General features: G+C 34.2%; 4 protein-coding genes across 10 annotated transcripts; 2 read left to right on the top strand and 2 right to left on the bottom strand.

The window, feature by feature from the left end:
• The first annotated feature begins 11,253 nt into the window (after positions 1–11,253).
• On the top strand, positions 11,254–58,133 carry LOC128235212 (serine/threonine-protein kinase SIK3-like). Of its 4 annotated transcripts, none has more exons than XM_052949981.1 (16): positions 11,254–11,406; positions 12,335–12,451; positions 13,331–13,394; positions 21,432–21,593; positions 25,304–25,428; positions 29,798–29,921; positions 34,118–34,356; positions 34,835–35,015; positions 35,736–35,860; positions 36,161–36,476; positions 41,481–41,593; positions 43,318–43,409; positions 44,320–44,456; positions 44,724–44,938; positions 47,412–47,441; positions 49,723–58,133. In XM_052949981.1, exons 1-16 carry the CDS (start codon positions 11,263–11,265, stop codon positions 51,034–51,036), a joined length of 3,498 nt encoding a protein of 1,165 aa, XP_052805941.1. In that variant the 5' UTR covers positions 11,254–11,262; the 3' UTR covers positions 51,037–58,133. The 4 variants fall into 4 exon arrangements, with proteins under 4 accessions (XP_052805941.1, XP_052805940.1, XP_052805942.1 ...); XM_052949980.1 differs by lacking the exon at positions 29,798–29,921 and adding an exon at positions 29,623–29,746; XM_052949982.1 differs by lacking the exons at positions 29,798–29,921; positions 47,412–47,441 and adding exons at positions 29,623–29,746; positions 47,251–47,259.
• A 921-nt stretch (positions 58,134–59,054) lies between these two features.
• LOC128235213 (glutathione hydrolase 1 proenzyme-like) lies at positions 59,055–76,745 on the bottom strand. 3 transcript variants are annotated; one of them, XM_052949985.1, is made up of 13 exons: positions 76,660–76,745; positions 71,612–71,744; positions 70,339–70,524; positions 69,843–69,968; positions 69,085–69,179; positions 68,497–68,713; positions 67,705–67,868; positions 67,256–67,408; positions 64,683–64,822; positions 63,633–63,820; positions 61,992–62,232; positions 61,220–61,333; positions 59,055–60,992 (listed from the first exon to the last, which is right to left on the bottom strand). In XM_052949985.1, exons 2-13 carry the CDS (start codon positions 71,734–71,736, stop codon positions 60,846–60,848), a joined length of 1,896 nt encoding a protein of 631 aa, XP_052805945.1. In that variant the 5' UTR covers positions 71,737–71,744; positions 76,660–76,745; the 3' UTR covers positions 59,055–60,845. The 3 variants fall into 3 exon arrangements, with proteins under 3 accessions (XP_052805945.1, XP_052805944.1, XP_052805946.1); XM_052949984.1 differs by lacking the exon at positions 76,660–76,745 and adding an exon at positions 73,364–73,511; XM_052949986.1 differs by lacking the exons at positions 71,612–71,744; positions 76,660–76,745 and adding an exon at positions 70,977–71,155.
• Positions 76,746–76,955: 210 nt separating this feature from the next.
• Positions 76,956–85,597, top strand: LOC128234877 (electron transfer flavoprotein subunit beta-like). The gene is made up of 7 exons (XM_052949472.1): positions 76,956–77,026; positions 80,766–80,924; positions 81,536–81,694; positions 82,094–82,156; positions 82,979–83,137; positions 84,074–84,253; positions 85,305–85,597. Exons 1-6 carry the CDS (start codon positions 76,970–76,972, stop codon positions 84,248–84,250), a joined length of 774 nt encoding a protein of 257 aa, XP_052805432.1. The 5' UTR covers positions 76,956–76,969; the 3' UTR covers positions 84,251–84,253; positions 85,305–85,597.
• A 12,044-nt stretch (positions 85,598–97,641) lies between these two features.
• On the bottom strand, positions 97,642–109,942 carry LOC128234899 (receptor-type tyrosine-protein phosphatase S-like). 2 transcript variants are annotated; one of them, XM_052949509.1, is made up of 20 exons: positions 109,752–109,942; positions 108,419–108,523; positions 107,296–107,404; positions 107,085–107,170; positions 106,693–106,839; positions 106,237–106,385; positions 105,987–106,074; positions 105,581–105,645; positions 105,144–105,180; positions 104,847–104,950; positions 104,322–104,447; positions 102,754–102,902; positions 101,934–102,069; positions 101,482–101,610; positions 101,275–101,377; positions 100,949–101,025; positions 100,588–100,722; positions 99,895–100,052; positions 99,444–99,579; positions 97,642–98,879 (listed from the first exon to the last, which is right to left on the bottom strand). In XM_052949509.1, exons 1-20 carry the CDS (start codon positions 109,804–109,806, stop codon positions 98,754–98,756), a joined length of 2,220 nt encoding a protein of 739 aa, XP_052805469.1. In that variant the 5' UTR covers positions 109,807–109,942; the 3' UTR covers positions 97,642–98,753. The 2 variants fall into 2 exon arrangements, with proteins under 2 accessions (XP_052805469.1, XP_052805472.1); XM_052949512.1 differs by having other exon boundaries at positions 107,585–108,523; positions 109,752–109,784.
• Between the last annotated feature and the right edge of the window lie 454 nt (positions 109,943–110,396).

Below are 110,396 nucleotides of genomic sequence, written 5' to 3'. Positions count from 1 at the left end.
CTATTTTCGGCGCAAAAACAAAACCGACGCATTCAGCCGGCACTGCGGGGCCACCTGGAAGGTAAAAACACGGTCCATTTCCACCGCTATCCTCGGTATAGGCGGCCCGGACCTGGGGGCCGTGCCGGTTACAATTGACTGGTGCATTACAATATCATATCATTTAACATTATTATATTTGTTGAGTGTGCATAAGTCATGAAATAACTAGATGGATACAATATAATATATAAACGTTTATGTGTTCTGTGCGTGCGTAAATGCGTGCGTGCCGTGCCATGCGTGCGTGCGTTATGAATATTGTTCTTTGAAAGAGACTAGACCCCAGATGGTCCCAAAATCAAACATCAGCAAATACAGTCTGTCCTCAAAACAAGCATTGAATTGTCAATATGAGCTAGTATGAAACCGATAATACATCAGTTTACATGATAAAAGAATATTTTGTCGCTCTTCCAGCTGAATTTATCCGTTTAGAAATAGTGCATAATGGTTTCCCAGTTTGAAGCGATATATTTAGCATGTGCTAGTCATGCGATTAGTACAGATACATATACCGACGTTATTTTAAAATTTACTGGTATTTGCGAAGTAGACAAACCCGGAAATTTCGAAAGAGAAAAATACGCAAAAACTGCGAAAGATAGATGTGTCGTAAGCGACGTGAGTCATCAGTAGGTAAACTTCAATGCGTTGTACAAGACGATTTCAATTTAATGCAAGTGTTTGACAATTTTCTTGCACCTGCATCATCTGCCATGGTGTCTAGTCCCTTAAATGTCTTTTCTAGAAGGCACATCGTATACGTTACATCATGTATGTTGACTTGTGGTTTTAACGTTTATATGTATCCCTTTGGTAACCTCAATAAAGTGTGAAATACAGCAATACTTTGAACAAGTAATTACTTTTGGTAATTTAACATAGTTTCCCTTTCAATTTTGTTACAGATATTGTTTTCTCGACCACAATATTGCCAATATATGCGAATGCATTAATATTTTAAATAACATTCAATTTTTACTTTTATCGACGGTTATGTCTTTGCTTCAAGTATATTTGGTTCTTTCACATAGTATGAGTTGACAGATACGTTACACTACTTAGAACTTTTTTGTGCTGTTGTTTTGACATTAATTTTCTAAAACATTAGTTTGCCCCCAACACAGTAAACAGTGGATGGCAGCATTAATTTTGTAAAACAGAATGTTACAATGGCAACTCTCTTGTGTATTGTCCTAAAATGAAACATACAAATATGTTGTTGGTTGTTGTTTTTTAAATTGCTTAAATGATTCCATACGATATTTTTGCCGGTGCCTTAATTGCATATATAAGAAGATTTAAGTAAAAGAAATATGGTAACTCCCACATATATTCGATACAAGAATTACGATGTACCTCCTCATAAGTTAATTGCTCTTACAAAAGAGACATACTTGTATAACCACAAGAAGAATTACCTGTGAAAAAATGTCAATCAATCATTAAAGAAAATATTAAATATAAAATCACCATAAGGTAACGTATCTGTTACCTAATATTAGTCCCTTAACTTCAATTGAAAGCAAAATTTGATAGCAAAAGTAAACGAAATCATTTCCGCCGAACATCATTGAAGTATGTTTCTTTAAAGTGACACTCAAAATCAATACACATGTAAAACAAACATAAAATTTGAGTGATACACCCTGAACTTCTTACTAAATATTGTATTTATGAAAAATATTAATTACTTTTTACAATATTATATAACTGTCCATTTGATAGCTGAAAACGCAAAAATATTACATGATTGGCGAATGCTAAACTATTTACTGTGATCTACTATGGTAGGTAGCATTAGGTAGCAATACCGTGTTTTCTGCACATTTCTTTTAAATTAAACTCGGTATCCTTCATAAGAACCATTGTTTTCGACATTTGTTCATCCTTTTTGGTATATTTAAACAATTGTATTAAATGTGTTAAATCTTATTTGGGAGTAATAGTGCATCTTTAATTTGTAAAACAGTCAAATAAAACATTTAGTAACATTATGTCTAATTTATTTCATTTCCCTCATCCCAATTTGCTTCTCCTAGCTCTAGAATGGGCGTAGTAACGCTATTGAAAATTGAATGATTATAGGCTAAAGTCTACCAAACTCAGTTTAAATGAGCACCTGCCAGATGCTGATTGGCGATTGTAAATACAATAAGGTAAATAAATCAATTTTAAGACACATCAGTTTGAAAAAATCGACAACAGTACTTTGTGAAAGAGTCACTTTACATCAACGCCATCAACATTAAAGCACTTGAATGTATTTAAAAAAAAAACGCGGACTAAGACAGGGGCGCATATTCTTCCACCCGTGAATGGGGGGGGGGGGCTTGAAGACAATAATCCAGTTAACCTCATGCATATTTTCAATGGTAGTAAGGAGTTTAAATTGAACAGGTACATTTTTTTCATGATGATCCTTGCGACATTTAAATGCATTATACATAATCTAACAGGTTAATTTAAAACTCTACGCCAATTATATTAAAGAGGCCCGTAACGGTGGGGTTTAATGTAAAATTATATTTGAGGATGATAATTACTAGTAAGTAATTGTGTTAGAATACATGTACTTAAGATCTAGATAACATGTTATTAGGTAGATAGTAGTATAGCCCACGAAAATGTATACCTACGTTGCTATAGTGTAGACAATTCAAACAATAATTAACATAATAAATTGTTTATCAAGCAATACTATAGATAGGATTCATACATTATATATATATGACGAGTGTGTAAATCGAGCAAAAACCTTCAAAAATCGATATAAAACTTTGCAATTTCATGGTTTGTACGTTCTTCAGGCCTATCCGAATTGTTTCTCAGAACTGCGATAGCCTACATACCCAAAAAGGCTAAATAACATTGTAGATCTACAAAATGTGTAGCTAGGAAAAAATGATGATCAATTATTGTCGAGAATCGAACGTTTATAATAGGGTTTTTCTATAGATTTAATGGATTGCATATTCTCCGCATCGATTATCGCAATGCGGCAGTTCTCTCGAAACAGAAAAAAATGGAAGAACATAATTAAAGTTAAACAGCTTAAGATTAAAGCACAGGGTTATCATAACGCTGTCGATCTGCACGATTATACATTGTTTAAATATTATTGGGGTTCGTATTTTAAAATATCAATATAGTTATGTAATGTTTATCTATTCAAAGAGTCACCTATTTGCCGACCATTTCATACACAGATAAGTTGCTATGGCCATATAGAATTTTAGTAAACGTTGCGATTAAGGAAATTAAGGGTATAAAACACGGAACACTTTGAAAATGGTTTGGGTTGTAAAAACACTTTAACAAAGTTTTCAAAATATAAACTCCATGTACAAACTTCATGAAACGTAACTCAACAAATATTAAACCCGAATACCTCTTGAAACATTATACAAATTTGAATGTGATCATTAACGTTATTAGAACTTTATGGAATTAAAAAAGTCAAAGGGGGATAGTTACCTAGAAATGGACGTTTTAAATACATAATCTGTGTCTTAAGTGATCCGAAATAGGTGTATATCTTTCAAAAGTTACATAAACATTACGTAAATGACTATATTGTTATTTTAGAATACGAACCCTTTCCTTCAACGTTACCAACAGGCCTCGAAGAACAGGCCTCGAAAAATGGTCCGCAGTCAAAAAAAAAATACCGAGGAGTCAAATAATTCCTTATACCAGAGCCTAACAGGTGCGCTTGTCTTACATTGTGCCCCCTCTAAACGTGCTGTCAACTAATAAAATATATATGCTAATGTTAATTTAGCACTTCTTATTTGAACTTTTTGATATTAAAAAATAAAGGCGTAGTAGGACGACTTTTCCCGAATTGTTCTTTTAATATTTCAATATCTGAATATTGATATTTCCATTAAATCAGTTCATTGTAATATTCTGAAAACTTACTGATGCATTAGGTAATACAACTTGCATCCCCACATCCCAATACATTTGGCGAGTTTTAGCTGTGTCATGGTACAGGTTGTGTTTTAGTTTTTGCCTATAATTATGTCAAGGATTCGTTGTGTCATGTTAAAAATACCGTACTTTTTATGTGTACATGTTCAAAATTAGTAACTGAATATATAAAGATAACAAAAGCAGTTGAGAATGTTCTCTTCAAGAAGACTACTTCCGGATGTAACTGATGCATTCTCGTCACTCGCTACTGCCCCTTCAAGTAAACTTGTCAGCTCATTTGAAGTTCTAGGGAAATATGTTGTTCTCTTGTACGGCAAAACATGCCAACAGACGGAGAAAGTTGAAGCAAGACATCGTCTCTTTACACGTCGATCTAGAGCCTTGTAAAATATTTTCCCAACACAGGCAGCTTCGAAACAGCATTTACTACGAACCGCCTCACAAGCAGGGCATGTTTGAGGCAATCACTATAAAAACAAACCATGTTATAAGTCTTCCAAACTTGGGATGGCAACAAAGTGATGGTTCATGGATACCGAAATGGACCAACATTGGTCAGGCACAAGACATTTGTTATGAACTGATAAACTGAAAATGGTGCAATGCATACAGGGGTTTATGCAAATGCAGGAAGGCTAGCCTCCAGTGCACGACCCTATGTCGTTGTGAAGGCAATTGTTACCAAGAATGACTATAAATGTATACATTTGATAGTGATATAAACCTTAATTCATGACACTTATGTGAAACGTACAATAAGCGACGAATGCCGTATGTATGAAAATCCTTAGTTTTCATACAATAACTTGTAATGTTGGTCATGTTGGACGTGGACAGTATTAAATCAACACTTTTATTTGTTGCGGTAATACAGATCATTTTATAGTTTGTTATATTTATTTCGTAAATAGTATATATGTGGGTTACTTGGTTGATTGGCATAACTCAAACAGTCGTTACAATTTTTAGTACTGACAATGATTCACTTGTTGTAAATAAATTACCATTTTAAGTGATATCTTAAATGCTATTTAAAAAAAACAAAAACAAAAATTTATATATCAAATTATGTGTGTGCCCAATGGCTTCTTTGTCCCCAAATCTGTATATTTCGACACCAAGAATATGAGTCTATGACATATATACTTTCAAAGATAAAAGTATTTTTAGAAATTGTCGGTCATTTTGGTGGCCATCTTGGCGCCATGATCACCACGGGGCGCTGCTGATATCCATATCCATATCCATATCGGACAATACTCAATAGGTGATGTGTTATATGTGTGCCAAATGCCATGCTTTTAACCCAAAGTCACGCGGCAAGATTCTACCAAATTTGCCCTAAACTGCCCCATTACGGCGGATGTGTTGGTAGAAAGGGTAAGTAAAGAATAAAGATAGCTGGGGATAGTGTGTCTATAACTTTAAATAAGCAATACACTTCAACATGAGGTATCATCATAGACACATGGCGGTCGTTATAATTTAAACGTATTTTAATGTATATAATATACATACATCATATAAAACATTCTGACAAACAATATCATTATACAAATGGGTTGGTCCACAAGTTATGACATCAGTAGAAAATGACCCTCACCGCAAGTTTATGACAAAATCAATTTGCATGTACATACATGAATAACATTTCATGATAATAATAATATTTTTAGATTTCGAATAAGTATGAGTTTGACAAAAAGGATAAGTTAACGGAAGGTAATCGCGACTGAACTTCATTTGTCGTAAGTCTCTAAGAAGCAACAATATATGTATGCACTCTTTGGAAAGCGAATGCGTTCTGATCGTCTCTCAGATTATTGTAGCCGGGTGTTCAGTATGTGAGATTGCCTTGTCTGAAGTAATAGCTGACGCTTCTGTATAGTAAAACTACTATACATTTGAAAAGGAAGTGTTCAGCATCTTCATGTTCTATACCACAGACACAGTTAGAAAAAATTGAGATATGATTATAGTCAAGATCGGAAATTTAGTTGCTGGAATATTTACGCAATCTGGCATGATAAACTGAAGTTGATCATTCGCCTTCTATATAAAATGAAGGGACACTGGGAACACTAAATATATACATTGTATATACATATATCATCTAACCAGTGATACTGCAACTTCACGGAGGTGTTAATATCGTTTCATATCCTTAATGCGAATGGAAGTAAAGACTATGCATACATTTGAGTTCTAATTGGTAACGTTTGCACGTTTTATGAGTTCCGTAAATGTTACGTGTTGAATTAGACTAAACGCTTGCACACTTAGAGAAAGGTAATGTGTTACCATGTTGTGTTTGTGTTAAAATACTAATGTCAGCTCAATCAGTCAGGGACTCCCAGCCAATTTCTTCCAGTGTAAATGGTACGTGTTGAATTAAACTAAACGCTTGCACATTTAGAGAAAGGTAAGATGTTACCATGTTGTGTTTGTGTTTATATACTAATGTCAGCTCAATCAGTCAGGGACACCCAATTTCATTAAGTAGACTGTTAATTGATACGGATCGTGTGCGACCGGTAACTTTTCGAGCAGCTTCTTATTAAATTCGTATAACTTGTTTCTTTTTTCGTTTTGGGCACAATTGCCCCAAAGTAGTGGTCCGTATTTTTGATGCAGACGAAGATATGACAAATATATGTGGTGAAGTGTTTTCGTGTAGTTTAAAGTTCATCATTTTCATAGTACATGTACCAAGATTTCTTGACGCTGTTGCGTTGATATACATGTTGGTGCCAAGACCCATTCTTACTGAGTGTCAAACCAAGATGCTTATGATGATCAACAAATTAAACAAAGGTGTTACCAAAAAGAAGTGTTGGACTCTTTCTTTGACAATAGTTCAGAAGCATTGCGTCTGTTTAAGCGGGTTAAAGTTAAGGGCCTTCTACTGTGCAATTTTAGTCGTTTGATAACTAAACATGTTTAAATAATTACATTTCTTTTTAGTTTATGAAGTTCAATATTTAGCAAGCATAACTTATGTATCCATTGCATCATGTGTAGCTGTAATTAGAAATTGAGCACAATTTACGAAAGAAGATTTTATCAGATTTCAAATAGAAAAGCATATATATACATACTTTTCCAAGAAATGTCTTAATACGAAATAAATATTTTCTTGTGTCAAAATTGTCAGTACTACCTAATCAAGAAATATCTTGAGGCTTTGTGGTGATTGCAACTATTTTAAGAAAGAAAATTGCATTTTTTTTGTAACTTGGAAACGAACTAAATCCATCATTTTTTTTTAATATTTATAGTTGAAACGATATCATCAAGAACCCATAAGACATTGTTAATTAGGTAGTCTGTGGCATTTTGACACAAACGAAAAGTGTTAATGTCAACAGGCTTTCTGAAAAAATGTGAATGCTTTTTTATCCAAAATCTGATAAATATTCATTCGTAAAATTTGGTAACTCTTTACTACCCCAAAGCATGTCACACAGAATGTATGTTTTACTCCCAAAAAATCGTTCTGAAACTTTTGAAACATTTTAATTTTTGGACTTCCCCACCCACTTTTGCTCTGTGTAAGGCCATACAGGAATACCATTACGTCATATGTACTTCCGTTGTGTGAAAAATTCTCAATAAAAAAAAAATGTTCTTATGATTGATAGACATGTTATCACATGCTCAATACACTGTAACTCAAAACTATCATTATTCCTGAAACTTTTATACCTTAAGTATCTATTCTTGCTTGATTTATCATTTAGAGTAGAGATTAAAGCATAAACCGCTGCCCTATAGTTGAAAGATCATTTTGGAAGATCTGTGGCGGACGGTGCAATTTTTAGAGTTTGTTTTTCAAGTGGAGTGATTTTTCTTAGGAATAACTTGACCCCCCTTTTTTATTGGCTTAAAAGGTAATTTAAAGCTTGTACTTTAAGAATATATGTGGTTATCATAGCCTGCATTCGCTCGAAATGCCTTTAAATGTTGTCTAAAAATTGTAATTTTACATTGAATTATATAGGAAATAACAATGGTGGTGTGTTACCTACACCAGCCACGGTTCAGCAAGGATATAATCTAAATAATGGTGTATTGTGTATTGTATCACAGTTATGTCCCTGGGATGAAAAAGCTAAAGAACTGTCGATTGTGAAGACTTCGGCCTTTTAAGTAATCTGTTTGCCAATCCAACACATGTCCATTAATACTATATTGTTTTAAATTATTAATGAGACGTTTGAGACAAACCATCTATAAAATCCCTTGGATATGCCGCAAAAAATACATGTTGATTCTTTGTCATGATGCTTTGCAATGTTAGTTATAACTGCCATCCAGCTGATAACATAGTGGGAAGACCTGGAAAAAGATTCATTGCCTTTTATATATTAGGTCATAAGAATGAAGATGGTTGTAATTATTTTAAACATAATTCTTTCGATGACGTACCAACCCAGCTGTTTAAGGAAGTTGGTCTTTATTATGAAGGTCCGTCTTGTACAAACTTTTTAAAAGGGTCATTACATTGGTTGTTTTTAAAAATTCAAATACTCGGAAAAAAATATGTTCTATCAATGACTTGTTGAATAATAAACACAGAGGGTATCATAGCATTTTTGATGTTGCTTTCATCATTTTTGGGCTAAGTCTTGGCCAATTAATTTGTTAACCATTGCCAACTTTGGAGCTTATCAGGGTAACAACGGTCTCTATCGATTTCTCCTCTCAGTGCAATAGTAGCGTTAAGATACGCTAGTTTAGTACTTATTTATCTACTGGACGCAGTGTAAGATTAAGGCAGATAAGAAATACAGAATTTATGAGGGTCATAAAGTTGACCCGTCCTTTTATTTTAAGTTGCGATAGAAAATTTCAGTTTTGAGTGATTTTACATTTTGTAATAATTAGGTAGAGCTGTTCTATAGGGGGAACGTTAGTTGATAAAATACTGTAAAAACCGAATTGTCTCTGATAAACTTACTTCTTTTACATCTTATATTCCTTGTCTTTTTGTTGAAGTCTATAATTGATCGTCGATCAACACATTTAATTGAGGCCATTTCCACACCTTTATTTTAACAGTTTGGTATTTTTTCTAGTAGCAGTGTAACACAAAATTTGGTGTGAAGTTTCGGAAAGAATCAGCTAAAATGAAATATTAACTGCAGTTGCTATCATTTAGTACCGGTCTTTAACGTTACAAGTCATATAAAATGTCATTAATGTTGTATTGACAATAAGACAGGTATACCCTTTTATTCCTTAACAACACGTTGATTTAATGGCATTTTGACAAGTTATGAAAACCTAGTGCACTCGTTAAAATATGCTGACAAAATTCCATGTAAGACATTTCTTACCTATTCAAAATAATTATAATTACGCTAAATTTATAAACATTTTTGGTTGAGTGCAAAATGGTAGACCAAAATGTTTACCATTAAGAATTAGAACTTAAGCAATACTAATGAACATGTTGACTCGATGTAGATATGTAAATTATTATCTTTGAATACCCTTATTTATCATGTTTCATGGCCCATATGTTTTTCCAAAATTGCCAAAGAAACTTGAAACATTAATATTTTATAAGAGAAGTGTTACCTCTTAAATGTCTGTAATAGTGATTGCTATTTAAATGGGAATAATTTTTGCTAAATATATTAGTTTCCCTTTTTACACAAAAAACAATATATGGCATTTCTTAACTACTAATGTAAATGAATAATCGAGTATCATATATAATTTCAATTAAATAATAATGATAAAAGGAGGAAAAATCCGAAATAGTTATGGAATAATTTAATTGCTATAAATGACAAACTTCGTTGCACATGTCATACCCAGTGTCATAACCTTGCCGATGGATTATTTCTATCCAGCTGTGAATACGCCGCGGGGTGGGCCATAAAACCATTATCGTACAGTTGAATACACAATTTCTGGGCATCGCTTTTCTACAAATTTTACATAAATGTTCAAAAAGGACCAAAAGATATTCAGAAAAACATTATTTCGAAAAGTGCATTTAAAAGAGAAAAAAATCTGCATCGTAATCCGTTGGAAGCTAAGCGATCGGATGACTATAATTAATTTAAATAGCAAAACAATTTTTAGCTCCTTCTTATTTCAATGTAACTTTTAATGACCAAGAAAACCCTTAAAAAGGACCAAAATGTAAAAATAATACAATTAAAACAAAACCACCATCTCCAAGGGCAAGAATTATCCTAACATGTATATAGGAAGTAAGTTGATCTGTTGAAAGACTAAGTCGTGAGAACTGTTTAACCATATGTTCTAAAACATCAGAAACTATTATTGTTAACAAAGCTATATGGCAGCTTAATTTTCCATATTCACCAGCCTGGATTTCGACAACATCATTCATGTCATACAATTCTTGCATATTTATGGAGACGAAAATCGTGATTAACAATATCAAATAACTGAAATACAGGGGCCATGCTTTTCAAGAATGTCTTGAGACCAAAAATCGAGTAACCTTATAAGAGTTGTATGACACGAATGATGAACATGAAGAAGCTGCCACTGTCTACGTGTGGAATAGGAAGTGACCAAAGCCTTGCAGGGTTTTGCTTAAAAACACCTACATATATGTGGTGGAAAACTCCATTTTCCGAAAATAGTACGAACTGAAGAGAATTTAATCGTTAAGCAAAGCATGCGGGGATTGTTACTTCCAATGCATTTGTCTTTGTTGATTTCAACGTTTATTCTACATTAAACATTCTAATAAAGCCTATTTCATATCGCTTATCAAACATTTATGTATAACTGACTAAAATTGGATGCGGAAAGTATGCGCATGGCATTCCGGCCTTACACACTTAGTGAATACCTCAGTGCTTTCAGCGCTTTGATTTGAAAGTAGCTATTAAAATATTATGTTTATCACTTTCTAAACCACTTTTATATTGTGTCTTTCCGTCAACTCCCATGGGAAACGCACATGATTCACGGAAACACGAAACATAGAATTAATATGGAACTACATGCTTAGTAAGTTAATATAATTATGAGTTGCTGGCTTCTTTTAGTGCTGGAAAACAGTAAGAAAACTAGACAATAAATCATGTACTGTCAGTATGTATGATCTTTATAAATTTTAAGAACCTACAAAAGCACATTTGTAAACAAGGACTTGGTCTACTTTCATTTTAAACAAAAGTGCGTTTCATGTTGACATGACCTAGTTATCGCACCGTCTGGCCTACTTTCGTGCTCGTAAAAGGTCAACATGGTTCCAAGTACGCATGCGTCTATCTGTAGGTAAACAAAATGGCGGCAGTGAAATCTGAAGGAAAAGGCCCCCCGAGTTCTTCGGGAATTGTCCGGGTCGGCCACTATGAAATCGAGAGAACGATCGGGAAAGGAAACTTTGCAGTTGTCAAGCTTGCTACCCACATGCTCACCAAAACCAAAGTAAGTGTAATTTTATGTTAATTGACATTGAATTTATGATCATGTTGTCATTCAGTTCTATCCTCGAAACATTTTTCTGAAGCGTTTTGTTTACTTAGTAATGTTACGACGATCGCTTCAGAACTTTGGCGTTCTAATTCTTATGTTATTAATATTTTCAGTATAAACAGCCTTTGTTTGATAAATGACAGGAAAAGGTCATTTTATAATTAGGGATACATGAAATTAATTTCATTAAGAAGCTGATTTTATTTCATAAACAAACTTCAATATTCATTATTTCATCTATTACAATTTAAACTGTTAATGCTGCAGATGTGATGATATATTAGTTTATACCTATTGCCTTAAATTGGTACTCTAATGATTAAGAGTCATCATTCAAGCATCATCCATTTTTATTATATATCCTGTTAGTTACAAAAAGAGTAAAGCAAACATGGTAGGTAAAGTGTGTAGGTGCAACAACCTAAACGCAAGCACTAAGCCCTACCAAGATAACTTGGCAGTGGGTTTTTATCCTATGCACACAACCGCTGTCAATCCATGCACTCTTGACAATAAAGTAAAGATGAGAAATGTCAAAAAGTGCAGGGGTTGAGCTCATGGCTGCTGGAACTCTAGCATGATGCTCTACTGGTAAGCTACCTGCCGACTGTTCTTTTTACACACCAAATTTTCGTTCATCAAGTCTGCCATAACATTTTCAACATCATGAGCTACAACTTCATTTAAATTTAACACCACCCACTTTGTGATATATAAATATATCAATATCAGTCAGTGCTGCATTAGAAATTTTGTTATGTGAATAGCTGAAAACATTGCTCTTCAGGTTGTTCTTATGATGTTTGAAACAGGAGAAACGTCTTGGTTCTTCAATACTGTTCTTATGTTCTAACTGAACTCTATGATTTTCAATTTTCAGGTGGCCATAAAAATAATAGACAAAACGCAACTAGACCAGGAGAATTTGGAGAAGATATTCAGGGAAATACAAATAATGAAACTGCTACGACATCCACATATTATCAGGCTCTATCAGGTATATACATGTGCAGTTTAAAATCTATATGAAATAATACACCTCTATTAGGTATATACATGGGCAGTTTTAAATTTATATGAAATAGTATGGCTTTATCAGGTATACCCCGGGTGTGGGGGTGGGTTAGAATTTGTATATAAGAATATACAGGTCTAGCAGGGTAATACACAGGTGAGTTTTAAATTTGTGTAAAAGAATAATCAACTCTTCCAGGTATAATTAGGGGGAGTTTTTAATTTGTATAGAAGAATATATGGCTCCACCAGGTATACACAGTTGGAGTTTAAATTTGTATATAGGAATATACAGCCCTTCCAGGTATACTGTCATGGGACAGGTTTTAAATAAAAAAAATATATATATTACAAGGTGTGGCCTGACTGACAGACTGTTGTTTATAATTCATGTTTAACCATTAAAATGAGAAGGGTTTTCTTTGACAGCAGCAATCAAGCTCAATTGTTTTGTGGTGACCGTGAAGGATGATATTGGTGCCTGATGTTGCCTTTATCAAAAATCAGAGAGAAAATGTTTGTTTATCAATCTTGCTCAGTATGATGATTTGCAAGAAATGGAGTCTTATCAAATATTAAAACATGTCCAAAAAACATAATTGATAAAGTTTGTATTTTAGTTCTTCATTTCCACTGATATTGGATGTAAAATTATTCATTTTACGATCTTTCATCATCTAAAACGCATGTTTGTAGAATCAAATTCAGTATAATGTTTACATAAATGTATATTCTTTCTCTACTGATCAAATTAATTTAAAATAATTTAAGGTCACATCAGGCATGAATGATTAACATGATTGTCATAGGATAGAGTTTTTAGTTCAAAGGGGATTTTCATAAAATCATTTTTTGATTACAGGTGATGGAAAGTGGTCGGATGTTATACCTAGTCACAGAGTATGCAAGTGGGGGTGAAATATTTGGTAAGTTGATTCAGCAAAGTCTCCTGCAAACTAAGTAAAGGCAGTTGTAAGCTTGCATAAATCATATTTTAAATGCACTTTTTTGTTTAATTTTTTGTAGGCCATGTTGAATTATTTTTGGAAAGATAAAATACGTACATAGGATTTTACCTAATGTGTCAAGGAAGGGTGTTGCACCTTTTCTTTTTTGGTGGCACCCTTCTGCACTAATATAGCCTTCATAGGATAAAATGCTAAGATTAAAGGCTTCCATCATGAATTTGAAAGTAGAAAAATTAGTTTCCTTACCATCAATTTTGGAAGTTTCACTAAATGTGGAAGTTTTAGCGTCTCAAATACTACAATTAATTCCACTGTTTTTTAACTATTATGTTAAAAATTGAATTATTTGCAACTTTTACTTTCAAACTTCACAACTTTTTATTATAATAATTGATCAGGGTTCCCACCCAAAAAATATCAAGGCATGTCGGGTTGTGACTGACTGGGTGGATGCAAATGTAATTACGCTAAAAATATTGGAAAAGAACCAGTCCACGTTATAAACAACAATTTGATTTATTTTCAAAATATGTTGTTGGGCACTGGCACTGAAAAAAATTGTTGCAATTGATTTTCACTAACATGTGACTATTTGTCACTGATTAGAAAGATTCAAAAAGATGTCAATCAACCATTACACGAGCAGCAAAGTTGTTAATTGACAAAGTTGATGAGAGTTTTGATAAGGCTCTTGGGGATGGGGATTAAGATGTGTTGATGCAGTTAACGCATGTCAGTTAACTAGCCTCTCCAGTGGAAGGCATGTCAGGCTGATAAGCCATAACGGCCTGGCAGAAACCCTGATTTATGTTACTTTGTGACTGACCGAAAATGTCACCATAAAAGTAACATAGACACCAGGTTTTAATATTTTGTACTTCCCAGTCTTCAACTTTTGGAAGTTTTTGTACTTTCACGGCATCAATTTTGGAGGCCATTTGTGGGGAGAAATTTACTTTCAAATTTCCTTTAACGGAAACCCTGTAAATATATATAAAAAAAATTAATGAAACTTATTCCAACATTTTATGTTAAATTTATGATATTTTCCAAATTGTTCAGCCCGGAACAATACACCTTTTTCTGGACTTCGCAACCTGTCCCTCTTCAACAGCACCCTGTCCTTTTTAAAACCTGATTAAATTCCTACGTATATGTAATGATTTCCATACATCTGATATTACCAATTGTTATACCATGTTCGACAGTCCCTTCCTGGTTCCAGCGCTTCCGTTAAAGGAAGTTTGGAAGTATATTACTGCATAGAAATGGGCTAAAACTTCCAAAATTGATGCCTTGGAAGTACAGAAACTTCTTAATTTCTTAGAAAACTTGATGGTCTAGAAGTTCAATATAACAAGACCTGCAGTGCATTCATTTAACATGTTAGCGGGGAACGTTTGCTGTTTGGTTCCCTGCTTGCAGTGTATGCGCTGCGTTGCAACAGGGATACAAAACAAAACATCTGCGAGTGTTTTGTAAATGCTATAAAATGCTCGCCTTACTGAACGCACTGCTGATGTTATTTTTATGGTGTCATTTTCAATTTGCCTTGAAGTAGCATGAATTAATATAATAAAAAATTGTGAAGTTGGAAAGATACAGCTGTTTTAATTTGAATATATATATATTAATAATTGGAAAATAGTTATTTTTTTTTGTTCGAGAGACTTAAACTTCCACATTTCAGTGAATACTTCCAATATTGCTGGTAAGGAAGTTCATACTTCCAGTTTCAAATTCTTAATAGAAGTCCTATGGCTTCTTTGTATTGTCTATACATGAACACCCATTTTCAAAGAGTGATAAGCTGTTGGAGATTAACTCCAGTCATTGAAAATAGACTTTTGGATGAACAAGCCTGAATGCTTATACTATTGATTGGTATCAAATTTTTTTAACAAGCCCTGCTATATAAAATTCAGAATTTGAGCAAGCCCCGAAAACATTTTGCCAGTGCATGGCTTGCGGGCTTGTGCTAATTTCGACCACTGTAACCCGGTTGAATAACTAGAGTAAGAATGAATTACAACACAGTTCACTGATACAGCACACTAGTTTTAGAACTTTGAACTTGACAAAATGTTACAAACCATGTCAACCAGTACTCTCATGATTGAAATTATACCTTCGCTTGAAAGCACCCTTGTATAAATTCAATAACACAGTTTGTGGGTGCAGTAACTATTACTTATTATATTTCCTGAATGCCATCTGAATTAAGTATCTCACGGTCTGCCAAGGAATAACCATGCGGTAATAAATGTGATTTCATCAATTGCTAGTCTAGTCTATAATTATCACTTCCCCTACTTAGGAATCTAAGGGATATTCTCTTCTTTTATGCTTTGTAAAGCTTCTATATCTTTTCATTTGGGAAAAAATGAATTTACAAAAGGTCAACACTTGACAGAAGGTTTTTATTTAATTAAAAGACATTTTACTTAGTGCTTTTGACAAGTATTCTTTTAATTTTCGATTGTCTAATGTCCTCTTAGTGATTGTCAGGGGATATTAAGTAGGATGCTACATAGTGACATCTTCAAAGCCTGTTGTGTATTTATTGAAAATTCAATTCAGCTGTGGCACAGTGACACTCCCAAGGTTTGAAAATTCAACCAAGAAAATGATTTTTTTTATCCTGAAAAGATGTAGTAAATATAAAAAGAAAATAAATATTGCAAACGCTCAAAATATGTTTCATTATGAAATAGTTTCTGTTGGTTCTTTTAAATGGATTATTTGCATTAATATTGAATTTTTTCATGATGAAAGGCATTTTTGTTTTATTTTCTGTGTTGTCCAAATCTTTGAGGCCCTTTTACTCTCACAACAATATATAGATTGAAAAAAATTAATTGGACATAGCGCCCTTAAGTATCCATTTATTTGAAAGGCACCTGAATAAAAAAAAAAGTTCAATGCAACTTTTATTTTTTATTGTTTAATTCAGCGTTAGATATGTGTTTAAGTAATTTTAAGCGTAAAAATTTGCTCTTTTAGAAAGTTTAGATAAGTTGTGTCCAGGTTATTCTTGCATTCAAAATATTTGTACAGCCTTTTCTTTTTGCATTCACAGATGAAAAATGGCAAACACATTGCACATTGTTGAAATAGATTTAAAAATAAAATGTGCAAAAACAGAACCACTACGCCATATACTTATGATTCAGCTTTCTTTCATTTATTAATGTTAGATTCCAGTTACACTTAGATTTACACATAGATTTACTGTTTTGACAACTTTTTTTTCATTTTTTGTCGTGGAATGAGCCATTTTTTGCGTAACTGTTTAACAACCAGTGAAATAGGGTGAAATAGGACTGCTTACAAAAGATCAGATTGCAGATTATCATATTTCCACTTGAAAATTAATGTTTTATGGCTAAAACATTACTTACGGTTGAAGAAAAATGCATAAAACATCAGTTTGGGAACATAAATATGAAAACCTGCGATCTGATTTTTTGTCAGCAGTCTTATATTTTTCGCAAAAAAATGGCTCCTTCTAAGACAAAAAAGTTGTCAAAATGTTCATACTTCAATCTGTGAAAATGCAGTTTTAAGGTGTGAATCAACTTTAGCGCCTTTTTGCTCATCTGTGAAAGAAAAGCTTGCACCTTAATAAGTATGTTTGGAAACTGTTGCGTCCAGGCTTATGGTACTTTTCTGGAATAAAAGTTTGCTCGCAAAATAGCCCAGTTACCTTTGCTAACCTTCCATATTCTGTTTCAGTATAATTAAGTTTTTTTTCCATATATCAGCTTTCTATAGCACTATTTAACAAAGTTTTTTTAACTTACAACTCTTGAGGGAACTGAAAAATATTGATAAAATGTTATAAGCTACAGGAAACTTCCATGTCTTGTCTTCATAAAAAACATCACATGAAAATGTAGGGTAAAGTCTGTGATGTAGATATGATAAATAATGTTTCTCTTTCATCGTTGATGTTTGATGTTAAATAGAATTCATTCATCCAGTCCCTATTCTTTTTTTCAATAGGGGATACAAAATTTGTGTCATCTATTGCACAAATAAATTCAACTTGTGACATAGCTGTACTTTGTTCATTCATTGAAGATTTATCGATGCATTCAAATTATTCATTTAGTCTGAGGCAAATGCTTAGTTCCATTCCCCAGTTCAATGCCATTATTTTTTTATTGGTCTTCATGTTTCATGGGGAGACAATTTCTCATTGAAAGCTAATCATTCGTAGTTCAGTAATTTTTTAGTGCAATTAACTGCCTTCTAAAGGCTGTTTCCCCTTGTAAATAAATGTCCAATTTTCCCATTTTTTCCCCCAATATGATAAATGCTGATTATGTTGGAAAATCAAAAAGCAATAAATTTCTTGAAAAAAATAAACAAAATCTTGACCAAACTAACTCTTTTACAGCATAATGTAATTATAAGAAGGTGAAAACATGTATAATTGCCATTAATTTTGCTATTTTTATCTGATTTTGTATTTTTCCCAATCTTGACTTTTTTCCCTATTGGCAAGGCACAGGTGGTATAAATATTCCCCCCCCCCCCCCCAATCACTGTAGTTGAAATTGATTTCACTGTACATAAACAAAGTTAATGTCACATAACCTTATATTGAAGTCATGTTACAGAGGAGTGCTGGCATTCACTTCTAGGGAGGTGATTAAGATGTAAACATCATGCTGTCAGATTAAGTTGCATTGACCTTACAAATTATGAATTTTGTTTAACATCAAGTCATCATTCATTAAAAAGAAATGATTCAAGCTAACCACAGAGCAAAATGGTCTTTTTTTAATGACTCAATATTTATTCGCACGATCATTCATTAGGTTATATAACTTATTATTATAAAGTAATGGTTAATTTAAACATTGACATTTTGGTTTTCTAGTACAAGTGCACTTAATTTGAAGCTTGTTAGTGGCTAAGTTTTTCGGATTTGGTCAAATATGAGCTTTTTTGTTCTTTCTTTGAACTTTTTAACAAACAAAATACATGCATGTGTTTGAAGCTAAAAATCGAGATATTGTCATAATTTTGGTGTAGTTGTAGGGTTTTGAGGCATTTATATCATTGTATTCGTGAAAGCTAGAACTTTTTTGAAGATATTATCATGAATCTTTGAGCACTGTTTTGAACATCATGACAATGATCACATATAAGCTCCATAACTCTGACAAAAATGTTGGTTAAGTTACTGAGAAAAAAACAATTTTGTACACATGTAAGTTCCATAACTCTGGCTAAAATGTTGGTTGAGTTACTGAGAAAAAAACGGACAATGTACACATGTAAGTTCCATAACTCTGGCTAAAATGTTGGATGAGTTACTGAGAAAAAACGGACAATGTACACATGTAAGTTCCATAACTCTGGCTAAAATGTTGGTTGTGTTACTGAGGAAAAACGGACAATGTACACATGTAAGTTCCATAACTCTGGCTAAAAAGTTGGTTGTGTTACTGAGGAAAAACGGACAATGTACACATATAAGTTCCATAACTCTGGCCAAAATGTTGGATGAGTTACTGAGAACAAACGACAGACAAGCATAAGCATTAGTGTGGCGTGTTCTTGTTTCCAAATTATATTTATGTCTTGCAGGTTGTTGTGTATAAGTTATAGTTACTGCATCCACTAACAAAGTTATTGAAATTATACACAGTGCTTTAGTGAGAGTGCATGAATTCAATCATAAGGGGAGTTGCTGTAAAAACTTTTTTGTACTTTGTTCTGAAAGATAACATTCTATTACTACTGTGTTTAAGTGAATAGCATTCTTAGTCGTCCTCACAATAGCTATAGCATGGTTTAGCTCTGCCCACATGTTACTGTTCCAATATTGGAGTTAATGTATAAACAAATTAAAGAAAGCACTCCCCAACATGGTACAATAAACAGAGCTACCATGCATCATATCCATGCAAAACAAAATACCGTAATAAATGTAATTATTTGTTAGCATTATTTTATTTTTTTGTTGTATTATAAAAATATAAATGCCTCATAAATTATATATCTTTGCACTGACTGAAATGTTGCTGATTGATGTTTGTTTACTATAAAATCTTTCATAGTTATGTACCTGTTGGGGTTAACATAGTTTTATGATGTAGAACCTGGCGGATTATGACTGTTTGTATGTATGCCAATGTTTTAATGTTGGCATGCTGACATTATATGAACATCAGGATGAGTTATGTGGGTTTATGACTGGGCTGGTTAATGAATTGATGAGTTGATTGACCTTTTCTTTCTGATCGTACTGGCAAAGTACAGGAGTTCATTGTAGTTTTCCATTTCATTTGGGGGTGGTTTACCTCTGTATTCTGGGGTAGTGTACCCTCTGTATTTTATGGTGGTGTGGGGAGTATTTTTCATTTATATTTGTATTTACCAAATAATTTGTGGTATGAAGCATTAGTTTTGCAGATATATTTCTTCATGTCCTAGCATTATAAGACAGTGTGTTTGTTTGTCATTGAGACTAATGGATAATTGCCTTAAGGAAGCTAAGGTCAATGCAAGGCAGTCAAAGTTTGGCCACTGCTGGTGTAATTTGCCTTGTGTTTTTATTAGCTAGTGGCCTTGTGTAAGTGACAGCTAGTAGCACTGTGTTAGTTTCAGCTTATGGCCTTGTGCTAGTTCTAGCTTATGACCTTGTTCTAGTTGCAGCTAGTGGCCTTGTTCTAGTTTCAGCTTCTGGTCGTTTGTTAGCTTCAGCTTATGGCCTTGTGCTAGTTTCAGCTAGTGGCCCTGTGTTAGTTTCAGCTAGTGGCCTTGTGTTAGTTTCAGCTTATGGCCTTGTGTTAGTTTCAGCTTATGGCCTTGTGCTAGTTTCAGCTAGTGGCCCTGTGTTAGTTTCAGCTTATGGCCTTGTGCTAGTTTCAGCTAGTGGCCTTGTGTTAGTTTCAGCTTATGGCCTTGTGCTAGTTTCGGCTAGTGGCCCTGTGTTTGTTTCAGCTTATGGCCTTGTGCTAGTTTCAGCTTATGGCCCTGTGCTATTTTCAGCTAGTGGCCCTGTGTTTGTTTCAGCTTATGGCTTTGTTCTATTTTCAGCTTATGGCCTTGTGTTAGTTTCAGCTTATGGCCTTGTGCTAGTTTCAGCTAGTGTACCTGTGTTAGTTTTAGCTTATGGCCTTGTGTTAGTTTCAGCTTATGGCCTTGTGCTAGTTTCAGCTAGTGGCCCTGTGTTAGTTTCAGCTGGTGGCCCTGTGTTTGTTTCAGCTGGTGGCCTTGTGTTAGTTTCAGCTGGTGGCCTTGTGTTAGTTTCAGCTTATGGCCTTGTGTTAGTTTCAGCTTATGGCCTTGTGTTAGTTCCAGCTTATGGCCTTGTGTTAGTTTCAGCTGATGGCCTTGTGTTAGTTTCAGCTGGTGGCCTTGTGTTAGTTTCAGCTTATAGCCTTGTGTTAGTTTCAGCTGGTGGCCTTGTGTTAGTTTCAGCTTATGGCCTTGTGTTAGTTTCAGCTTATGGCCTTGTGTTAGTTTCAGCTGGTGGCCTTGTGTTAGTTTCAGCTTATGGCCTTGTGTTAGTTTCAGCTTATGGCCTTGTGTTAGTTTCAGCTGGTGGCCTTGTACTTGTTTCTGCTAGCTGCCTTGTGTTAGTTTCAGCTTATGGCCTTGTGTTAGTTTCAGCTGGTGGCCTTGTGTTAGTTTCAGCTGGTGGCCTTGTACTTGTTTCTGCTAGCTGCCTTGTGTTAGTTTCAGCTAACGTTCATGTGTAGGTTTCAGCTAATGGCCCTGTGCTAGTTACAGCTATTAGTCTAGTGTAAGTTACAGCTAGAAGCATTGTGTTGGTGTGAGCTTATGGCCTTTCATTAGTTTCAGCTTGTGGCCTTGTGGTATTAGTCTAGTGTTAGTTACAGCTATTAGTCTAGTGTTAGTTACAGCTAGAAGCATTGTGTTGGTGTGAGCTTATGGCCTTTCATTAGTTTCAGCTTGTGGCCTTGTGCTAGTTTCAGATTTTAGATATTTACAAAAGTGTCCTTGTTGTTTCAGATCACCTGGTAGCCCATGGCCGCATGAATGAGAGGGAGGCGCGACGCAAGTTTAAGCAGATAGTGGCAGCTGTATCATATTGTCACAGTCGACATGTTGTCCACAGAGACTTAAAGGCGGAGAACCTTCTGTTAGATGCCGCACTTAACATCAAAATTGCAGGTAATGTAATACAGGCCCTTCACTTAACATCAAAATTGCAGGTAATGAAATACAGGCCCTATCAGGACTGATCAATCTTACATAACTGACAGGGTTTCTGAATCTGAGATTTAGACTTAAACTCAGATCTGCAATGTTAATTTACACATTGCTGCAACAGTTTCCTTCAAGAACCAGGCAGGTAGACACATGCTGGTGTCACCATTCACTTTTATTGTCAACATTACTCTTAGGTTTCAATAAAAGGGTGTAGACATATTATACAAGAGAGCAACTGCCGGACAGAAAAAAAAGGTTGACAGGAGTGATAACAGCAATGATTATAGTGGTTACACAGACAGGATGGCGAAAAAAACGGAAGATGTATGAGATAGTTTGCAGAGACGACAGCTCAAATTACAACAAAGAGAGCAGGATTTAATAGGAAAGCGATTGTAAAAGTAGCAACTCAAATAACATTGACGATGATGTTACAATATTGACAGGAATGGATGCAAGGGCGATGGGAGTGGTAGCAACAGCAGTAGGATTGTAAACAACCTCAATTGGAGGGGTAACAACTATGGCAGTGGTGTAAACAACAGTGTGAAAATGATGACAAAAGTGTAATCAACAGTGATGGAAAAGATAACAACAGCAATGATAGGAGTAATAATGATTGTCACACAGTCATATTCAAAATTTCAAATATAATTATACCCCCACAAACGAAGTTTGAGGGGGTATATAGGAGTGAGCTTGTCGGTTGGTCTGTCTGTCGGTCGGTCGGTCTGTCTGTCGGTCGGTCAGTCTGTCGGTTTTCATGGTTTCCAGACGATACCTCATGAAAGGCTAGACAGATTTGAACAATTTTTGGTACACAGGTGTAACATCAGAAGATACAGGTCAAATTGGATATTGGGACTGAAGGGGCCAAGGTCAAGGTCACTGTTACTAAAAATAGAAAAACGGTTTCCGGACGATAACTTATGAAAGACTTGACAGATTTGAACAGTTTTTGGTACAAAGGTGTAACATCAGAAGATACAGGTCAAGTTTGATATTGGGGCTGGTTGGGCCAAGGTCAAGGTCACTGTTACTAAAAATAGAAAAACGGTTTCCGGACGATAACTCATGAAAGGCTAGACAGATTTGAACAATTTTTGGTAAAAAGGTGTAACATCAGAAGATACAGGTCAAGTTCGATATTGGGGCTGGTTGGGCCAAGGTCAAGGTCATTGTTACTAAAAATAGAAAAACGGTTTCCGGATGATAACTCATGAAAGGATTGACAGATTTGAACAATTTTTGGTTCACAGGTGTAACATCAGAAGACACAGGTCAAGTTTGATATTGGGGCTGCTGGGGCCAAGGTCAAGGTCACTATTACTAAAAATAGAAAAACGGTTTCCGGACGATAACTCATGAAAGGCTAGACAGATTTGAAAAAAATTTGGTACACAGGTTTAACATCATAAGATACAGGTCAAGTTTGATATTGGGGCTGGTCAAGGTCACTGTTACTAAAAATAGAAAATCGGTTTCCAGACGATAACTCAGGAAAGGCTGGTTTTTCTTGTCAGCAGTGTAACTTTTAAATTACTCAACAGATTTAATTAAACAATACATGCATAATAAAAGAAGATGCAGTGTGCAGTAACCTTGGAGTTATGGCCTCTTTTCAAAGGAATGGTTTGCCATTCCTGTGTCCAGGCGGCATTTGGGGGTATTCGTCACTCCTGTGACAGCTCTAGTTTGAATTAACCATGCAAAGACAAAAAATGGATGAACATCATTGTATATATTCAAAATGATTCGTGTTTGTGGTAAATGCAAACATTTAAAGCAAAACATTCAGAAAATTATGTAATTCTACAAAATTTCTGATTTTAGGCCTCTTTTACTAAGCCTGAATACTGCATGTTTATATTAAAATCCTTAAATTGGAATATATATACTCAGATTCAGATTCATTTTACCCTTCATTGCCAAAGCCATGTTCTGCAACGGCCATACCCTGTTTTCCCCCTTAGATATATAGCCTCTGAAATGCCCATTTTCAAGGAAAATAAATAGATATAACTTTTTGAATAATGAGAATTTCAGGAATCATAAAATGATGTTTCTGAGTCAGTAATATATTTACTGCATTATTGATATTTTACTACATTTTTAAAATGTTTGAAAAAGTATTTTAAGAACTTTGTTGAAAAGGCAGACTTAGATCAGCATTGAGATTTTTTCCAATCCTGGCATGAAGTTGCATGCATGCTTGTGCTAATTTCGAGACCTGTTGAAACCTCTATTACTAAGTCTTAGTATACTTGCACTGAATTGTAAAGTGATAGGTAATTGCATTTGAAACACTCAGACATCGGGAGACGAGGAACAATGTTTGTCTTGAATTTGGGTCATAACTTGTTGTTAACAGCATCCATGTAAATGTTGACATTTAACTGTGCCATTTGACATACTATAAAGTGTCTGCCATTCATGTTGTTCATGAATCAAAGATGAAAGCTAACAATATAGCATTAATAAAGGCTAACAATTAGTTATCTGATGGTATCACAGTCATGGACGGTTTTATTTGCTCACCTCAAGGACAGAACTGCATGAACTAAACTTTACATATATAATAACAATTATATGTAAAGTTTTGACCTTAACTGTTTTTCTCTCTTGACAAAGGAAATACTTCCAGTACTGTCACACTATAAGCCAATCACATTATCTCTCTTTGTGAAGAAATGGCATATATTTGTTGTGTGCTTTTAGCTCACCTGAGCACAAAGTGCACAGCGTAAGCTATTGTGATAGGGCGATTGTCCATCGTCTGTTGTAAACATTTTCCTTCAAACAACTTCTCCCCCTTAACCACTAAGACAATTTCAACCAAACTTCACAGGAATGTACCTTGGGTGGTCCTTTTCAAGATTCCTTCAATAAAAGCAGTTCTATGCAAAACTTTGGTTGCCATGGTAATCATACGTAACTCTACTTCTGAGACCATTGGTTGGATTTCAAAATAATCATAGAATTGTTCCTTAGGTGATCCTGTATCAAATTCCTTCACCCAGTGGTGATTCCTAAAAAACATGGCCGCATTGGGGCGGCGCTACCTTTCATCATATATGTCTATACGAAAAACTTTGAAATCTTCTCTTCAGAGTCTGCTTACCTAAACCTTGCTTGCTTAAAATAATTTCACAGAAATGTTCTATTGGTGACCCTCTATCACATCCTTCACCCCATGTTGATTTGTAAAATACATGGCCGAGGGGCTAGTTTTTACTATGTCTATATGAAAAACTTTCAAAATCTTTTCTTCAGAAACCATTGGCCCGATTTCAAAATATTCTCACGAAAATGTTCCTTAATTAACCCTGTTATCATTTTTTTTTTTACAAACATTGAAGATATCAACTCCAAACTTCATAAAGTTATTCACAGTAACAATTTGCTCTTTTGTGGCAAGGTATATAAATCATTTAATCCAACTGCAATATTGAAAGAGTTGCATTTCGTAACTTTTGAAATAAATTCATATTTTCAAATTTAATACAGGCGAGTGTTTGACCAGATAGCATCCGGTAGTTGTTCGATCAATAACTTAAGAACCCATGGTCTAATCTGGTGAACGATATTAAGCCTTCTTGGCCCTCTTGTTAATGATTTTTTATTAATTGATTTTATCCCTATGCAACCACGACCTGATTTGTACATTTCAGATTTTGGGTTCAGCAATATATTTGACGAGGACACGAAGCTAAAAACCTGGTGTGGGAGTCCCCCGTATGCAGCCCCAGAGTTGTTTGAGGGCAGGGAATATGATGCCCCCGGGGTTGATATCTGGGTAGGACATGTTTTCCATTTCATAAATTACTGTATATATGTCCAGATATACACACATGCCCTTATGAATACCCAAGGGAGAGTGGGTGCTTTTGCTGTGCATTTTCAAATATTCTTGGCAGTGAACAATGCTTTATATGACTCAAAAAAAAAAATGGAGCTGATTACTATGAAATCATCATAGTGGTTGCAATTTTGTTTACAGCACACCTGCAGATGTTTCCAAGACGGTTACATAACATAACATAATTCACAAGTATTTTGAATTCTGTTAGAATAACACACACCCGGCACTTTTCTTTGGTCACATATGGTATATAAAGCTGTGGTCAGTAACCTCCTTTCAGATGTTAAGACGGTTACATAACACTTAATTCACAAGCATTTTGAATTCTTATACAATAACACACACTCTGGACTTCTATTTGGTCACATATGGTATATAAAGCTGCATTCAGTAACCTCCTTTCAGGTTAGAGTTCAAATGAACTAGCAACAGTTGGTAGGCATTAAGGTGACAAAAGCTGTCTTTATGGGCTGAAACATGATAGACTGGGCATAAAGCTGCTTCAACATATTTAATGTATTGTAGCTGATAGAAGCTATATAGACCTTCACAAACACACAATAAACAAGATGTTACCCAGTATGTAAAAAAACCCCAAACATTGAGCCTAATGACCATCAACAAACTCGTACAAAACAACATTGGGGTCAACCATGGTTAGGAAGTTTATTGACATGTTAGATGTAAAATATTAAAAAAAAAATATTCTTAAACGATAATACTTTTGGACATGAGGATTTAAGTATTTTGAAAATAGTATACTCCCGGTCAGTGAAAGCGCACCAGAGAACATTCTTATCATAATTTGATGTTGATGTGAAGTTCCATTAGAAAACCTAGAGTAAAAAAAAAAGTTAAGGCTATTCTGAAATATAACACTTGTCAAATGATGATTTGTGGGTAATTTGATGATTATTTTGCCACCTGATATGCACAAACTCAATATCTAGTATGCCCGCCATTAGCATCCAGGACAGCTTGGCGTCTGGGTCTCATACTCATTGTATGCAGTACTGAGGGATGGTATTCCGATCCTCCCGAAGCGCCTGCACAAGCTCGGCCTTGTTGTTGATGACGTGACGTCCACTGTGTACCTGACATTCAAGCTGGTCCCAAAGATGCTCAATGGGACTCAAGTCTGGAGAGAAGGCAGACCAGGGTAAAACAATGATGTTCTGACGTGTCAAAAGTCAGTAGTGAGTCTGGCTGAATAGGGCCATGCGTGGTCCTATTGGAAAATGGTGACATCACAGTATATTGCAAGAAAGGCACCACGCATGGTTCTAGGATGTCGTCGAAATACCGCTTGGCCATTAGATTTCCTTGCTCTACTATCAGCGGTGTCTTGTAGTGCCAGGATATGCCTGCCCAGACCATGACACTGCCTCCACCCCAGCGAGAGTGTTGTCGGATGCAACAGTCAGCGTACCGTTCACCCCTTTGACGCCATACTTTACCCCTACCATCAAGCATATTTATGCAAAATCTGGACTCGTCTGTGAATAAAACTCCTTTCCACTGGTTTTGCGTTCATCTTAGATGTTGGCGAGACCACAATTGGCGGTTCCTACGTCTTTCTGGCGTAAAGACATTGCCCCTGTATGCATCATATGCCTTTATCCTTGCAGCCAGTATACATCAATGGACTGTTGATCGACTGCTACGTTGCTGATCTGTACATTAAAATAAATATCCTTCAAACTACCACACTATGTTATAACAAATCTGCCAAAAAATCATGTTCATGTATAGAAATTAAAGTATGCCCTAATTCGCTGTATATAATTTTGTATACATTTTGGTGCATTTTCATTATCCGCGAGTATATATTTAAAAAGCAATTTATTGATTGGCTGAGACAGCTTTAGGTCTTGAATGATAAACATATACAAACATATACATATATATATGTTTGTGTCTTTTTACTGGGCCAAACCATTTCAGTAATTTTACTAGGTCTAAATCATTTTGTGTCTTTTTACGGGGCCAAATCATTTTAGTCCTTTTACTGGATCAAAACCATCTGTAGTTCCTGTCTGAAGAGCAAAACTGTTGAATATAATGTTATCTCAGAATTAAAATTAAGGAAGTGTAATAGTATAACAAAATGATACTATTCTAACTTTTAACAAAATGATACTATTCTAACTTTTAGCATGTCTGTTTTTCAAGTAATAAAGTCCAAGTAATTGTTGTAGCCAAGGTGTTCGCATTTCGAATAACATATTCACACAAACTTAAGTACACATGTTACTTAAAGGTTCTTGCCAGGTTTTCAAAAGGACAGGGTGCTATAGATAAAGGACAGGGTGCTATAGATAAAGGACAGGGTGCTATAGATAAAGGACAGGGTGCTATAGATAAAGGACAGGGTGCTATAGATAAAGGACAGGGTGCTATAGATAAAGGACAGGGTGCTGTAGATAAAGGACAGGGTGCTGTAGATAAAGGACAGGGTGCTGTAGATAAAGGACAGGGTGCTATAGATAAAGGACAGGGTGCTATAGATAAAGGACAGGGTGCTGTAGATAAAGGACAGGGTGCTATAGATAAAGGACAGGGTGCTATAGATAAAGGACAGGGTGCTATAGATAAAGGACAGGGTGCTATAGATAAAGGACAGGGTGCTATAGATAAAGGACAGGGTGCTATAGATAAAGGACAGGGTGCTGTAGATAAAGGACAGGGTGCTATAGATAAAGGACAGGGTGATATAGATAAAGGACAGGGTGATATAGATAAAGGACAGGGTGCTGTAGATAAAGGACAGGGTGCTATAGATAAAGGACAGGGTGCTATAGATAAAGGACAGGGTGCTATAGATAAAGGACAGGGTGCTATAGATAAAGGACAGGGTGCTATAGATAAAGGACAGGGTGCTATAGATAAAGGACAGGGTGCTATAGATAAAGGACAGGGTGCTATAGATAAAGGACAGGGTGCTGTAGATAAAGGACAGGGTGCTGTAGATAAAGGACAGGGTGCATTGATAAAGGACAGGGTGCTATAGATAAAGGACAGGGTGCTATAGATAAAGGACAGGATGCTATAGATAAAGGACAGGGTGCTATAGATAAAGGACAGGATGCTATAGATAAAGGACAGGGTGCTGTAGATAAAGGACAGGGTGCTGTAGATAAAGGACAGGGTGCTATAGATAAAGGACAGGGTGCTATAGATAAAGGACAGGGTGCTGTAGATAAAGGACAGGGTGCTATAGATAAAGGACAGGGTGCTATAGATAAAGGACAGGGTGCTATAGATAAAGGACAGGGTGCTGTAGATAAAGGACAGGGTGCTATAGATAAAGGACAGGGTGCATTGATAAAGGACAGGGTGCTATAGATAAAGGACAGGGTGATATAGATAAAGGACAGGGTGCTGTAGATAAAGGACAGGGTGCATTGATAAAGGACAGGGTGCTATAGATAAAGGACAGGGTGCTGTAGATAAAGGACAGGGTGCTATAGATAAAGGACAGGGTGCTGTAGATAAATGACAGGGTGCTATAGATAAAGGACAGGGTGCTATAGATAAAGGACAGGGTGCTGTAGATAAAGGACAGGGTGCTGTAGATAAAGGACAGGGTGCTATAGATAAAGGACAGGGTGCTGTAGATAAAGGACAGGGTGCTATAGATAAAGGACAGGGTGCTATAGATAAAGGACAGGGTGAAAAGGGCACATTGTGTCTGGCAGTGAAGAATTTAAACATTATGAATTTCACAGAAAATAGTATGAAATGTGCTTAATTAAAGTCTGAATAGATCTTAATTGAAAAATATGTCAATTCATATGAAATTATAATATTTTTTTTATTTTTTTCTTAAGCATATACCGTAAATGTCTATGTTTAGGATGCACCTATAGATAAGGCACAGTAAGGTAGGAGGGTACACATGCTGGCCACCATGAGGGTAGAAGGGTACAACCAAATAAGGACAGGTAGCAGCACCCTTACATAACTCTTGAGCAAAAACCCTATGTCAAGGACAAAACACACGGGTTGTCAGGGCATTGAAGGCCCATAACTCTGGCTTTAATAAATTACATGTATTGAGTTATTCCCCTTTGTAAAAAGGAAATTACACATTTTATACCTGTACACATATTTTCAATTGTTTTTCAGAGCTTGGGTGTTGTATTGTATGTGTTGATCTGTGGAGGTTTTCCATTTGATGGAAACACAATAGAAAGTCTCCGAGCCAGAATATTTAGCGGGATGTTCCGGATACCCTTCTACATGAGTGCAGGTAATTCTCTCCTTCCTGCATCCACTCATAAACAATATTTTACTGTTTCAGAGTTTGGGAGTGGTATTATATGTATTGGTTTGCGGGGCGTTACCGTTCGACGGTAGCTCTTTGCAAAGTTTACGAAATCGGGTGGTTAACGGCAAGTTTAGGGTACCTTTCTTTATGTCGACAGGTAAGATTATGTTGTGGCCACTGTAGTTGTTCAAGTGATTTTGTTCTGCATGATTCCCAGTGTAATCCTGTTTTTTTATGCTCGTTAGTATAGTGTTTCTGAGTTTGATTTTTACGGTTGCTCAAACTTAGTTTCTTTCAAATATAATTTTATTCATAGTTCTGAAGTTTGGAAAAACTGATTTTTCATTTATATTTCCTTATAAGACCGTTTTGTTTAGAGTTCATTTAAAGGATGTGAGATATATAAAATTGTTGTCAGGCATGAAATAATATTTATATATATATATATATATATATATATATATATATATATATATATATATATATATATATATATATATATATATATATATATTTAAACAGTATGAAATACTGACCATGCTATTGTAACCATTACCCATCACCTAGATGGCCTAGGCGGGGTCAAAAGTCTATGGATGACCCATCAGCTATCAGTATTTGCTGCATTGTATCAAGTGGTGGGATGCTTTTTGTATTACATTAAAAAATTTTTTTATTGGATTTTATGGTTATTGGTCAGGTTGCAGAATCAGAAAATAGACCCACAAATAGACCCCTTGCTTGTCTACTAGAGCATGTCCATTAGATAGGACATATCATATGAGTGGTATTCAAAGTTTTGAGCAACCAGTAGAAAAATGCCTTTCATTGTTGTCCAATCAACCAAACCATGCATGGATCTATTTTGTTAGTATAGTTTCAAAGTTCTTTCTTTTCTAGTGTTTGTTAAAATACTCAGATATTAACCGGTTTTGAATTTTTATAAATTATAAGTTCAAATATTCCTTTTTTTTGAGAGTTAATGTTTATCCATTCTAAGTTACCTAGTCAATTTTTTACTGACACAATAAGTGGAATCAAGATTTTCATTTATCGCTAAAGTATATTTAAACTATTAAACTGTGACAAGCCAAAATGGAACATATAGTGAATTTGTGAATTATCAGTTCTTTTGCCAAAGTGTGTGTATACCACGTGATAAATTGCATCAAATGCTTCGTCTGAAGGCAATATTTTGCTATGAATGAAGACATTGAACAGAGATAACATTACTATTTCTTCACCATTTTAAACGAAACATAGTGCAGTTGAAGCTGTTTACAGAGCCCCGTCTTTTGTCTTTTACCAGAGTTTGATTGAGAATCTAGTTTCTTAAAACACTTTGACAAACCTTTTTACAAACCGCCCTCTGATGGAGCACTGTCAAAACAATTTTAGAAAGAGGTTTGTCAAAGTGTTTTAGGAAACTAAGTAATAAAACAAAGGTGGAGCTCATTAAGCGGGATAGACTGCCGTTTGTTTCATTTCAAATGGTAAAGAAAAGGAAAAGTTATCTTTGTTTTAAGTTTTAGTTCAAAGCAAAGTGTTGCCTTCCGACGTTGCATTTATGACATAATTTATAACAAGGTAAACAGACACACTGTGGCTAGTTTCTCGACTGTTTCTTATACAATGTAATGTCATAGTGCAATAGCTAGGAATAAAATTACAATGGGAATAATTCTTCTTAACTGTAAAAGCTTGGTTTAGGAAAGTTGAGTAGTTGGCCATTAGTGTCGTAGCAAAGTTATTTTTCACAAAAGAGGATAGTAAATAACCTTTCATATTAATTTCTTACATCATATTAACTAGAAGGCCAAATGCTACATGTCGCTGTTCTATCGTCTGCAATGGTATTATGTGTATGTGTTGTTGTGGCTGTCTGTATTTTTTTTTTGTAGAGATTCAATATGATGGGCATTCAGCATGTAATGCTACTGAAGCTCTTATAAGGGTGGCATTAAGTATATTATGCAACTGAAGCTCTTTTAAGGGATGTTTTAGAATGCAACTGAAGCTCTAATAAGGGGACTTTAAGTGTGTAATGCAACTGAAGCTCTAATTAGGGGACATCCAGTATGTTATGCAACTGAAGCTCTTATTAGAGGGCATTCAGTATGCAATGCAACTGAAGCTCTTATTAGAGGACATTCAGTATGCAATGCAACTGAAGCTCTAAAGGACATTCAATATGCAATGCAACTGAAGCTCTAATTAGAGGACATTCAGTTTGTAATGCAACTGAAGAGAGGACATTCAGTATGTAATGCAACTAAAGCTTTAATATGGTGGTGGTGGGGGGGGGGAGTCGGTGTTCAGTGTAACTGAAGCTCTAATTAGGTGACATTCAGTATGTAATGCAACTGAAGCTCTAATTAGGTGACATTCAATATGCAATGCAACTGAAGCTCTTATTAGGTGACATTCAGTATGTAATGCAACTGAAGCTCTAATTAGGGGTAAAGTCAGTATGTAATGCAACTGAAGCTCTAATTAGGTGACATTCAGTATGTAATGCAACTGAAGCTCTAATTAGGTGACATTCAGTATGTAATGCAACTGAAGCTCTAATTAGGTGACATTCAGTATGTAATGCAACTGAAGCTCTAATTAGGTGACATTCAGTATGTAATGCAACTGAAGCTCTAATTAGGTGACATTCAGTATGTAATGCAACTGAAGCTCTAATTAGGTGACATTCAATATGTAATGCAACTGAAGCTCAATTAGGTGACATTCAGTATGTAATGCAACTGAAGCTCTAATTAGGGGTAAAGTCAGTATGTAATGCAACTGAAGCTCTAATTAGGTGACATTCAGTATGTAATGCAACTGAAGCTCTAATTAGGGGACATTCAGTATGTAATGCAACTGAAGCTCTAATATGGTGGGGGAAGTCAGTGTTCAGTGTAACTGGAGCTCTAATTAGGGATTAAGTCGGTATGCAATGCAACTGAAGCTCTAATGAGGGCACTTTCAGTATGTAATGCAACTGAAGCTCTAATTAGGGGTAAAGTCAGTATAGTATGCGACTGAGACTTGTTCTTGATTAATATAAGATGTAATGACTTCAAATTTCTGAATCATACCAATTCATATTCTATAACATTTCTTTCCTGACTTTCTAATGCACCATATGCACCAAAATACTACTGCAACACTTGAGTAAAGTGAATGTTAACATAAAAAATAGATATCAAGTGAAATGTTCGAACAATTAAATTAATAAATTAGTGATGGAAAGATTCTATGACGTCTTTACTACAGCACGCTAGCTTTCATACAGTTGTTTTTTGTTATGTCAACACTTTCCTGAATATGTAAGATAATTTGTCAGAAATACCCTGACACAGGCTGTACTAAGGAAATCTAGACACTTGTGTAGACTTTGAAAAACATTTATTTAATGATAAATTGATGAATGTCTCAACATTGTTTTTGAACAGGACATCCTTTCTTCTTGAGAGTAATTTTATGTAAAAAAATCAACAACTAAAACATAATTAAGTCTTTGGTCACTAAGATTTTGTCCTCTGTTTTCTCTCATGGAAAAATAAGCTCTGATTTCATAGGCCAAAATATATTTATGAACATGGTCAAACATTTCAGACTGTAAAAAGAATAAATATCTTAAAAAACAAACTTTAAGTATTCTTAGTTAATTTATTAAGTCTGATGAAAATGTAAATAGTGAAATTATCCGAACAAACGTTTCAGAAATGAATAACAGAAATACAAGTATACAAGTGATTATTGAGTGAGTTTTGTATAGCTTTTGTTTTTTGTATGTATGTATCAATTACCCACCCCTTTGGGTCAAGGCAAGATAATGAAACTTCATTCAGAAGGAATTTAATTACTTGGCTGAACTTTTTTTTTCTTTATCAAAAAGTACATGTATTGTGTTTTCTCGTGTATTCTCCGTTACATCAGGGATGTGATTTGCCAGTGAATTAGGGATATCCTAAAAACCAGGATCTTAAGCAACTAAAAAGCTAGCTTTGCTGGAGCACCCCCAAACTGCTCACTGAAATGGTATCGGCACTTAATCTTGCAACAAGGGGAATCACACACCCTTCCGTGTTTGTTTAAAATTTGATACAAACTACTATGCCAATACATGTACAATATGCCTTTATTGTAACATGAATAATATTTACCATTTACATTAGTTATATAGAAAAACTATTTATCCCACTTTTATAAAAAGAATATATATTTTTGAAATTTTAGTGCTAGTTATACAAAATACATGTATGGAGCAAGTAATGCTAGTTTGGCAGACTAACCTAAGCTATAAATCTTGAAAATTGTCAGTGGTGTGTAGCTTTTATAAAATATGTTCATTCACAGCTTGTGAAGACCTTATTCGTCAAATGTTGACCGTGGATTGTGGGAAACGTGCAACGATGGAGCAGATTATCGCTCACCCGTGGATGCAGGTTGGCGATGATGACCCAGAGTTCTTTCAGCTTATACGGGACTATAACATGCAAGTGCTCACTGACCCAGACACAGAAAATCTGTGTGAACAGGTGCTTGATCAAATGGAGACCATGCTTCCCAATGTAGATAGAAATAAAATTATCGAGGTGAGTAATACACACTTTGAAATGGTTGATATGCTAAGTTTTGATTTGATAAAAACACTTTTGTACTTCAGAACTAAATTTAATTCACATAACAAAAAAACATTAAGAGTAAGCTTATGAAGTAATTGTTAATCAGCTATTTCTTCAAAGATATAACTATCTTAAAACAGCACCAAAAGTGAAATGTTATTAAACACTTGCAGTTAATACTATTTCAATGAAATATGTACTCTAGGCCATTATCCCTTGTGTATGAAACTAACTAGCCCAAGTATTTTTTAAAATATATTGCAAAATACAAGGACAAATTAAAAGAACTTTGTGCTTTTTAAACCTTAATTTTTGGCTATTTCTGTACATGAACCAACCTCACATGCACCCAGGCCAGCAATTAAACTCTTAGTAAGAAGAGAGTGTGATTTCCACTGCGCTATTTATCGAGACTACCTACATCATGTGTTTTATTCTCGTTCTCTAGTCCGTTCAGATTCCTGCCTATGACGGTCTCAGTGGAATCTACCACCTGCTGCTGGACAAGATACGGAAACATCCCTCAAAATCACTCCTCAACAAAATACACCCTGATCTCATTGCTGCTTCACAAAATCTTCCCAATGCCACACGCATGGAACGACGCTCCAGTATAACAACAGGAGTTGGTAGGTGGCTTCCTTGTGTAGAAATTGCTTTTGTGACTGCATAAACATTTTTATAATAGTGTCTCAATTTTTGAAATTATACACTAGCAATCTAGCCTGAAGCTGGAGTATACTATTTCAACAAATGAGGGTAGTGGGTGACTTAACTGTTTTGTACCATCGTTCAGTAAGTAGGATGTGTTCTATAGCAAAGATGCGTTAAATTACTAGGGTGCAGTATAAGTGAATAGCGTTACAATTTATTCACATGCTAGTTATTGAACTTTTAAGCTTGCCTTCTTGGTACCATTCTGATATGGGGGTAAATGTATAGATGAAAAGAAAGTAAACACCTTGAAACATGATACATATTCATTTATATCATAAATAACGCTGTGATCATAAAATAACGCTACTCTCGATGTAACATCATACAAGAAAAACATTGTAAATAGCAACTTTTTATGTTCTTTTCTCTACAAATCACCAAATTTGTATTTCTGATATAAATAGAATTTCTGATATATCTAATTTGTTGTCAATTAATATAGACTTCATGGATCTGGTTTATTAAAATTGATAAAAATTTGTCAAGACTAGAAAACTTGTTTAATAAATACCACATTGAATGACCTATCATGTAATATCTTCTAAATAACTGCAGTGATGTGCTTTAACTTTTGAGGCAAAAGATTTCATGGTAAATAATGCATATCTCATAATGATGTATTTGTGTCTCAGTTGAGCGTGTGGAGGTGCCCGTTGAGGAGGTCAGACGTAGCCCGTCCCCACCCCCTCTCCACCCCACCCATCTACCTGCGCACCTACCCTCATACTTCACAGACAGCAGCATGCTCACTGCAGACGTAAGTATGCGCAATAATGTCCAATGTGATGGAATTCAAACACAGGCTTTTGTTAGTGTTTTGCAGATTGCTTATAGATAATGCCTGGATACTTGGAGCTCACTTATTATTAAAATATAATGTGATTAAAGAAAGTTTCCTTACTTTCTGATATAAAGTTATAGACAAATATCAGTTGTTAACTGAGTGTAATGTAGCAAGTATCCCAATTGCTCATTTATCTAATATCATTATGTAAAATTTGGCAAATGATTAAAATTTGTTAAACATGTATATTTTAATGAAACAAATACAAAACAGAGAGAAGACACAAATCTATCAGACAGCGACGAAGAGCCATCTCCAGAGGCCCTGGCGCGATACCTTGCGATGCGACGTCACACGGTGGGTGTGGGTGACAGTCGACATGAGGCCCCGGAAGATGTCCGAGTAAAACTAGCCCAGCACCAGCCGATCATTGCCATGCCACAGCCTGCATTTTTCTCCCCGTACGGTTTCAACCCCCTCCTGCTGAACGCAAACTTGCCAGCGGGGGTTAAACAGCCGTGGACCGCGCCCACTCAGCATTGCCCTGCTGACCAGTATCTGCTGCAGTTACCGCCTATGGTCGGACCAGGTAGGAATACGATATGAAGGGCTTATAATACTATACTGTTAAAGCATGGTCAGTAAACATGTATGCATTTTTTGATACCGTATTTTCTCGACTATAAGACGGGGAAATTGGGTCCCGATTTTTACCCCCAAAGTAGGGGACCCGTCTTATAAGCGGGTCGATAAAATATTAAAAAAGATTCAAGTCAAAATCAGTAAAATTTTACCAATGGTATTCGTCTATCCAGTATATCGTCTGCTGATACAAGTATGGGGCAATTAAGTAAACAACAACACAAAATCTCTTCACCGCGCGTGCTCTGACGTCACACAGTGTACCGTTATATCTGCATTTTTTCTCATGGCGCGTGTCAGTATAATTAGTTTGACAGATATATCAAATCAATAAATTGGAATCTTAATATGATGTAGGTACCTAACTGTCAATTTGATTAAGCAAACAAATGGCAATGTGAATATGAATCCTTTATGTTCGTCGCCAATCAAGGGACAATATTGCCTAAAGCATTATTGCTAAACAAACACCTATTCATGCCTCGGCTTTTCGCAGTTATGTTATTGAAGCCATTTATTTTGCCGAAGAACTTCATTGGTGTCTTCAATAAAAAAAAACTAAAACATACATATGTTGTTATTGATGAATTATTACAATTCCGATAAGTAACGACCTGTCCTGCAAACTTATGTACTCATTTTTAACCTACCTCCAAATAGAGAGCTCACAGTTGACCGCCATTTTCTTTGGGTAAAACAAAAACAGTTACCGCGAAAGTCAATAATTGTCCGTTGAGCTTGAACATTTTTACACATTAGGAAGAATTTTAGCATTTTAGATTTGCTTAAAAATTGACCCCGTCTTATAAGCGAGTCGAAACAAAAAGCACCAGATTTCATGGGCAAAGTTAGGGGGCCGTCTTATAAGCGAATCGCCTTATAGTCGAGAAAATACGGTAGTTTTTCTAAATACTTAAAATAGTACGTGGCTCTGTTTATATGACTTTGTAGAGTTAGGCAAAGCTGAACGATATCTTATTAGTAGGCATGTGTCATCTTTGGTAAGAAGGAGGGTCAAATATTTCAGCTTCATGAAGGTTAAGTACTCATATGGCAATAACCTGTTTGAGATGGTAAGGTAGCAATTGAGCAAACAAACTTTAGACAAAGGGGCAAACATCTGGGGTGCGTTTCAGATAGATTTTACGATCTGCCATTATCATAAATCTACGATCATAATAACGACCAACTTAACGATAATCATAAAGGCGTTTCAGAAACGTCTCATAAACTCTCCGGTCGTACGTAAAAAATAAAGATAAAGCACAGCGTTAAAGCGAGTGACCCAGTCTGAAGTGAAATGATGTTGCGTCATATTAATTTGATGAGCGCACCTGTCTTTTTTACTAATGATAATTATAATAATAATAATAATAATAATAATACTGATAATCTCTTGAAGGTTATCAATTAATTTTTCCTTTTTATAATAATTGACACAAATGATACAAACTCGTGGTCTCTATTCTGATTAACCATCTGCTATTTATGTTACAATTGTATCTTAAGTACATCATCATCCGGGTTTTTTTTGTGATGGAGGCAGTGGCGGGTTCCGACGCTCCCTTTAAAATTTGTGTAATTATAATGAAAATTGGACAACGACAAAATACGTTGTTTTTTCAGGCTGGTGATTTTATTTTAATTCGTCTTTGATAAGTGAAATATTATAGTATGCGTATTATGAATGTTCTGTAAAGTAAAAGCAAACGTGCAGCGTTGTGCTGATGATGATGGTCACGATGATGCGACGACAACGACAATGATGATTTAATAATAATAATGCGACAACGAAACTATAATGATGATGCGATGACGACGATAGTGATAATGCGGCGACGACGAAGACAAATATTATGATTATTATAATGATAATGCGACGACGACGACTAAGAAGATGATACTAATTATGATGTGACGATGACGACAATGATCATGACGAGATGATGATGCGTAGATGTTGCTGATGTGGATGATGATGAAGGTGGTGAAGTTGGTGGTGGTGGTGGTGGGTGTGGTGGATGATGATGATGAGGGTGATGATGATGACTGATTACAATCATCAACAACCGGCCTTAGTTCAGATAACAAGTAAAGTTCATACGTTTATGTACCAAAACTGTGACTGAGAGTTATTGTATTGGGAAACAGTTCGAAAATACAATTTTGACTGGTTGGATTTTTGTATGAAGACAAATCATAAATCCATCTTTATTGTGTCAATCGTTGTAATAACAGTTAAATAAACAGTATTTCAGATCCATTCAAAATACACGATAAAATCTACATTTGCAGACATGCTTCAAATACACAAAATGACTAAAAGAAATACAGCTATTTTACAAGCTCGTCTCATCAAAACACATTATTTAACAAGAAGCATCTTAACTGGTGCAGATTGCCATAGTGGTTAAGTGTTCAGAGTTTCTTGCAAATATTATCTATTATCTATTTCAATCATGTTACGGTATACACTGGAGTATACACTTTATGTAGCATTCAGTGTTTAAACATGAGCCAGTCAAAGTAAAAATAAATGTATTCAGAAATACCAAAAGATTCACTTAATTTCTATAAAAAGATAGTATGAAGGTTTACATGATCAACCATGGTAGTGTGTGTTTTTTATGTTATCATAAGTTTGAATAGATGTATAATTTAAATGTTCCTATATAATTCAAAAGTGTTTAAATCTTTAGCGGAAACATGTACAACTGGATATATATACATCACAGATGAAACTGTATAAAAATATATATATATATATTTGGAAAATCTAATGCTACTGTAATGGCTTTTAAATGCAAAGTCAAATTTAAATAAATATAAGAAATTTCATTTCAAATAATGAAGGTTACACACAAATGCCTCACTGCCTATTTAACAGTTTAAAGTCTTATGTTGTGTTTGGATATGCAATGAATTTCATTTTCTCTGTCAATATATCTGTAGTTATCTGCTGGGTCTGGTTTCTCCAGTGTATGCAGGTATAAAGTACTGTTCTGACACAGTCTCCTAAAACACACTGGAACCATTAAGGTGCGTATCTTGAATACTGACTGTGAGCATATTCTAGATGTTTGAAACCTTGTGATTTCTCAGTGTTTGAAAAGACAAAAAGTTATAAAATATTGTTTAATACAGCGCAATATAATACATTTATGAACATGCCTTTTAATGGTTAAACTACAAGTAACACATAATTTACATTCCCATTTTTCAACTGAAATAGTTTGCATATTTTATGAAAATTATTGTCTTTTAAAAAAAAATAAGTAGGGTATTTAAGAGGGTAAGAAAACATGAAAAACACCATTCTGGTCACATTTTATTTCTTGTTTAATGTTCATATAAGTTAAATAACAATTATGTTATACAAGTTAACTGCTCAAAGTAAGATGCCCAACATTGTATCAATATAAAAATTCATCTTATTGTATTATTCATAAAATTGGTTTATATCCTATTGCATTTTATCAGTTCCTACCTACTTTTACATTTCCCTCCATTGCCAGCTTAGAGCATTCCTGATCACCAGCCTGAAATAATTAACTAAAACAAATATTTCACAAGCAAAAACACTAAAAAAATGAAAACAGAGAATATGAATAAGCATCTGTACATAGCCTGTGCATTTACTGCAGGTACATACATAATATGGTTTTGCAGTTTAGTTTCTACATTAGTCCTTATGACAATGTGTTCATATGTTGAATATACCTCCATTATTATTCATAAAAACAATATTATAATTTAATTCCCTTTTCATACCATTATTAAACCAGAGGTCAATGAAGAACACAGCATTTTCCACCAAGACCATGACACTTCTGTTGTCAATTTTCATTTCAGTTTTTATTGTACACTTGGCATCAAATGGTATGACTGAAAAAGACAAGATTTAACCTTTGTCAGTTGAAAACTCACATATGCACAAATACTACAAAGTTCTACATAAACCATATGATACCTTACTAAAACAAGTTTCAATTACAAGTAAAGGTGAAACAAAATGATTACATTGTCACCTGATAGTGTCCATGGTATTAAAGTAGCCAATAATCAACTTATTTGTTGTGACAGTGTTGTTTACATTACTGTACAGTATATTTATATATTTAGCATCAGTTTTAGATGTATAAAAATAAGAAAAATAATTATGTTATATTATGTTACATGATAAAATGGTAACACGGTTTAATAATTCACTGACTACATGCCACAAAGACCGGAATATTACCACAAAATATGTACAGGCATTTATTTATCCGAATTAAAAACCATCCGAAATAGAAGAATTTCAAGAAAATGTTTTACATGACATAATTAAATTCTACATCATATTCCATGTTTTAGATGTACACAATACCAGCACATTAACTAAATATAACAAAAAGCTTACATCTTCTACAGTTAAAATCCTTTTTTGACAGAACGGCGGAAATAGAACATTTTCGTACTGTTTTCAGCTATTTTTAGACATAGTTGGAAAATTCCACACCAGCGAACATGCTACACGAATTATTAAACTCTCAAATGTTGATAAAAAGTAAAAGTATACTTTGATATGGAGAAAATCTTCATCCGCCATCTTGATCGTTAAGTTAACGAGTGCCTCTTACCGGTCGTAGGTTTACGAGCAAAATTAACGATAAAGCAGGTGCACGTTGCGTCTCTGAAACGGTGCCGATCGGTAATTTTGGTCGTACTACCAAAATCAGCTAACGATCGCCTTAACGATCGTCTCTGAAACGCACCCCTGGCTTTTTGCAGTTTACATTGTTTCGGACAGCACTGTAAATGCTTAATCAGACTTGCTTCAGATGGACATCTATGGCTACCTATTTTAAAATGTTCACTTCCTGTTTCAGAATTCTGCAGCCAATTGCAGTACGGTCATTAAAACTGCAGTTAATTGCAGTACGGTCATTAAATCTCTCAAATGTTTCAGATGGCAGTGTAAACTTGATCAGACGGGCGTCAGATGGAGGGGCAAATATCCATGGGTACCTGCGGGCCACATTGCCGGGCTCAAGTGGAGAGGGAAGCAGGGAGACTGTCTCTGTAAGTTGTGTGCAATTTGTCTCATCTTTTACCACTTATCCATATGTTTCCAAAATTGTTAATCATGCCCCTTTTAAAGAAAATTGGACATAGAGATTTGGAATTGTGCCTTTCATACCAGGCAGCATGTCTAATTCCTGCTGAATTCTTGTTAATGGTCTGCTTCAAGGTCTCAGACATTTTTTTTTACTTTAAATTATTTCATGCAATCATTAGAAGTTTCTAACAAAGTGTTTTTAAGGGGCCGTATTCAATAAGCATCTTAGTAATAATTTTCAACTTAGTGAAAAATTGCCATTTTTCTAATTTGAATTTTAAGAAAACGAACAATGTTTGTACACCAAAAATATGAAAATAAGCAAGAAAATGGTCTAAACAATATATGCATATGAATAAATCTGATGAAAAGTAGCGGGTATTTAAAATAATCGTTGTCAAAAATTACGAAATTCTCACTAAGTTGAAAATATTCACTAAGATGCTTATTGAATACGGCCCCAGGGAGCATAAGGTTATAAAGCATGTCCACTTAACCTTATTGCTAAATTGATGGGTATGTTTGGTCTCTGTCACTCAAAAAAATCACTGATTTGATCTGATACTTTGTTGATTTAAAAGCTGATAACTGATTTGAGTAACATAAGATATTTATTCTAGGGAGTAATCTCCTTTAATTAAGTCGACTTTTACAGCTCAAAGTATGGAAAAGTTTAGGGAGACTTGTTCTTCCAAGTACCCCTCTAGGGTCTTGTATCAAAGGAAAACAGTACAACAACAACATGGATGGGTTTTGGCACATAATAACAATCTACATTCTAGTTATTATTCTGATACTAGTATTTGTAAGTAGTTCAAGAATATTAAAAAATAACAAGAATATTCTGATGTTTATAGAAATATCAATAATTCTATGGTCAGTGTTGACCAGCTTAAGTATCATGATTATCACATCTGCTTGAACGTCAGAAAGATGCTAATAGGTGACTGTTATTTGGTAACTAGTTCTGTGTGTACATGATTTCTTCAGAGTGAGATGTACATTAGTGTACATTAACACATACATCCTGAAAGCTCTGTGCCTTTGTTTCATGCCTTGTAGCTGAGGTTCATATACTAAAGCTGTCAATTTGTAAGAGGGGCAGTGTTGCACTTTACATAGCAGTCAATAATCAATAAACAGTCTGATCTAAACCAAGAATAATATTTTCATTCACTTTTGGATGTAATTTCATTTGTGCTCTCAAAAGATCTACATTCCAAAATATTTTTGTTAAATAGTTGCAGAGGTGAGTGCAAACTCAGCGACTCAGCGACTCAGCGTCACAGTTAAGCGACTCAGCGTCACAGTTACTACCCTATTTTGGACAATAATCACTGCTGTCATGTCGATCATGTGATGATGATCAAAGTCATGTGACTTGGTTTATAGTCTTGATTTAAAAAAAAAAAAAATTCAAATCCTTTTCTTTATAAACAATTTAGTCAGGTGAATGGTCATAAAATCTAGGACAAGTTTAATAATCAGCCATATCGCTCTTGTTATTTGAGAGTTATCACCCTTTAGTTATAGAAATTACTTTAAATTGGTCTTGACCACTCAATAACTTAAAAAGCCTTTGTCCATTAACAAATTTGGTCAGAATGTGCATGTGCAAATGTGTTAGACAAGTTTGATAACCAGCCAAATCACTGTAATCACCCACTTTCTGTTTGTTTTTATCCAGAGCCCCCTGTCCCCTCTGGCTTTGGCCCTGCCTAAAGATGAAAAGGATGATAGTCATTCAGACCAGGAGCCGGATCAGGAGGCTGTACAGAAGTAAATGTCTTCTTTATCAAATATTTGTGTACCTTGCAATGCTTACTGTTTATTTGTAAACAGTGAACCAAATTCTACTGTAGATAATATACTAGGATAGATAATATACTGGGATATATGATACGCTAGTGTTGATAATATGCTAGGATAGATAATACGCTAGTGTTGATAATATGCTAGGATAGATAATACGCTAGTGTTGATAATATGCTAGGATATATGATACGCTAGTGTTGATAATATGCTATGATTGATAATACGCTAGTGTTGATAATATGCTAGGATAGATAATATTTTGGGATAGATAATATGCTAGGATAGATAATACGCTAGTGTTGATAATATGCTAGGATAGATAATACGCTAGTGTTGATAATATGCTAGGATAGATAATATTTTGGGAATGATATTACACTGGGATAGATAATACGCTTGGATAGATGATACACCAGGATATAAAATACACTAGGATAGGTAATATGCTAGTGTAAATAATATGTTAGGATAAATAATATTCTGGGAAAGATAATACGCTGGGTTATATAATATTCTGGGAACCATAATACGCTGGGATATATTATACACTAGGATAGATAATATTCTGGGAAACATAATATGCTGTGATATATAATACACCAGAATAGATAATATGGTAGGATAGATGATATTCTGGGAAACGTAATACGCTGGAATATATGACTATGGGTGGTATTGCGAAAAAATGTAGTGGGAGGGAACTCTACACAAGATAAGTGAAAAATTTGTGCTTATTGAAATGCAACTAGTGGTATAAAAGATCTTTAATTTTCAATATTTTATTAGTAGGAGATAGCTCCATATCTCCTAGTTAAATAATTATGGTAAGCGTACAAAATGCTAAAAAGTATTTTTGTTCCCTTACCTAACGAAGGTATTTGTCTAGTCGAGGTTGTGGTAAGAGACATACGCTGGCCGTGTCCAACTCCATCGAGGTTCATGACGAACTGCGACTCAACCATATACAGACTCCTATCCGAGCCACCAGACGGTCTTCAGATCGGGGAATATGTGAGATTTGTTCGCTCCTTCTTATGGAAGATAAATGTTAATGTACTAAAACATAGCCATGAAATATCGTTTTCACCAGTATTCAAATATATGTTGGATAGAGTCTTAGTGAATGAAACTTAAAATCAAGAAAATTTTGATGTTTACAAAATTCAAGAAAAAAACATCAATGTTTTCCGTTTTATGGCGTTGTTGTCCATGGTGTTAAGAAAGTTTTACCGTTCATGCTTATCTCCATTATTTCATAACTTTCATCTCCATACACAGCACCCTACTCATACAAAGAAGACAATATGCTCCATCTTTCGAATGAGCGGTTTTCCCCAGTACGACGAGCGAGTGAAGGCCTGGCTGGCGTCAGCAAGCATCAACTCTCACACCTTGAGCGTCTGTATAACCAGACATTAACGTCACAACAGGCTGGTCGACACTCATCGTCACATAGCTTACGTCAGCTACAACATGAATGCCACGAACTTCAGGTAACAAGGGTCGTTTTATTAATTTTTACTTTTTTACTTTGAATTTTTCTGGCGTAGTAATTTTTTGGAATAATAACTGTTGATTTGTTAGGATCTTCTGTATACAATTTTGTAAGGAACCTGTTTAGGGTTGCAATATCATTTGACTCGGAGCTGGTCTTCTGACACCTACTTTGTTAATGATGCAAATTTATAGCTGAATGTTTTGGAAAGTATTTAAAAATGAATTAAGTAACCTTAGTTCCATTTCAAAAACATGTGTTTTTGGTACTTGATACCATCTCTTTTAAAATTTAAACAGAATGTCGGAAGATTTATAGTCGTTCTGAGTTGATTTTGTGATCTGTATATTTATTCACCTGGCCCCAATTTCTCAAAACGTCTTAAGTCCCTTATAACAGGATTAAGCTAAGCTCACTATTTTTGTTGTTCGAGAATATGCGTTATGTTATCTTCTTTAAGAGTTTTTCGAAATTTTATAGGAATAATTTGTATGATAATCACAATAAACCATTTTTATTTACCAAAATCTAATTTTAAGTATGTATTTCGGCTAATTGAAATAAGCGACTTAAGCCTGTTAAGCTTAAGAAGTTTCGAGAAATTGGGGCCTGATACTATATTAGTTTTTTGTTACTTTTCACAGTGTGTATAGGTATCCGTTGTACAAATAAGCTTGTAATTCATTGAGCCATTTGCACATTTGCAATGATGCTAAATTTGAAAGCCTGATGAACCCATATAATTTTGGCATCATTCAAGAAGCAGTCATCAAAATTAGACTTTTGGATGAAGAAGCCCGAATTCTTGTACTATTGCTTGGCATCAAATTTGTTCACAAGCCCTGCTCTATAAAATTCAGAATTTGAGCAAGCCTGGAAGACATTTTACCAGTGCAGGGCTTGCGGGCTTGTGTTAATTTCGTCCACTGAATTTAGAAGGAGTTGCTTGCTGGTTAAAAGAAGTGAAGTAAATGGTAGAAAATACACTTAACATGAAATTATTGCAGTTTATGTTTTATTTTGACTGATATCGGATGTGAAATGAATGATTTTGCAGTATTTCAAGGCCGAATTTGCTTGTTTTGATACAATTCTGACATATTCTTTCTCTACGTATCAAAACTTGTCAAACCCACCACTGGTACTTTCTCAGTACAACAGGGGTGGTTTTCATAAAACTTCTGAAGTCATTTCCCAACTGAAGTCACTTGCCTAGTTTTATTATCTCTTTAGTCATATAAAATAAAAAACAAAGAATTTCCAAAATACATTATTTCTATTGACCTTATTGAAAAATAGATACTTTAATGTTAAAAACACTTAAGCATTTCTTTTCATTTGACTTTGTGAACATTTTAAAAAATAGAGTTAATAAAGGAAGTTTTATGAATAACGCCCCAGGTTTCTAACCAGAAAACAGACTTGAGATTGATTTCATAAGCTATCAGCTTTGGTCCCGATCAACCTTAAATAAAGAAGTGTAAACTAAACTTAACCCTTTTGAATGAAACCAAAAATATATGAAGTCATGAGGCATCCGACATTCACCTAATTGTACACCGGTTATCTTAAATTGTCGTAGAACCTCGTTGTGTACCTTATAGAGTAGAACTTTCACCCATTTGTAACATGTTGTTTTCCTCGATTATATAATATAGCGAGTTTTCTTCTTCTGAATACATTAATATCATTTCCATACTTATTCCCCAGAGCTGTGGCGACACAGTCATCCGGGACAATGGTTCATATTCCACAACAGAGAGACTAATAATAGTTATCATTTTGTAAAAAGGATACTGATAGTATAACCACTATATCATACTTTAAAAAGGAACTTTTCACATTAACTCAGCTAACCGTATTTGTCCCTGTAGATGCCCATCCCCAAATAGAAAAACAAGCGGTATTTCAGAGCATTTTTTGCCTTTCGTTATGCTCATCCTGATTCAGATATTGAAAACATAGAAAGATGACCCACCATCCATAATTATATACAAATGTGGAGAAGATTTTTTATTGATAAAAGTTTTAAAAACGGCACTTGTAGGGGGGTGTCTATTGGGACAAATGTGTTATATTATTATATTCAAACATACCTCCATGTTTAAACGAAGATACTTTTAGTCTTTCTAAATGATATGATGATATAACTGTATTTAAGCTGTTGAAATGTTGGTAAAAAATAACATCTATCTGATGTGCATTATATATAAATAAATATATATATATATAGATCAATGGCTCAAATACTTAAAAGAATATGATCATAGTTTTGAAAAAGACAAAAAAATAAGTCTATGTTTTTGTCAGGCCCACTTTGTAAGTATATCATTTTTTCACCTGTCATTCCAAGTGCTACTATCATTCTATCATTCTATCATTGACTCGTTTATATATTAATTGCAACTAGCAATATACCTTAACCTTTCTATACAACTTGTATTTATAGTTGCTATCATTTTCTTATTTAGACACCAACAGTTTCAGGAAAGATACGCAAAGTACATTTAAACAGTAAAATATATATTATTAAGTTAAACCTCATTATATAGCAGGTTTAAGTTAACACATTCTTGGTAAATAAGGCACAGTTGGGGGTAGCGGATGTTTCGATCCTATTGAATGCCTGATATTTATACATAAAAAGATATATTTGAAAATCCTCCTACTATGCCTTCTGCATGCATCTTTGTTCTGGGATGGAAAGGATTGATGAAATTGTGCACGTTATTTTTATTTGTGGGACTTGTCCTATTGCAAATGATTTAAAAATAATCTTGGTTTTACTGTTTGTTGTTTTTGACAACACTTGTTCCTAAAGACAATGTTGCAGACATCTTAAGGTAGTGTGATGCCAGTGAATTAGCTGTATTGACATTTTAAAGGTAGAGTCATGCACATGGGGTAGCTGTATTGAGATTTTAAAAGTAGTTTAATTGCATATTTTTGGAAGTAATGAGGTTCATAATATTTGATTGAGTAGAATTTTATCTTGCAGTCAAAAATTGTCTAAATGACCTTGACCTAGATATTTGTAATGGAGGAAGTTTTTGAATACCTAGGAGAGCAAAGAATTCTATGATTTTACAAATACATTACTGAGTATGCATGTTAATTATTCTAAAACTAAACTTTTCATTAATTTTGGTCAAGTGAATGATTCAGACCATGTATTGTCAAAAATGCCATCCAAAATGGCTCTTGCTATCTTAAAATGAAATGATTGTTTATGTTAAGGCATATCAATATGATAGTGACTGGATTTTTAAAGATGTATTCAGATTTATTAAAGCCCCAAAGATGAATATCTAGGGGGCTGTGTAGGAGCTAGGCATGTCACATTCCATTCTCTCCTGTCAATTTCCACATTTTCATCATAATGGAATATCTTGAAGGATGGTTGAAATTTCATGAAACTTTACACATTCACAGGTACATGTGAGAAAAAAAGATGCTAACGCATCATTCTGACTCAAGTATATCAAGAGTTATTCCCCTTCTTGAAATAAAAAGAGAAAGATCCTGTCTGAACTGCCTAACTTGTCATTGAATTTCCTACTTATTATGTTTATCAAACTTAACATATAGGTTCATGTTAGACAGGCCATTGCTGGCATGCAGTCACATCATGATGATTGAACTATATCTGGAATTATTCCCCTTGAGGAGATCTGAAATAAACTACATTAGCTTGTTAAATTTGATTACAATATCTTGAACAAAGATTGTTTAAGGTAAGCTTTCACATGAGGAAAATGTCAGACATGAGGTTTGATGAAATGTTTGCAAATTGCTGACTTAACTGTTTTTGACAGGTAATGTACCTCTGCAAAAATAAAAAAACAACAACACTTGATACCTTTAACATTGATTGTTGAAATGTTTAAATTCTTGTGTCTAGGCAAGGTCTTGGGGTATCCATCAATCCTGTGATCCCTCAAGTTTTATACCTTAAACAGTGATTTATGAAATTTTTAGACAAAGTCTTGGGGTATTCATCAATCCTGTGATCACTCTAGTTTTGATTGCTATAAATCAGATCAAAATTCTACATGTTCCTGATGGTTTTTAAATGTAAAGACATTATTTGATTTCTTGCAGCATCTTTCAAAAGCCAAGTTTTTTGGGACTTCTTTGACAACTGGTAACCACATTCACGTAACATGTTCATAGATTTAAAAACATGGTTCCGGCTTTAACTTTTACTTTATTTCTAAAGAGTAAAAGGGCATGACACAGAAATTAGGACTTAGCTGCATGTACTTAGCATGGAAAAATATGTACAGATTATTTCTTGTTTCTGATAATCCAGAGTCTTCATTATTCACAGAAAATCTTACCTTAAAATTCCTCTCCTATTGTATTCATCTCTCATCCAATAGTCAGATTATGATTATATTTTATAGAGATGCCTTCATAAACAGAAAATCTGATGGTTAAAGTACAAATTTGTAATTAAACCTGTTGATCTAAACATATTTCATGTGTTAATCTGTTCAATATTTTAATGCAAATATGTTCTAGTAAAGGTTATTTGCTCATTTTTTTTTAATATTAAAGTATATTATATATGATATTTATCTTTTTAAAGTTTATTCTTTAATTCATTTTTGCAAGTACAGAATCCAGATGGATTTTCATTTGCTTTAAAAAAATGTTAAAAATCATTACACATATGTTCCAACATTCTGATGATTCACTTTCTCATTATTTTCCTTTTTATCTCTCGAGAAAATAATAAACGGTGATGATATATGAACCTTGTATTATTTTTCCTTACAGAAACAAGTAAGTGGGGGGAGTCTGGATCACCACACATTACATCGGCTTGGGCAGAACCGTCCTGTGAGCATGTCAGCAACGAGGATCCCCTCGCCCCCAGTTTCTCCGTTCGGGGCGCCCGTCTCCCCGTTTGGGGCGGCAGTATCCCCGTTTGGGGCACCCGGGTCCCCAGTGTTCCAACAGCGGAGCCCCGCAAGCCCAGACGGAGGGAGCGGGCAACTCTACCAACATCTACAGCGACTTCAGCTTACGCAGCAGATTCGACGAGCGGGCTCCCCGACATTCCGCCGAAGTAGCCCTCCAAATCTCGCCCAGTTATCGTCCTCGGAGAACACGCCTCAGTCATTTCCTAACATTCTGCAAAATATGGGTCAAGGTCATCAGCGATCGAGCCCGCCACCCAACTTCCAGAATCTTCAGATGATCAAAGAGGACTCTCTCGACCTCGATAAAAGTTCACAATCGGACAGCGAGGAAGAAATGGTTGTGCAGGATATTGGTGATAATAAACTCCCCGCCAATGCAACTCAGCAGCCGGCGTTTGGGAAAAAGCCGCAGATTAGCATCACAGACACTCAAGGTCATGTGACTGCTGTGACCTCTGACGGTGACTCTGAGTCAGAGAAGGGGGATAACTCTAACAGTGCAATGGTTTCTCCGAGTTCCCCCATCTCATTGCCACTGAGCAGTAGTGTAGCTTTCAATTATAATTTTGCTCCTCAATACGGTACGTATATGCATTCAAATATTGCAAACATTCCAACGGAAACAAAAGTTACCGTCTGTCCACAAAGTTATTATCAAACTTCAAATAAGAACTGGTACAACCCAGAAGAAGCTTATTTGCAAAAACTACATGGTTTACATGACTCTACTGATAATAGGTCATTAACCAATTATAACGCTCAATCTGCTATCTCATCTTCACCAGGAAGTTGGGAGATTAGCAATGAAGGCATTGTGGGATTGTATCGAGCAAGTAGCCAATCAGATGACAGCAGTGGCCATTCTCAATCTCTTGGTGTTGGTGGGGGTTATGAATTGACGAAAGTTGGATCTTATGTGAATGTTTCTTCAAAAAGATCAGTGGAAGATATTCTTAATGAGATTCGTAAAATTCTCGAACAGAGCGGGCCTCAAATAGCGTACAAGTGCTCAGACAATTGTTTTCGGTTAGCAAACTCAGACGTTGCAATGGAGGTTGAGGTTTGTGAAGGAGTGGACGCAAGTCGCCTTCAAGTGCGGCGAATATCTGGAGATAAAGGCACTTATCAACAGATGTGTCAAGAACTCTTGGCTGGCATTAATATATGAGGCTTTAAGCTTGGTCAAAATGGAAAACAAAGTTATTTTGATGAGATTTGGTCATTGGTACAATATAATGCTGTGAGTGCTATGATAGATGAAGCTAACTTTCCACGGCACAACGCTGAACTGAGTTAAATGATTTAATTAATATTGACCACATTTATTTTCATAGGATTTATTTCTTGCCATCAATCAAAAGAGGATAACTTCTGATGATTTGTGGTCAATGATTTTAGCAGCTTGTGTTTCAGCTAAAGAAGTTAAACTCGAATAAATATTGAGTGGTGCTACAGATTTTGAATCTCCTGTGCTTGATCATTTTAGTCGAAAAAAATAATTGAAAAATATGAATATGAGAATGCTGGTTTGATGTTTAACAGGCGTTGGTACAGTTTGGCATTTGTCATTTTGGATTTTGAAATAGCCATTATGTGAATAATTAGTTTTATTGACAAAGATTTAAAATCTCAGTGTGTATGCTACCAATACCTGTTGTCTGCCACCAGTGTTATGCGCAGTTATATGGCTTTTTTGCAATTCTTTCCATATTTTGTCAAGGTTCTGATATCGATATCTAACTTTTTACCTTTCATCTGCCTCATGTACAAATTTGCTATCATTTTGATAAAGTGCTACAGATTTTGACTGTCTTGAGAATCGCTTTTTTGTAACGAAATTTTAGAAGGATATTTTTAATCTTTCCATTCAGGTATCGGATACATAAATGTGTGAACTTGGTATGCATGGTGACCCCATATTATGTCTGTATCATTTGAAATATTTTTTGGGGTAAATAAAGAATAAGTATAGGGTTTTAGCCAGGTTTTTAAATGGACAGGGTGCTGCAGAAAAGGTACAGGGTGCTGCAGAAAAGGTACAGGGTGCTGAGGGACAAAAGGACTCGCATTCGGAACTCTGTGGCCATTTTTATCAAAAACAACCACTGATGTATGCCACCCTTAAGTAAAACTTTTATCAAATGTCATGTTTCAACTCAAAAAATTGCTATAAAGGTAATTCTCATGTATAATGTAGATTTGAACATGTATTAATCATATTTGTTATCAGCAAGCAAAAGTAAAATGAAACGGATGTTATATGGGGTCACAAGGAATCAAAATTTAATATTACCATTAAAGAAGCGATCAGCTTATTTGTGGGTTGGATTTCTCAATTTATTTTCAAGGAACACATACATCATGCAAGCATATAAGGCAGTGACTGGCAGCTTATTTGCCTTCAGTAAATTGTTTTAAAAAGTTGAAAACAAGGCTGAGAAGCAACAAACGAGCATTGCTGATTCTAAAATTGTGTTGGATATGACATCTGCTAAAGCCTGGGTCTGTTACCTGTACATGTTGAATGGCATTTCACAACTGTGGAGTATTGAATTTGGCTTGAATTTTAAATTGATTATAATTTGTTTTATTTATCATTGTTAATTGTCAAAAATGATATTTTATTAGAAATATTTATATCTATAATTTTTTATATTTTGCTGAAGTTTGAATTGCAGTTAAGTTTTTTTTTTATCGTCAAGTTTTGTTTTAAGTATTTGTCACCTGGCAAATTTGTATTTATTGTTGTGCAAATTAGTTTTGTTGGTTTCTAGTTGTTTGTGAATTTCTGTCTCAGTTTATACCATTGTTCAAAAATTGAATGCTTGCAGGTTCAAATGAAGCGATTTAATCAAGGTGGATTTTTTTTAACGCGTGCAATTCTACTTTTAAATATAAGAATGTATGACTCATAAGGATGAATTTTTTTTGCAGCTTTAAGAACTAATAGCCATAATAGGGAAACTTCATTCTTCTTTCAAAAACAATTATCTGATTGTTCAGAACTTAGCTAAAGTTAACAACGTGTTTAACGACATTGTTGTTAACTTTTAAACACAAACTATTTCATGATTTGTTGATATATTTGAACAAAACAAATTTAGCTGAAACAGTTAAGAGTACTGCAGATAAGAGTACTGCAGATAAGAGTACTGCAGATAACAGATAAGAGTACTGCAGATAAGAGTACTGCAGATAAGAGTACTGCAGATAAGAGTACTGCAGATAACAGATAAGAGTACTGCAGATAAGAGTACTGCAGATAAGAGTACTGCAGATAAGAGTACTGCAGATAACAGATAAGAGTACTGCAGATAAGAGTTCTGCAGATAAGAGTACTGTAGATAAGAGTACTGTAAATCACAGGTGTATCCATTTAATTTCCAGAGCAGTAAAGATTTGAAAGTTAACAAAGATGTTGTTAATCACGATGTTAACTGTTACAAAGTTGTGAACAGTCGAGTCAATTCTGTATCATATGGCTCGAATATCGTCCCTTTACACGCAAGCAATAATATTACATGTATTAAAATAAAAAAATTCATGTTACTAAACGACTGAATTATTATGAACTAACATATGTTAGAATTCATTATACATGTCCATTCCACTTGGGTTTTGTGGTTTTAAGACATGTGTTAGTTTGGTATGTTCAGGATCCATTTTCTATGAATCTCATTTATATGTTAGCCATAATGAAATGACCAAAGTAAATATGAATATGTCCTGAAATTATGGATCTGATCTCCTGGAAAAACTGGCCCCAATTTCTCAATAGTAATCTTAAGCCTAACACACTTACGTATCTTATTTTAATTAGCAAGTTTTCTGACTTAAAACCAAACTAGATTTTTTTATTGTAATTAAGGAAAAAATCTCTTAATCAAGAGCAATGCTGCGCGACTATTCATACTTGAACAAAAAATAATGTACAGAGCTTAGAGGGATAAGACACCAGGTGGTCCCAAAATCAGCAAATACAATATTTCCTCACAACAAGCTTAGAATTGTCAATTTGAGCAAGTATGATGCCAATAATACATCATTTCACATAATTATAAGAATGTTTTGTTGCTGTCTTAGCTGAGTTTACCTGTTTAAAAATAGGGCATAATCGTTTACCAGTTTTTGGTGTGTATATTTAGCATGTGAAAGTCACGTGATTTATGTGGTAGACTGACCCAGTAAACTTTGAATTGGAAACATACGCAAAAACTACACGAAAGATACTTGTGTCGTTCGCGATGTGATACATCAGTAAGTAAGATTCAATGTGTTATACACAACTATATCAATTTTATGCAAGTTTTTGATTATTTTCTTTTTTCTTGCAATGATATCATCTGGTGTCAAGTCCCTTTAATCCTGTAATTAGGGTCGTAAGATTGTTTGAGAAATTTGGGCCTTGTTTTCTGTATGTTAGTAGATCTGCCTTTGAACAGATATTTGATACAAAAGAAAGTCAACACTTTGATTTTCATATATTAATGTATTTCCTCGATAGCAAATCATCATTTTGAATTTTTGCTTTTAAAACAAAGCATGTTAGGTATCAAAATTTGTATAAAATGTTTTGCCTTAATGTCATGAACATTTGTTATCTTAAAATAAGTGCCATTTTACTCAAGATTTTACCAGAATTTAAAACTTCCTGGAACTAAGTGATGTCATTCACTTTTCTCTTTTAACCATGTATATCGCATATGTAATGGAATGAAAAATCAAATTGAACTTATTGCTTATTTTTTTTTATAGAAAATACTTAGCTTTTTTAGAATTTTGAACTTTAGTTAAGAATGCTTAATAACTTTTCTTGGTTTTGTTTGCAAAACATTTAACTTGATCAAAATTTATACTATGCATGAATTATTAAGTTTGAAGTAGTCGTTTGGATAATGTTTTAAAGATTATTCTGGTTAAAAACAGGTGAGATCTGATGACTTGGTTTATGTAAAAGATGTAGTGGGGGAAAAAAATTGTCTTTGAATAAACCTGGTATTAATTTTTTTTTGAAACTATAAAACAGCCTGAATTTGATAGCTATATGATAATTGGTGTTTACTTTGCTTCACTAAATTGTTAATTCAGCATTAATCTGTCAAAGCATGGCTGCCAACTTAATTGTTTTGTGAAGAAGCAACAATTTTCTATTTGTTACCATTGCCCTTGTGCTATCTTCTAAATACCCTGGTAATCTACTAGCTAAACTAATTTAATATAATTTTCATTTAATGAAAAAGTGTTGGTTTATTTTCTTAGAAACAATAAATGCTTTTGTACATATTTTAAATAAATTATGTGGTTGTTCACAAATGTCTAAATATTTCAGTTTGCAGCTTCCTTGATTTTATGGCCTCATACATTTTGAATCATGTTTCAGGCCCCTACAGCTTTAAAACACATTTTTGCATAACATTTTGTCAGTAGTCAATAGTCAGCTTGTATAATTACATACTTTACAATCAACTTTCACTAGTCACATGTTAAGTAGTTACTTTTTAAATTATTTAACTATAATCAATGTTAAGTCTGTCTGTTTTGCTTGTTTTCGACTGAAAAGGACTTTGGAATGCACACTTATTGCTGGCACTATTAGGGCATTTTGTTATCAACTGGAAGTTCTCTGTAATGCACACTTATTTCTGACATCATTAGGGCATTTTGCAATAGAGTCACTAGAGGATATTTCATAGTTAATACTGCATTTGAATTTTGGTGCTTATTTGCTGTCTGAAATTGTCGATGGTTAAGTTTGGTCGTTTACGATTTGGTAACAATGACAAACCTCTGTTGAGTTTAAATTATGGACTGGGGATGGGGGTCACCTTATCAAAGAGGGTACAACTAAATAATGCAAGATTATAAAAAAATGGTTATATTCTACCATAAATTGAAAATTCAGAAATTGAATTAAGATTTTTACCTTATTCCGATAAACCTTGTTTAACATTTTCAGTCTCACTATTTGTTTCAAAATATATCTCACAAGGACTAAAAATAAACCATTCTTAAAATCAAATGGTTGATCTAATGGTTGATCTGAACAGCTCTTCTCATGTGGAGGAGTGAAAGTTGTACAGAGGTGTTCGAAATATGAACTATGATTTGACCAAGGATTTTAGCTTGTCAAGCAACATTTGATATTTTGAACACTTTCTCTCCTTCATTTTATAAGAGTCTACCCATTGAACCAGTACGTCACTCTCCAGTGCAGTTGTCTCCTTTGATGGACAGAGACAATCTCGGCCACCATATATGGAAAAAGCTGAATTTCATCTATAGATTTCAATTAGAAATTTATAACCATATTGTTTTGTTTAAAACTTTGAGATTTGATGTTTAATATCTTAAACTAGATGTAGAAATATATTTGAAATAAAAACATTTCAAGATTTTAAACAAGGTCATGTGACTCTTATAATCATCACATGATATGCGTGATAACTGTATAGCAAAGGGAAATAACTGCTGCATGGAGGTTGCCAGTACATTGTTATACTCGTCTGCATTAGAGCATAAATCAATGTTACTATAGTGATTGATCAAACTTGACCAATTTGTTGCATTTTTTTTCAATATAGGCAAACATAACTCACAGATTGTAAACATCTTCTTTGAGAAAAAAGAAATTATTGTGATATTCATTTTTTTCCTGATACAACTAATTTTAACTGATATAATTTTTACGTCTTATAAATCTGTTTTTTAGTTCACAGAATTTTCATGTTGAATATATACTGTATCTAGTTAACAGTTTTCCGGCCCTTTTTAATGGCCATTTCTCTGGGTAGTGAATGAACAATTTTGCTGTATCTCATTTATCCAAAACTAATATTTCTTAAGGGATTTCTTAACTTGATACCAGTGTGTTGTCAAAATTCATCAAATTCATAAATTGTGATAGATACAAATTGTGAGTTTTCATAGTTTTTTTAATTAAAATTTGTTGAAATAGTCTTAACTGTATCAGAGTTATAAGACAACATGGCTTTATTTAGTAGACATTTTTGTAACAATAAGTTTTTTTTATAAATTTCTATAATACAAATTGCATTTTAAAAAGGCATTAAAATGAATATACCGGTAGATGCATATAATTTAGGATATTCTAAGTGAGAATTCATATGAGAGATATGTCAAGCAGATAAAACTAGCCTGGTCTTGAGAGTTTAAAGTTGACTCGTTTGAAAAAACAACAATAAGTTTTTGTTGTTTTTTGTAATATTCATCCGCTTTAAGGGTTACTCTATTACTCCTAGTATGAGATATCATCACATCTTGAAGACACACAATGGTTGTCATGTTTTTGATTTTTAAATTTGCTTTGTATATGGAAAAACTGAAATTGCTGATCCAGACAGTATTTACCCCTTGTATGCATTTATTCCTATTTATTGACTTCGCTATCTCATGTAATTAGCTTGGCTGCTGTTTTTATCAAAGACAAATAGTCAAGGTTAAGTATTGTCATAGCATTGGTGACGTTGTTAGCAGTTGCTGCGTCTCCCAAACTTGTAACTTAAGACGTAACTCACAAATCTTTCACTATAAGTCTTTCACAAAAAAGACATTCACATGAAACCGAATTCACATGTTACCATTGACAATACGCATATGTGTAGCACGGTGCGTTACTCTGACTTGAATCATTGTTGAGTTATATCCCTCGACCAAGTGAGAAAAATGGACGAGCGTTGACACCCCCTTGTGGTACTCTTGTTATCCACTTCTGTGTTGTCGCCATTACAGCTTGTCATCAAAAAAATTCTATCATTACAAAGTTTTGATTTTATTATGTATAATTTTCTATGTATTACAATATTATATATCATGTGACATGATTATCATGTTACACGGATAATATCAAGTGATATTTTAGATATCACTTTACATTAATATCATGCTATATGAATAGCATGGGAATTAAATATCATGTTACATGGATATCATGTTATATAGATATTTATGTATATATCATGTTACAAAGATTGCTTAGAAAGTAAATATCATGTTACGCTGATATCATGTTACACCGAGTTCAGGTTATATAGATATCATGCAATATGGATATCACATGGAGGAAATATCATGTAACATGGATATCATTATTTTGCTGATATCATGTGATGCCAATGTCATGTGACCTGTTTTACCTGTTACCAAGGTGCTCTTGATAATTCTAAGCCTGGTAATGTCTTAAAAGTGTGATAGTTGTTTTGTTTTAACATATTTTGACTGGCTCAAAAAAATAAAAGTGGAAAACCATGATTTTGTTTCTTATTGCAGATGTAACAGGAGCGTATCAAGGAGTGAAAGCTAAAATATTCTAAAGGCTTCCTCATTTTATGTTACTTAAAACCTTACTGCTTTAACCTCTTGATAAACTTCCAGAAGAAATTGGACAGTCAATTTGGTCCAGCAGTCAATTGTATAAAACTGGTTATGTTTTGCTTTGTGCAAAGTTATCCAATATGTTTATTGATTGGTTAATATTGATCCAGTTATAATATGAACCAATCATATTGTTTTAGAAAGACATCTAGCCAAAAGATAATCTGTGGACAAAGTACCGGTACATGTATTATTCAATTGACTGCATAGCTCTAGCTCTCGAATGATGCGTTTGATTATGTATAATTTGTGAGGATATATTAGACCAATCAGCAAGTTTTGTGATCATAGGCTTAACAATGCTGAAGTTAATGAGAAGGCAAGGCAAATTTTGCCTTAACTCTAGGCTGACCGAGATGTGACTTGATATTAAACTTGACTAAGATAATTATATTACCATTGCACTGCCCCGAGTTTTGTAATCACAGGCCAAGGTACAAAGTGATCAAGGTCATTTTAAAGAAACTGGCAATATAAGGGCAATAACTCCAAACTGACTGAAGCTCTTGTTGGTTATCAAACTGGTCCATAAACACTGTTACGAAGTTCAGTAGGGCATAGGCTGAACCATGCAAAGAAGGTCAATTCAGTCCAATTTTGACAATTAAAAGGCCATAATGCCAAGCTACTATGCCAAGTCTTGCAAATCGGGTTTCATATACATTGGTTGGACAATGCCAGCCTGGCAGCCGATGGTGATTCTATAATACATCCCTATTTATTTTAAGGGAGCATAATGAAATGGTACCTGTATAAATTGTAACCATATTATAAGAGATAAAGACAACTATAAAGAAAGCTGTTAATCTTATATTTACATGCATGATTTCTTTAAAACAACAAATATACCAGACAAACAATGAAAATATATAACAATATCGGAATGATCAATTATTTGGAATGTAGAATAATTTAATACTTAGAATTAATAGAATCAATGTACAATAGCTAACATACAATGCATTAATACCGGTACTAATAATGGATATTCCAGTGATTTTTCTTGAATATTTTTTCACCGCCTGAGCGTTCCAAGTATGGAAAAATGTCCACACTTGTTTCTGATATGCATTTTTTACTCCTCTTTACATATTATGCAATACCGCCTACACAGTGTTGAGCTGTCAAACATAATCGGGATAATTAACAATTTTTTGATCGGGAATAAATTTAAGAAAATTGTTCCATAAAAAATCATTGTGTACAAACAAATCATCACTGGATGTAATAAATGCCCTCTGAAATTCATGTACATATATGTATTGACCTAGACATATAGAAGTTTATCATTAATAGAACAATTTAATTTCTAAGGGCATTAATAATAGACAATACTTATCTCTAAAAAATATTGTAAATTAACTATAAAGTTAGTCACACTGACAGATTTCCCCTCATACATTTCCACTTTAATATCCATAAAATATAAATATCATATAAACTTATTCAATACAGTGTTTAAGAAGTTTTAATAAACAAACATACAGCTTAATGTAAGAAATAAATCATACAAAACAAACCCCTTATAAACACCCAAAAGAACACGCCTGTATGAGCCAAAATGTAAAAACTCCGGTATATATAAAGCGTATAGAATGCATGAATAAGCCGAAAAGAACAGTTACTATGTTTTAGTCATATTATCTTAACTATTCATCGAAGACATAATAGGTGGATACATAAACCCTGAGTAATAAATGAGAAAGGAATAAATAAATAGATAGAATAGAATATCAACAACAATCATACATTTGTTCTATAATGAGTTAAAAATACAGTAGAAAGTAAAGAATATAGTAAAAGCTTGTAAAAGTTTAACACAATACACATTCATCTGAACAAAATGTTGTAAATTAACAACATGACATCACTTGTGTTTAATTTGGAAGGTTGATTCTGTTGAATCAAACCAAAAAAACAACCCAAAACAAAGGGGTTATAACAAGTCTGACAGTGTAAATTGCACTTGCATAGTAAATATGCTATGTATATCTAAATAATTTTCACTAGGATTTTCATATTCTAGTGAGAGTCAAAAGCAATGAAGACCATTGATATAAGGTTATGAAATGGAATTCAGACAAGACCAGATAATACACTATTTGAACATCCTCACTGTGGCTGAGCAGGTTCCAAAATATGTACTGGAGATCATTTCTGGTAGGATTTCAAGTAAATTCGGTCAAGATACTGTAGAAAAAAAACTAATGGAAATTGTCAGATTTCAAATGTGAGATGGTCACCAACACAAATGGCAAGTGTTAGAAAACACAATCATACAAAAACAAGCAATATTTTTAACCATCACCCATATATCACATTGAGAAACGGGCCCACAGTTTTCGAACATTATTGACTACCTTATAACAGTATTTAGCCAAGCAAGATATTCTTTGGTTGTTTTGGTATGATATGTGTTATTATTTGCTTGTAGAGAGTTTGAAAATTTAAAACAAAAATATTTTGAGGATACTCCAAATAAATTGCGTGTTTTGTTAAATCAAATTGAAGTAAGTAATTTGGCTTATTGAAATAAGATACTTTAGCATATCATGCTTAAGATTTTTCAAGAATCACAGACGTCATTTAGAACCCTGCAGGCGTCCCACCCTTACGGGCATCACTGTAAGCGTACAGGAAGTCTCCTCCTCGTGTAACCCCCTGCACTATGGACTTTCCAGGTGATACTTGTGTGGCATTGTGGCCCAGTGCAACTAAGCCGTCGATAACTGCCTGCAAGAAGGATAGAAAGTTTAAGGAGTGATTTGAAAATGTATTAACTTCTCGTTATAGTACAATCTCATATTCTCAAAATTATTCTGAAACATTACTGAAACCGGACTTAAACTCAGCTGCTGAGACTGAGTCCAATTTTCAGACTAAGACTTGAGACTGTTCACGGCCCCAGCATCTATACCTGTCGACACTAAAGAAGTTTCAAAACATTCCATCACACATACCTTTTCTATGCCTGGTTCATATGAAAACTCTGGGGGTAACAGCTGATGATGTATGCGAGGGCTGTCTATAGATTGCTTTATACTTTCTCCAAGCCATAAAACTCGAGTTGCAACCTGCAAAAACACCATTAATATGGTCAATATTGGGATATCAGGAAAGGAATACTGTATTTCTGACAGAGTTTGGGACATGCTGTCTTGCAGCTGATCATGTTCATACAGGGGCCATCTAGCTTGTGGTAAACTTCCCTAGCTTAGCATGTATGAAGAGGTTGTCCATAGCTTATTTATTTATTCCTTAGCTGATCATGTATACAGGAACAGTCAATAGTTTGTTAATATCTTCCCTAGCTGATCATGTTTACAGGGGCTGTCTATAGCGTGTTTAATACAGGGGCTGTCTATGGCTTGTTTGATATATTTTCCACCCCACAAGACTCTAGCTGCAAACTGCAAGAAACCTTTTAATATTCACAACTGAAGATGACTTTAGTGGTAAATAATTCCGAGAAGGAGCAATTCATATTACACCAAAATAGCCAAAGGATTAGCCAAACATAGGTTTCAATTGAAGCTATTAAAATCAGAACTTTTCTAATTGGTACTGAATATTTATCTGAATGTGTTCCCATGAAAAGTAAATAGCTGATGACATACACATGCAAGTTTTTGGACCAAGCAGGGGGACACAAAATTATATACAGCAAGCGTTATCAACTAACAAAAGTTATTAACCAGCCCTAAAAAGCATATTTATGTTTATAACAGTTACCCATGCTGTTGCTGTGGTGATTCTGGAGCCTCCTGCTGCCCCGACAACCATCGAAACCTCTCCATTAGAATCAACCAACACAGCAGGACACATGGAAGACAGAGGGCGCTTCCCTGGGGTGATTTCATTCGCCGGGGAGGGATAGAGACCAAAATCATTGGGTTTGTCAGATGTCGCAAAGTCGTCCATTTCGTCATTCCATATAATGCCAGTTCTGTTGCCAAATACCTCTGATCCAAACCTGAAATTGCAATGGTATGATATCAAATATGCTGTTTCAGTATCCCTTTAAATGACTGCAATGGATGAATGTCAGTACCTAAACAATTTCTTAGAAATAAAAATATTTTAAACATGAAAATGAATTGATGTGAAGCAAACAAGAGGGGAGTGGAAGGAATGCCAACCTGGGCCTATGTTGTTATTACAGTCTAACAAGGGGCTAGTCTATATAAATAATAGACGTGTTATATGGGATTCTTGCCATATCAAAAATCGAAAAGTCAACGTACAATTATTTGGACTAAACAAGGGGCATATGTCAATGATTATTAAAGCTAGAATAATGGGACTTGCTGTACACGTGCGTATTGTCGCAACATGTATACCAATTTTCATTGCATATCTTGAATGGTTATAGAATAAAGGCCATGGCTAAAGTTATTTCATAATGCCAACACAGATAATGACACCTTGCATGCTATCACAATACCTCATTTTGTTTTCTTCAAAATACAGACAAGTTTGTAAATTCTAGTAACGATGTAGAATAAAACCTGTTTCATCAGGATACAACATGAAAAACGTAATAAACAGTATTCTATCATTATTATAAAAAATATCAATAAAAAATGAAATCCGGGATCGTAGGATCTTTACTCCTCAGTGATAATACAGAGTCTGAATTTCTAAACAGGTGTCGAAGGTTGTTCATAACCATTGGTGAGGTTTGAAAACACCCACCACAAAACATGTTTAAGATCATAACTCATGTTCAAACTCAGAGTGATTTATGTTTCAACCATTGAGAGTGGGCCAATCGGTAGATAATCTCAGTCTATACATCTGTGTATACATCCGTGCACAATGCAATAATTTCTGATACAGTCAAGGGCCAGTTTTCATTTAACATCTTAAGTCATTTCCTAACTTAAGTACCTCACTCATCATATGATGTACATGTTATGTCTAAATAATATCGGAAATTCTTAATCATCAATAATTTTACTGAATATACAAACTTTTATTTTAAAAACCCTTATACTTTTGTTTTGATTTGACAATGAAAAATTTGACAAATTGACTTAAGTTAAGAAATGACTTAAGATGTTTTATGAATATCGCACCTGACCCTATTTTCTTGAAACTTCTTAAGCTGAACAGACTTAAGTAGCTTATTTTGTTTAGCAAAATGTCTTACTTCAACCTACATTTGATACATAAAATTTAGTTTTTCATGATTATCAGACAGATAAATTCAATGAACAATTAAAAACTTTCAAAATAGTAAATATTTCCCAACTTATTGAAGAACAAAAAGAGTGAGCTTAGTTTTTAATCTTGTTATAACAGACTTAAATACTTTTAAGAAATTGCCCCCAGTTCTACACACATCTTTTGAACACTTTGCCATGGCTTTACCTTGCATTAATTGTGCTGGTAACAGAGACAGCATTGCCACATTGGTCTATAATTGACAGGTGGGCTGTGCTTGTCTTGTTGTCGTGGTAAAACGTGGGCCCGTAATACATGAACGGGTGGGTCTGATTGTCCCAGATCTGCTTGTGGATAGAGTCAATGTACTCCGGAGATGTCAGATTGGCTACCAACTGTAAATTGAATAACACAGTGTATGGAATTTAAAAGCACATTCTTTGTGTAGATATAGACAATTCCTTGTACAATCGTTGGATTAAAAAAACATAACAAAAAATAACATAAGGAAAAGAACACTGAATGATTTAAACGATTTTTTTAACAAAACCATAAAAAATCTCTTAAAGAAAATTCAGTTTCATCAAAATGATTTGAATGGTATCTCAGAAGAATGAGTTATTCTTCTCTTGGTTAAAATCTGATGATGAATATATACAACTATATAATTTATACAAACAATTGTAATTTTTAAGAAAAAAAACACCAGTTCTTATGATTTACTTTATAACAATTTCTTTTGGCTTGATTGTGACAAAAGCTGATTAATGTAAGCTTATAGAATCTTTGTCAAGACCATTTCAGGGCTATCACTAGGCTAAAGAGAGAAGTGACTTCTCCCTTCAGTAAAATTAGGGAGAAGTGGGGAGACTTTAAAGAGAAGTGATACTTATCGTAACACCTGATACAAATTATGTGCCATACCATAAACCTCATTTTATATTCACATTCACCTTGATTGCTTTTACTAAATGGAATGTTAAAAATAAACATAATGTGTCTTATTTGATATAGCAAAAGTGTACTTGTCTGGAGTTTCCATCTAACAGTTTCCTCAGTAGAAACAAGTACCGGGGTCAATTTTAATTGGCCATGAGAATGTACCCCTGGTGGAAATGAACCAACGACCTCTTGAGTGAATATACCTATACCACTAGACCACCCTCACCTGTTACGACAATTTCTACAATAGTAAGGTATATACAACGATGTACATAAGAGTTGTCATATAACCTAACAATCAAGAGCAAGACTTACTTGTTTAACACTATCCACAAACATTTCATCAGCGAGATCTGTCCTCTTCGCATAGGCAAACTTGAAGGCCTCGATTATACGATGGTATGTAAGAATCTTCCCTTTTGTGGTCTGGATATCTTCTGGCTTGAAGTCATAACCTTAAAGTGCATTGATTATACCATCAGAGATTCTTAATTAAATTCAAACATTTTAGCTCCACATGTATACTGAAATACATTTATTGGCACTGTCAATTGTACAGGAAGAGTTATAGAACTTGTTCTAAATAATATTATATATTGACACTCTAAACATTTGTGACAATGTTGATGTGATGTCTTTACTTTCTTTAAGGTTTGAAACTACTGGGCTGGTACTAAGAAACAACTTCAGTCATTTCTTAACCTAATATCTAGAACACTCATCATCCAGTAGAGCCAATATAGAACACTCATCATCTAGCAGACCAATATAGAACACTCACCATCTAGTAGAGCCAATATAGAACACTCATCATCTAGCAGACCAATATAGAACACTCACCATCTAGCAGGCCAATATAGAACACTCACCATCTAGCAGGCCAATATAGAACACTCACCCACTCGCAGGCCAATATAGAACACTCACCATCTAGCAGGCCAATATAGAACACTCACCATCTAGCAGAGCCAATATAGAACACTCACCATCTAGCAGGCCAATATAGAACACTCACCATCTAGCAGGACCAATATAGAACACTCACCATCAAGCAGGCCAATATAGAACACTCATCATCTAGCAGGTCAATATAGAACACTCACCATCTAGCAGGACCAATATAGAACACTCATCATCTAGCAGAGCCAATATAGAACACTCACCCTCTAGCAGGCCAATATAGAACACTCACCCTCTAGCAGGCCAATATAGAACACTCACCATCTAGCAGGTCAATATAGAACACTCACCATCTAGCAGGCCAATATAGAACACTCATCATCTAGCAGGGCCAATAAAGAACACTCTCCATCTAGCAGGCCAATAAAGAACACTCACCATCTAGCAGAGCCAATATAGAACACTCACCATCTAGTAGAGCCAACATAGAACACTCACCATCTAGCAGGCCAATATAGAACACTCACCATCTAGCAGAGCCAATATAGAACACTCACCATCTAGCAGAGCCAATATAGAACACTCACCATCTAGCAGGCCAATATAGAACACTCACCATCTAGCAGGCCAATATAGAACACTCACCCTCTAGCAGGCCAATATAGAACACTCACCATCTAGCAGGCCAATATAGAACACTCACCCTCTAGCAGGCCAATATAGAACACTCACCATCTAGCAGGCCAATATAGAACACTCACCATCTAGCAGGCCAATATAGAACACTCACCCTCTAGTAGGCCAATATAGAACACTCACCATCAAGCAGGCCAATATAGAACACTCACCATCTAGCAGAGCCAATATAGAACACTCACCATCTAGCAGAGCCAATATAGAACACTCACCATCTAGCAGGCCAATATAGAACACTTTCCATCTAGCAGGACCAATATAGAACACTCACCCTCTAGCGTCAATATAGAACACTCATCATCAAGTAGAGCCAATATAGAACACTCACCATCTAGCAGGCCAATATAGAACACTCATCATCTAGCAGACCAATATAGAACACTCACCATCTAGCAGGCCAATATAGAACACTCACCATCTAGCAGGCCAATATAGAACACTCACCCTCTCGCAGGCCAATATAGAACACTCACCATCTAGCAGGCCAATATAGAACACTCACCATCTAGCAGAGCCAATATAGAACACTCACCATCTAGCAGGCCAATATAGAACACTCACCATCTAGCAGGACCAATATAGAACACTCACCATCAAGCAGGCCAATATAGAACACTCATCATCTAGCAGGTCAATATAGAACACTCACCATCTAGCAGGACCAATATAGAACACTCATCATCTAGCAGAGCCAATATAGAACACTCACTCTCTAGCAGGCCAATATAGAACACTCACCCTCTAGCAGGCCAATATAGAACACTCACCATCTAGCAGGTCAATATAGAACACTCACCATCTAGCAGGGCCAATAAAGAACACTTTCCATCTAGCAGGCCAATAAAGAACACTCACCATCTAGCAGAGCCAATATAGAACACTCACCATCTAGTAGAGCCAACATAGAACACTCACCATCTAGCAGGCCAATATAGAACACTCACCATCTGGCAGGCCAATATAGAACACTCACCATCTAGCAGAGCCAATATAGAACACTCACCATCTAGCAGAGCCAATATAGAACACTCACCATCTAGCAGGCCAATATAGAACACTCACCATCTAGCAGGCCAATATAGAACACTCACCCTCTAGCAGGCCAATATAGAACACTCACCCTCTAGCAGGCCAATATAGAACACTCACCATCAAGCAGGCCAATATAGAACACTCACCATCTAGCAGGCCAATATAGAACACTCACCCTCTAGCAGGCCAATATAGAACACTCATCATCATGCAGGTCAATATAGAACTTTCACCCTCTAGCGTCAATTTAGAACACTCACCATCTAGCAGAGCCAAGATAAACATGAGGATAACTCCACTTGAGGGTGTCTGTGGGGTGAAGATCGTGTGCTTGTTGTTACGCAGTGTCATGTTGTATGCTGTCGAGAATAAGGGCTGGTAACCAAGCAAATCCTCACTAGTTATTATTGCTCCTGAAAAAGAATTTTTTGATCAGTATGAGGATTGGGTATTTAAAGAAAAACACATACTGTGGCTTTATTTTGTTACGGACTTTCAACTTTAAATAAATGTAAGTTATGTAACTAGCCAATCTAAATAAATGTTTGTTTTAACCATAAAACTTCATAAGGAGTAAAATATTTGCAGTTTCTTCAAAAGAAATTTTGAACAAAAGACACATTTTAGAAGTTTCATCTTCAAAACAAACTCATAGTCATGGTGCTTAAGAAGCCAGAAAATACTAGCAAAACTTTGAAAAGCTCCAAACCTGCATCAGCAAACTCTTGTAGAATGTCTTCAGTTAGACTGCCATTATAAAATGCCTTTGGCCCCTCCTCGGATATCACACGAAGAGTATTTCCCAGCTCTGGCATCTTAATTGTCTCCCCTTGCTTGTATGTATCCCCCGTTGCTAGGTTTACAAAAGTCTTACTGAAATTACAGTTAATTAGTGTGAGCAATTACTTTTGGACCATTGAGAATTGAGTATCATTGAAATGTTCGCTCATTTGTATTCCATAGACTGTTTGCCAGCTGATATATATATATATATATATATATATATATATATATATATATATTATTAATGATACTTGGAGAACAATGTAAAAACTTTTTATTGGTATTAAATGCAGAATGTTAACCCATGTTTGAGCTTATTTACCCTTGCCATCGGGTAAAGACACCTCTGCATGCAGCAGCAGAATCGAATCACTTCAAATTTGTTTTAGATGTGATACACTTCTTTTTTAATGTTAAAAAACCCATTTTACAACAGTGTGTGACTTGTTCCACAATGTTGTTGTAGAAAATCTTAGCCTAACAATGATATGCACCAAACTAATATTTAAAATGTACGCCAAAAAAAAGGTTTTCACAAACCTGACAATAAACAAGATAACGGCAAGAAGGCTATGATATTGCAGTAACTAAAAACAACTAGGCTGAACATCCTTATTAATTTTCAATATAAATTTATAACACAACACAATTTATCAGTCACAACTATTTATTAAATGTATTAATTATGTTCTATATTGGCCTTTGGAATTAAACTCACCCAAACTGTGGAAACATTTTCACAATTTCATTAAGATCTTTTTTGTGTGAAGCTTTAAAGTCATTGAGGGCATCTTCCAGGGATTTTGGCACCTTGAAACCTTCAGTTGCCATGGTAACTGCTGGGGTGAACACCTGTTTCCATGGCAACGACCCAAACTTATCCATTGCAAGCTTGTAGCCCTTTATTTCTCCTGGGACTGCTATAGATAACCCTCCTACAAATAACACATCCATAGATATGTCTTCAAGTAACTTACTTTAAACCTTTTTGCTTTACATCCAACATTAAAATTAACAAGTGTGCCGCGGAATGAATGTAAACATTTCTTCTTTTTTTCAGTCAATCAAGGGGCATAACTCAACGATTAATTATAGCCAGAGTCTTCTTCCTATACAATTATGCAAACGCCAATAACAACAACAAGAACAACACCAAGGTTATCACTATGCTTTGTTTCTTCAGAAAACAGATGAGCTCAAAATGAAAACTGTTTAAGTCACTGTTAATAAAATATTCAGTTTATCAATAAGTGTAGAAGACCATAAAATGCATATAACAAACATAATATCAATACAATTTCCACACCTTTACTGGAACTGGCATTTCCGTAGTACATGTCTACAGTGGCATGTATGGGGGCAGTCTCTCGGGCATCGATACTGTGGCTTTCACCTGTTGTTCTGGAAATAACAAAATTGGAAAATAGATCCTTCAATCAACTGAGATTAAACAAACTATTGCCTTTTAAGCAAAAGTGACCTTCAACTCTTTACCATGGAAACTTAAGTTAGAGGGTAGAGAACATCTCTGATTTAAATGACCTTATAATAAGACCTGGCAGAGTGACAGTATAACAGGAGCACCACAAATGGATGCCAACAGCAGTCAGTTTGTTTCAAGGAACATAACTATAGAGACAGAGTTGGGGACTTACAAAACATCAGCACAACTCCATTAGGGCTGCCACAATATACCAGTATACAAATAAATACCAGTATACAGGATGAAGAAATTTAATCGCAGTATGATTTTAATCATGCTGTTATATTGCAAAATGCTTTTAGAAAGAAATTTTCCTGTCAGTGCAAAAATACTTGGAAAAAATAGAATCATCAAGAGTTAATAGAAATTGGCTGTTAAGTTGGAACATGATAAACCTTATCATTTTTTGGTTAATATCTCTAAAGAATTTCAAGTATATTCAACATGTCAGTTTTTCATGTTGCCGGCAATGACCATGTCTTTGACAATACCTAACCATTGTTAATATACAAGCTAAAAAATACTAGACATGCTAAAAAATAATAGACAAGCTAAAACTGATATAGTATATATAGTAGTACCTATTATATATGGTCATAAAGAAGCCGCCTCCAATACCCATGCTTTGTGGGTCAGCCAGCCCCATGCACAAGAGGGCAGCAACAGCAGCGTCCACAGCATTTCCTCCAGCCTTCTCTAGAATGTCTCTGAAAATGGTAAATTCCACAAGTATAACCACACAGGTATATCAGTGTACCACTACAGAAAAAGTATGCTATAGCATGTACTTTGGTATTTTTACTATGACAATACAGATTTATCTAAAAAGTTAACATTATCTATATATATTCTATATACAGTTGAACCTCGCTGGCTCCGATTCCCAGGGACCGGCAAAAATACCTCGAGCCTCGTAAAATTCGAGCAAATGCTTACATTCAGTATAAAGAAAACGGTTCTTGACATCCAGTTCAACCAAACGAGGATTTCGAGCCAAGGGAATTGGAGCCAACAGGGTCAACTGTATGGTAAATATTTATGTCATTATAAGATCATAAGATTATGATTTAAGCATACCTTCCAACTTCTGAACATTGTGTCACATCAGATGCCACTGCAGCGTGCCTGTATTTGCCCATCTCTGGTGTGGGGTTATCCCCCTTACCCCCCTTGGTTGCTGCGGAGTTGGTCAGAAAAAACACAGCAACGCCAACCATCGCAATTAGGAACACACCACAGCTCATCCATAAGCATGCTCGCAATCTGGTATATACAGTTCAGAGTTGATATAATTGTGGAAATAAAAATTGTAAGTAAAAACTTACTTGAATAAAGAAATGCAACATGCTGACACTCTTTTTTTACTGCCAACTGCTATTGCAGTATCATTCAAAGCTGCTGTTTGGGTAGTACAAAATGACTGTCTCTTTGGTACAAATAATTGCATGCTATAGTATATTGTGTGACGAGCATGGTTCACTTAATTTATTTGCAAACAGTTGTAATGTGCTTTTATTTCTTGTCTAACTACTTTTCATGAATTGTATATATTGAATTTGATAATATTGTTTTTGAAATAAATATTGTTTAATTTAACCGAAATGTATACAAGAAAACTTGACTACTGTCAAATATATTTTTTATTGTTTTTTTAGCTAACTAGTAACTAGCACAAGTTTGTGCTTCAATTGAAAGGAAAGAATACAAATGTACACCTTTTCTTGCTCCTAAAATATCCCAACAAAATATGAATCATTTCTATCCAGGAAATTTAAATTCAGAAATGGAGACTTAAAAACTCTAATCCAGAATTGTTTATGTCAATTGATGAATATTTAAACTGAATGCATACAACACTGCTGTTTAATACAGTCATATCAGCATTTTGTTTAACTAAGTACAGTCTTCCTGATAACATTATAGGTAGAAGTACAACAAATGATAACATCAGAAATGATAACAAGAGAGCCATGAGGGCCCTATATGGCTCACCTGGGAACTACCGTATATCATACATATTCATATAAAAGCAAGCAATCATAAAACAAAGAGAATTGAAAAGACTTACAAAGAGTTTCTAACAATTACGTTTAATAATCTTTAATTCCTCATGTGCTTTCATTTACTGATCAATGGCTGTATATAAACAAAGTTGATAAATAAGATTGACTATGTCAGAATAAATGACAATGGATGGGACAAAGAGGTCCATCGATATTATTTTAATATAATATAAGTTGACAATACAGGTATAATATCCTAAAGCTCACCTCAGTACTGCCTCAGTGTCAGAGCAAAAAATCATTTAAAAAAGCCAAAATGTATGTGTACTAGAAAAACCATTACTCACCTCTGACGTTTTCGTCTCAAGCGAGAAGCTGCCTGTAACTCATCATCATCATAGCTACAGTAGCCTGCCCCACCCTCCTCCACAAGCAGGGAACGTCTAAGATCTCCATCATCCCCTCGTCGCATAATGGTACCTGAGAGAGGGATAAACCAGAGTATTGATTGCGGGTATTTGTTTTATCTGTAATGCTAGGATTATAAGTATCTTCCATGGCCACTAGTGTAAAATATAGGTTCACCCCAACCCGAGCTTAAGTGTTTTGCAGAAACGAGGTTTACCCTGCGCCAGGGTTGAAAAGAACCTATCTTACACAAGCCGCCATGTTAGATGCTTTTTCTCCCACCTCAGTTACACAAAAATAAGTTTAAAAAAATTCACTCTCATTTGTGCATAGTGAAAATAATTCACGTATGTGATACTTTGTGGTTGTCATAGATATTCGTGCATTGATTCAAATTATGTAAATAGTCACATCGTTCTTTAAATAGTTCTGTGGAGAGTACAGCATTATTTCTTGAATGCATTGTGAAAACTTTTTTGGGGTGCCATTTAAAGCGAAGGTAAATGCGTGATGACAAATTTGACAATAAAAAAGTAGTTCCATACGGGTACTGTTTTATCTTTGCCCTTGGGCAGGATAAGGATTTCCACCATGGCCAAATATTTGGATCTACTTATCTGGGGTGGGAGAAAATACAATCTAAATACCAAGTAGCAATTTCAGCGCTACTGTCAAGTCAAATCCCGTAATTTACCCATTATCATATAGCTTATTGAAATGACACAAAATATACCAGTATTACAGGCACCATACGGTATATCAGGATGTTTTAATTGCTCATTCATATACTTCAGTAGTGTTTAACAAAACTTTATTAAACAAGTATTTGTTATATTACTAACTTAGGGATAATTTATGCGTGGCTGGATATAACTATTAATGCAAAGACACTGTTTAATGTTTGCAAGCTTATGTGTTCATTTATATATATTGTCATAAGTACATTTGATTCATTTTAATACTGAGCATAATTAAAGAAAAGAAAATTCATCCTAATATAGTATCAGTTTCATTTAAAAATTTACATTCCATGTTATTAAGCACCACATATATATATATAAATCTACGGATTTATCAGTTTCTTCTGTTAAAATGACACTCTTATTCAGAATCAATACATACACATGTTAAACGAACATAAATTTTGAGTGATAAATCTTTAACTTCTTACTAAATAATGCATTTATGGAAAATAGTAATTACTGACAACAACATTGTAACCGTGTATTTAATAGCTGAAAATGCACAAATATTAAATGATTGGTGAGTGCTAAAAGATTTACTGTGATCTACTATCATCTCATAAGGTAGAAATACCGTGTGTTTTTTGCACCTTTCTTTCAAATTAAACTTGGTATCCTTCATAAAAACCATTGTTTTCGATATTTATTCATTCTTTATGGTATAAAGTATATTAAAACAATTGTATTAATTCTGGTAAATCTTATTTGGGAGTAAGAGTGCATCTTTAAATTGTTGTGTTGTCATATTTACTGCATAGATACTCTTTTATTTAGTGAAGGAAACTTGATATTAATTTGATAAATAAATCAAGATTAATGAAATAATAAAGTCAAACACTTACACATATATATAGAGCAATATCATTATTAGTTAAATTTGCATTTTATTTACCTGGTTTATAAATAAAGCATGAATGCAATGAAATAAATTACAAAAATACACAATACCATAATGGTGTTTATCCATCTTTTTCAACACAATGAACAATATAAAAAAAATACTAATTATTTTATTCAACAAATAAATGCTGCTAGAGAAGGTAAACAAGTTTGGAATACATTCTGAAGATGTCCTAATTTATGACAGTGTTCTATCTATTCAACACCATGTCTGCCAAAGAATATTTTCAGTACACTGTATAGAACATAAAAATTAAACACACAGGTCATAGATTTATAAAAATTACACCTGCTGAAAATATAATTGAAACAATTACAAAGAAACAATTATGTGTTCAAAAAAGACACAATTGCACAAAGAATAATGAAATTTCTGTGATAAAAATGAAGTTCACAAGACTATCTAAAACAAATAGTCCTTCGAATCTAGAAATACCTTTAATCATGGAGATATTTGGTATGTGGCCTTGACTTTTGCACAGATATGGCAAATGTAAAATTGGTAATTCAATATAAGGAAATATATCAATTCCAATTAATATTATGTACAGTATTACGGTAGTATTTTATGGAGTGTATCAAATTAGTAGAAACTTGAAGTAATTTGTCAATCACGCTACATGAAGAATTGCGGCGGACGTATATTTGAGCTCCACAGTGGTGCACTTTTACTTAAAAGAGGCCAGCAGGTGCTTGTGGAGCGCCTGAACTGCCCGTAAAGATTAATGAGGGGAGGTGAGTAGAATGAGTATTAATAACCAGCAATATATAAAGTGAGCTCAGTGCCTATACTTTTTCACTATGTCTATGAAATATCGGAGCTTTCATTTGGCACTTGAGCAGGGACTTTCATGCTTGTAGTTAAAGAAATCATGCATTTGTCACATAATATTCATATTTGTCAACTTTTTTTTTGTTCCATCTTTTAACTTGGTTACCCTAAAATGCTTGTCCAGCATGATATCACTAGACCATCTATCAACCCCAATTGTAAAACTCACATTTAACCTCAGACCAATAAAACATTTTTTAATGCAAAACTGCAGACTATACAGAGCAGATAGAATTACCACAAGCCCATATCATGGTCCGTATACAATTTAATGATTTCAAGAGACAAAGGCAGGACGGCCTGGATCGACCCTAAACCTAACCTAGATTTGTAAGTGCATATATGGATTATATGTTTAGGGTTTTAACTCAAGAGTTATGAATGGGTTTAAACTAAAGAGTTATGCCCTATACTTTTTTTGGTAGCACTCTTCTGCCTGCACGGAGACCAGCATTTGCACCATCTGTCTCCATAGAATGAAATGCTTAAGATTGCCATATATTTGATTAAAACTTATAATATAATCACAAATACATACAAACTTGACATATTTAGAAGTATAAACATTTTCATCATTCGGAAAGAAAAATGTTTCCAGGTAATGCTCAACTCTCTAATAGTAATATTGAAGCTTTATATATATATCAGTAACCAATTCTCTTTAAATAGTTATATAATTGACATTTAATAAACAAAGCCTATAAAACAGTATGTTTCAAAATATTCAATAGTTTTAATTTTTTAACACTTCTTCATTGTCTATACTACAAAGGGTAATGCTCAAACAGGAAATCTGTCCATGTTTAATATTACATACATGCCATATCCCCTGGCGGGAGGAAAAATCCCCCGGAATTTTGATCCATCCCCCGGTCTTCCGGCGGGAGATAAAAATCCCCCGGAATTTATAAAAAAAAAAAAAAATTTTTTTTTTTTAGAAATTTTACATCAGGCAATAATGACAAAGTAAGTAAAACCACTGTATGTGAGTGAAACTGAATCTGAATGTTAAGAAACAACTCCACAAGGGTGAAATGCCAAAAGGAAACTTTTACAACAAGTGATCAATTAATTTGTAGTAATTATCAAAGGCAAAGAAATATTACTATTTTGGAAGGAAGAAATTTATAATATTTATTCTATTCTCTTATTGTCTGAAAGTCATCAAGCTGATAGAATTAAGCACATTTTTTTAAAAGACTTTGAAGGAAGGTAAATTTAATTTAATTGTCTCGAAAACATATTTTTCCAATGACATATTTTGTTCTGCAAGTGCATTACAGTATGACATGACAGTGTATCATAAGAATATGATAAATCATGACATAAAATAATTCTGTATAATGAAAAAGTTAAGAGGTTTTCAAAGCAAACTATATGTGAATACATTTTTTCGTACTTGCGTTTAAAAATACTTTAAAATTTCGCCAACTTAGACCTGCTAAAAAAATCCCCCTGAATACAACCAAAATCCCCCTGAATTTTCAGCCTTTTGAGCAAATCCCCCTGAATGGTCTCCAGAAAATATGGCATGTATGATATTATATTTCCATCTGCATAGTTACATGTACTTTTGTTTAAAAATTGAACCTGCACTCATGTTTTTCGCAACAATGACAGGCGTTCTTGGACGTTTATCATCTGGACATTTTTTATTTTTCCATTTACTCAAACACCACTCTCTACAGTAAATTGGATGCCAAGAAATATATATACCGACCTTTTGAAACACTGGCTTCATTGTCTTCATGATCACATGATAGTAAACAACAAAACTAGAAGGGATTAACTCAAATGATATTATAATTTTAATGGTTTTTGCTGAATAAACCGTATAACATTTAGCCAAAGGGTCATTAAAGTGTCTGATATGATTATCAAAAGCTTATTGTATTGTAAATATTATGACCAATAGCGCGGCTTAAAATCGCTGCATTTAGATTTAGATATTTTATAAAGTTGCAATGATCAAGAAAATGTAACATAACAATGGCCTCACTTAAAAATGCCGAAGCTGCATTGTTTTAAGTTATGGTAACCAGTACTATCATTACCCATAACTCAGAGTGGGGATCAAACCCAGGACCTTCTGATTCAGAATCTTGAGTCTGATAAGCTAACCACTCGGCCATCAAAATTAACATGAAAGTTAACAACTCCTAGGTTTGGGCTTAAGTGATATTAGTCATTCTAAAATGCCGTCCAGGCTTTTTCTTTAATGATGGTTAGCCTGGTCCAGTGACTAAAGTGATATAAGACCTGGAGGTTCAATTTTAATTTACAAAAAAAATCGATTTCATCTTTTGAACCATGCAGTTTGATAAGATTCATTTATTTGTAGTTTTTTTTTTGTTGTTCAATGCATTTAAAACAAATACTCAAAAAATATATACATTGGGATACTACTCACTAGATAGAGTTTCACCAACAGTGAAAACAATTGATAAACGCTGTTTGAAAAACAATTAAAAAAAATAGTTTGAAATTCTTGATTACAACTTAAGGCACTAACCGCTGGTTTTAAATTATTTGTTTTGTACACAAGGTGTCATCTTTTGTTTGTTCCTTTCCTACATTTTAACTGCGGTCCAATAATTTTCTTAGGCCCCAATACATATTTGATTTATTGGTAAATGAATCGATTAACTATTATAAATATTTTCCATTTTACGTAAAATATTCGAGTATTTAAGTATAAAAATGCCAATTTTTGTATCTTTTTACACATAATGTTTAAAACTAAATTATCTTGAAACTAGATTGAATTTATCAATTTTGAAGAATAGGTTAATCAATCCGCCCAGTAGAGTTCACGAAGGAGAATGTCGGGCCTTCGAATTTTGGTTGGCGTCAAGAGAGTCATTGATTATGCCGTGAAAGTAAATACACTCATTACATAATTGCAGCATTTTCAATAAGTATACATTTCCCTTTATTGAATGTTTGGTTTAAGTATATATTTCGACTTACAAGCCAGCTTATTTTATTTTTCATGTTTCGTAACAACTGGATAAAAATGGATTCTTCTTACGCCCAAGGACTAACGGATCAACAACTTCTATGGATTAAGCTATCTAAAATATTTTATTTACACTGATAATATCAACGATCTCTTAAAGTATTTTGCATCTCTCCTGAACCATATCATCAAATCTATGTCAGAACGTCCCATTCCTGGTCCAGACTAAACATCTTTAAAAAAAGAAGCCTGGACAGCATTTTAGAATGACTAGCAGGGTTCGAATTTAGACTCGCATACACACAAATTGAGAGGGACATTTGCAAATTGCGAGTGACTTTTATTCAAGCTCGCAAAATTCTGCGAGTGGCTTTTTCTAGACCACAAAATGTTAAAAGGAAAGTAGAATAAACATTAACTTAATTCCGCTACGGAGTCGAGTGTAAACAGCCTATAAGTGGTATATTTACACTACCAGTATAAAGAAGAAAGTTCAGAGTCACGCTCTAGTGAGTTTTCAAAAATAGAACAAATATGGAAAAGGCAGAGTTTTATCTAAAATCTTTCCGGGATGCTCCGAGGCGTGCATAGTGAATACAAATGACGTAATCACCTAGCTCAGTCATTGGCTAAATTTAGCGTTTTTGCTCACTATAAGTAAACCCCATCGATTGGGGTCCCTAGGTTCAAGGTCAAGGTCACTGTTACTAAAAATAGAAAAACGGTTGAAACTACATAACTTTAGTTAGGGATGGCATATCTTAACTAAACTTGGTGTACAGGAAGAGTTTATAGATACCGTTCATGGGATTGCGTTTGGGGTCCCTAGGGTCAAGGTCACTGTTACTAAAAATAGAAAAACAGTTGAAACTGAATAACTTTAGTTAGGGTTCACATATCTTGACCAAACTTGGTCTATTGGAAGAGTTTATGGATACCTTTCATGGGATTGCATTTGGGGTCCCTAGGGTCAAGGTCACTGTTACTAAAAATAGAAAAATGGTTCAAACTGAATATCTTTAGTTAGGGTCGACATATCTTGACCAAACTAGGTATAAAGGAAGAGTTTATGGATACCTTTCATGGGATTGCGTTTGGGGTCCCTAGATTCTTTATTTTAAATTTATAATGTTACTGTTTTTAATACTTTTAGACTTAATGAAATCTGTAGCGTGCTTGCCGAATGGGTATTACTTGATGGCAAGGGTATATATTCAAAGTGAACAATGTAAAATTATTGGACAGCTTTGTTATCAACAAGCGGCCTGTTGTGTCCTCAGTAGCCACTCTATATGTATGTGCATGTAATATGATACCGGGACTTCCGGAAGATATACTATCATGAATAAAGCTAGTGAACGGTCATCTGTTGTTTCTAAGAATATCTAATCCCCGAACATATCACGGCCAGCATCTGATGAGTCTTCCTACCCCCCAAAAAGAATAAGCCATCAACAAGTTCTAGTAATCGAGTCACGCAAGATTGACTTTAGCTTGACTACTCGAAGAATAAGGAGAGCTATCCTAATCACCCGAGCGTTGGCGTAACCATTTATGTTAAAGTTTGCTTACCACCTCAGATATTTTCAAAGTCCATTGACATATGGCTTTGAAACTTTGCACACTTGTTCACCATCATGCCCCCAACCTGTACATAGGAAGAGGTAACTCTATCAAGTTTTTTGACAAAATTATGCCCTTTTTTCTACTTAGAATTTACGTTAAAGTTTGCGTACCACCTCAAATATTTTCAAAGTCCATTGACATAGGCTTTGAATCTTTGCACAGTTGTTCACCAGCATGCCCTCAACCTATACACAGGAGGAGGTAACTCTATCAAGCATTTTGACAAAATTATGCCCTTTTTTCTACTTAGAATTTACGTTAAAGTTTGCGTACCACCTCAAATATTTTCAAAGTCCATTGACATAGGCTTTGAATCTTTGCACAGTTGTTCACCATCATGCCCCCAACCCATACACAGGAGAAGGTAACTCTATCAAGCATTTTGACAAAATTATGCCCCTTTTTCTACTTAGAATTTACATTGAATTTACTTTAAAGTTTGCGTACCACCTCAAAAGTTTGCGTACAACCTCAAATATTTTGAAAGTCCATTGACATCTGGCTTTGAAACTTTGCACGCTTGTTCACCATCATGCCCCCAACCTGTACTCAGGAGGAGGTCACTGTATCAAGCATTTTGACAGTATTATGCCCCTTTTTAGCTCGACTATTCGAAGAATAGGTGAGCTATAATACTGCCCCAGCGTCGGCGTCCGGTTAAATTTATAGGGCAAGTTGGGATTTTCACTTATAAGTCCAATACCCTACATTCAATTGACTTAATACTTCATACAGTTGTTCAGGGCCATCACATGATAAGGTTAGATAACTCCATATTATTCTTTACACAAATTATGGCCCCTGATTGACTATGGAACTTAGGTTAAAGTTTTAGGGCAAGTTGGAATATTTATTAATAACTTCTATATCCTTTGTTCAATTGACTTAATACTTCACACAGTTGTTCAGGACCATCACACAATGAGGTTACATAACTCCATGTTATCTTAAATACAAGTTATGGCCCCTGATTGACTTAGGTAAAAGTTTTAGGGCAGGTTAAAGTTTTAGGGCAAGTTGGGATTTTCACTTGAAACTCCAATACCATTCATTCAATTGACTTAATACTTCACACAGATGTTCAGAGCCATCACATAATGAGGTTAGATAACTCCATATTATCTTTTATACAAATTATGGCCCCTGATTGACTTAGGTTAAAGTTTTAGGGCAGGTTGGGATATTGTTTAATAACTTCTATACCCTTCATTCAATTGACTTAATACTTCACACAATTGTTCAGGACCATCACCCAATGAGGTTACATAACTCCATATCCTTAATACAAGTTATGGCCCCTGATTGACTTAGGTTAAAGTTTTAGGCAAGTAAAAGTTAAGGACAAGTTGGGATTTTAATAAAAAAAACTTACCGTTCATTAAATGCACTTAATAAAATTCAAAATTATTTATGACCATCTTACAACAAGAAACATAACTCAGTTTATTATGGCCCTTGATTTTTTGATCTGTTTTTTTTAATTTCCTTTGAAAGGCATATTTGTATATTCTTAACTACATTTTCATAATGGGAAATCAAGTTATTTGAATGACTTGTGTCATTGTTGGGCGGGCTTGTGGGAGGGCAGCATCAAAGTCACCTTATGTATCAAATAATTTTAGTTAGGTATGACATAAAGAGACCAAACTTGGTATTATTACATCGTTATTGTGTTCTAAGTCAAAGCGGCGTAGTCGAGCGCGCTGTCTTACGACGGCTCTTGTTTTTCATGTGTTGACTGCTTAATACCCTATAAATTGGATGAACTTGACTGGCTTGCCTTAACTGCAAACCTAAGGTGTAATTGATTTGCTATATACTTTTTTTAACAAAATTTGGACTTCAAATTCACATTCCCTATTTTTTTATTTAACTTTTAACAGGTCAACTAGTATAGATATGTTAAATTGATTTCATAATATATAATGGACTGGAGGCTGTTATTAATAATGAATGATTTACTGACTCTATCATTTCATTGTTGATGATCGATTATATGTCCAAACTACATTGATTTTCTCCTTATTCTGTAGGTTCGGGTGAAGCCCGACAAGATGGGCGTAGTTACAGATGGGGTCAAACACAGCATGAACCCATTTGATGAGATTGCCGTCGAAGAAGCTGTAAGAATGAAAGAGAAGAAAGTAGCCTCAGAAATTCTCGCCGTCTCCTGTGGCCCACAACAGTGTCAGGTATTTAGTTAAATTAAAAAGTTTAACTACATTGTATGTTCCATTTTTACAGCAAATAGGATCATACTCAGGCGTGCTTTTGCATTTATTGTGAATGACTGCATGCTTTAACTACACCAAAAGCCATTTTCAACTACATTTTTTTCTTTGTCTGCTCTATTGTGACTTCTTTGTCTGCTCTATTGTGACTTCTTTGTCTGCTCTATTGTGACTTCTTTGTCTGCTCTATTGTGACTTTGACTTCCTATTATACAAACCCTCTCTTATTTTGAAAGACTTGCCCTATGGGTAAGTCATGTCTTACAAACTAGATGCAATCCTAACAATTTTACAAGCAGGTCTTTGGTGAGTCTGTTTTTCATGTACGTCTTAAAGAACTGAGACAAGCGTCAAGGTAACAGACATTTAATTATATTGTTACAAAATATGCAATCAATTGAGAATCATTTACCTATCCTGGGATTAAACCTAGGAATACCTGATTTATAGAGTCTGATATCAATCACCTTGCCATCTCCCCCCTATATTGCCCAACAAACATCTAATTTATTAAATTACCGACATATTTGTGTTTAATCATTTTAATAGATCTTATTAAAACCATAAAACAGGAGACACTGCGGACAGCACTGGCAATGGGAGCAGACAAGGCCATCCATGTCTTGGTAGACCCTAAAGACTACACCAACATGCAGCCAATACATGTCTCCAAGTTGTTAGCCAAAATAGCCACAGATGAGAAAGTTGACCTCATCATTCTTGGGAAACAGGTAAGCTTGATGGTCTCAGTGATTATGTATTACTGTGTTAACAAATTCAGATATAAAGTACATTAGTTAAAACTTCTTTAACCTTTTCTGATGGAATTATTGATGACTTGGATGATTTTTTTTTTTTAAGACAGCAATCTCATTTCCATGTGTTGCTATTATTTAAAAAAATAAAATATTGTAATATTTCACATGGAACTTTAAATATTGAACAAGAAAACTGACAACATGATAAGGACATGGTAAAAGCGGTTGCTGAAAATATTTATAAAAATCTCTAAGCTAGAAATAAACCAAAGTTACAGACTAGGATTGTGAATTTCTTTTATTATGATTGTTGTGTTATATTTAGTTACTTACCTAATGTATTCTTTATATGAACTTGTGTGTATGTTTTAGGCCATTGATGACGACTGTAACCAAACAGGTCAGATGGTGTCAGCTCTGCTGGATTGGTCTCAGGTACTCATTCTTAGTTCTTTATGCAAGTTAATGCTGGGTGAACTTCTGCTTGAATATAAGAAGCTTACGTAAATGCTAAGCAAAAACTTCAGCTTGATTTCAAGAAGTTTAAGTAAATGCTGGGTGAACTTCTGCTTGACTACAAGGAGCTGAAGTAAATCCAGGTGAACTTCTGTTCGAATACAAGGAGCTGAAGTAAATGTTGGGTGAACTTCTGCTTGAATTCAAGCAGCTGAAGTAAATGCCGGGTAAACTTCTGCTTGAATACAAGGAGCTGAAGTAATTGGCGGGTAAACTTCTGCTTGAATACAAGGAGCTGAAGAAAATGACGTGCAAACTTCTACTTGAATACAAACAGCTGAAGTACTGGGTAAATGATAGGGGAATTTCTGCTTGAGTACAAGGAGCTGTTCTAATGCTGGTTGAACTTAAGCTTGAATACAAGGAGCTGAAGTAAATGCTGGGTGACCTTTTGCTTGAATACAAGGAGCTGAAGTAAATGCTGGGTGACCTTTTGCTTGAATACAAGGAGCTGAAGTTATGTAAAAAACACATGACCTTTTGAAAAAGAATGAGAGTTGTCAGGGTGGTTTTCAAAAAAGTAATTTTGATAAATAGCTACGGTCAGGGCATATTTGTTACCTTTGTCCAAATCTGTTGATTTTTAAATTACATCCTAAATGAAAGGGCTTGTATGGAGCTACATTGATTATTCTTTATTGCCACTTAACTATATACCCATAAATATGTACGGTATATCAAATTGATTCACTGTTTGCAAAAAATATGTAGTATAACATAACCAACAAATTCCATTTGCAGGGAACATTTGCGTCCAAGATTGAGAAGAAGGATGGTACTTTAGATGTGACACGCGAGATTGATGGGGGATTGGAGACGATCAACATTACGCTGCCAGCTGTTATAACTACTGATCTACGCTTGAATGAGCCACGATATGCCACCCTCCCTAACATTATGGTATACCACTATGTCCCATGTTCATTATACGCTTAATCTTTTCTTATAGATTATGTTACATGAGTGAATGGTCATTCATTATGGAATTTATTAAACTAGTTCTCTATAAGTGATAAACACCATAGTGAGTTTTATCAATTTTAGTAAACCTGTTTAATATTTAAAGTATTGAATAACCACAAATGTGATACTCTTTTAATATCATAAATAATTAATTGATATTTTATAGAGGTAATTACATAAAACTTCACTATACATAACTAAACATGTACAATTTACAACACTATTCACTTATGATGGACCATCAAAGTTAAGTAAGAACTTGTTTTTAAACTCTTAATTTGAACCTCTTAATTCTGTAATGAAAACAAATATGCTCACCCGGGAATGTAAAAACCATTGGGGTCGTTGGTATTTTTGTGAGTCAGTTGGGAAACCCTAAACAAACTAGTTATTAATTGACACCTAATGATCTATCTTGAATCATGCCATAGAATATTCTACTTAAAAGATACAATTAAATAAATGATTTAATTGTTTATTTTTTTATTTTATTTTTTTACCTTGATGACATTGCTTCATAGAACTTTAATGAAACATATTGGCCCGATTGTTCAGAACTTTATTAAAGTTAACAATGGGATTAACGACTTTTAAAGGTGAAATATTTGATGATATTTTTATATATTTAAATAAATCAAGTACAGCTGAAACAGTTGTCTCAACTCTTGATAGGAATACTGCAGATCGTTGTTCACTTTAACAAAGTTTTGAAAAATCGGCCTATAATATATTTTTAAAAAATATTTAAAACCCAAACTTATACAGCTGACCTCCAGCTATTTTCATGTGGGTGCCAGGGTTCTCTGCTCACTAAGGGAGGTCACTGTGTAGGAGAACGGATTAAACTAATTAACACGTACCATCCTACTTCAGAAAGCCAAAAAGAAATCACTGACCACGAAGAAGCCTGGGGATCTAGGAGTAGAGATCAAATCCACCCAGCAGATCTTGTCAGTGGAGGACCCACCCACACGAGAGGCTGGACAGAAAGTGGAGTCAGTTGAGGAACTCGTCGGTAAACTGAAGGAAGGTGGATTTGTCAAGTCGTAACAAGTGAGTTTATTAGTTAGATATAAAATTAAATATAAACAGGGTTTTTTTTCTCACCATTTTGGGAAGAGGTCAGTGTCTTTTTGATGGAGTAAATGCATTGTTTTAAATTAATTTTGGAATTACCAGTTATCCTAGAAAATAACAGTTATGCTATACACATTGCCTGAACAGAGAAAGTGTAAGACCTAGATCTAGATGGTTCCTAATGATGAAAACATTGATTCTTCCTCGCAAAATAACACTTGATGGAGGTCCATATATTTTCAAATTAAATCTTCAACATTTTTATGCTGCGGTGGGCAGGCGTCCAGCATCCAATATGTTGTGTGATCAATAACTTAAAGCTACACTCTCAGAGATATACCATTTTTTGTATTTTTTGTCTTGGAAAGAGCAAATTTTTGCATACATATCTGCAAAACAATGATTTTAGTTTGCTGATAAAAAAAATCAGATCGTAGATTTTAATATTTCCGTTCGAAAATTAATGTTTTATGGCTTAAACCGTTATGACCATCTTTTTGTAGGTGACCTTGACATTTATAAATTAAAACGGTACTGTTGGCCATGACATTTAAACTGTTAAGGATATTAACATTAAAATGCATATCATTACTATGGCAATATGCAGATACATAACATGTCCCATTTTGGCCAAGGATTGCATCATTAAACACAAACAAATTTAAAATATTTCACATCTTTAGCAGCAGAAAATAGCATAGTTTTTTTATTTGTTTGTTTACTCTATTGTGACCTGTGATGACCCATGTGAGAACTCCTTTGAAGTCACGTGATTCTTCACCCTGGCATATTTAAAATAAAAAACTTAGCCAGTTGTATGGTTTGGTCTAAGTTATCCAAAATGTTAATGATTGTTCAATATTTATCCAATAATGACAACTAACCAATCAAGCAGTTTAAATAAGTCAACTGGCCAAAAGATAACATATGGACAACTTAACAAAGTTTTTAACTATTGGCTGCTGCTCTCTAAGAAAAATACAAAATAACTGACATTTATAATTGCAACTGCTTTTATATTTTTCAGGTGTTCGTCCAGGGATCTGTTCAAGCTGTGATCAAGTAATTGTTTTTGTCAGTGTCATTATAAAAGTTCTTAAAATATAAATCGTGAGGATCAATGACAGTTAATTTGTTCAGTGTTTGGTGCATAAATGAAAATATGATTAGATATAACTTGCCTTACTCAACGAGATAAAAATATAAATCACATTTAAGTTTGTGATTCATACAGTAGTCAGACATTGTCATTAATACAGTAGTCAGACATTGGCATTATGTTGTATGTATGTCTAGGTCAAAATAAAGAATTAATTTATATTGAAATGTTATTGTTATTCCTGCTTTATGCATTTAAATTCATCAGAAGCTTGATAATAATAAATCTAACGTGTTACGCATAACATCCTCACTCTGGTGTACGAGATTGACTATATGACAGTCATGATTATAATAGCATGTAATATGCTGATTGGTCGCTATTTATAGTCATGACATCACCGGTCATAAATACCTACAAGATATTTCACAAAGGCTGCCAATATGAGTTGAAATGTGTTGAAAGTATTTGTAAAATGGGCGTTCAAATTCTGCGTGTTCCTTGGCAAACATTGATGCCTTGATTGCACATTTATATTTCCAAAATGATGTTTTTGATCAAAGAAATGTGCATTATATTTAAATTACCTGCATGTGTTAATTTCTAAAACCAGGACCGCCATTCCATCGTCCCGCACACTTATTCTTACCCAGAAGTATTATACTGAAAACAGATTATATTTTCGTTACCGACATATACAAGTTTGTATACGCAAATACAAATCACATTTGAAAATTTAAAACTAGTATTTATTAATAATCAAATAAACACATCAGAACATTAAACACATTACTTAAAACAGTTATAAACGTCAAATTAGCAAGTGTACGGAACGGTTCGGTATTAAGTTAAAGCCGTTTTCACACCCCGAATGGAATTGTGTACACTTTATTTGTATCTTTTTTTATGAGATCTCGATCTAAATAAAAAGAGATCGCATCATATGGGAAAGTATTTCAAATCAAATGTCAATTAAAAAAGTGGTCCGCTTATTAATGAGAACGCAGATGTGATTGTTGCGATCTTTAAAGTTAAAGGTGCATGCACTGTTTCCATTTTATTAAGAGACATGATAAGTTGAAAGAGAAACTAGAGCTATCACAGAATGGGATTATTACCCCGCACGCACAATTGCCGGCATGCCAAACAAATGTAAAATCTGACCATGTAAGACAAAGATATGGAATGGACAACAACTATCACCAGTAAGACTTATAAAGCAAAACAAAGTTCAGAATGTTTGCCGTGAGCTTGCATTAAGAGACACAAGTCTTGTGTGTGAAACGTCCTTATTATATGGTGTTCAATTCTGCCATATAATTTTCAATACTTTATTGTATGGCAAAGATCAGGATTATTATTATTATTATTAAGGCTTATATAGCATAACATTAGTCCAGGAGGTTGCTGTAACCTTGAACTTGAAGGTAGGGACATGCGTCTTGTGCTCGACACATCCTCATGCTATGGTGGTCACTCCTGCCCAAAAAATTAAAAATTCGACCATGAATGAGAACAAAATTGGAACGGACAATATCGGGACGGACGGACGTGACGGCGCGCGTGATTTCTTTTTAGATCCCACTTCACTTTGTGAAGCAATACATAGTTCGAGCCTTTGCAAAGACGCCATAAAATTCCACCCGAAAGCTGGAAATACAAGCCTCCACCAGATATATACTATAATTTATACGAATGAAGAATATAAGAATTTAAAACACCAGTCACTTTAGTGGAATGACGACGAATGTAACATTTTGTAGACAATATAACTTCTGGTATTATTTGGTAACGCGGTTTTTAGGGCATCGAATTCTTAGAATTCGGTATTCTATATTTGAACTTTTTAACCAAAAATGATACAACAAATTCTATCGAGCTTACTCAAATCATAGCGTTTCTCATGTGTTTGTATTGTTGTTTATGGCATACTGTACGTATACATGTATCAGTTAAACTTTTATTTCACTTATACATGTGCTTCTTTTCATAGAACACGAGGTGTTTCTTTTTAATTCGTTTATAACATGGCGGCAGTCATTCGACGAGAGAGTTGGTGTTTCTAATCATACATTTGAAATGAACACTTATGGAAATTACTAAATTTCACCAGTCTAAAACTATAACTGCGTGAGAAAATTGCAGTGTACCAATTTGAGTTTATTTAAAACAGTTTTCCCTTTTAGTTTAACAATTACACAATGAATACAATAATGAATTAAACACAAAAAGAAAAAAAAACTAAAAACAAAGCATAGGTCAGACGCAAGTCTTGCCCCTGGCATCCTTTTTTAGCGGCTCACTCACCTTTTTAGTAATCTATTTTTTGTTATATTATGATAAAATGAATGAATATGTAACAGGAAAAAAAACAGAACACATATTTACCAGAAGATTATGACCCATGTTTCGAACATTAAACCAATGGCAACAAGTACAAAACTTGTTTATATATATATATATATGCAATTTCATACATTACAGACAACATACGCTTTATAAAAAAGTTTATTGTGGAAAAAACATATACAATAGGCATTAGCCCATGAGTACAATATACAATACATTCATATGGTTGGCGATGAGTATTATGTACATGCAGTAAGATTCAGTGAAAGGAGAGCAACTTGCAATACAATAAATATGTTTAACTTTTAGGAAGGGATACCAACAATAACAAAAACAACATTATTATAACAATACAAATGACTGACGTCGCAGTAAGACAAGCGCTTGCTAACGCACACAAACCCTGCTGACAGACTGTTTTTATACATCGAGTTAAAGTTTAATGATGCACTCTTACTCCCAAATAAGATGTTCCACAATAAATACAAATGTTTTAATTTACCGAAAAATATGAACAAATATCGAAAACAATGGTCTCATGAAGGATACTGTGTTTAATTTGAAAGAATGGTGCAGAAATCACCGTATTTCTACCTTATGATATGAAAGTTTATCATGGTAAATATTTTATTGCTCACCAATCATTTATACATATCTCACTCTTAGTTCATTATACAACGTGCATTCTAGAAGAAAGTGGAACTCATCTTCTAGTAATGTACAATCAGTGCATATACGATCATTTAGGGCGTCTATTGCAGTCTATTCCATCGCCACGTTTCAATGCTTAATCAATGTGAATATAGCCGCAGTTTGGACACCGACATTCTAAATTAAGTAGTATTTAAGTATGTTGAGATATGGTTGAAATCTAAATTCTGACATTTTTTTTTGTAAAATCTAGCCCTACTGGACATGTCTAATCTACTTTGCCAATCTTGTATGACACAATCTTTTTTAATCTTTGTTAACACAAAAATAACTTAATATTTCCGTTTTTTTCATTGGAAATATGGCTTTCAGTGCTTGACCAGCCCATGATGTTTGGGCACCAGAAAACGACCCTCTATTGCTAAACACAATATTTATATGAAAAACTAACAACACCAAGATACGGAAACTTGTTGATAATTGCTATTTCAACATTGCTGCATTAAAACTTCATATCCCTCCTTAATCGTCTACCCTAATTAAATATCATCATTTTAGTTCTATTCGTATTTACTTTAAGCTTTCATCTATAACAATATTCAAACAAAGTATCTACACTTAATTGTAGTTCATTTTCAGAATTTGGAAATATAACTATATCATCAGCATATGAAATAAGACATTTTAACATATCAACATCTATGCCGTCTAAGTCTTTGTATATGAAAATATCTTTTAAATCATTAAAAAACATAACGGGAAGGGCGACAAACTTTCGCCTTTCCGTACATCTAACATTTAGAAAAATCTTCACCCAACAAAGTATTGTGTTAATCTTTAGACTTGACAGTATCATAGATTAATTTAACTATATTTAATATGTATCCTCTAATTCAAAGTTTTATGAGTTTGTACCAAAGATTTTCTCTAACAATATAATCAAAAGCCTTTTTGTAATCTATAAAAACATATACGTACACGTTTACCTTAAATGTTGTCAACAGTTCCCATATTTGAAACCCGTCTGTGCCTTAAAATACATATTGTTCATTATAAAATAATGTGCCGTAAAACTAAACGTAATCTTTTCGTGATGCTCTCCCAAATTTCGGCAATAATTTTCAAGTCTTTACACGATATGATGTACACATGTTTTTTTCGCACCGTTTAGGGACAATTATGCTATCACAAATGTTTGTAATTGCTTTCATTCTTAAATGAATCACGTAAACAAAACGTAATAAAACGTATTTTTCGCAATTGAAGAGATAAACAACTACAACGAAATTTAGGATATCCAACATGTTTAAACAAAGACAAACATTGTAAGCTTGACCCTGTTATAAGTGACTAGAGATATTTTCGAAAAATTGGGTTTCAGGGACTGTACTCAAAAACTACATTAAATTTTACGTAATTTTAAAATTATAATCCAAGTGTTTTAATTGGACTGTAAAACTGACTGGCCAATAATTTGAATTGAATTAATGGGGCGTGTCTAGACTATGGACAAGGATAAGAATGATAGAACAAACGGCCCCGAATGTATAAAAAATAGCAAAAAACATATATTGTTTTGGATGTGATACTACATGCAGTAGCTATAAGCACGTGTATTCCATTTGCAGCATAACCACTTGAGCTGCAACGCCGACCACCTCCACCAACTACCAAATCACGCCCAAAACCACCACCGACCACATAATCGCGTCCAACACTACTGCTTACAACAGACCCGTGTCAAACACATCGCTGACTATAGACTCGCGTCCAACACCATCGCTGACTAGAGACTCTCGTCCAATACAACCGCTAACTACAGACTCGCATCTTGCACCAATAACGACCACATACTCGCCAATACCATCGAAATATGCATCAATTCCAAAATCCGGCCAGCCGGCTAAAAACAAAGTGGCGTTTGATGGACAGGTGGTAGACCATGATTTTTCACCTCAACAGATAAGACAGAGATCGGGCCAGTGGATGTTTGTACTGTTGACTGTGCCAAGAACACAACACTAGAGGGAGAAATGGAAATGCACCTTGGAATTAAAACGGTTGCACTATACTTTGCCTTGACGAGCAAGCTGATCACGAAATGCATAGATGTGCACTACGAATTGAAACAGAGATCCAACTGTACATCGGCGATGCCTTCCAGCAGAAGGAAAAACCTGAATGGGTGAAAATGAGTTTAAGGCACTGACATTTGCAACTAAGATATTTCATTTCCTAATCAGTCACAACCTACCACATACTTCAACATTCAAATCGAAAACACATCACACAAGGAAAGAAAACACAACCTTCATTAGTCTAACTATCGCAGATGAGCTCATGGTATCAATGGTTATAGAAATCGAATATATTGAGTCAAACACATTCCGGGATATTCCATTATACGGAACAAAACAAAGGAAGTATCAAACAATAAACCATTGCCTTCTGCGTGAAATATATTGACATCAACACTGGTGATGCATGTATATAGTTCATGAAAGTAGTAATAAATATTGAAATGGACAATTTTGTTGGATATGAATACCTAGAAAAAATACTGGCTTGGCCACAAGACTGAAGGCAATTTAACCTGGACTAATTACTGTCCATTGTCATTACCACCGATTGGCAGTTTTAAATCCATCAATATGATGCGAAACACAGATGACCTTCTGAAACACGTCTAGCAAACCGAATAGCTTCTCTTCAGAAGATCCAATCCATGCTACGAGAATAGAAGGGAAAGACCATCAAGCAGGCAGGTCAAACACGGTGGCTCCTATAAGGTAGATGTCACGTCCCTCCGAGATTGTCATTAGACTGTCCTTCTTGACTTAGAAAATACGACTCCACCAGGAACAGACAAATTGCGGAGGAGAGTGACCCTAGCGCCAGTGGACTTCTGAAGAAATTGAAGAACACTTCAACAGTGAAGACTGTGCACTACTTACGTGATGCCCTCATGCCACTCATATCACTGTCACTCGTCGTCGAGAAGAATTACATTAACCTCTTAATCATAAAGCCATAAAATGCCAAAAAATACTCAACAATGCCGAGTCTACCTCCATGAAAACAAAATGTGAGAGTAGTAAGAACAGTGTGGTTAGCTGTTAACTGACATTGGTGTGATAGCTAGTGAAGAACAGTTGAAGTCAGTTCAGGACGTTAGAAGCAATCCATTGGCAATCTAATTCAGACTTCAATAATCAACTATAATAGATAACATAGATAAACTGTGTTTTCAATATTGATGAAACTGACACCTTCTACGACAACGATGAGATTAGTTCCCTAGCCGAGAACCTCCAAATGGACCCTAATGTGACCACAGAAGAATGGGATGGCTCCAAAAATGCCATTTCATATACACCGTTAGGACTCATCAGTGGGCTGCACATGCTCAACAAGGCCATGGTGAGGATGATTTCTTACAACATCCAGAACATTGATAAACTGTGTACAACAACAGTAGTGGTGCCACTGTATTTCTTTAAATAAAATTTAGTGCTAGGTTAAAAACATGCCATCTTTAAAATATTAGTTTTGATACATTTTAAAGGATATGTTTGTATAGTTTTTGTTGAACGTTTCCATCATATAACAACAAGATGACATTGAGTATATTTTTCTTGCATTGTTGTGTTCAATGTTTTAACTGCATGGCACCAGTATTTAAACTCACGCGCTAATGTCCTTGTCTGATATCAATTAATTGATAACATGATTTGCCTTGAATATTAACAAAACACCTTTTGTTTGTATAAAATCATGTTTGCTCTTTTTTTCCAATAATATTTTCTTAGAAGAAAGCCATCAGTTATCTCCCTTTCTATTGTATTTGCACTGTACGGTTGTCCTGAAAAGATAACACGGAGTAAAATATTTTTCCAATTTATTTGTTATGTCCTTTTACTCGATGTATGATTTTTCACTTTGTTTTATTAGGTATGTTTTACTCATGTCTGACATCTTTTGCAATCTATAGCTGTTTGTATTTTATGTGGTTGCTCTTACTGTCTTATAAATGAAATTTTCGCTGCAATCATTCACTAAACGAGTAACATTTATTTCAATATCTGTTCTTGTAGTTGTATTCATTAACATGCATGCTCACATGAAATATATGTTGATGTGAATGCCAGGATTAATCTGCTAGTATTGATTGAAAAACCACATGTGAAATAAAAAATATTGCCAACTAGTTCATCTTTGTTGATTTATCATTAAAATAAAGTAGCAGTCTATTTGACGGAAACGGAAAGGGTGTAATGATAACAATAAAAAAATAGACTCAAACAACTTTCCATACTAAGTGGCGTTAACAAAATAAGCAGCAAGAGTTAAAGTACAATGAGAAGTAGTACTATGAGATGATAACGGCGTATCAATTCATCAAAGTACAACGAGAACATCGGCGACAACAAACCCAAACTTCGATAAAACAACAACATTATTACTTATACAAATTATGAACTTCATTATAAGCCATGTAGGATATTAGATTGGTGACATAAACATATCAAAGTAAAATTAGTGAACATTAACAAAACGAACAAGAACCATACATTTAGTATAAAGCGTTAAGACTTCTTGTAAGATGCCAAACACTGTGCATATATATATATATATATACAAGGTATATAGGAGATTTAAAATAATACACCGCAAATTCAACCGCGAATACTTTCTGCCCATTTAGAGAACGAATCCTGTCGTTTTTATTCTTTGAACAATCTATTATTTACACATTTACTTGAAGTGTACCATTTGTTCAAAAACGAATCAGAGAGTTTCTGCTTTACACTCTTTCGGAATCAGGTTTTCTTTGGGAATTCGTGACTTTGCTCAACATCAATAAGGCCAAATTGTATCAAAATATTCTTAACACGATTAATCCATTTAAAGTCATTAGATCTTGTATTTGCAGGAAACTGGAGTTTACCCAATATGACATTATATACTGAAATTGGCAAGACGGATAGATCAAAGTATATAAGTAATTTAGGATTCGTGAATATTTTGCCTTTTTAAGCCAACAACACATTGCCTTTGATGTCTGTTTGGCAATATGGTCCTTTGTTTTGCAAAACGATTCATTTGTAGCAAAAAGAACATCGAAATATTTATATTCGGTAAAACCATATATAATATCATAACATAAAGAAAACTGTCTTATTATTATTTACCATACCTCTAAAGTAGACAACATTAAGTAGTTTTTTTATGTATTAACAGGTAAATTCAAATACATTTATTTCCGCAATTTTAACAAGAATACACGATACCATAGTTTGATTTTCTGCAAAAGATCCAGAAAAGTATTCCAAAATATCGATGGTTATAATTGTCCATAACTAAATAGACTAATTTCTTAGAATATTAAAATTTAGAGCGGCATTTTTCAAGCCTCGTTCTCGTAGTCCATAGAATGGATGAAGGTTCTCTATAATAATGCGAAGTTTGAGGAATGTCTATAGATAGTTTAACACACAGGTGTCCGTCACATAACTTGGGCACTCTTGAAAATATTACCCTTTAGTCTATTGATCCTGTTTAATTAGTAATAATAAAATATCAATATATATATATATATATATATATATATATATATATATATATATATATATATATATATATATATATATATATATATATATGCCAATGTTTTAGACTTTTATTTAATTTAAGTATTTATGATGTAGATACGGATATCAAGTTTTTTAAAATGCCTTCAATTCTGTTCTGAAACCAGCCTCCTACGCATTATATTGTACAATGTGCTGGTCATTAAACTGAATATGAGTTACGTTCCTTTGCTATGATATGTTCGTTGAAAAGTTTCAACGTTGAGATTTTAAAATACATTGTTAACATATGACCATCACTACATCCATCGCTATTCAAGTGTTGGTGTGTTTATTTATCATCTCAGGGTCGCCTTGTAAAAGAATATTCGGGTCTGCCATTACTGCTTGTCCCAGTTTACAGCGATGATAACAATATTATGCAAACAAATTGGCATTCAAACAAGAGCATGAGTTAGAAATATTATTACAATAGCACATCAGTGTCTTAAAACATTTCTAAAACCATGAAGGGCATTGAATCTTTCATGCCCGGCGGTGACAACTAAGAATGTATTTTTTTATTTCTGAATTGATAGGAATCTTAAAAGGACTCATTCATGTATTGTAAAACGCACCTTTTAAGTATAATTCTATAACATTAAAAAGATTGTCAATTTATCAACAAAAGGCTGTGGAGACATTGGTTGATTGACATTATCACATCAGGCTTCCAATGTTTAAACTATAAGTTTGAATATATGATTGCTAAGTATGGGCGAGTGGTTTGGTACATGTTTTCGTATGTTGTCTTGACTGTACATGTGTATGCTTGCTTCCCGACAGGTTGTTTTTATTATACTTTAATTGTAATTTATATATAAAAGAGTAAAATCATAATATATGTGTTTTCAGATGCATTTTTGGTGCCAAAACATGAGCGAGTTCCTTTAAAAATCATGGTTACTTATAAAATAGTATATTTCTAGTTGTCTGCTTAATCTTATCCAGTATATGAAGTCAAGTTTCCGAAATATGGTATCATAAAAAGTACAACAATACTTAACGGGTTTTTACCTAAATTATGAGCCATTGATCTGGGGGGAGAGGGGGATCTTCAAAAACGATTGACATTAAAGTAATGTTTTGCTGTAAGAAATTAATATTGAAACGTGCGCTTTATATTCGACTCACCCATTGTTCTTTAACTACTCTTTATGGATTATTGGACTGCGTTCCGTAATTTTTTTCTACTTTCCAATTTTTGATGAAAGGACTTTCAAATATATTAATAATGGACATCATGTTCAAATAATGGACAGTCAGTAGAAATAGTAGTATGGCGTGATCAACGTACTGTAGAATTAAGACAAACATGTTTTTTTCTTGCAAATGCAATCACAATTGTGTAAAACTATGTATTTATTTGAAGAGAAAAAGTTTTATAGTCTAGTTTATCTTGAATGAAAAATTATATTTAAACACAAATCTGTTTTTTTATTATAAAATTATGATTTTAAGAATGTAACAACTCAATGCCAAATGAAGATGAGACTGAGGTTTGCGCAGCAGTTGGGGAAAAGGAAACTGTCTATATGCTGAATGTCCCTTAAGGAGAAGAAAACAAACAAAACAAAACATGAAATTAAAATGTTTCCGTATTAAGCGAATAATGCACAATGAAAACACATTTTGCACTTGTTATATACCCGAAGAAGTTCATTTTTAAAGATGATTGCTTAAAATAATAACAAAAATAACCATTTAAAATTTATATATCACTAGCGCATAATTATTTTGATTTCCCTTAAAAATACACATGCTAAGTTTAAATGGGTGTGGCAGTGTCCAATAAGTTGACAATAGCGAAATGAAGTTCATGATTTGGACCTCGTTGTGTACATGTTTTAAGTAAGTGAAACGTCTCAAGCTTTCGATTATGACAGCTAAAACAACCTCGGCAGTGCGTGCCTCGGTCTGCTCTTTCTCTGACATAATAGACAGTTTTCCGCCGTTCACCCATAGTTACAAAACATGCTTTGGAGCCGTATATCTATTAAATTACTACTCTTTTTAAAATAAATAATAATAAACTATTATTCATCCTATTGTGTCATTAACCATTACACTGTCGTTGATAGAATCCATAGTAAACTTCATCTAGTACTAGGCATTTTATGAAACTTGTTTGCTGTCATATTTAAATTGAATATTTATTGTCTAGTGCCTGTAACAGAAGCATTATACTATGTTGATATAGTTGCCTTTCAATATGAGAAACTCACAATTATTAACTGTCAGCTTACTTATTCGTAAATGTTTGAAGTAATGCAATATCATGTTAAGAATACGATCATAATGAAATATGATTACTCTGAAAACCTGTTCTTGTTAAATGTGTGATTCGTAACAGTTTACTACGTCACACTTAACTTCCTGGTTTCATTGATAAATAAGGCCAAAAAAAAAATACCTGTGTTTCCGGTAACATGGCGACAAAAAATAGGGTCGGTAGGTCGGGATTATTTTTTTTTTACACTTTCCATATCATGGAATTTTCTGTTGCATCAGGTCAATTATGTTATATCTACGTGCTTCCTTATTTACAAAACGTCTGATAAAACAGCATTGTTTACTGTCTGAAATAATTTCCTTACCTTCGACTACCGTTTTTTCCCGCCAATTTTGCCCATGAAATCTGGTATGTTTTGAATACAGTACTCGTTTATAAGTCGTGATCGGTTTTTAGGAAAATCCAGCATTTCAATTTCAACAAATCTGTGATAATCTTCTAGCCAGACAGTCAATTGTCAACTAAATGTTTTATTTGCTTGAGGAAAATCGCCGATTTTCTTGTCAACTGTGAGCTCCTTAAACTAGGCCTTCAAGTGGAGGTAGGTTAATAAAAAACAAGTAAACGCGGATATGGATTTATTTTACGTATCTTGTTTTCGTACGTTACTACTATCATATTTATAGTGAATTTAAACATTTCGATCATTGTTTTAAGATTCCCAGACGACGATTATTGAATTTTATTTTTTCGATCGTATGGTATTTTCGTACCAGCCTAAGCGAAATCCAGGCTATCAAATGGGCTCATACGGTATCCGACTGACCGAATTAGATACAAACAATAGCCACGCGCCTTTGATCTTATCACCGCTCGTGCTCTGACGAGTACGAGTGTATTACATACACTGAAAGCTTTGTATTGCAACATAACACCACTGATTACATTGAACTGATAGTCTGTGGTCTACTTCTTAATTATTAAGCTATGCAAACAGCTCAAGTCACATAACTTCAGGTCGGGTTGGTATTATTATGTAAGATAACCCGCATTAGACAACAGATACCTCCAGCCGGCCAATCATAGGCCTGCAAAAGTGTTTGATAAATCTCACACACAACTGTTTTTCTGTCGGATATTTCAACTGGTAAATCTCATGCAAATCGTGCACCTACTTATGTTACAAGGACGTTCTTAATACTACAGAAATGTTTGTTGCCTGTGCTTTCCTGACATTTTTCTCATACAAATGTATGGTATCGGACTAAGAAACAAGCAATACACTTTCTCGCTACGCTCGCTAATAAATTCCATATCAAACGGCTACTCGTGATCCATCCTAAACATAGATAATGCTATGCTTTACATTTTAACCTTCAATGCCACTAAAAAACACAACACAGAAAGAGAACTTTTATTGGGAGAACTAAAATACAAATAATAATAGGCTCTAATGATGTCGTTATGACCGCTGATCAAGCATATACGTGAATATAATTTTGAGAAATGAAATCAATATGTTATGTATTTGTCTTGAACACTGAGAGACTGTCTATTTATAGGTTACTTAATTATAGAAATCATCTTTAGTTCATGATTTGGGCTAATGCAAGTTTTTAGAAAACGAAGGATATCAGGTGGATAATATCTTACAAAAAAGACGAAACAAACTACTATACAAACAGTAATATGAGGTGTAAAGGAACAGTACTACACACCAGAAATACACAGGTGTACATGTTCAATAAAATGCCCAATTAGGTGTAAATCTGCTCATATAATTAACACATTTTAAGATTGAACAGAAAACACTAACGAAGATTAAAAATGAATACTCTTTTACTTATAAACGCTTACAGCACAAACAATCATACTCGATTAATTAAAGAAATTATTAAAAAATAAATCGTTATGACATTTTCTACATATTTCAAATATAATGTGCATTCAAAGTTGAAAGTAGGCCATACAAAACACACTGGAATATAATTATATATATAGTTAACAGCATTATAATAATAATAGTAATATACAATTCAATACTAGATTGAAATTTTGCATTACAAGCTTTGGATAATTTCACTCACGAGTGTTTAATGTTATATGTTTTCTGTCACATATAGACAAGTTTACCATGAACTTAGTAGCGTGCATATATTGAAATAGAGTTGTAACTTATCAATTCCTATGTTCACCTTGAAAGCTTGCACATAAAGTCTCGCACAATTGAAAACGTTTTAATATCAGAATCATAAAAAAATCAAAACATGAAAACATACTCAGCAGTATGGTAAAAAAATCAAAGCATAACTATATGCAAATAAGTGCAATGCTATTTACAATACAAAGATTTATGTTTATTTGGCTGATGGAATACTATAGTTTATCAGGTCATAAAAGTGAAGCAGAATAGCAATACAGTTACGTTGAAATACTTGTCATCATGGTTGCACTTTATAATAGCATAGCTTATTTTTTCATTACTATCAAATGTAAATGTTAATGTTTTCGTGTTCATTGTTCCGAATTTGTCAGCCCGTTTATTTCCCTCTGGATATACCCACTCAAGTTGTAATACACAGCGTTATCCATTGCGTTCACGGAATGTAGAACACACTCGTAGCAGAAGTAAAACTGTTCCTGAAAGATAACATACACAATGGAATTATATTTAACATTATGAACAACTGATTATAAATAAAAAAATGGCAAATCCTCATTTTTAAATATTGATCGCTTTTACCTAGTCTTCACCAGATAAAAACGAGTTAGTACATTTGAATTAATAACGTCTAAAAATATAACGTGATTACTTTGCACCGACGAAGTTACATTTTATTAAACGATTTAATGGTTACTTTGGCATCACTACTATCAAATATGCCACTGAAAACTATGAGTGCAGATATTAAGTTATATATCATATATAGTTAGGACGAAAGGGTAAAGTGAAACTAACTTTTTATTATTGTTCATTGAATATGTTTATGATTCATGGAAATTCATATAAAACAAGCATAGCTTAATTGTGATTCATTGTATGCAAAACCTTGAACACCTCTTAATAGACTCATCATTAATTATTTTCCTGATTCATTTGTCGCTGTGGTTTGAATTGTGTCATTGTGATACAAACATATTACCAAGCAGATTATTTCACCATTCACTCTGAACCATTTGTTTGAAAAAGTATTTTATATTGACCTTATTTGGAATAGCGAGTGGTCTTCTAGCTCTGACTTTCTGCACGGCATTGACCACACTGACCTCATTATCTTCATTCAATTGTTCAAGTAATGTCGAGACCACACAAAAAAGGCCGCTCTTTCCAGCACCATTTCTAAAACAAAAACTATGTATATATATATATGTCAGGAAAAGAATCTTAGAAAGTAGAAACCAAAATGCTTTTCTTTATCTCTTTAAATGTATGCATTTCAATATGTTTACAATGTTTAATTTACAGTGTTCCTTTTTGCATGGGATTAGTATTTATATTAATACACAAACACTAAATTCGATTTATGCAATATCCATAGGTTTTTGTTTTAAAGCTTTATTATTTCAGAGATAAGGAATTTACGAAGGCATTGATAATAATTCCACTAAGACGAAATTTAAGACGTATGGAAGCTAAAGCAAAATTTGAACGTACAGACAGTGCAACAGTATCGGTCCCTTCAAGGGAGAAGCTTTGGATACGTCTTCAACCTCTTTGATGAAGTCAACAAAGTGTTCTGCCGACTTAGGAACATTGTGTTTCGTATCCCAGTCCAAATAGTCATAGTGTGGAATTGTCTCATCTCTCTTGATCTATATTCCAATGAAAACATTATATTTATAGACAACGTTTGCTATGCCACTTCGCCAATGAATAAATGGTTGTTGCTGTTGTTTTCGGTGATGGTTGCTGTTGTTTTTATTGTTGTTTATTTATTTTTATACAATAAATTACGTGTTTTTTAAAGAAAATTTAAATCAAAATAGAATTTTTTTTGCCATACAAACATGCCGTTAATAAGTCCTAGGCCTTATCCAATATCTACCGCTAGCGGATTTGAAGGGGGGGGGGGCACAACCTTAAATCGTCCAAGTTTATTTTTTATTTCAATGTAGGAGATAAAAACTAAAAAAGTAATATACCATACCATATACCACCCTTTCAAAACTTTCAATCAAATAAATTTCAGTACTAAGGGAGGTGTGCAAGTCAATTCCTGAGCCCGCCCCTGGCTACGTCATGTTTTGTATAAAGGTAGTATTAATATACGATAAAAGTGTAAACTCCACTTAAGGGTTATTGCAAAAGTACAAACCGAAGTTTAATATCTTGCCTGTTCATTTTTACCTTATGCTTTTGCAAGTGGGCCTCCATATTAATGATACATGAACAGTTTTCTTGAACAGCAAATGCAATGAAATCAGCAACTGCGTCGGGCAGAGGTGTTTGCGCAACCAAGAAGCGGTGTTCTGTTTTTAAACTCTGAAAAAGAAATGTGTCACAACTTCATTGTAGGGTTTAGTTTTTTCTCGTTAAGTTATATAGGCCTTTGTCTTGAGCCTCTATACCGGTATGATTTAGCTGGGTTTTTTTATTTATGAGATTGTCTCTTTAGTTTACATTATAGTATAATTTTAAAGTTAATGGACTGGACAACTAATATAGAGTAATAAAGCAAACTATCATGTCATGCAAAACATTCGCTTACGTTGATGTATATCGCATTGATGCGATCAGACTCGCTTCTTCTCAAAACCAGATTAAGTTGCGGTTCGTTGGAATCACCTTTCAATACACAGAAACCAAAAATATACATCACATAAAAATACGAAAGCTACAAGGAACAAAGCTTGATAAATAATAAACAAATAAAAACATGTGTATCGCGAATTATTAGAGTTCTAAAATTTCTATCTGAAAGGACTATCATGTTAACTATCTATGACTGGGTTTTTATTCTTTTGCATAATTGAATGTGGTGTAAACATTATACATCAAAGCTAGATATAAGTGTTGTCGAAACACTCGTTGTACCTGGTACAGCCGAATGTTTCCAGTTCTTCTTTGTCATCAGCCGATTCATTGCAGTGGCTTTTAATTCCTTATCCGACATGTTCTCATGACTCAACTGCATTTTCTAAAGTATATTTCAAATGCAATATTATGTTTAAATAATGATAACGCATTGTATACAAATTCGATACATAGTAATCTCATTCGATATTTCGAAAATAATCTTACCTTAAATTGCTCCTGTATCTCCTGTTTGCTTGATTCCTCCATATATTCACTGAAATATTCTCTTCTTATCGCCAAACAATCAAGAGTCAATGTATGGACCAAAGCGTGGTGAAGATACTTGTATTGACTCTAAAATAGCAATCATAAAATAATTATCAGGCTTGTTGCAGGGCACTTTGACGGAAAATGAATGAATGTAAATACTGTTATAACTATAAGTGTTGTACCAATATAAATATTGATGTAATCCTGACATAAAGTTTAGACTTGTCTGGCGGTATAGATTCCAACCTTTGAACTTAACAATTTTTTGGCTCGAATGCTACTAAAGTCTTTTTAACCACTAGAACGGACCCGATTATGATTTATTTCAAATTATAGGGAGGTGTGCTTAATAGACGTCATAAGGTAAAACTAATATTATATAATAAACACTTAAGTAATCATCCCACCAAGGTCTGAATCATTTTGGGTCTGTTCTGTCTCATGTTGAGAACACATCCCGGGATATCAATAACACCTTCGGCTTCACCCTCTTTGGTCAGAATGTCTAGAGCTATGTAGGTTCCGGTTCTTCCTACGCCAGCACTGTAGTTCACAAATTCAAACTATGATAAAACATGTTTATGAAAAATGACAAATGGATTTATATTGAATACATTGGGTAAATGCTTTCTTTTTATACGTTGCCTCCAAAATTTGTTTATGATCAGTGAATGTGTTTATATATTCAAGCCAATAATGAATTAAACTTGTTGCAGGACGATTCTGGGACACGTCTTTTTAACTTTATGATTAGAAGGAAAGCATGTTGACAGCTTTGTTCAAAAGAATTTTATGTAAACAAAGAACATTAATATAGGTATCTTGACAGCCACCGCTGCATTGATGACATATTCTGCCAAAATGATTTTGTGAATTGTTTTTTATTTTTTTATTTTAGATTAAAACGTTTGAAATAATTATGTCTTCAGTGGTGCATGTTGTTTTCGTCCTCGACCTATGACTAAGAAATTAACGGCTCGATTGCTGCTTCCGGCGCAACCGTAGTGTTTCTTTTGATTTCCTTACTTATTTCTTGGCCTTATTTTTGTAAACGTTTACACAGTATTATAAATGTTTTGTATCTAATTACATCGACACTGAAGCTCATGAGCCTATTATGTTTTGAGTTCATATTATTTTCGATTATTCATTGTAATTTTCATTCGCTATAAACTAGGAAATATATGCTTATAATCAGTATTTCTGACCCAAAGTTTTTAATCAAACCTGCAATGTACAAGAACTGGTCCGTCAAAGGTACCCGGCAAGGCGTTTACCCTCTGTCTAAACTCTATAACTGATGTGACGTCGTCAGGGATGCCATTGTATGGCCAGCTTGTGAACTGTAGATGATGCAAGTTTCTGTCTTCGGAATTCTGTTTCCATTTTTGGGGAAAAAATATTAAGTTAAAAAAGTGTTGATATGAATAACATGTTTTAAGTGATATGAATATGTTTATATCGACGATGCATGCCATTGGTTTGATTAGTGACACTTAATTATTATTGAAATAATACATGTTTACAAGTCTGTTCATAAGCTGACAGTGTATTCAAAGAATAGAAACGGCACAAATTTAAATTAACTAAGAATAAGCATTATTTATTCCGTGGTTATCAATCAGACATTGTTTTCTGGCAGGAATCTCTCCGGGCGCTTTAGAGCATCTACAGATGTTAACGTTACCCCTCAAAATACCTAAATCGGTAAAATCTTCGGTGTTATCCAAATTGACGACATGTGTTTAGGGGACATTCTACTCGTTACAAAAGTGAAATAATATATTTTTCTGAGCTTAATTAAACAAGAGTTATGTATTACCAATTATTTACGCACAATATTTAGCATTTATAAGGAAATTATTCTGATAAAGCGCTTAGTTGATCTCATTAAACCTTGATACACTTACACACAATTTACTTCTTATCCGGTAAACGGGGAATATCGATATTCATACTTAAGTAGGATTTATTTTATCTATCTTATTAAAAGGATATTCATTCAAAGCATAACTAGAATATCATGTATTAAAGGATAAATGTCCGCACTCGTTAAGAGGCTAAGTGCATGGTTAGGCAACTGTTAAAACATTATCCTTATTTCATTTCAGCTATTACAATTGCACTTATCTGAGTACTATTTTGTTAAATTATATTTAATTTTGTATACAATCTCATGATAATATACAGTACCTTCGTTTTATATTTGAAATATTAACAATCCTTTTGCATTTTCATTGTTGAAAACGTATCCATATAACGATGAACTCAACATGGTTCAAGTACCTTGTATAGTACAAAAACGACGCTTTAATTGGTCAAATTTCGCTTTATTACATAACATGTACAGTCGAAACCAGTTGAATCGATATCCCAGGGATCGGTCAATATACTCCGAGCGTCGCAAATATCGAGCAAAGAGGTCATGCTTTCATGGAGTAATAAATCGGTCTTTTACATCAAGTTCGAGCTAACGAAGAATTCGAGCAAGCGATATCAAACCAACAGGTTTTGACTGTATGCGTTGTCGATGAAATATCTGAACTCATTACATTCAGCCGAACGTATATTTCGTATAACTGTATTGTATATGTCATTTATGCTGTTGTTTGCGTTTTCCAGAGAAAATTTGAAAATAACAATATTAGATTACTTTTTGAATTGCACTTCATATGTGATGGAAAACGTTTGGTCATTTGAAGAGTCCAGATGTTTTCACACACCGACTAACCGCATTTAATTTTTATATAATTATCTGTTTATTGACCGATTCATAGTATCCAAATTGAATGTACCCTCGAAAGCGTGAAATGTCTCCATATGAAATCTGCGTACAGTTTTTCAACCTTACACACGACTTCTATATTGCCGTATAGTTTACTTTGATGTTGATCCGGCCAATATTGCTCGCATAGTGTTTTCTGCAAAGAAATATATATATATATATATATATATATATATATATATATATATATATATATATTTAACTACTGTTGAATTCAAGGACCAAATAGTTAATGAACTCAAAGGAGACGTAACTCCAAAGTATTTTTACACAAGAATCAGGCTCTTCAGTAAAATAACAATTTCATACGTATCTTATATTTATTAAACGCGCAGTAACTTATATTGCTGTTTATTTCAGTTCATTATTGTTCATGCAGAATTCAAATTTATTCGTTTTCAGATAATTACAAAATCATAACATACTAAATAGGCCATTTAAATAAAACTGTAATCGTGTCTCAACCTATATCAAACTAAACCCACATGGCACTTTTTCATAGAAAGTCACATTATGCATTTTGATATCCCCTTACCTTTTCGTCTTTCAATTTAGTCATCATGACAATTTTCTCCACTTTCTGTTGCCAGACCATTCGCCAGAATTGGCCATAATCGCCAAGCTGCTTAGCCATTGGACCTTATAAGTTCATTATTGATTGTATTTAGCAATTATATACACAGCAAAGATTAGAAATCATAAACAGTTCGGTTAAATATGAACTTAGTTATTTTTTCCAGTAAATTTGTTGAATATTTAGAAATAAATATTTCTTATATCATATTGTCAGACATCACTTAATGTTTGTACTTATGGAAGTACGTAATATTACCCAGAGTAGCAATATATGCATTCCGTTTTCTGAATCCCTGAAATGAAATGTAAATTAAGGTACAATAATTAAAGTAGAATATTTTGGTTTATATGTAATCCATATCAAATATGCAGGAATTTGTTACCAAAGTATTGGCTGAAACAATTCGGCTATTGCGAATCCGTCAGCTTGTTCACTTTTATAAAATATTTGTTGTAACGTTAAAGCCAAACATTAACTTGATCCTTATGTAAACAAATTGTAACATAACACTACCACAAAGAAGCTTTTGAAATGTTTATTTTCTTATCTTTCTTCAAAACAGCATTACAGTAGCAATCCCTGGAGCAAACTATATTACGCTGGCGACAGAGGCATACGTTTCTGACTTATCAGACAATTAGCAAGACACACAGCGTAGCAGATACAATTTACAATACTCAGAAACAACATACATCAATATAGCTTGCATTGATGTAGTCTGTTTCTCCACCGCGAACTAAAACTCGCGTATCATCATCTGAAATTTAACAAGTTAGGCTTCTGATCAATTACTGCAACGCACAAAAAAAGGTGCAGAACTCTTAGAATTTGCTCGCATATCCAGTGATATTTGCAAGCGTGCTCCAATGTCTTCGGCAATATGCGTTTGTATAAAGGAAATGCCGATAAGTCTTACTGCATGTACTATTGGCTAAATGATGTCACGTTAAACATACAATTATAAGAGCACAATATTGAGATAAACAGTGGAGTCATAACTGCTTGACATTTTCAGTATGAACGTAAAATGACTAGGAGAATGTTAATATTATGCAATGCAAACACAAGTAATTTAATGTAAGAAAGAGGTTTTCTTACATGGGTAGATATTTCTGTACCTATTTTTGTGCATGTTGAGTTTCATTTGTGAAACTTCATACGCTTTCGCTAGACCATATGGAATTGTCTGCAAGTTAAAAAACAATTTAAGATTTTAATTTAATGAATCAATGACAGTTCGTTTGTAATCGAGTAATATTAAGTAAACATCTCAATACGACATACTTTAACGTAACACGTCACTGAAAACAATATTCAGAAAAATGAGCATCTACGGGGTGCACTATACCTGAAATTCCCCTTCTATGTCCTTTAAGAATAGAGTGTGAACATATTCCGCTAGATCAGCTACATGCACTTTGTTAGCGTTCTTATAATGAACACGACAATTTTCCGAAAATACTACTGCAATTTCCCTTGAAAAACCATCATCTTCGTCTGCAATATTGTAATATTGCAAAAATGTTTGTTTATATATTTTCAAAACAATTAATTTGATTATACACGAGCGTTGTGGAAACGCCTATCCGTCTGGCATCTCGTTAGTTTCAGATTTATGCAAGCTTTATTAAAATAGCCGTCTGGCATATTGTTAACTCCATTTAACACAAGTCATGCTTGATATATTAAGATTAATTAAATACGATCTTAATAATTTAAAGGGAAACCAATCGCCTCGCAAATTGTTTGATTAAATGCAAGCTTTGTAGAAACACTTCATTTACTAATAAGATAACAATCTTACCAATTTCAACATTGTCTTCTGGAAAGATAGGAGTCCTTTCTTTGACAAACCTCTTCGGTGGTGGACTCTGGTAAGTGTGGTTTTCCACGGTATTGACAAAGTGCAAATTGTTGGTATCCCTATTGGCATACTCTTCTTGGGAAGCTCCTGGAAAAACAAATAAAGTTTTGAGTGTGTGCATTGTTCATTGTGTTATAAACATGTATTTGATTGCTCGATTACATAATAGTTCATTCAATAGCAAGAGCTTTTTTATCAATACTAAAATGATCACTCATTTTTTGTTTAGTTTAAACGTCCTGTGCCAAATCCTAACATCATCTTTCAATTCAAACATTTTTATTACGAGTACACAAGAATATCATTGCTGACTCTACAGAGCACGTACGTACTTCTTTTGCTCACAGTTGCGTAGAAGACGGACAAATTTTCAGGTTCTCTGACGGGCGTTGTGTTTTTATTTCTCAAACTGACTCTTCTGAAAATGCATGGGGATTTCATTACTGCTGTACGCTGTAAGTTTACTATTATTAAGATACGTATAATTAATTGATGCATGAACTTTCTTTTTCTAAGGACAAATGTGTACATTTCGTTTATTACCTTTGTTGAATAAAAAACAGTCCAGCAATCACAATGACAGAAAGAACAACAACTCCTCCGCCAATACCCAAACCAAGTGATGCTTTTGATGAAGTTTGTTTGTCCGCTTCTGTTTCAAACAAACGGGAGACATGAATAGTAAATGAAATATCAACCATGCATGTAATACCGAGCATAATAGAAACATTAATTTTGGGCGATAAAATACAAGCGTAAAAACACTCATATCAGAAAACACTATTAGTTATAATGCACAGAAAATGAATTGAACAATAAAATAATGCTATGCCTTGAGGACAAAATATCCCACTGTATCCAGTTTTGCAACCGTATAAGCACATTCCAGTATGTTCCGAACAAAGAGTGTTATTGTCCTTAGGTTTACAATAAACTTCACATGTGTGTTCACATCGCTTTCCAAAAGTATTTGCAACACATCCATTTGTACAAGTTCCATAACTGCCACATTCTGATCTTTTACATGTATTGCTGCACTCCTGTCTACATTTAGGTCCATATCTTGTACTGTTCTTGCACTTTGAACACGAACCATCTGCTGGATTGCAAGATAAACATTCTGGTTCACACTTTCTGTCACATGTTTGGTTCCAATATCCATTGATACACCCTTGAAGACATCTTCCCGATGAAGAATCGCATTCATTTTCGACGCATTTGATGTTGCACTGACAAGAAGCTTTCGCTGACAAACAATTACCGTGAACGCAGTTTTCTTTACAAAGATACTGACATATATTTCCAAAACGACCATCCGAACAAGAATTGCACTGTGTAGAACTATTGCACGATGTACAATAATTAGGACATTCTGAACATAATTCTGGGTTTAGGTAATAACCGTGAACACACCCATTACACTGTGTGGAAAGCGTACATGTACAGCCAGTGTGTTGACATTTAATGCATGCACTATCTTTAAGGTAATATCCGGGATTTCATTCCGTGCAACCTTTCCATTGTGGACAGGTTTTACACTGACTACCACACCGATATTCACAATTGTAGCCATAATAGCCAGTTTTACACTCTTGGCAGCTCTGTCCTCTATTGTCTTTACATCTGACACAATTAGTGTTCCTGCATTTGTTATCACACTTATTACCCCAATATCCATCTAGGCAGCCATAATTGCAGTAATCTCCGACTCTACATTTGTACGATCGTCCGGTAGCGCAGCAACCGCAATTCTTACACTCATCTGGATTTCCTGTACAAATAATATAACAACACTTGCAACACTCCTACATGTTATACTAAATATTCGGACAAAAGCCGTTTCATGGGATTTAAGGAAAATAGTATACTGATTGAGCCGATTATATAGTAAACGTATGTACATTAACTTTTCTAGAATCACCTTTGAAAAGATCAAGATAAACACATCACATGTACGAATTACTGATTATATAATATTTCATAAATCCTAGTTCACATATTGCTACCCATTTTGGTGATTGGATCATGAATGTTCATTGTCTGATGTTTCTGTTATTCCAACAGATGTTATTAATAACAAACTATAACGTTTATGCAAGGAAAACGTTTGTATACATGAACTTAGATAGTGCTTCCGAATTAAATACACGGTCTGAATAGCAAACTTCTATACTATATTAAATACAGTCGAATGTATGGCTTATCTTACTATATAAGCCTAATACTATGTTCATATTACACAATATCTTCAATGTTTTATTCAATGCATCTGTATGTGTCTATATCATATTTCAGTTTTTTTATCCACGTCATTGGATTTCCGTTAAACTACGTGCCGTCATTAAATAGTGTATGACTTTGACGTCACTTCCATTCTATGACTGCTTCATTTTATCAAGTTACAATAATTAAAAATGTTGACCGCCTTTAATTGAAAAAAATAAAATATATATTTATTGATAATATTGAATTTATTGGAGTTATTGGAATTGTTTCTATACAGTGTATGATAATCATTTATGAATAACCTACGTATCTGCACAATTCCAAATTGCCTTGTCAAAACGATCAGATTCCAAGTTGTTATCGCATTTTGATGATTGTTATACATTTTGTCTTTAATTACTGATTCTCGATATTCCAATAGTCAGATTTCACATTACTTTTAATCGACGCCACTAGCTCTAGTTCCTAGATTTGACAATCGGAGAACTCGAGGATGCTCCTTCCCAATGTCAAATATACAAAAAGTTTCGGTGCTCTCTCCCGGGAAGCATGTGCATGTGTTTTTAGAAAATGGTGTCTTATTGACGCTCATTTAAGTTCGTTTGTCATCAAAACGTAAGAACAAACAGACAAACAAAAATTGTAGCATTAATACTTTATTTTTTAATAAGATTTTATAAACTAAGTACTATAGTTTTAAGATACATATCTAGCTTTGTAGAGTGTCAAAACGATAGTTTCAGAAATTAAGAAAAAACAGGATAAATAATTACCTCGAGATTGAACAACTATAAGACAAAGAATCACCGCATCGTATCCTATCCACATGATGAAGGTAAAATGGAAACACAATCAATTACAAATACATTTCAATTGAGATTTCACCTGTAAAAGGATGGCACTTTTGTTTATTTTTCTAAAATATATATTTTAAGTACAAAGTGTTACTCATTTTGTCCACATCCATAACGATAAAACAATAAATCCTTGATGAAACATGACTATTAAATAGTCTAAGCTCTACTACGAAACTGTTTGACAAAAGATAAGGAAGTGAAATCATAAACGACTGCTAATTGTTATACTGCATGAATTTAAAGAAGTCAAGAAATCACAGTGATATTATCTCAATCCAACCAAAGAAATAATATATCATTCCAGGAAGAGTGTTATCGCCTTACTCCTGCCAGAGTGTTATCATTACTCTCAAGCCAGAGTGTTATCATTTCACTCCAGTCAGAGTATTATTATCTCACTCAAGACAGAGTGTTATCATCTTACCACAGCCACAGTTTTATAATTTCACTCCAACAAGAGTATCTTACTTCAGCCCGAGTTTTATTATTATCTCACGCCATTCAGAGTGGTATCATCTTACTCCATCCAGAGTAATATAATTTCTCTCAAGCCCGAGTGTA

This window comes from Mya arenaria, chromosome 5 (genome assembly GCF_026914265.1).
Source record: "Mya arenaria isolate MELC-2E11 chromosome 5, ASM2691426v1".
Classification (NCBI taxonomy): Eukaryota; Metazoa; Mollusca; class Bivalvia; order Myida; family Myidae; genus Mya; species Mya arenaria.
Note: the sequence above shows the minus strand (reverse complement) of the source record. Positions and strands in the feature narration are given on the sequence as shown.

What these genes read in the sequence shown, in the direction of transcription:
- LOC128235212 (XM_052949981.1), top strand. Translation starts at nt 11,263, where the DNA reads ATGGCGGCAGTGAAATCTGAAGGAAAAGGCCCCCCGAGTTCTTCGGGA. An exon ending in CCCCCGGGGTTGATATCTGG is followed by an intron (nt 25,429 to 29,797) that starts GTAGGACATGTT and finishes TTACTGTTTCAG; the next exon opens with AGTTTGGGAGTGGTATTATA. An exon ending in ATAGAAATAAAATTATCGAG is followed by an intron (nt 34,357 to 34,834) that starts GTGAGTAATACA and finishes CTCGTTCTCTAG; the next exon opens with TCCGTTCAGATTCCTGCCTA.
- LOC128235213 (XM_052949984.1), bottom strand. An exon ending in TTGAGACGAAAACGTCAGAG is followed by an intron (nt 70,525 to 71,611) that starts GTGAGTAATGGT and finishes TGTATATACCAG; the next exon opens with ATTGCGAGCATGCTTATGGA. An exon ending in ATGAACCAGGCATAGAAAAG is followed by an intron (nt 60,993 to 61,219) that starts GTATGTGTGATG and finishes TCCTTCTTGCAG; the next exon opens with GCAGTTATCGACGGCTTAGT.
- LOC128234877 (XM_052949472.1), top strand. Translation starts at nt 76,970, where the DNA reads ATGTCGGGCCTTCGAATTTTGGTTGGCGTCAAGAGAGTCATTGATTAT. An exon ending in TCATTGATTATGCCGTGAAA is followed by an intron (nt 77,027 to 80,765) that starts GTAAATACACTC and finishes CTTATTCTGTAG; the next exon opens with GTTCGGGTGAAGCCCGACAA. An exon ending in CTCTGCTGGATTGGTCTCAG is followed by an intron (nt 82,157 to 82,978) that starts GTACTCATTCTT and finishes TTCCATTTGCAG; the next exon opens with GGAACATTTGCGTCCAAGAT.
- LOC128234899 (XM_052949509.1), bottom strand. Translation starts at nt 109,806, where the DNA reads ATGTGGATAGGATACGATGCGGTGATTCTTTGTCTTATAGTTGTTCAA. An exon ending in CGCAACTGTGAGCAAAAGAA is followed by an intron (nt 106,840 to 107,084) that starts GTACGTACGTGC and finishes TTGTTTTTCCAG; the next exon opens with GAGCTTCCCAAGAAGAGTAT. An exon ending in CCCACTTGCAAAAGCATAAG is followed by an intron (nt 100,053 to 100,587) that starts GTAAAAATGAAC and finishes ATTGGAATATAG; the next exon opens with ATCAAGAGAGATGAGACAAT.